The sequence below is a fragment of the Mixophyes fleayi genome, chromosome 8, assembly GCF_038048845.1.
Source record: "Mixophyes fleayi isolate aMixFle1 chromosome 8, aMixFle1.hap1, whole genome shotgun sequence".
Classification (NCBI taxonomy): Eukaryota; Metazoa; Chordata; class Amphibia; order Anura; family Limnodynastidae; genus Mixophyes; species Mixophyes fleayi.
This window is the reverse complement of record NC_134409.1, coordinates 113,844,459-113,952,080: the sequence shown is the minus strand read 5'-3', so window position 1 is coordinate 113,952,080 and position 107,622 is coordinate 113,844,459. Positions and strand designations below refer to the sequence as shown.

At 40.9% G+C, this 107,622-nt stretch overlaps 2 protein-coding genes and 1 long non-coding RNA gene across 10 annotated transcripts; 2 read left to right on the top strand and 1 right to left on the bottom strand.

The window, feature by feature from the left end:
- The first annotated feature begins 8,873 nt into the window (after positions 1-8,873).
- Positions 8,874-43,369, top strand: TKT (transketolase). The gene is made up of 14 exons (XM_075183221.1): positions 8,874-9,090; positions 20,457-20,574; positions 20,921-21,034; positions 22,670-22,767; positions 24,359-24,550; positions 26,179-26,297; positions 31,209-31,399; positions 31,793-31,957; positions 33,709-33,865; positions 36,641-36,771; positions 37,016-37,099; positions 39,869-39,962; positions 42,553-42,675; positions 43,025-43,369. Exons 1-14 carry the CDS (start codon positions 8,984-8,986, stop codon positions 43,189-43,191), a joined length of 1,860 nt encoding a protein of 619 aa, XP_075039322.1. The 5' UTR covers positions 8,874-8,983; the 3' UTR covers positions 43,192-43,369.
- Positions 43,370-45,218: 1,849 nt separating this feature from the next.
- TMEM40 (transmembrane protein 40) lies at positions 45,219-70,369 on the bottom strand. 8 transcript variants are annotated; one of them, XM_075183216.1, is made up of 14 exons: positions 70,290-70,361; positions 67,817-67,958; positions 65,241-65,301; positions 64,250-64,306; positions 60,178-60,317; positions 58,006-58,156; positions 56,359-56,466; positions 53,134-53,232; positions 51,874-51,936; positions 51,151-51,213; positions 49,485-49,556; positions 48,157-48,231; positions 47,742-47,801; positions 45,219-45,556 (listed from the first exon to the last, which is right to left on the bottom strand). In XM_075183216.1, the coding sequence occupies exons 4-14, from the start codon at positions 64,296-64,298 to the stop codon at positions 45,537-45,539; spliced, it is 900 nt and encodes a 299-aa protein (XP_075039317.1). In that variant the 5' UTR covers positions 64,299-64,306; positions 65,241-65,301; positions 67,817-67,958; positions 70,290-70,361; the 3' UTR covers positions 45,219-45,536. The 8 variants fall into 8 exon arrangements, with proteins under 8 accessions (XP_075039317.1, XP_075039319.1, XP_075039320.1 ...); XM_075183218.1 differs by lacking the exon at positions 65,241-65,301 and having other exon boundaries at positions 53,137-53,232; positions 70,290-70,369; XM_075183219.1 differs by lacking the exon at positions 65,241-65,301 and having other exon boundaries at positions 45,219-45,462; positions 70,290-70,364.
- On the top strand, positions 58,012-84,047 carry LOC142099606 (uncharacterized). The gene is made up of 3 exons (XR_012678580.1): positions 58,012-58,184; positions 71,605-71,753; positions 83,761-84,047. It is a non-coding gene; the product is annotated as an uncharacterized LOC142099606 (long non-coding RNA).
- Positions 84,048-107,622: the final 23,575 nt, after the last annotated feature.

The window sequence follows — 107,622 nt, the reverse complement described above, 5'->3', positions numbered from 1 at the left end:
TATATATATATACACACACGAATGTGCCCTGATTCACTTGTTTTTCATATATTCGACAGCAGCACTGGTTTTTGTTTTTTACTGCAATTGTATTGAAATGGGAACAGTGCCCTCTATTGTTACGGTATGTGTGTAGAAACCTCTAAATAGCTAGTGCTTTGGAGTGGGTTTGATAAAGCATAGTTAGAATTAAACAGGCTATGAAGTGCCACGCCACTACCTGGCAACACGGCTGCAGGAGGACAACATTCAACACTCTCCACCTGCTTTGTGCACAGTGTGGCCACTCCTTATTGATCTGTTTCCCAACTTTGCTTCTTACAACTGATTTATCACAATGATTTTAGTTTTTTTTTTAACCATTTGCTTCTGTTTGTGTTCTCACATTTAAACCACATTTGCTACTTATGGGTATGTGCCCATTATCTCTTTCACCAGTTTACTAATAACCTCTTACACAATCTCATTCATGCTCTGTTACTAATTACTGCCTCTGTCACTCCTGCTTAGTGTTCTCCATGTTAACTATCCCCCACCACTGCTCTGCAATGGCTAATTCAGCTACATTCAGCTCTCTAGTATCACATGACTACTCTCTCCCCTCCATGCATGCATTCTCAACCATCTTCCTACTTACCTTCTCCTGCGCTCTCTGGTTTACCCTTTACTTCCCTGTCTGTAGCTTCAACTCCTTGTTCCCAGCACCAGTGCCGATTTAAGGGTCTAGTTGGCTTGAAGATGAAATTGATAAGGGTCTGTATTGGTATAACTCCCTTTACCAATCCTATATTACACAGAAAGAACACCAATTGTCAGTCATATCTTACTAATAGAGTACTCCCAATCCTAAATACATATATAGTGCAGGGATTACACCCAGTGCTGCCCCTCTTATCAGTGTGACTAACACTTCCATACAGTTTGTTTTACATACATTTTGTCACAAAAGCAAAGAATGGGCACCTGGGACCCAATCCCTACGCCAGTGTATCCCAAACTTTCTCAGTTCGAGGCACCCTTAGGGTCTCCATAATTTTTTCAAGGCACACCTAAGCCAAAATATTTACCAAGAAGTCCCCTGCCTTGCTTACCACTGGCCCTGGCCGAGGCACCCCTGTGAGATCGCCGCGGCACCCCAGGGAGCCCCGGCACACAGTTTGGGAACCACTGCCCTACGCTAAACCTTGGAAGCACAGAGGAATAGCACTGGGATCCCAGGCTTTCTCTCAATGCACTTTTGCATGATATGCACAGTTAGCAAATAATCAGACATGATGCAGTATGACCTACAAACACAACACCACGTGTCCCACCAAAGAGCAAGGAGTATGATGTCCTCGGCACTCCTGGATCTGTATATATTTGCTCATAAATTCCAGCATATGTATTGCACTAGGGAAACATAAGCAGAGATAAAGAAATCAGCTGATTTGCTCACCACATACGGGCTGATCCTGCCACCTGGCACTGTGGCCGCTATGCCAGATTACCAGGGGTCTTGTTATTGCATTTGTAAGATGTCTGCACACATAGGCTGGCACCAGTCATATGCCAAGTGTATTTACAGGCATGCCCCCATAATCATCCCATTGATTTTTATCGTGTAATTCTCAGACATACTGCTCATTGTGGGCTAAAACGCATGGCGTGTGCGATGCTAGCATTAGACTGGAAGCCACGGCCATATCAATATACTGAGCTATAGTTCTTTCATAAACCAGGTGCTGACAGTAGCGGGTACAGAGAGTTTTTACTCCCCCCAACCTACATGAATTAAACAGCCCAGTTCAGAAAATGAGAATAAAACCAGAGACAATATTGCCTTATTGTCATAGCAGCTGTCCATCAAGCCTATTAAAGGCACATTTGGGTGTGGCTCACAAGCCAGCCCTTGCTAGATGTAAACACCTATACCTGGGAGGTGAGTGCATCTGATTTTAACTGCATTTTAATGGTGTTTAAAGCATATAGGTCAGTGTAGGACCTGCATATAATGAGGTGCCTTTGGATGCAGGCTTAAATGTTTTGATAAAAATTATGAACCAATATCTCATGTTTTTATTTTGCTAGACACACACGGATATGCAGTGTAAAGGATAAGCGCTGTCAATTGTATTTTTGTTCAGAAAAATGAGAGTGCCACAATTAAAGAAAAGAGCCTGGGTTAATTCTGAATGGAGGATGTATTTTAAAAACCACTAGTTTATTGGTTTGTTTCAACAACAAGTTTTTCTCTCCAATAATTGAAATACGCCCACAACTCTTAGTTATGTAACACTACACTGCAGGTTCATGTCATGCTTACTATTACTCTTTGTTACTGAGCAGAATTGTGCCATCTAGGATGACTCTGCAAATCATTCTTCATTGTACAGCAAATACAGGGCGGATCTGTTTCTGATTACTGTGTTTAATTGGTTGTTATGTTTTACTGCACATTTTGAACCTAAATACATTGTTAATGGAGTTATTCATTCTCTGTGATTCAAACAACTTGTGTTTTGGTTTTCTTTTACTATTGAACACTACAGACTACAAAAAAACAGGGATACTCTGCACTCTCCAAACACATAATTAATGCTGTACCAAGTACTGTTCTATATTAAAAGCAGAGAATGTTAGTTCCACATATTGCAATATATGTTAAGCTGACCAACTCACGTCAAAGTCTTCCCATTCTGGTCAGTCCTAACTTGATCAAATGCTATGCTATTTTATCTGGGCTTAAGGCTTACCTGCACACAGCTTTTAGAGGCTAATCTTTCCCAAGCACTAGCAGCCTTGTTACAGCATTAATTATGTGTTTGGAGAGTGCAGAGTATCCCTGTTTTCTTGCCTATACAATGTGGGCAACCCCCAGTCTGTACATCAGGGGTGGGCAAACCAGTCCACAAGGGCCATAAACAGTTCATGTTTTTAGGATTTCTGTCTGTAGAAACAGCTGGGATAATTACTGACCCAGCCAAATAGATTAACTCAGCTGTGCATGATTAAAGAAATCCTAAAAACATGAACTGTTTATGGCCCTTGAGGACTGGTTTGCCCACCCCTGCTGTACATGGAGAGTGCAGAGGATCTATGTCTGTGTTTGTTTATACAATGTAAGTCCCATGACTCTTGCACCCCATTCTTTACATTAATTAATTCCAACTTGTGTCAGGTGAGTCCCAGGTCTCCCATGGCTGCTAGTGCTAGGGTAAGACTTGCCTTTAAAAGCTGTTTGCAGGTAAGCCTTAAGCCCAGATAAAATAACATCGCATTTGATCATGTTAGGACTGACCAGAATGGGAAGACTTTGGCGTCAGTTGGTCAGCTTAACATATATTGCAATATGTGTAACACTTCCTGTTTTTAATATAGAACAGTACTTGGCACAGCATTAATTATGTGTTTGGAGAGTGCAGAGTATCCCTGTTTTCTTGTCTATACAATGTGGGCAACCCCCTCTTGTACCCCAGTCTGTACATGGTGAGTGCAGAGGATCTATGTCTGTTTTTGTTTACACTACAGACTACGTCACCTACCAGGTAGAAATGTTGGTCGTATCCAATGAGGATTGAGCAGAGCAATGGAAGTGCTCATCCTCATCAGTGATTGGTCATATGTTCTTACTGTCTTGTATGCGATGAACAATAGTAACTGCGGTGGGCATCTTTCTTACTGCGCCAACGTGAAGTTCACTCTCTTGTGGCTCTTTCTGTGTCTCTCACTACCCTATGTGTCCATCTATGTCTGGCGGTGTATAAATGTTGTATTTTAGTTACCACTTTGATTGGCAAAAAGGTTGGAAAGCTTACCTGTTTCAAATCACAATGGAATTTATAGTAATTATAATTAGGATTTGTTGTACTTTTTCTATATCCAGAGAAAAACATATGGCCACATGTTAATGTGCACAGGGCAGGCTGTCTATCTTTATATCTTACATATTTACTGCGCATACAGTTTAGTGTATTTGAAAAAATGTTATGCCCTAACAAAGGCTCATCCGAGCTAATATCAGGCTGTTCGCAACAATACCCAACATAAAATCTCATTGGTGGCTTTAAAAATTAAATACGGATTTGTTAAAACAGTAAGCCTACATGGAAGATGTTAATCCTTCTTCAAATAGCAATTTTTAATCATGCATTTTCTTAGCTATCCTCCTGCAAATCATTATTTCCTTTTCAAAGGTTATCTGTTTGACAAACAACAATGGCTGCTGGACACACACAGTCAGTCTGCTCTCAGCATGTCATGTGATGGAATAGGGGGGGGGAGCAGACAGAGCTCAGAGTGGCGTTCCAAAACCTCTCTGCTTACTACATCGTGTGCCATGTGACTGATCATTAATAGAAAATAACAAGACAGGTAAAAAGGATATATACCGACATTCTTCTTATAGTCTATACACAGTGATTTATGTAAAAAAAATACTTGTTTGTTTTCATGGGCAACAGAAACTACCTACCTATAATATCTTTTCTACGTTCGGTAACGGAGTATTTTGCCATATTAAAAGAGGATTTTAGTTTTGCGTTGTTCACACACTCTGAAGAGAAGAGGAAATTCAACACCATCACCAAAAGTTTTCTGAAGGATTCACATATGGTATTATTGATAATGGCCTTTTGTTTGCATTAGCATTTATTATTATTTTATTATCTTTTATTTTAAGGCGGCGCAGAATGTCTGCAGTGCCATACATGACAATGGAGTCATTCCAGGACACTGGATGTATATCTATGCTGCATGCATGGAGGAACGGAGGCCGGGTGCTATGCTTGGAGCAGTAAATCTGGGAGTGTCGGGTGAGAATGCTGCTGATTGTAAGCAGACTATGGTGGTGCATTAGGGAGAGAATACCGCGGGACAGGCAATGTCTGCATCTGTGACAGAATCCTGGCCGGAGCGTAGAGTCCCCAGGCCCACACCTGTACCACACAAGACTTGGTGAGATATCCGAGGATGAAGTGATAAAACGTTATTGCCTATCCTCTCGTGCAATTTATTCTCTGATCTTGTATCATTTACAACCACATGCCCCAACCAAATGAGCAGTGCCAGGATTAGCTGAGCCACTTGTTGCTCTGCATGTTTTTGGTGCCGGAACTTTTCAGCTGAGGTTGGCCCTTGTCGCAGGTTTCTCCCAGTCCAATTTTCCCAGGAGTTTGTTCCAAGTCCTCAAGGCTTAGGATTTTGTTGAGCTGCAGTGTCCCACTGACCAGCACCTCATTCTCCTCCTCTCTAAACCGCTGAGCTCTGGTAGAAGCGCTGGTACACTCATCCCCTGCGTTGTCATCATCATATTCTGCCCCCTGAGTTGCTTGCCTGCTGGTTGATGGAGCAACATAAATCTACTTGCTCCTTCTGGTTTTTTGGATCTTCTGTGGATGGTGTCCACTCTTCTCCACTTCTAGTGGGATGACCTGTTGAAACACGTTATCCCTGCACTTAATCGACATTCTACAAGTTGTTTACTAGAAAATAAATCCTGGTTTAATGTTTTTAATATGATTGATAAACTACAGCTATATTCTATACAACTGCAGGAACAGCCGGAACTATTATAAAATAAAACTAACATTAAAAACAAAATATTTGGACAAAATACAGTGGGTAGTTGAAAAATATTCTTGATATTAGTACGTCATAATAAGTTTTAAAAAATTGTACTATACTAATGTTATGTTCATCTTTTCACTATCAATAAATATTGTCCGCTGCGATTGCTGTGGTTCCAACGCACATAGGTTTTATTTGCAAAGTATATTAAAAAGCAAAGTTTGGTAAGTACAGTGTCGTAACCTATACATTTTGGTGCCCTGGGCGAGACAGGGCACCGGCGCCCCCCCATCTAAGGTGGGGGGTGGGGGTAGGAGGAGAGAAAGAGAGATAGATTTTAACTTACCGGAGTTTGATGCTTCAGCCATTACGTTCTGCCATGGAACGCACATCCGTTCCACGGCGGAACTTAACGGCTGAAGCATCAAACTCCGGTAAGTTAAAATCTTTCTCTCTCTTCAGCCCTTAAGTGGAACTTAAGGGCTGAAGGCAGGTAGCGGGTGGCTGCTGTGCCCTCTTGGCTTTGCACCCTGGGCGACGGCACCGGCCGCACCACCCTCGTTACGGCACTGGGTAAGTATAAGCATGCGCCTGCCCACACTGACACAAGCTTCTATGAGAACACTCTGGGTTCCAAAAACCAGAACTCAACAATTTATACACTATACAGTTGTAATAGAAGGGTCATCACAGAGACATACAGTTACAGTTGTAAGGTCTTCATTCATAGGTCAAAGGTTCTTGCACTCTCAGGTACTCGACGTGGTATTGGCGAATTCCTCTGGTCATTGTTCTTCAAACTGCCAGGTGTCCTTTCCTCAGGCTCCCGCCTCTAGACTTATACAAACTGGTTTTTATGACCCCTGTGTACTGGTTATTTGGTGTATAAAATAGTGGTATTATTTATAACGAACGTTCGCAAGGTGAGAACGCTACACCAGTAACACCGGAAACTTTCTCATAAAATTGTGAGCAGATTGATACCAAACTCGAGGTAATTCAGATGTTAGAAACATTATTTTGCTTTTTCCCCACATTATAATTTATATGAAAAACAATGTAAAATACATTTTACTAATAAATAAATATGAATTTTAACCTTAAAAACGGTGTATTAATTACAAATGTAAGTGCCAATGTAAATGTGTGTTATGAATCCGTGCGATTACGTCACAAAACGTGGCGTACCAACCGCAACTGCATGGTAAAACAATATTAATTAATTTGGTTTACTTCATCCTATGATTTGACTTCCACACTAAGTAAATAAAATGTTATAGCATATAAAAATTTTAAATGGGGAAGGTTAAAATGTGAGTGTTTTGTGTGTTTGTTTAGGGTATATATAAAGTTTGTTTGGCGAATATCTTTCACAAGCTGTCAAATCTTACATAGTTATTATCGAAAAATTAAGATATTAGACCACATAGCGACAACACGACAGAGCAACATATCTTATTTTCTAAAGAGCATTTTTAGTCTATTTACAAAATAATTTGTTAATATATAAAAACTGCTATACATTAACATTTTAAAATTATAATGTAATGGTTCATTGTTGGAATAGCTGTTGCTATATGATGGGATGCAGTAGTCATCCGTGTAGTGTTTCACTCTGTTTTAGCTGATTTTCCGTGTAATGCTGTCTTAAACAAACACAAATGGAACTTGCGCAACGCCGGGTGACCCTGCTAGTATGTTTTTGGACCAACAATTTGACAGGATATCACAAGTAGAGGAGCACAGGTAGTCAGCAGCAGAAAATGTCAGAAAATTACATCTTGAGATGGCGACGGTATGATAAGTGTAAAGCTGGGTACACACTACAGAAATTTCAACCAACTTTTTATGCCGAGCGATTTTACATTCGATCGATGGTGTGCATACACACTAGCCTTGTTTAGGACGATAAAGGGAAGAGCGGACATCCCTTTAGCGACTTTTTACAGCCATGTTGTCGTGAGCAATGACTGTAATTTCGTACTCACTGTTGTGGATCAGTCGGAAGTTTATACACACTACACAACGGAAACGAGATTGGAACGAAAATATTAAACAGTACGACCAACCAAATGAGGCGATAATCGTCCATTTGGGCAGACTTTCGACCATCGTGTCACTGCACACACTGACCCGACTTTTGAATGAGCGGTCGTATGTCGGCTGATTTAGCCGATTATTGAATGAAAACTGTGTAGTGTGTACCCAGCTTTAGTGAATGGAATTTGATAATTTTACAATGAAATAGTTGAAATGGTGGTATGGCATACCATCCTGTACACCCCCACGTCAACCACTGGTCCTATGGTTAAAACTCTGTGTGAGCGGAAACCGATTTGAAATTGAATAGCAACATTTTTTGGACAGCAGCAGGAAAATCTGGGCGCTTAGATAGCATTAAAAAGAGCGCTACAATAAAAAAAAACCAAGAAACCTTCTGCTGACTTGAATTCCTCTTATGTTTTTTCTTGCTAAATAGCTTAAATCCAAGTTATACTTTAATTTTCGGACAGTAAACTGCTAGTGAGTGTTTGACATTTACTATATTCATCACTGACAAAGTTACTGTAATAAACTCTAGACACTAATGTGTGGGCTTGATTTAAAGCACTTGTTATAATTTTACATTAATTTGTTTTTTTTTTTTGCAAATCTTTTTATTTTACCTTTTCAGAAGCATAATAATAAAATTCCTACACTCAAAATAATCAGAGTACATTAAGTATGTTCAAAGGATGCATATGTCTGCATCATTTGAGGTTGTTAATATCAACATATTAATAGCAGGATAGGATGGTGGGGGGGCTGGGGTAGAGGTTATCAGGTATTATAAGAGGAGAGGAACTTTTTTGATTGACGTTTAGAGCCCAAGCTGCTATTGCATTGTCACTACCTCTTTACAGAACAGTGGATTGCATATAACCACCGATTATTCTGTGCATGTAAGAAGTTCAAATCGAATTGTGTTACTATGGTATAGTGAAAAATGACTTAACAATAACGACCTCATGATGGTGCATGGATAATTGCAGGGCAGATCTACAGTCTATCCACATTTACGTGATGTCAGGTCTGTATTGTACAATGTATGAGCAGCACATGTATTCTGCATAACTTCCTCTGTCATTTCCTCAGTACCTCCCTATCACCTCCCCCTGCATTATGGTGCCAATCCCTCTCAGCCTTCCATGTGCCAGTCCCCCCGGTGCCCCACCCAGAATACTCCTGCCCCTTAATGTGTGCCAATCCCCTGTGGGTTCCTTCTCCACACTGTGCCCCCTAGGTGTGTACCCAGCCCCAGCCCAGTGCCCGCCCCCTGCTGAACCCACCCCTTTCTTTCCAGCCTTTATTGCCCTGCTCAGTGTGCGGTCCCCGTCTTCCTGCAGCTGCCCAGTGCCCGCACACTTCTATCTAATCCCCGGCATCAGTCCTCTCCATGGCGGATTACCATAAACCCGACCAGCAGACTCTGCAGGCCCTGAGAGACACGGCCAACCGGCTGAGGATCCTCTCCATCAAGGCCACGACGGCGGCAGGCTCGGGGTGAGTGACCATTAATGGGGTGTACTTACCCTGCTCAGGTGGTGACACCCGCTTTCGGGTAACTGTGAATGCCAGGCTGGGTTCTCTGGGCACCAGTGTACCCTACAGTGTAGTTATAGAGTGACACTTAGGGCTGGCATTAAGTTTTAACTTCTCTAGAGAGTGCTATCTTTACTGTGCTTTCTAGACAGAGACATGTCATGTCCACAGCAATCTGCTGCGGATCAGTGGTTGTAAATGAAATTATTTATGCAGAAATATACAGTGAATGGCACATTCTAAATTATAATATAACTTATTGATTAATCACTTGTAGTAAGTCTACAAAGTTTAATAAGTCTGTGTAAACCAATCAGAAGCTTCCTCCAGGTGTAGTATGTTATAAAGTTGTCTGGCTATAGTGGAAGTTGTGTGGTTTCTTCTTTTCCCACACTGATACATGATGTATGTGTACATGATGATATTTCATAATTTAGGAGGTAACATAAGTATTACATATAAGAAGTATGTATCATATATCCTCTGCATCAGATGTTAAATTGTGCAAGACTCACCAGGAACAAAAAAATGAAATAATCTGTTCCAGGAAACAATGCTTATTGTTCAAACATAAAATAAAATTATTCTTGTGTAAGAACGGAGAATCCTATAAACTCTTACAGAATAAGGAGTGCCTTGGGTGTGTTTGGCAGGATATTCTAGGTGCTGATTTGAGATGCATAATATACCTGTTCATTGTCTAGCACAGTTACAAAGGGTCGTTTAGCTATACATTAGGATGTATATAGATTATACACAGTAAGGTTCATTTATGAACAGCAAAATATGCAGTTCTGCACTGTTTATTTATTTACACAAGTGCACATATTTGTCCGCCAATCTGTGCCTAGTTTTGCAGATACACCTAAAAATCTGTATGGAAGAAAGTATGAAGACATCACTACAAGTGCCAAACTGCTACCACTTCTGACCACCCCCTTCAATAATGTAAACGTTTCAGTTTTTCTTCTAAAATATTTTTCAGTTTATGTCTTAAATAATTCATGTGAGCGAAGAGACTTGGGGTTAGATTTACTAAGCTGCAGGTTTGAAAAAGTGGGGATGTTGCCTATAGCAACCAATCAGATTCTAGCTGTCATTTTGTAGAAGGTACTAAATAAATGAAAGCTAGAATCTGATTGGTTGCTATAGGCAACATCTCCACTTTTTCAAACCCGCAGCTTAGTAAATCTAGCCCTTGGGGTCCGTTTTTTATTACGTGTCAATCTTTTGTGTTCGAAAAATTTTATTACATTGGTGAAATTGCGCATATAGGGGCAGATTCAGTTGCCTGCGCTGTTCTTAAGAACATTGCGGACGCGCGTTTTTACCAGCATTGCGGTAAAAAGTAACGCAGATTTTTGTTTGCACCTCTATGGTGGCACGGGCAAAAATCTGCGTTACTTTTGTGAAAAAAAAATCTGGGCGAGGTGTCTGGCAGCTGCTCCGGAGGCACCTTGTGCAATTTTTTGGGAGAATTGAATCTGCCCCATAGATGAGTTTTTATTTATTATTGTTTATTAGTATAGTATAACGCCATCACATTTCTAGAGATTATGGAATCTTCTCATCAGTCCTTGTCCAATTCTAGTTTACAATCTAAGTTCCCTAACACAGGAGCACGCACTCCTTGTAGTGCCCATTTTTGTCAGATGCCAATTAACCTACCTGTATGTATTTGGAATTGTTTTTGGGTAGGAAACTAGAGCGCGCAGAGGAAGCCCACGCGCTCACGGGAGAACATACAAACGTCACACAGATAGAGGTCGGATTCAAACCCATGGCCACAGCGCTGTGAGGCAGCAATGCTAACCGTTCAGAAAAGTGCAACTTGAAAGTGTAGAATGCATCCCATGGAAAGTAATGGATTTCTTTGGCATGGGGTGTGCTATCTCCACCCCTTTATCTCATTGAAATAATCATGTTATGCAAAACAAAATATTGTTTTTGCATGTGGATGATTAAGTAGGTGCGCTAATCCAGCAGAAAACCCTATCAGAGGGTGCAAGCGTCTGCACCCCCTCCGCCCCAGCCTCAGCCATCCTGGTCTGTAAATCAATGCGCTTACCCATATATACAGTACTAGCAAAAGTAATCACGTGGTATCACAAAATAGCATTTGCACTGTGCTTGTAAACATTTGCAAGTGCATAAATCAGACTTATAAAGCTTAAAGGAGAGGTGTGTGTGTGTGTGTGTATATATATATATATATATATATATATATATTTACAAGTTAACCCGTGCATGATACTCATGCATTCTAGTCAAATCAAGCTACTTAAGGTGTTGAAAAGGTTCTTGTCATGCATTTGGGGCTAGGCCAGGCCTCCTCAGGGGGAGAGCGTTACTTCCCGACGTAAGCACCCTTTTTTAATCTGTTTTGTCTACATGTCACCACCTCATCATTCTTCTCCATCACCTCATCCTTCATCTTCATCGCCACATCCTTAATCTCCATCGTCTTACTGTTCTAAAACCTCTCGATACAAAACGTTTCTGCTAAACACCTTATCGCTGTGCTCAATCAGTCTTCCTTGAAGGGCAGTATTCATAACCTGCACTTTCACATCACTGCTTCTCCGTACTCGTGAAAATGCGACATACAATTGTCCATGACCAAAGACAGGCTCTGGTAAATAAATACCCACACGGTCAAGAGTTTGAGCCCTCAACTGGTAAATTTAGCCTTTACTACCCCTCCCACGGGGGGAAGGGGGGATGATGGAAGTTAACTGACTTCACTATTATAATTTTTTTGTCAAATAATGTCAGTATACCAAATTTCAGGTCAAATGGATGAGCCCTTTCTGAGAAAATAGTTTTTTCCACACACACACACTAACACACACCGCTAGGCTTATATATATTAGATATTTAAATGCATAATGACTGTTGGGCAAATGGAAGTGCCCACTTGGCAACAAACATTTGTAACATAAACTCTAATAGCATTTAATTAGCCCTAATACAAAATAACAGGGTGAAAAAGCTAAGACGCTAGGGCAGTGTATTTATTAAAAGTTACAGGAATGCATGTAAATATCCAAACATTAAAGTAGTCTAACGGTGGAGGACCACTTTAACTTCTATATTGAGGCATATAAACTATATATTTTGTTTTGTAGTTTATCTGTACATGTATTTATTTTTAAGGTATTTTCCCCTTTAAAGTAAGTTCCAGATTTGTATGATTTGACCCTTATAACTTTTGACAATGAGAGTATTTTCTCTTATACTGTGTATATGGCATTGATCGACAATCTGATAGGTGCTGGGGGGGGGGCCTCTCTAACCTTCCAAAGGGCCACACGTTACCCTTAATTTGAGTAATAAGTTAAAACAATACTTTTAATCAGAGACAGAGACACCAATTCTGTACTAACATATCAACAGGCGTGTTAATAAACAAGTGTCACAAGCTATAACAAACAAAGCTGTCAATAAAGCTCTGGGGTAAAGGCTTGGAGGGCCACATGTGGCCCATCCCCGGTGTATGGACTATTAAACTGTACTAATCCTCTTGCTCTGAATGCACCAGTGAAGTGTGAGTCTGTAGTTATTTCATCTATTCTAGTTGAGCTATAATCAGTCAAGTTTTCCTTAGTTGAACTGTGCAATATGTATGTTGTGCAATACTGCAGTAATATTCAGTATAATCTCCGACAGTTCCCAAACTAAATTTCTTCATTAACTTTACTTTAAGGCACTATAAAAACTCAGTGTAAATTTATTCGGGGACATCGGATAGGCCCTTTCCAAACTTCTTATACCCATCAGTTTCTGCTCCAGACCTGTCAGGCCGTCAGTTCTCCACCATGGAAGAATACATACCATTTGTCGGTGTCTGAAAGCATGAATCATTTCGGGCCCAAAGCACAATAATTTTATGCTTTTGTCACACAGAATAGCAGTCAGAACTAATGAATAACAAACACACAAGATGCCTTTGGTACGTTGGTGTGCCAGATGTCCCCAGGCCTCCTCCATCTCCCAACCTCTGCATCTGTCCTGTCCATACAGATCAGCTCATCCTGGCCCAGACATCCCAAATATGTACAAATTCATCCATATCTTATTTCCATTCATTACCAGCGGCCTCTACTGTTCTGGCAGCTGCACCACTCATAAAGAGTGTGAAATGTCAATTTCTTGGCATACAAGAGAGGTAGCCACTTTGAATTGTTCAGCTGTAATAATAATAAGTATAGTGGATTCAGGCAGCAGCTTTAGTGCTACAGAATATTTTTATTTCAGGAGATAAAAAGGACATAGATTGTATCCAGGGCCATTGTGACACAAGTGTCATGGGCACAGTGGCACAGATCAGAGTGAGCTGGTTGTGGTAATGCATTTTTCTGTTCCTTTTAGATTGGTTTTCCAAGAAACGCCAACTGAGTCCCTCCCACACAGAGCGCAACAGCATTCGGCTTGAAAGAGCTCTTGGTGGAATAGTCACCCACTGGCGTCAAGTAAAATGTGATCGTGTTTCACATGCGATGTGTAACTAATGCTGGCACCTGAGTCAAGGGCAGAAGTGTATAGGGCAGGCGGGTTCCAAGACACTTCCACGGCTGCACCCCAAACCGCAGGTGTAAGAAGATGTGGGTATAGGGTGCCATCTGCATATCCATTTACATATTTTTAGCGTTAATATGCTAGTAAGAACAGAGACTAACTGGCCTAATAGATTCAGAAGACAAAACACACACAGGGGTTAATTTACCATAGCTTCTAAAAAGGAAAAGTGATGGCGTTGCCCATAGCAACCAATCGGATTATAGATCATTTAGTATCTCATTGGTTGCTATGGGCAACACCTCCACTTTTCTTCTTTCAAAGTTCTAATAACTCCCCCAGAGTTTTATATTGTCTACTACAGTACAACCTGTTTTAAAACACTGGTGATAGAAAGGGGGGGCTGACAGGAGTAGAATTGAAAACAAATATTTTCAGGATTGAAATTGTGCAGATGTTTAGGAGGAAAGTGGTCAAATTAACTGACAGTTTAAAATATATACTGACTAACCATGAAATATATACTGACCAACCATGAAATATATACTGACTAACCATGAAATATATACTGACCAACCATGAAATCATGGTTTTACCTTACAAAGGGGAATGGGACAGAGCAATGTTCTGTAGATCTCTTGAGAGTAGATCATTGTTGCCAACATTGGCAACTTGAACTTGAGGCCCGGGAGGCAGGTGTGTGTGTGTGTGGGGGGGGGGGTGGGGCTTGAATTGTGTCATTATCCCCGCCCCCAAAGCAGTCCACTTTTTCCATCCAATAAAAATAGGGGGCGGGGCCACAATGGCGCATACACAGCGCCACTAAACCCCGCCCCCTCTGCCCGGGAATCGGGAGAATTGCCTGCTCTCCTGGGAGTCCAGGAGACCAACCTTGATTTCCGGAATCTCCAGGACATTCCGGGAGAGTTGGCAAGTATGGAGTAGATTAAAGTCTCCCATGATTATTACCTCTCCTTTTAATGCCATTTTATTGATGTCCTGCAATAAGTTCCTGTCCAGTTCCTCTTCTTGAGCTGGTGGTCTACAGATCACCCCAGTACGAAGTAAAGCCTCATCTGCTATTTCTGGCAGCAGTGGGTTGAGGAGGCAGAAAACAACTCATTTGTACATGTAATTTAGTATATTTTATGCACAGTGCTCATTTGTATTAGGCAGCTTATTTTAGGTGTAGCAGTTTAGTAATTATAATAATTATGAGGTAACCCCTCATTGCTTAAGGACTTTCATCTGAAAAACATGAAGGAAGTTTACTTGCAACTTGAGGTAATTATTTTGAAAGCAGTAGAAAAACAGAAGAAACACAATATAAGTAACCGCAATCCTAGGAAATAATTGTTGTTCCTGTATATAGGGTGTACAAATAGCTTAGTGTTGAAACCCAAACAAGCCCTAGAGAGTTATGGGGTAATATAGATATAGAGAGTGAGAGAAGAAAGAGATATACCAGTGTTGGCTAACCTGTGACACTCCAGGTGTTGTCAAACTACAAGTCCCAGCATACCCTTCCAGCAATAAACTGCTATATATTGGCAAAGCATGCTGGGATTTGTAGTTTGACAACACCTGGAGTGTCATAGGTTAGCCAACACTGAGATATACTGTATCTGGTGAGGGTGTAGCTTTAATTTGGAAAGTATTCAGAAGAAAGATTTTGCAGGAAGGAACGTTGTATAAGATTTATGGTGCCTAAGCTCTGCAGCATTGATTGACAACTGGGAATTCCTTTATCACCAACGATTAACACTTTGCACCTTGTGGATGATATATTATTACACATCAGCTGATCAATATATACAGCAGCTCCCACTGATTTTAAAAGTGTTTACGTTTTACCCATCAGTAAAACACTGTGGAGGTAATGCATGAAACACAAAGTGACAGAGCGAATTCAGTGTTGGACCTGCCATGCTCTTTAATTTACGTAAGTGCGCCTAGATTTCTGACAGGGCACATATGTTTACAGAGCAAGATAGCCGCATGTGCAAAGGATGAGACATTTGCCAAGGCAAAGGGGAGAAGTTGGGCAAAGTAAGGGTGTTCATAGACCTTTATTTTTTTTAAGGAGCAAAGACGAGATTACATTTTGAGGAGCAAGATTGTTATAATGAGATTGAAAGGTGATATATTTTCAGGGGTATTCCTTGTCATGTACAGTCATTCGCTCTCCAAAATTGAACTAGACAGCCTGTCTGCCATAGTGCTCTGTCTAAAGATGTTTCTGCCTCTCCACACATCCTGGCACGCTTTAGATTGCAGAGGAGGCGGGACCTCTATGTGTACTGGGCCAATCATTGGGGTGCGCTGGTGCGAAACCAAGGTGTTTTGCAGTGTGCCTCTTGTGCGGTTTGTAATTGACAAGTGGAGGCCGCCATTTTGTCGTCTGACCAATATTTAGATAAAATAGCTTATTGCACTAGAAAACTGACTGATATCACTGATATCCAAGGCGCTTGGTGAGTATGCACTAGGAACCAGTGACAACACTGAGGCCTGAGACACTTTGCGCCTCACGCCTCAGTGATTTCACCGTTCCCTAGAGAATTGATAAGCATCATACTGATGAATGTTCATTCAGAACTCAATATGGCTGCCTTTACGTTATTCCTGATAGGTCAACTTTAATAAATGCCAGCTTGCAGAATTATAATGTTCTTTGTGCAGAAAATATATTTCCCCATTTTTAGAATAAGGGACAAAAATAAACCACTGCCTCTGCTTAGCCCGTTAAGGATAAAGCCCAAATGAATTATCTCCTTGTTGCTTTAGTTTGTGATGAGTTGGCATTCTCTCATTCCTGGTGGGTAGTCAGCCCTGTAAACAATCTTTACTTGTCTTGTCAAAAGCAGCTCGATCAGCCTGAGTTTGCACTGTTAATACCACTGGAATTCTTGCTGCACTTTTATCTAATATGAAAGGATGTGATTAGCACAATATTGAGTGATCAAACACCACTTTATGGAACAGGGTTCCTGTTATGACATAAAGGCCGTTGTGTAAGGGATGCATAAGGAGAAGAGCGATTTCACAGATACCGCTAAGAGATTGTAAGACATAACAATGGTTCAGGATTTTTTTCACTAGTGAAGAAACTGACTGTTTCCTCTTTGCTGTATTGATTAACATTCTCTCTGCTAAAGGTTCCTGTTTAATCATACTGAATTAACTGGAAATATAGCAACATAGAACTTTGTAGATCAAGAGCAATAGGCCCATCTAGGGCCTGATTCATTAAGGATCTTAACTTGAGAAACTTCTTATTTCAGTCTCCTGGACAAAACCATGTTACAAGGCAAGGGGTGCAAATTAGCATTCTGTTTTGCACATAAGTTAAATACTGACTGTTTTTTCATGTAGCACACAAATATCAACGTTAAACTTCAGTGTACAAATAAGCTATCAAGTATTTGTGTGCTACATGAAAAAACAGTCAGTATTTAACTTATGTGCAAAACAGAATACTAATTTGCACCCCTTGCCTTGTAACATGGTTTTGTGCAGGAGACTGAAATAAGAAGTTTCTTAAGTTAAGATCCTTAATGAATCGGACCCCTAGTCCCTTGTTTCAATGATTTTTTTTGCACCTTCAGATGACTTTGAATTATTTTTATCTACATGACCTCCTGCGACTTTTGATTAACACAATGATTTGTCTTTCTACCTGTCTTCTATACTTGCAAGCAAAGTATGTATTTTATTCTGCAAAGTTGTTTTTTTCCTTTAGCCAAAAGTTGGTTTCTGGATACAATGGTCTTCAATGTGGAGAACGCAGCAGCTCTGTGTCATAACCAAAGGCAACTGAAATAAACAACTCTACCTGATGATATATTTACATGGCTAAAACAATTGAGGAAGGAATACAGAGCAATAAAACAATGTATTTAGTAAGAGTTGAGGACATTTACAAACCAGTAACGACACAGATAACCCATTTAGTGGCTAATCCGTAGGTTAGATAAACTTTTATCTGTAAATTCTGGTACTTTTTGTTCTATCAGACCCTTTGCTTTAAAAATGCAGAAACAGAAATGTATATAGTGCATGTGTACAGGATGGCATATAAACAGAGTTATATCTGTATATACAAAGTTATACACTTATTTTAATCAAAGCAGATATGTGCCTTATTTAATTAAAGTGTAGGGTATATATACCTTATGTAACTTGAAGTATAGTTTTATTTTGTTTGTTTTTTAAAATGTTCTATAAAGGACATAACCATATTTATTCTGCACAGAGAACTTTATTGATCAGCATATTTTGTTGGGAACGTACCTCCCAACATTTAGACTTGCGAAACATAATGAGCACAGCCGCCGATCTGGCCAAATCCTGCTCTGATTCACCAAAAACTCCCACTTTTGTGCCGAATTTTGCACATTTTTGGTAAGTCCCACCCCTTTGAGGTCTATTAATCGGAACATTTGTGATGTTAAAGCAGCATTCTGAGTTAATCTATACATACGTACCTGCTGATCGCCTCAGTGGAGCCCTGGGAACTGCAGACTGAAACACTTTTTCCCAGACTCCTCTATTTCTGAAGTATAGAACCACAGAAACCTTTATCACTCATCACTTAAAAATGGCCGCTGATATGGGTGTCAGCAAGAGGACCAATAAGAAGCTGTGAGTTCTTATAAGATGTAATAGTTCATTGGTCACTGCAGTTGTCATTGCCTTATCAGTGGTTATATAAATTGTTTGTAAATCACTGGTTCTGAAGGGAGATGTGCTATTTATGGCTATTAAAAATATTCTCTTGCTACGTAAATGAAGCTCGAGATTCAGTATGTTACATTCAAAAGTTATCAGAGTGAGAAAAAAAATAAAAAATTTGATAGAGGACGCTTTTTTTAATTGTGTAGATATTGTTGTTATGGATAATGTCAGTATTATTAATAATAATAATAATAATAATAATAATAATATTATTATTTTGTGACCACACTTTCCATACACAAGGGTACAAGTTATACCTCTCCCTGTTTCAGCTTGTGAAGAGGAGGCAGCTCTAGAACTTGGCTAAGTATGAATGGAGTTTGAAGGATTGGAAATGTTAAACCTGCATGTACAATCCTGTGTTTAATCTTTTGTTTGAGTTTAAGTAACAAATATAAACTTTATAGTCTTATACATTGTGTGCCAATCGTTGGACTAACATTTATTCTGCTCTGTAAGCATGAGTAATCGGTATTTGCAGCATGTATTTAAACATCTATGTACGTTCTAACATGCATGTGGATTCTGAGGAGTCTTGTGTATGTAAACAAGGGTTAATTTCTGGGTTAATTAGAACAATGTTTTCTAACCTAGTTCTTATATTTTCCAGAGTAAGATCATGAACCAGATGGCATACGTCATTTTAACTCTGGTTGGTGATTCCTGGATTCTGGTTGTTAAATTTTAAATATGTGTATTTGCTGTTTAATCACTTTTTGGCACCCAATTTGAATTTTTAAAATTGGCCCCTTCTCCCTCTTTCTTCCACAATACTGCTCCCAATGAAATAAAGACATGTTTCATTATACTAAGCATAAAATTATATAGTTTTATCAATGTCTTTTGTTATCGAAAAATCTGAATAACTACAATTTATTCTTTTAGTACTGATTAGAACATTATAATGTGTGATATGTACTGGGCACTCTGATGAAAGGGATATAATGGGCAAGATAGAGGCCACGATTAAATATATATATAGATATATATCCCCTTCCCCTACAGAATATTGTTCAAGCTCCTCACACTTACTTTCAAGGCCCTCTCCAACTCCACTGCTCCCTACATCTCCAACCTCATTTCCATCCACGCTCCATCCCGCTCTCTGCGTTCGGCTAATGACCGTCGCCTCTCCTCCCCCCTGGTTACCTCCTCCCATGCTCGCATCCAAGACTTCTCCCACGCTGCCCCCCTCCACTGGAACCAGCTCCCCCGCTCCATCAGAACATCCCCCAACTTGTCCAGCTTCAAACGGGCCTTAAAAACCCACCTCTTCCTCAAAGCCTTTCAGTCTCCCACCTAACCAACCTCCTTCCAGCCTCCCACCTACCGCCCTCCCTATCCTGCCCTCCTCCTGCCTCCCTCCTCGTCATTGTCCTCTCCCCCCTCTCCCTCTCTGCGTTCCCCCCTTTCCTCCTCCTACCCTTGTGTCTCTCTCCGTCCTACCCTCCCCTTAGATTGTACGCTCCTTCGAGCAGGGCCTCCTCTCCTCCTGTTCTCCACCACCTTAACTCTGCTCTCCAGCTCCTTGTCTCCTCCGTGAGGTCCTCCTGCCCTTCTGCCCCTCTAGCTACACCGCTGGGGGCTCTCACCTCTCATCTAGCTGTACATTGAGCTTCCGAGTTACTGTGCTTTTTGTTAACTGTTCCGTGCTGTCTCTCCCTGTATCGTGTTTCTGTCTGTCCCTGTACGGCGCTACGGATACCTAGTGGCGCCTTATAAATAAAAATTAATAATAATAATTATAATAATAATATATATATATAATTTTTTATCCAGAACCTGTCTCCGGATTCACAAATGAAGGGGTTAAGTGGCTATCCTGAGACATCTGTAAACTTAAAATATAAGATATGTTTTTGAAAAGAGGTACGGATAACATACACAGATATACTAGTAAACATTTGAGCTGTAGGTATCCAAGTCGATATCTACACAATGGACTAGAATCTCTATAGCTGCTATCGTTACTGTTTCGCCTCTTTCTCACTATGAACCAGACGACACAAAGTGTCATAGAACGATTCTTTTGTAGCTGATTGCAAATTTTTTGTCAATGTTTCCCCTCCTAGACATCCATCATCATGCTGCAGCGCAGCCGAAATTATGTCTGTGCTGTTTTTCCACATAATGAAGTATAAGCCTCAGGACCCCAAGAACCCCAACAATGACCGTTTTGTGATGTCTAAGGTACGGGAGAACCATAATGCTGAATGTCTTCCTTCGCCGTCAGTATTTGTCTCTCCAGAAGCGCCCAGCGCTCCCATGCTGATTTAGAGACGTCGTCTTTCTATTGTATTGTTGTCTGTTTTTCGCAGCTGTGTTGACTTTTTGGTACTAGACAGATTGTGTGGGAATGTTTAGTCCCAAACAAGTTTCCTAAGTGTGTGATGAGATGTTTCTGATCGCACCTAGTCCATCACATATGTGCTGCCAGGATCTTTCAGCTTGTTTTGTCTTTTCTAAAAAAAAAAAAAAAAAGAAGATTAAAACTTCATGGGAACATTAAGTCCACAAACTATTTTTCTCTGTTCAGGGTCATGCAGCTCCGATTCTGTACGCAGCCTGGGCAGAGGCCGGGTTCCTGCCCGAATCAGAACTGTTAAATCTGAGGAAGATCGACTCCATCCTGGAGGGTCATCCCGTGCCGGTATGTACTCTCTATTCTTGTCATATATGTTCATATTAGGTTGTGTTTGTACATCGCCTTCATAGGGCAAGAATCCAAATGAAGTCCTCAGGACAGCACACAAGTCCCAGTATAAAAACATGGAACACAATGAGAGGTCGTCACGTTTATCATGGTAGAATGGAAGAGACACCTGGGGGCTGCAGGACCGGGTTGGGTACGCTTCAACGGTCGCAAGAAATCCGACACAGACAAGACCTACAAGAACAAAACGATTTGAGGAAAAAACGACTGGAATCTACACAGAATTACCTGAAAACTGACTTTGTAGATATCCAATGGCAGCAGAAGGCTGACAGGACGTCCTTCCGAATGGACAGCTCTCCAGCAGTAGTGTCTGACGTCAGTGCGACCTAAATTAATTTTAATTTAAAGTGGCAATGTCCCGCTGGTTAAGTATTTAAACACTTAACCTGCGGGGTCCCGACATTGCCACTTTAAATTAAAATTCATTCAGGTCGCACTGACGTCAGACACTACTGCCGGAGAGCTGTCCATTCGGAAGGACGTCCTGTCAGCCTTCTGCTGCCATCGGATGGCTGCAGAGTCAGTTTTCAGGTAAGTCTGTGTAGATTCCAGTCGTTTTTTCCTCAAATCGTTTTGTTTTTTTTGTAGGTCTTGTCTGTGTCGGATTTCTCATGATCGTTGAAGCTATGACCACCGCAGGACCACCCCTTGTAGCAACTGATTGGACATTAAAATTATAAAGGAAATGACCAACTGATAATACTATAATTATTACGGTAATAAAAATGTGTTTTAAAAAATATATATATATATTTTTTTACATTAAATACATAAATCAGGATGATTTTAATGCATACTGTGCATAGTCTCTTTTTATCTTTTCTCTTACTTGCATAGCCATGTTCTGTGCTACCTAGTGGTATACATACGTGTAGTTTTTAATATAAAGACTTTGCCGTGTCAGTCATCACTATCAGTCGGTGCTTACACCTGCCCTGTAACTGGTACAAATAGTACAGCTAAAAACACATTCTTAAGAGAACTTAAATCAGCCCCATCTGCGTTGGCACGCCCTTACTATACATTGCCTACGTTCATCTTCCCGTTCCCTCCCCCGTTCCCTCCCCCTGTTCCTTCCCCCTGTTCCCTCCCCCGTTCCCTCCCCCTGTTCCCTTTCCCCGTTCTGCCCTTCAAGTCCAGGCAGTGGTAAGTGTAGATTACTTTCAGACATGACCTGCATGCAACTGTGTTCATTGGCTTAATGTCTGTTTCTGAGCATGGGCAAGATGCGGCACAACAACATGGCTTATGTCTGACGATGAGTCCACCCGCAGTGTAACAGAAGGGGAGGCGGCCTGGCTTACTACAGCTCAGTCTTTAGTTTATCATGCATGACATCAAACGCACCTATCGGATGCACTCTATATGTTTTGAATAAAGCTGCCCTATAAAGCTAATGTTCTCTCCCAATAAGTTATTTTTCTGTATGATTTCCTCACAATAAGGTGCAACTAGTTTTGTTTCATATTTCCATCCTGGACACTTTAATAAATAATCCTGTTTATTTGTTGTTTAGAAAACATACATCATAGCAGTTACTGTAACACCATTGGATGCTTTCTGTTTTAGAGACAAGAATTTGTTGATGTGGCCACGGGATCTCTGGGACAGGGGCTGGGAGCAGCAGCTGGGATGGCTTATGCAGGAAAATACTTTGACAAGGCCAGGTAAAACCGTCTATTGTCGCCCCAATGACTTGTGTGTAGGTCATGATTAGATGGATGTTGTTCTTCTTGGGATTAAAGTGAGCCGAGGACAAAAAATAGAATATATCTGTGTTCCAGTTACATTGTCATCACTCGTTTACGTGTTGCCTTTGGACCATTGATTCTTTAAACCCTGCAGCTACTTATTCTTTAGTGTTCTCAGTCCTATTCCAAGCACGCCTCACAGCAGAACTGTATTCTGCTCCGCTCTAATCATAGATGATGAATTCTGTAAAATAAGAATTTGCAATCAACGTGCGTAACTGCATTCCACGGAATGACGAAGCAAAAGTGAAACTCTTGGGGTAGATTCAGTTAGCCACGAGGTGTCTCCAGAACGTCCACGAGACACTTCTTGACGGAGATTTGACGGAAATCTCACACCATAGAGGTGTGAGGGAGAATGAGCGGAGTTTTCTACCGTAATTACCGGCAAAATGCGCGGCACAATGTCTGCACGCCACATGGCCGGCAACTGAATCTCCCCCATTGTGTTCCCCAAACTTTGCATCTCTGCCAAACTCTCTTCGTGCAGCAAATTCTCTCTTCTCTATCCTTGAGTCCTTTATTATAAATGTCCCCGAGGAAATACTTACACAGAAATGATTTTCAATAACTAATTATGACCTGGAGAACCTGATTCCGTGTCTGTTTGCTGAGGAGTGTCTATTTAAGCTGCGGCTTGGCAGTGGTAGCAGGCTGTGATTATATTCCCGCCTTTTCTCTACCTCGCTTGAACTTTACCTCAGACGTGCAGACACAGTGAAAGGCGGAGGTTTGTTTTAAAACAAAATGATCCATAACGTCTTAATTCATTTCTGATGAAAGCATCAATTTCCTCACCCAAAATCGTACAAGTTACCTCTAGTTTCAAAATCTTATAAAATAAACTTAATATATTTTTAATTGTGCTGGCACAACTTTGGCTTATCATGGGTATTTACAAAAATGGATTGCAACAAACTCTGAGATTAGAACAGACACTTTTGTATTCACGTAAGAGCTGATTTACTAATATTTCATTTGAAGTGCCACCTGCACTAGGCAGATGAAATGTAAGTGTTGATTGGTTGGTGTGGTTAAGGGGAGAGTTAGAAAATGAGTACTATAGGCTCCTACTACATATTTGCTTGTCTTAAAGAAGAACAATGATCAAGGTACAATTTAAAAAAATTGTGTAAAATGAAATAAAATTTTAACAGTGCAGTTTATGTAATTAAAATTGCAGTTATGGTTGAGTTTAGCTCTTTGTTCTGATACTCTACCTGTTTAATTTGTAGCTATTTGTGGAGAAGTAATAGGATCATAGTACAAAGGTGTTTCAGAATTCTGCTGATCTTCAACTGGAATACTGCAGTGTTCTCCACTATTGTTACACTGCATTGGGATACACGGTTTTGCTGTCACATGACGTCCTCAGTCAGACATAAAGTTCTCAATAAAGAATTGGTTTTGTCCATATATTCTCCTGATGAGCCAATTAAAAAATAAATTGTAGTACTGCACTTTTCAGTATGGAATATTGAACCTTTAATTATTGTAACGTTTGCAGTTTCCGCACATACTGTCTGCTTGGAGATGGGGAGACCTCAGAAGGCTCTGTGTGGGAAGCCATGAGTTTTGCCAGTCATTACAAGTTGGACAATCTTACCGTCATCATAGATGTCAACCGCCTCGGCCAAAGTGAACCTGCCCCTCTGCAGCACAGAGTAGACATCTACCAGAAACGCTGTGAGGCCTTTGGGTAAGTGATGTTTGTGCCACATATAAAACAACTGACGGTCACTGGGCAGTTATACTACAGTAATGCTGTCAAGACAAATTACGGGCCCCTGGTACAGCAACTTCTTGGGGCCCCTTCCATAGCTGCTGAAGGGACCCTCCACTATACACAGGGCTCCGCCAACCCCCTCTGTGCGCCCCTTTTGGCTATTATTGGAGGTACAGTAATTTTGTTTACAACAACGTTGACAGAGGTAGCCTAATGTAAACTAATTTAATGGCGGGGTTATAGTAAAATAGAAGGGTTGTACTTATCTCACAAGCGAAATTAATATTAATGAGTAGGAGGGAAATTATGTAGTTTAATAATTAACAAGTAATAAACAAGTATAGAGCTTAGATTTATACAAGATAGTTACTGTGTTGGGGATATATGTAGTATTACTTTATTGGTATTTTATAGTCTGCTGCAGATTAAGGAGATTGCTTGCTACTAGGTGGTAAAGTATTGACTAACGCTATATTTATTATACATATTGCACTATACAAAAATGTTTCATCAATAAAAAAGTATCTTGGGTGAATGCTGTATTGTCTCCACTGCCAATGTGTAAAATTCTATGTATTATTAAATCATCGCTTCCTGTTTCATGTCATTTTATGTCATTTGTTTGTATCGTGATCCCCTCAATGTACAGACTATGTTGTCGCCTTATAACTAACAGATAATAATAATGCATTATATGTAAGCACAGTTCTGTTTCTGCAGAAGACAGTGGACAGTTAATGTTATAGTTGGGATTTTAAGACCTATAATAATGTTTCCTGAATCCAGTCACCGTGGAGTCTTAACGATGCACGTTTTCCAGGGTCACAAGTGAAATAAGTATTGGGGTTTGGGGGAGACAGAAAGAAGAAGGATGTGAAAGAGGAGGGGTGGGGATCGGTGGTAGACCCTCAAACAATAAGAACTGTGATAACAAATATACCTGTATACTCCGCACGCTGGTTACTTTCTCTCCCTTACTCAGATGGACCGGTGGCAGTCAATATTACGGCTATGGGAAAGCCGACATAGTTTTAAACGAAGTGACAATAACGATTGGTATAAGCCCGATAATAAGAAAAAGACTACTCACTATATAACAGATAATACGTTTATCCGAAGGTCTAAATGACCACCCACTGCAATATCCGAATGGGCTAAACAGCTACACTAGGAAATAACGTCATTTGCCATAAACCGAGTGAAAATGGCGTTTTTAAAGCAGCAATACTCGGACCCCACATCTGTATGCCATTATACATGGTGTGGGGTCTGGCTATTGCCGCTTTAAAATCTGCATTTTCACTCGGTTTATGGCAAATGACGTCATTTCCTAGTGTAGCTGTTTAGCCCATTCGGATATTGCAGTGGGTGGTCATTTAGACCTTCGGATAAACTTATTATCTGTTATAAAGTAAGTAGTCTTTTTATTATGATCGGGCTTGAACCAATCGTTATTGTCGCTTCGTATAAAACTATGTCGGCTTTCCCATAGCCGTTAACCCGTACCCCACCCAGATGGACAAGGCTTGGAATCATTTTCATTGTAATGTTTCCTCCTCCTTCTGGGATCACTGGTATTGAATATTCCTTTTATGTTGTAGGTGGCACTCTGTGGTCGTGGATGGGCACAGTGTGGAAGAGCTGTGTAAGGCATTCAGCCACGTGAAAAACCAACCCATTGCTATCATTGCCAAAACCTTTAAGGGCAAAGGGATCTCAGGTATAGCCCACAAAATATATTTAAATCTAACATTTGCTCTGCGGAAATCATTTTAATTAACCTGTGATCTTGTTCATTAATGAAAGATCACATAACATTTATATTGTTCTTGGTCAGTGATAGGCATCCTGATGGGGGCCGCATCAATCACAGTTCCTCGTGTGACATAATCGTGTGACCTTTAAAAAAACTTCACAAAAATGCATAAAACATGTTAATGATATATAACTAAATGTATTTATTTAGAACTTAATACGTCGTTTTGATATATTAGTGTTTTGTTATTTTAGCGCACGTTTATATATAATACTTATTCGCTCCTTCTGATGAGAGACATAGGCAGATCAGGGTGCTCCATACTGAATACAATCCAGTTGCAGTAATGATTCAGATTCAATGCTAAGCTGAGAGTTTAGCAGGACAATATATTGTAATGACAAGGAGTGTGAGCTGCGCATTGTGTGAGCTGGTCCAGGTCCAGTAGGCGTCTGCAGAGCCCTTATTGGAAGAGTAACATGAGCTGATATTTGGGGGATGAGATGCTAATAATTATTATTATTATTATTATTATTATTATTTATTTATAAGGCGCCACAAGGTTTCCGCAGCGCCGAACACAGTACAAACAATGGACAGTACAGGGAATAACAGTACAGAACAATAAACGAGTAATACCGAGACTTCAGATGCTCCAGGAAAATCAAGAATATTGAGGTTGGAGCAGAAGAGAAGGTAGAGAGACAGGAGGGAGAAGGGCCCTGCTCATTAGAGCTTACATCCTAAAGGGAGGGCAACAGACAATTGGCACAGAGGGAGTCAGAGGAGGGGAGCAAGCGCACCCTTTTCAAAGGAGGATCCAGAAGATGAGAGCGAGCATGGAAAGAGGGTTAAGTGGAGGGCTGGTAAGCCTTGAGGAAGAGATGAGTTTTGAGTGCCCGTTTGAAGGAGCACAAGTTAGGGGATAGACGGATGGAGCGAGGGAGGTCATTCCAGTGCAAGGGGGCAGCTCGGGAGAAGTCTTGAATTCTGGAGTGGGATGAGGTTATTAGAGTGGAGGAGAGGCGACGGTCATTGGCCGAGCGCAGGGAACGGGCGGGAGTGTGGATGGAGAGGAGATTGGAGATATAAGGGGCAGTAGACTGGGAGAGGGCCTTGTAGGTGAGGGTAAGAAGTTTGAAAAGAATTCGATAGGGGAAGGGGAGCCAGTGAAGGGCAAGGCAGAGAGGGGAGGCAGAAGAGGAGGGGCGAGAAAGGAAGATAAGCCTCGCCGCCGCATTAAGTATAGAACGAAGGGGGATTGCTGTGGCCTGCCTTTTGTGCCATGACGGGACACTTTTACTTTTGCCACATTTACACTAGCAACATAGCAACAGTGACCCCTGCAGGCTATAAAAACAGGCTAACCAAAATATTAATACTATACAGTGTAATAATGAGAGACAAATATATTCAGGGTCTTATGTAGAGGATGCAATTTCAGTCTAAAACGTAGGCATAAATTGCCTCTGAAAAAAAGACACTTTCTGTTCATGCACATCCCTTGCTTCCCCCGACTCGCCTCTATAAGCGTAAGGAGTCCTGTACATAAGATGCAACTGATTCCGCATACAGATCATAGTTGCCTACTTTTGCCTGGCTCCCTCCGGGAGATCACTGAAGAGGGGTGTGGGGGAGATAGCGGAAGGGGGCGTGGCTTTGTGAATCGCATCATTCTGCCCCCGTCCCCCAGTGACGTATGCCTGTTTTGGGTCTTTTTGCAGTGGTTAACAGACCAATGCAGGCATTCTGTCACTGGGGGCGGGGCCAAAATGGCACAATTTACTAAGACCAACCCCATCTGCCCATACACCTCCTCCATGACAGCTCTGAAGTGGGCCGATGTGGGAGAATTGCCAGCTCTCCCAGGATTCTGGGACACCTACCTGGAATTCGGGAGTCTCCCGGACATTCTGAGAGAGTTGACATGTATGAGACAGTTGCAAGTGTAAGTCTAACATATGCGCAGCAGTGAGATTCGTTTATGCTTTCTTCCGTCCAACTCTAAATGAGGCCACCAATGTTAAAAGAAACACTGTTCAGCTATATTATATTTTATACAACCATCTTAATTAATTATTTTTTTTCAACAACTTTATTTAGGTTTTCAAATATAACACAGGACATACATCATAGGTATTATGTTCATTCATGAAGGTAACAATTAAACATAAAATGAGCATTAGAGTCACTGATACCGCCACAGTAAAGTTGCAGATATAAACCTTAGATAGCCAAGTGAGAAAATGCCTTTGTGTTATAATAATACATAGTAAAATGTAACAAAATGGAATGGGGGAGAGGAAGAGGCAGGGTTGGGAAAAAATGCCGTCAGATTCAGGAAATGGAAACTGAATTAAACATATTTCAATTACCAAACAAGGTTTAATACTTTTTTACTTCATAAAAAGTAAACTAATAAATCATATCCTATAGATTGCAGTCACTACACTACTATATTTACTATATTATAGTGTAACACAGGCACCTGTCTGGTGATGCACACATGGACAACTTCTTGTTGTATAAACAGTACTTTTATTGTTCCATCACAATAAACAGCATATACTTCTTCAGGATGACACCAGGCAACCTAACACTGACTAGACATAATTTCCCTGTCTAGACACCGGCCACTGTTTGGCATCGGTCGCCATGCACAGTAGCACAATACAGGTTTTTATACTTGAGACTCCTCCCACAGCCTTAGCGTTATGGACTGGTGAAACTCCCATCTTGCCTTTAACAGGGAGTTCTCTGCAGGTGTTCTGTAATTGCTATTCCCTGCAGACATACCCTGTCACCTTTGCTGTTAGCTGTGGAAAAGACACTGTCAATGCATGTAACTTAAATCACTTCACAACTTCTAAATCACCCTATTGTAACCCTTTGTCACAATAGGGTTAAAGATATTGAGCTATGATTTGAGCTGGAGTCTGTCAGTAATGACAGTGAAGACTTCTCCCAATCAGGTTATTTACTCCTCTCAGTTCTGGTAGTGCCGGCTCACAGAAATATCAAGGAGTTTCTAGAGTTGTGTCTGATCCTCAAATCAAGTTGCCTTCTGGACTAAATTAGCTCCAAGAACTCTTACAATTTGCAGTTTATTTTGTCTGATTTAGTCGTGAGTTATTTGCAGAATTCTGGGATACTAGAAATGTGTGTTTACTATGAAAATCATGCGATTTAACGTGGAAAAAGAGTTGTCTGTTTCTACAGGTGGGTATTTTATACTGACTTTTATCTTGTCTACAGTCTCAGCTTTTGTTGAGTAGGGTGAAAGCTACTTCGTATAAGTTACACATAACATACATTAGTTACATGGATATTTATTTATTTAATTTTAAATCAAATATTTGTATTTCAATTTTCAAACATTACAAAAAGAAAACAGATACATAATAATAAAAATAGTTGTAGTTCTAATGCATTTACCTATGCAAAACATAACGTTAAATGCTAAACCATTATTCGCCTAATTTCAAATCAAATATTATATCAGTATTAGTATATGAGGATCAGATGGCCTGGTTTCAGTCTGTCTTGCTCATATTGCTATAACATGCTCCGTAGTCATTGAGCGACATATCATCCTCTGCCCGGCAATAAGGTTATAGCTGGATATCAGAGTGGGTGGATAGGAGGGGAGAGAGAAGACTGAGAGTGAACTAGTGCTGTAGCAACAGGAGATGAGGGGTGGGACCAAAGTCAGCAACGAGTGACCAAATTGCATATCTTGACCATTGTGACCAAACCTTATAGTATTTCGGCATGGTATTTCTGGATTGGTGTGTGAATCTATCATGCCCTACAGCTTCATTAACTAAGGTCACCCAGGCATTAAAGTCAGGTCCATCCTGGGCCATCCACACTCTAGAAATTACAGTCTTGGCTAATGCGAGGAGGTTAAGGACATAGCGAGTTGCATTTCTACCCAACAACCGATCCACCCCTAGGCCAAAGACACATGTCCTAGGGAGCAGCAGGAGAATCTCAATACCTGTGAGTCGTATGCTCTTCACCACTCTCGACCAGAAGTTCCCCAGCACTGGACAGCTCCAGGGTAGATGCCAAAAGGTGACAGATGTTTCCACCCATTTTGGGAGTAACATGAATATATTTAAATGAGCTGATACATGCTGCAGGACTATCCAGTAACAATTGCAACCATGCGTCATATATCTGAAAGAATATTATTGCGTATGAGGGGTATAGATCGATATGACATATATAGATATGACATAGATAGATAGATATGACATAGATAGATATGACATAGATAGATCGATATGACATAGATAGATATGACATAGATAGATATGACATAGATAGATCAATATGACATAGGTATATAGATAGATATGACATGGGTAGATAGATCATCATCATCACCATTTATTTATATAGCGCCACTAATTCTGCAGCGCTGTACAGAGAACTCACTCACATCAGTCCCTTCCCCATTGGAGCTTACAGTCTAAAATCCCTAATACACACACACACACACACACACACACACACACTAGGGTCAATTTGTTAGCAATTAACCTACCAGTATGTTTTTGGAGTGTGGGAGGAAACCGGAGCACCTGGAGGAAACCCACGCAAATACGGGGAGAACATACAAACTCCTCACAGATAAGGCCATGGTTGGGAATTTAACTCATGACCCCAGTGCTGTAAGGCAGAAAAACTAAGCACTTAGCCACCGTGCTGGCCAGATAGATCGATATTATCATCCTTTATTGCCAATAACTCTACTGACACGTCACCTGGATGCTGTTGAGCAGTAGGATCCTGTGTGTTTGCAGACTGTGTGTGGATGACATAGCACAGCGCAGACCGCATCTCACCTGGGTTGTTTTCTTGTTGCAGGTGTTGAAGATAAGGAAAACTGGCATGGGAAGCCCCTTCCTAAAGACCTGGCTGAGCAGACGATCAAGGAGTTAGAGAGCAAGATCCAGAGCAAGAAGAAATTAACCCCGGCCCTTCCTGTGGAAGATGCTCCCAGCGTCAACATTAAGAATATTAAATTGTCTCCTCCTAATTTCAAGCTGGGAGACAAGGTGCGTGAGAACTCGTTAAACAAATCACAGCACACACTTTACCTAGTTTATACTGTACCCACCATTTAATGGGTTGGTCAATTCCCAACAACTGAACCACGGTATTCATCCTTTGTTCTTTCTGAATCTTAGCACAATTGTTACTGTCTCTTTCCTTCCATTGTATGACGCTTCTTTGTGAGAATGTGTCTTTATTCATCCAACCAAGATACAAAACTCATCACTAAAATCACTCGTAGAGATGATACCAAGTACAGCACAACACCATTAAATACTAGATTGTTTTTCCTAGTAATATTCTTATTTTTAATTGATTTCATTGAGTGCTCAGCAGTTTGTGTTATGGAATAACACTTGTCATTAAAATGTGTTAATAAATAAGTCATTTTTCAGATTGCAACACGCAAGGCATACGGGTTGGCGCTGGCTAAGCTGGGTCACGCCAATGAAAGGGTTGTTGCCCTGGATGGCGACACCAAGAACTCCACCTTTGCAGAGCTCTTTAAAAAGGAACACCCAGAGCGCTACATTGAGTGTTTCATTGCCGAACAAAACATGGTATGTAGAATTTTATGTCCATTTATTTGGCACATTTCATGTAGTAGAACTGCGGTTACATTGGACAAATCTTATATGATCATTTTTTGTCTTATCACAGTAAGGAGGTATTTGAGGGAATTAAGGGGACTGGTTGGGCCCAGGCAAGTACTTTTACTGATCATATTGAAGTACAAGATATGAAAATGTTTCACTGTTGTGCTAGTTAACCTTCACCCAAAAGCCTCTGTTTAATGTTTCAGAGATGGTTGTCGAGAAGTGTTCAGTTTTGGAGATCATGTCCACAATATGGTTCATTTGGGATAAACTAAAGAGAACTATGAGCGTCATTTACTAGCCACAAAATGTGTCTCCGTGCAGGCACTTGGCCTGACCATTTGCTGGATTGTGGTCCTAGAATAGAGTAAACTGGGTCTGACTTTATTTCCTATGTCTCATCTGTAAATATAATGTATTTATTACATTGGTACATGTGCACCTGTATATATGTGAAACTAGATGCGGGAAAGTTTTGAATAACACCAGGGGGTAAATGTATCAAGCTCAGAGTTTTCCTGCGTGTTTGAAAAACCAATCAGATTCTAGCTATCATTTATTTAGTACATCCTACAATATGATAGCTAGAATCTGATTGGTTGCTATAGGCAACATCTCCACTTTTCAAACTCGCCGGAAAACTCTCGGCTTGGTACATTTACCCCCAGATCTCTGGCACCTCTGAGGCGCACAAAGTTCTTGTAGTTATGGTTGCGTACTCCCAAAAAATGCAAATAAACAGAAACAGAGGGCCACTTGTGGCATTGTGCACCTATTTCTGCATGTCCTAGTTTTTTCAGCTTCATAGCTGACCCTTTATGTGCCAAATGCTTGTAATTTGAATAAGTCGAGATTATTGGGATTGTTTTCCATTCCTTTGTGTTTTGTACAAGTCATGTGCTGCAGTTAGAACTTACCTGGCATCTCTGCGGTGTTAGGAGCAGGGGAACAACAACATGATTTAACAGTTCATATGTTATGCCATGAAAAATGAAGTAATTGGATTGTAACCAAATATATTAAACATTTGTTTAGTCACCAGGGGCCTGATTCATTAAGGCTCTTAACTGAAGAAACTTCTTATTTCAGTCTCCTGGACAAAACCATGTTACAATGCAAGGGGTGCAAATTAGTATTATGTTTTGCACATAAATTTAATACTGACTGTTTTTTCATGTATCACACAAATACCAATTTTACATTTCAGTGTACAAATAAGCATTCAAGTATTTGTGTGCTACATGAAAAAACATCCAGTATTTAACTTATGTGCAAAACAGAAAACTAATTTTCATCCCTTGCATTCTAACATGGTTTTGTCCAGGAGACTGAAATAAGAAGTTTCTTCAGTTAAGATCCTTAATGAATCAGGCCCTAGATTTGTATGGGATTACATGTGTAACACTACATATTGTATAATGTGCTCCCTGCTGTAAATTATTGGGGTATTTGAAGTCACCAAGGAGCTTTGTGACCATATAAAAGCACAATGAGGTCTAGTGCTTGTCCGATGTGACTTCTAATATCCGTAAAAGTTTACGGGAAGAGCCTTGTTTCTTATAATACACATGGTTTTCCTAAGGGACATTGAAGAGATGACATCAGATCTATATACAGATATTAGTTACAGAAGTTTATAGATATATTAACATCATTTGTGTGTTATTGGATCATTCAGAACATTAACCTATATTCCCCTTATGATGTTACGTTAGATCAGTGTTGCCGTTGGCGCTACGACTCGAAATCGCGCTGTCGCCTTCGCCAGTGCTTTTGCCACGTTCTTCACCAGAGCCTTTGATCAAATCAGAATGGCAGCAATCTCGGAGAGCAACATCAATCTGTGTGGGTCACACTGTGGCGTTTCTATAGGTGAGCGTCTCTATAGGTGTCATTCGTTAGAGTACTATGACATACATGCACATACCTTATGCTTTAGATACCCCATATTGCATTATAACTGTTACAACTTAATGTATATCACTGCCCATGTAACCCACATCCTAGCAAACCCTACAGGTTCGATAGCATTACAGCAGGGTCAAGTATAGCTCATCCACCAAATTACATTCACCATCTCGTTGCGCCTCGGAATAATACAAAAAACAAAATGTGCATATCTGCAAAATGAAAAATATATATGTATTTTTTTTTTCAAAGAAAATCTTTTTATTGAATCTTGTGTTATAGTAAGAATAAAAAATTCAAAGTATTGATTGCACAAAATGCACATTTATAAAGATGGTGCAGAATGGCCAAAGGGAAGTAGAACTCGGAGATTGTATCACTGGAACTTCCCGTCTGTGCACAGTTTCCTCTTCTGCTGCACATCTCCATTAGTGCAACATGTTGGGGTCTCTCATCCCCCACAGTGTACAGTATTAAACACCGCACAATATAGAGCACTGGAGAATTAAAAGTTACATATAAAAAGGTAGAAAGTTGATGTATTTTACAAATAAAGACCATATTTTGGCCGATTACCGGTCATATGAAAGCCTACATAGATATGAAAACATCAGTGGGCTCTGCAGACACATACATCTGTACACACTGGCTAAGGACAGGAACTGCTTGCTGAACCTACAGTTTTCTCTACCTCTCTCTTCTCCTTTCTCCCCTCCCTCCCTGCTCATTCTTTGTCTTTTTCCTCGCGCTCTTTCTATTTTTCTATGAAATGTCTTCCTGTCAGGAAATGTTGTAAATCCAGTTTGTAATTATGTGTGAGAAATTCAGAACTTCCTACTTCCTGAGGTTATTGATGTATTATGTGAAATAGTTTTGTCAAATATACATCAAATATATGTTATCTGTCATGTTCCTACTCGACCCCCCTAATGCTGAGTGAGGGGGGGGGGGGGGGTTAATGATGTGGTTTGCGCCATCGCAGTCCTCCTCCCACTATGTAATTGCCATGATGACACAATTTGCATAGTCAGACTCCGCCCACCCTCACAGATCACCCCGCCCACTTCATAAGCAAGAGAGGCAGGATCCAGGAGGGTGGTCTACTCTCCCGGGAGTTCAGCTGGACACTCCAAAATTCGGGAGTCTCTGGACATTCCGGGAGAGTAGGCAGTATGGGGCAGGACATCTTCATCTCAAATCCATGTATTTTATATGTATGCAATTGTCATTTTTTGGGATTATTTGCTACAAAATCTACAGATATATTGTAACTAATATAACTCTTTCATGTGATTGGAGCTGCTCTATACCAGCATCTTTCCATTACTTGTTAGCTGCATAGTTATTTTCTACACTATCTAACATAAGATTGAAGATTGCATGGTGCATAGTGGGAACAGCTCAGGGCAGTGTGTGTTGGGTCAGTCTGTAATATCATCTAGATCTCTCAGCACATGATCATGGCTATCATAACACATTTCCGCTATAGTTATATAAATAGTGTAAGCTTTATCTTTTATTTCTGGTCAGGTGGTGAACAAAGTATTTTATATCATCAGCAGTCCTGTGCCGATAGAACCTGTCCATGCAGGTTATTACAACTTTCTCTACTTTTCATAATTGATATGACATTTTTTCCTTTCTTGGATTTACATTATTATCCAATGTCATTTTATATCCAGAAAGGTAACATGCCTATCCCATTGAAATATGAGATTATACAGACAAATGTACCATCCTGCTTTTGTGTCCCTATGTTCCTGCTTCTATTTCTTTCATATTTCTCACGCCACCGTTTTATGTCCTAATTTTCTTTCTTTTAGTTTTCTTGCTTTCTTTACTTCACACTTCCAAATACAAGACGACTGGTGCCTACAGGTAGATCTGCATGTCGTCTATGAGTATTTGACCCCCGCATATTCAAGACGAGACTGGGTGCACGTGTTTGGCTGCTATTGGCTTTTGTTGTGTAGAGAAAACCAGCACATTGCTAAATAAAAACTTAGAGCCATAAAGACGAGCTCTCGCTTCCGCTTGTGTGCCAAATGCAGTAAAACAATTATCCAAACGTTTTCTCTTTAACTATGTAACGTTGGCCAGACACTGTGATATCGCCAGCAATATTGGGACTTGGCCCAACATCATTGCATCTGGACACAGAATGATGAGTGTGCGGATCTTCTGTTGTTTGTAGCCACCAAATGATTGGCACGGCCAAGAATGAACACATTCATCATCACCATTTATTTATATAGCGCCACTAATTCCGCAGCGCTGTACAGTGAGCTCATTCACATCAGTCCCTGCCCCATGGGAGCTTATAGTCTAAATTTCCTAACATACACACACACAGACAGACACACATAGAGAGAGACTAGGGTCAATTTAATAGCAGCCAGTTAACCTACCAGTATGTTTTTGGAGTGTGGAAGGAAACCGGAGCACCCGGAGGAAACCCACGCAAACACCGGGAGAACATACAAACTCCACACAGATAAGGCCATGGTTGGGAATTGAACTCATGACCCCAGTGCTGAGAGGCAGAAGTGCTAACCACTAAGCCACCATGCTGCCCGATTATCATTTTTCCTGATGTCATTGGTTTCCAGCAACTCGATAGACTGCATTCTCACAATTAGTCGTCCAGACATCAAAATTACCCTGCCCGTGTAGGAGGCTGATGTTATTTCGCTGTGGATTATTTGTCATTTTGATATTAAACACCTTTGACCCTTTCAGGTGAGGACGGAGCATCTCAGATGGGGCTGGAAGATTTGAGCATGTTCCGGGCTGTGCCCACTGCAACTGTCTTTTACCCCAGTGATGCTGTGTCTACAGAGAAAGCGGTCGAGCTTGCTGCAAACACAAAGGTAGGTCCAGTAATATATCTACCAGTGTACGCATGGTACAGTAGTGTCACCATCCACAGTCAGACTACTCGGGTATTTCCAGATGTTGGACCTGTCCAGCAGATATCCCTTATATTTGGGACTGTGTCAAGCTGACATAATATTCAACATGAAATATTCCTATCTATGTGTAAATGATGAAGATAGCAGAAACATACAATATAAGAACGTACACATACAAGGCTAAAATATTTTTCTACTATAGGGAATATGCTTCATAAGGACAAGTCGCCCAGAGAACGCTGTTATTTACAGCAACAATGAGGAATTCAAGATCGGACAAGCCAAGGTGAGAACTTGTATAAAACGGAGGTCAGTGGGATTGGTATCCGGTTATTTGGAATGAGTTGAGACTTATGTCATTGGGGATTACAGACATGTCAGGGAATGAGAGTGAGATCAGTTTTTGGGGCAAGGGAATTGGACGACTGGTGAAGTCAGGTTAGGGAGTCACATTCATCTGATTGGAGCAGAAAGAAAGGTGAGGGTGGGAGTCTGACTAATTTGTTGGGCAGAGAGTTAGGTCACTGGTCAAGAGTCAGGTGATGAAACAGGATTTGAGTTGTAGAGGGTATTAGACCTATGTGTGAGGTGTCAAGTCATGGAGCAGGGCTCATGACATTTGGAGATAGTCATGTAAGAGAGGGGGGAGATGGGGTTTTATGACATGTAGGGGTAATAATGTAAGGTGGGGAAAACCATGTTCGTGGTATTTAGTAATATCTGGGAATGACAGCAGTTAGGTCAGTGGAGTGAGGAGACCAGTCATAGGACAGGGGTTAGATCAGTGGGGAGAGAAGACCAATCATAGAACAGAGGTTAGGTCAGTGGGGTGAGGAGACCAGTCATAGAACAGGGGTTAGGTCAGTGGGGTGAGGAGACCAGTCATAGAACAGGGGTTAGGTCAGTGGGGTGAGGAGACCAGTCATAGGACAGGGGTTAGATCAGTGGGGAGAGGAGACCAATCATAGAACAGAGGTTAGGTCAGTGGGATGAGGAGACCAGTCATAGAACAGGGGTTAGGTCAGTGGGGTGAGGAGACCAGTCATGGAACAGGGGTTAGGTCAGTGGGGTGAGGAGACCAATCATAGAACAGGGGTTAGGTCAGTGGGGTGAGGAGACCATTCATAGAACAGGGGTTAGGTCATTGGGGTGAGGAGACCAGTCATAGAACAGAGGTTAGGTCAGTGGGGTGAGGAGAACAGTAATAGGAAAGGGGTTAGATCAGTGGGGTGAGGAGACCAATCATAGAACAGGGGTTAGGTCAGTGGGGTAAGGAGGCCAGTCATAGAACAGGGGTTAGGTCAGTGGGGTGAGGAGACCAGTCATGGAACAGGGGTTAGGTCAGTGAGGTGAGGAGACCAATCATAGAACAGAGGTTAGGTCAGTGGGGTGAGGAGACCAGTCGTAGGAAAGGGGTTAGATCAGTGGGGTGAGGAGACCAGTCGTAGAACAGAGGTTAGGTCAGTGGGGTGAGGAGACCAGTCGTAGGAAAGGGGTTAGATCAGTGGGGTGAGGAGACCAGTCGTAGGAAAGGGGTTAGATCAGTGGGGTGAGGAGACCAGTCGTAGGAAAGGGGTTAGATCAGTGGGGTGAGGAGACCAGTCGTAGGAAAGGGGTTAGATCAGTGGGGTGAGGAGACCAATCATAGAACAGGGGTTAGGTCAGTGGGGTGAGGAGACCAGTCATAGAACAGAGGTTAGATCAGTGGGGTGTGGAGACCAATCATAGAACAGGGGTTAGGTCAGTGGGATGAGGAGACCAGTCATAGAACAGGGGTTAGGTCAGTGGGGTTAGGAGACCAGTCATGGAACAGGGGTTAGATCAGTGAGGTGAGGAGACCAATCATAGAACAGGGGTTAAGTCAGTGGGATGAGGAGACCAGTCATAGAACAGGGGTTAGGTCAGTGGGGTGAGGAAACCAGTCATGGAACAGGGGTTAGATCAGTGGGGTGAGGAGACAAGTCATAGAACAGGGGTTAGGTCAGTGGGATGAGTAGACCAGTCATAGAACAGGGATTAGGTCAGTGGGGTGAGGAGACCAGTCATAGAACAGAGGTTAGATCAGTGGGGTGAGGAGACAAGTCATAGAACAGGGGTTAGGTCAGTGGGGTGAGGAGACAAGTCATAGAACAGAGGTTAGATCAGTGGGGTGAGGAGACCAGTCATAGAACAGGGGTTAGGTCAGTGGGGTGAGGAGACCAGTCATAGAACAGAGGTTAGATCAGTGGGGTGAGGAGACCAATCATAGAACAGAGGTTAGATCAGTGGGGTGAGGAGACAAGTCATAGAACAGGGGTTAGGTCAGTGGGATGAGTAGACCAGTCATAGAACAGGGATTAGGTCAGTGGGGTGAGGAGACCAGTCATAGAACAGAGGTTAGATCAGTGGGGTGAGGAGACAAGTCATAGAACAGGGGTTAGGTCAGTGGGGTGAGGAGACAAGTCATAGAACAGAGGTTAGATCAGTGGGGTGAGGAGACCAGTCATAGAACAGGGGTTAGGTCAGTGGGGTGAGGAGACCAGTCATAGAACAGAGGTTAGATCAGTGGGGTGAGGAGACCAATCATAGAACAGAGGTTAGATCAGTGGGGTGAGGAGACAAGTCATAGAACAGGGGTTAGGTCAGTGGGGTGAGGAGACCAATCAAAGAACAGAGGTTAGATCAGTGGGATGAGGTGACCAGTCATAGAACAGGGGTTAGTTCAGACATAATTTTATCAATTGTAGCAATAAAATGTAAAAATTAACTGTTACAGTTGACATGTTATTTCTTATATATTATTATGCACTATAAAAAGATTTCCTAGACATATATAAAGACTTTGAATGACACAATAACGCTGAATGTAATGTTACATGATTAGAGAGTGACTGCCATAGAACACTAATAGCAACTTTCTTACAATAAAGGAGGTTTATACAAATTAGGAGACATTTTAGTGGAGCAGTTGAATATTAGTATGTAGCAGTAATAAGTAAGACCTGAGTTCTCCACTCCTGCATATAACTGCTATCCAAGCCCCGCTGCCCATTGATGTGTCTCTGTCGTGTGTTAGGTGGTGCTTCAGAGCAAGGACGATCAGGTGACGGTGATTGGAGCCGGTGTCACTCTGCACGAGGCGCTTGCTGCAGCAGAGCAGCTTAAGACTGGTAACTGACTTTGATTGTAAATTGTATGTTCAGATAGGCTAATATCAGTCATATTGGCTGCTCTCCTTAATGACAGCCAAGCCAGATAATAATAATAATTATCTTTAATTTATAAGGCGGCACAAAGGGTCCGCAGCGCCGTACATGACATATACAGAAAACAGTGAGCCATGACACAACATGATACAGAAAGAACAAAAAACGCAAAAACACAAACAAAAACACATACACACAGGTAACATGGTAATGCAAATCAATTATATCTGGGACAATGTGTGAAAGTGATGGTAGAAATCAGCGAGAAGTAGGGCGAAGCTTAAGAAAATAGGGCTAGGTAAGCAGGCCAAGAGGTACAGAGGGTGATGCAATAGTAGAAGGAGCACACAAGGAAAGAGGGCCCTGCTCCTGAGAGCTTACATCCTAAAGGAAAGGGGGAAACACAAATAGGGTGGTACTAACTGGGGGAGAGAACTGGGACAAGGGAGTTAGGAGGAGGACTGATAGACTTGAATAAAGGAATGAGTCTTAAGGGCACGCTTGAAGCCTTTGAGAGCAGATGCTAACCTAATGGAACGTGGAAGATCATTCCACAGCTGGGGAGCAGCCCGGGCAAAGTCCTGAAGACGGGAGTGAGAAGAGGTGATCAGTGAAGCAGTGAGGCGGCGGTCACAGGAAGAGTGGAGGGGGCTGCTAGGAGTGTAGGTAGAGATGAGATTGGAAATATAGGGAGCGGAGGATTGATTAAGAGCTTTGAAGGTGAGGGTGAGGAGTTTAAATTTAATTATGTAGGCCATGGGGAGCCAATGTAATAACTGTTGGAGGGAGACAGCAGAGATAGAGCGGCGAGAGAGAAAAATGAGGCGGGCAGCAGCATTGAGGGTAGACTTTAAGAGGGTCAAGGTGAGAATCAGGTAGGCCACAGAGAAGAAGGTTACAGTAGTCAAGGTGAGAGATTACAAGCGAGTGAACGAGGGTTTTTGTAGCGTCCGTGGTGAGAAAGGGGCGTATCTTGGATATATTCCAAAGGTTGAAGTAGCAGGATTTTGAGAGCGACAGAATGTGAGGCTTGAAGGAGAGGGAGGAATCAAGGATGACCCCAAGGCATCGGACTTGAGGGACAGAGACGAGGGTAGAGTTATTAACAGAAATAGAGATGGGGGGGGAGGTGGGAGAGTCCTGGAAGGGGGAAAGACGATAAGTTCAGTCTTGGAAATATTGAGTTTAAGGAAGCTTTGGGACATCCAAGATGAGATGGCCGAGAGACAGCAAGAGACACGAGACAGAAAGGAAGGGGAGAGGTCAGGGGATGAAAGATAAACCTGGGTATCATCAGCATAAAGGTGGTACTGGAGGCCAAAGGAGCGGATGAGGACACCAAGGGAGAAAAGCAGAGGGCCAAGAATGGAACCTTGAGGAACACCAACAGGTAAGGGAAGAGGGGGGGATGTGGAGTCATGTTTAGTGAGAAGGAGCGGTTGGTGAGGCAAGAGGAAAATCAGGAGAGGACAGTGTTACAGAGGTCTATAGAATTGAGAATTGAGAGTTTACAAAAGCAGTGTGTGGTCAACGGTATCGAAGGCAGCAGAGAGGTCAAGAAGGATAAAAAGGGAGTAGTGTCTTTTGGATTTAACGAGGAGGAGGTCATTAGTGACCTTAGTGACGGCAGTTTCAGTGGAGTGGAGGGGGTGAAAACCGGATTGGAGTGGGTCAAGGAGTGAGTGAGAAGAGAGAAAGGAGGTGAGACATTTGTAGACAACCCGTTCAAGGAGTTTGGAGGCAAAAGGAAGAAGCGAAATAGGTCGGTAATTAGAGAGAGAGGTAGGATACAATTCAATTCCCGATCGCAGCACATAGTGTTGATTGCTTCCTTGTTTGGAAAGGAAAATCCTTGTTTACATTTACATCACTTTCTTCTTCTCTGTACTCAGGTCTCTGTACTCGGGCCTATGTCTGTACTCAGGTGTTTGTACTCAGGCCTCTGTCTGCACTCAGGCCTCTGTCCGTACTCAGGCCTCTGTCCGTACTCAGGTCTCTGTCCGTACTCAGGTCTCTGTCCGTACTCAGGTCTCTGTCCGTACTCAGGTCTCTGTCCGTACTCAGGTCTCTGTCCGTACTCAGGTCTCTGTCCGTACTCAGGCCTATGTACTGTCTAGAAGTTAGAAAAAGCAGCCTCTTGTTGAAGTGTGTTCTTTCCCTATATAATGGACTTAAATTTAAACAAATATTTATTCCAACATGATACCAGAATAAAGCCCTGTCTACTTCAAATAAAACAAATAACATTCACAATGATCACCTAATGTTTTCCCAATGAAATTGGTTTGGTGATGAATGGGAAATCCCCCGGGTTATAAAGTAGTTACATATAGGTTAACAAATATATGGTTAAAAAAAGCTGTTTCAGAGCACTAATAATATGACAGGAGCTTGGCATACATCCTGGCAATACATAGATATAGAATATAAATGTAAAGATTAAAGGGGTTTGTCACTTTTGTGTGGGTTTAATTCAGCCCATAAATGTATAAGATTTTATTTCATATATAGGGACCAACTGTGTTAACTTTAAGTGTCTCTTTCATTCTTATAGAAAAAATAAACATCCGAGTCGTTGACCTATTTACCATTAAACCGCTGGATAGGAAAACCGTTCTTGATAGTGCCAAAGCCACTAAGGGCCGAATAATAACCGTGGAGGATCATTACCATGAAGGTAAGTGATAGACATTCACAGGTTCCCCTTTGCTAATATTTGTTATTGAAGTATCTTAAAGTGAAGCCGTCACCTTCACACAGTGGGGGCAGCCATTTTATGAGTTGGACCAATATTCAGCCTCTACATTCACTAAGAACCAGTGATATCACTGAGGCATGGGGGACATAATGCCTAATGCGTTAGTGATGTCACTAGTTCCTAGTGAATTGATTGGCCGGATCTACATAAATATTGGTTTAGCCCACAAAATGGCTGCCTCCTGTGTGACTATTATTTTTTAGTGTGTTAGATAATTATAATACAGCTTATGTTGAACAAAAACCTCATATTTTTCTTGCTTGTTTAGGTGGCATTGGAGAAGCAGTAGCGGCCGCCCTGAATGGGGAGCCTGGCGTTACGGTGAAGTCATTGGCGGTATCTGGCGTTCCCCGTAGCGGTAAACCAGCTGAGCTGCTCAGGATGTTTGGTATTGACAAACAAGCCATTGTAGAAGCCGTCAAGGAAAATTGTTAGTTAAATCCCTGAGGCGGGATCTCTACAGCTTCCACAAAATCTGTGATGACACAGAATATATTCTCCTTGTAACCGCAATGTTGTTATGATAAAGCTACCGAACAATATAAACGCTCCTTTTTAAGACTTTTTGTAATTGAATGGACATTTAATGCTTATTAAAATCTGTTGTAAAGTGTTTGGTGTACTGTGGCTCTGCCTCTCCAGTTTCACTTACTAAAGATACATAACAATTCATTGCAGTGGTAGATAGGACTTCTGACTATATACGGACTGTTATATAATGTCTCACCTAGAGGATTCAGTGTCTGCCAGCGAATGTCACGGCCCTAGCCACACCCACAACTCTTCATGCACAAGTTAACGTCATACAAAGCATATTAAAGTGGAGATAAAACACATACATTATGTCATTAAGTTGAATTGCATTCTTGCCTTTCCATGAACTCTGTTCATATCGATCAATACAATCATACAGAAGTACTGCATGCTGCCATATTTCACTGATAGTCTCTCCCACATTCCATCTGAATTGGTTTTAATCAATAAATAAACTCCAATATGTACTAGAGACTAAGGGATATATTTACTAAATTTGCAGGTTTGAAAAAAATGGAGATGTTGCCTATAGCAACCAATCTTATTCTAGTTATCATTTATTTAGTAAATTCTACTAAATGACAGCTAGAATCTGATTGGTTGCTATAGGCAACATCTTCACTTTTTCAAACCCGCACTTCAGTAAACATATCCCTCACTGTAACCTGTTTCCATATCATGTTTTTCGTAATCACTTGAAAACCACCTCGTGACTCTACCCATCCTGAGTTTCGACTGATTTCTGAGGGTGTAGGTAAGTTAAAAACCAAAATGGAAGCAGGGCCTTCCCTCCCCTGCTGCTGTAATGGATCCAGGCTGTCAGTGTCTGTCTCTGATACCCATGTTGTGCTTGAGATCCATTCAATTCTGGGCACTGGTGTATTCTGACATGGGTGAAGCTTTGGTACTTATTTTGGCTGCCAGGGTGAACCACGAGTCTGCCTTAGTTCTGATTGTTTCTGTATGCTGGGCTATGTGAGAACATTATACTCATAATTCCTGACTATAAATATATTCATTGTTATACTAGCCCCAGTTCAATAAACCACTCCCACCATTTGTCAGCCACACCTACTAAATTATTGTTTTGCACTAGTCTTCCACAAAACGCCACGGCGACAGCAATATGCTCATGACTGGCATAGGCCTGGCTCTTCATTGTTGGGATTACACCACCAATTCTCATCTGATGCAGCTATTCATGCTGGGGGTTTAAAGCCCAGTACTTAGGGTAAAGTGGCATGGATTCTATAATACACAGCATTGCCTGCCCTTTAACACCCAGTTGTACCTGACCTATAATGAACAGGAATGCTCAGCCCATCTCTTTAGACACTTCTATTACTATCATTACTCCTGCAATCTGCTTCTCTTTAGCCCAATTATTGGATATCTACCCTATGATTGCAGTAAATAGAATCAGATTGTGGAGGTATCTGCCACCAATGTGACAGATAGGTGAGTTTGCCTCCTACTGGCTCCTTGTCCATGAGGTCTGCCAGAAATCACATATGCACTGCAGCCAAGAGCTGTCACACACATACCGGTTACAGTGTAGGAGCAGCGGTGATAGAGCTTTATGGGGCTTATTACCTAAGATAACTGTTTTATGCACCAACATTCATCATGTGTTACATGAATATTCATTGTGTATTTGAACCGGAAATACAGACGTACATACACTGAAGTTTGATCAGGCTGTTTGGTGCAATGTGGTCACCCCTATGTGTTGCCAAAATGGCCACTGGTCTGGTTATTTACCAGTTGTTGCTTGTATGGGCACCATAACCGCAGTGACGGCTGCCTGTCAGGTCGTAGTGACAGCTCAAACTGCTGTCTTTTCAAACTCGTTTCATACACGTCGCCTGACATCTCCACAGATACTGTAGGTTCAATACAACATTTATATTTGCCAACAAAATCAACTATTTGCTTTACATCGTGATTTAATAAAAGTAGTGTAAGACGTACAGAAGCCACAATCCCCAAACATTAATGTGGTATTTTATTCCAAGTAGTCTTTGGTTTCGTATGTGAGTACAAGGCTGCGGCCGTCCACCTGCATTCTCCTCCGTTCCAGATGTGCAGCTCCGGAATGAAGGATAACAGGGCTGCCTTGTCTATATCAATCTGCTCCAATGTGTAGGCAGATGCTTCACATTTTCAGTTTTTCTGTGAGGTCACACGATGAGAAGGGTGATCAGTTTCCATGAAACATATTAGTAGCTGACCTGAGGGCAATCTGGCTATGCTTGTTTATCTAAGCCTGAAAAATACAACACAAATTTACAACTTATTCTAGACATTACAATTTAGATATATAAACGTTCCATATGAGAGGTGCATTTGACACCACATCAGTCTTGACAAGAGCCTCACATCACCACTCTGTGCTGCTGTTAATGTTTAGGGGCTAGATTTACTAAACTGCGGGTTTGAAAAAGTGGAGATGTTGCCTATAGCAACAAATCAGATTCTAGCTGTCATTTATTTAGTACATTCTACAAGATGACAGCTAGAATCTGATTGGTTGTTATAGGCAACATCTCCACTTTTTCAAACCCGCAGTTTAGTAAATCTAGCCCTAGGTGTTTGGATTGGCTACATGTTGATCTAGCACAGTGACAGGCAGTCTGATACACTTCAGGGGCTACATGTCATGCCCTTTAATTTTCAAAAGGGCCACACAGTATCCTTAATCCCAGTAATAACATATCGGTATATTTTAAGCAAGTGTTAAAAGCTATAAGAAATCTGACATTAAAGCAGGAAGGAGCTGGGGGTCGCAGGTGAAGGCTCGGAGGCCCACAGGCGGCCCGCGGACCACCTATTGCTCATCAATGACTTGGCATCTCCAGTAATAAAAGTGATGGTTTATTGGGCAACTAATCTCAAAGACACCATATAATTTAAAAGCTAAGCAGAAATGGTTTATTGCTAGACAGGTAGGTATTGCAGAGCACAACATTTCGGGGGTTCCCCTTCTTCATTTGCAATAAGTGAGCTTTGTGACATGTATAACCTTAAAGGCTAATCATCACATCATTCCTATTATTATTAACAGTTATCTATATCACACCTACATATTACACCGCACTTTATATATAATAACCATCATATGCACATAAGGAAATAATGCAGCTCTGATGAACACTTGAAATATAAACCATCTCTGAGTTGTGTCCTGAGAAGCGATCTCTTTTATTATTGGATATATACTTGGGAAGTGGAAGAGCCCACAGGCAGGACCTGATTAAGGGTTCAGACCACCCTAGGCTAATATATGTATAGCGAAACGGAGGCATGAATGAGCGTGACTGAGGGTGAAGATGGCTGAGATCAAGGGGGCCGGAGGAGGTACAAAGTACTGGGGTTCGGGGGTCTGCCTCAGTAGTTGGGGGAGCCACCAACCTGCTGTGGCCGCACCCCTGTCAGTGATTACGGATAGGGCCCCAAGAAGTTGCTGTACTGGGGCCCAAAATCTCTCTTGGGGGTCCTGGCTGAGATTAAATACTTTGTGCTGCTGTTCACATTCTAATCCTCTGATTGGCTACAGGTTGTTCTGAAGCAGCCCAATCTCTACGCATCAGTGAGTGAGCGCTATTTAATAAAAACTTATTTCTCAGCTAAGTGAAAAGTGAAACTACAAACCACAATAAATATCATCATCATCATTTATTTATATAGCACCACTAGTTCCGTAGCGCTGTACAGAGACCTCACTCACATCAGTCCCTGCCCCATTGGAGCTTACAGTCTAAATCTCCTAACACATACACTCAGACAGTGTGCGTATAAATTTCCCACTGTGACCACTGTATGTGTATACACATACAGTATATATACTATACATATATATATATATATATATATATATATATATATATATATATTGTATGTGTGACTACAGACTACAATCTACTATATAAATGCCTAGTGGCGTGTGTGGAAAACAAACAAAACAAGCTGCAGCGCCACCTGCTGGGCAGAGTTATACACTGACCTATATATTTCTTGAAGGAGAAGTGACAGTTGGGGAGTGGTTGATGGTTGCCGGGGGTGACAGTGGGGAGTTTTTAACACCTTAAGTAGCTTGATGAAGGATGTGGCGATGAAGATGAAGGATGAGGTGATGGAGAAAAATGATGAGGTGGTGACATGTGGACAAAACCACGTTAAAAAAGGGCGCTTGGGTCGGGAAGTAACACTCTTCCCCTGAGGAGGCCTGGGCTAGGCCCAAATGCATGACAAGAACCTTTTTAATACCTTAAGTAGTTTGATTTGACTAGAATGCATGAGTATCATGCACGGGTTAACTTGTGATTCAATATAATGCAATATAATACAATATATATAATACACATATGAACAGAATTTCTAGTAGCATATTGTGAATATTTATAGAGTCTGAATATATTGGTGCAAATGTGGGGTAATGTTTGTATATTTACCTAATGCAGATTTTCGGAAGAGAGGTAGGAATTGTTCTATAACTGTGCGGATTCTGTTAACTGAAAAGAACAAGTAAAAAAGTAATTTAACATACACATAAAAATGGTTTTGTGATGTGCACAATAAAAGTAAAGCACCCCTGATTGCAAATTCTAGATAATCCCACAATAATTTGTTATATATGGACTAATGCACCCCCTGCCGTAAATTATATGACCATTAGAAGGTACCGGGAGTTCCGTGACTGTATGAAATGTATACAGGTCATAGAGATCCAAGATGACTTCTAATTATGACATCAGAACTTAATGTTTATTAAAATATAATTAATACCTATACTAACATCACCTGAGTATTGTAATGTTATATCCCACACACAGGACATTTCCAGAAAATTCCATAATTTTTACTTACTTAAGCCAAAATAGATCCCAATTGTTTCCAGTGTTGCAAATGCAATTAAACCGATGCCAAGAGAAACTGTCCAATCTGCAGTATGTAAAAGAAAACATCACAATTGTTGTGTAAAGTAACATCCTTTACTGTGAATGAATATAAAGCAACACTTTGCTGTTATAGGGTTTAGTTGCTCAGTTCTCTTGGAGGACAGTAGAATTGGGTTCAATCTAAAATCACCTGCAACATATTTATGTTAAAACCAATAACTTGTGATAAATGTTAATTTCTTCATTATTTTGATGTGTGTGTTGGCAAACTTAGGTAGCTGTTAATATACAGGAATTTATCACATCAGAAGTATCAAACATTTTGTTGTACCTCTTCAGACTTAACGTTTTCTTGTACAATAGTCAGTAAAACTACTATTTACCATTGATGTACAGGTATGGGATCTATTGGAAGTTAAGATTTATCAGATAACATGGTTCTCCGTAATTTGGAGCACCAGATCTAAAATACACTAAATTACATTTACAAATAATCCTTGTCTTCCCCGCACTGATCCTATCATGCCCATCTTCATTACTTTGTTTAGCAGTGCTCCTCATAGTGAATGTGATCATGTCTGACTGTATGACATAGTTACCAAACAGCAGTAATTATTTGCTTACTTTGTTTTTTGTCAGCACTTTATGGACAATGTGTTCTCATGTAAGAGATCCATTAACTGTAAATCAAATATGTGGATTACTGAGCTAAATAACATACATGAAATACCAAAGGTAACTTCACTTTAACTAAACATGTCTATCGTGCTCTGTTTCCTCCTTTTGCAGCAGGCTGCCATGTTGGGAGACATGTGTTTCTCTATCTTAAATCATTCCGAGCCAGCAGAGAATGACTGACACACTTGCAGTCTTACTCTGTATCTTAACTAACTGACATTTTTGGAGTGGGATTGTAATAATCTATTAAAATAAAAAAGTTTTTAACAGAGCTGGAGAGAAATGTCAAGGCAACACAGATGGAGACACGTTTAAAAACTGGTGCACAGTTAAAGGTTTTCTTGTCAATGCAAACAAAACAAACACCTTTGCTTTCATTTGATAAGCAGCACTAGAAGGATGACAGATACAATCTGATTGGCTGCTAAGGAAACACCAACTTTTTCCTTTGCAACAGTTCTCATAAAAGTCTGATTCGCATATGAACATTCTGACGTGGGGATTCCATGGTCCTTTATGAAGTATTAACGATATCTTTGGGAGATAGGTAGAAGGATATTTGTGACCCCCCCTCCCAAACTAACTCCCCATCCTGTTTACTAACTGTGTTATACTTACCTGAATAATGGTATTCAGACACCAAGACGGCTCCCAGTGCAAAACAGGCAATTATGAAGTGAAAAAATTCATCTAAAAATAAAATAAAGTTGAAAGAATCAGGTTATTTTTATATTAAGTATGTTTTGCCTTCAGAATCAGATTCGCATTACATTATGGAACATTTTCAAACTAGGTCCAAATGGGTGGGATCTGTGTACTGGGTGCATAAGCACATACAGACATATGGGACAAGGACATTAGTGAATCTAAAATAAACCTTGTATTGTCTGTTCTATAAACTTAAAGTGCACTTGTTATTATAAAACCTGCATTATATAGTCCATACATTTTTATTCTCCTGATTCTACTTTCTTGGTAATTCGAGTCTACTGCTAATGGTACTATGTATAAATGATAGAAAGGAGACAGACTCATCAGACATTCTAGTGGTGTAAAAAGAGAGCTGGATCCTGCTCCTGTATCTCTGGAGAGATAACTGATGAGGTAATTACAATAGTTATTTTCTTTAACTCCACAAAAGCTTATTCTTGAATGTAGAAAAAAGTGATCCCAAACACAAACGCCATTATTTTATTCTTTTGTGAGTTTATGCACCAGTATTTTTGTTTTTGTGTCTGTTTTTATGGGTATGTGTATGCCTTAGGCTTTGAAGATGCTGTCATAATACCTTTCAGTGAGGCAACTTTTGCAACATTGAAGCACATTTGATTAGGAATAGAGCATTTACATGTGCACAAAAAACCCCACTAAGCCACTTTGAGCAGCACAGTGGCTTAGTGGTTAGCAGTTCTGCCTCACAGCACTGGGGTCATGAATTTGATTCCTGACAATGACTGTTCTGGTATTTTAAAGGGATTATCCAAAATTGATAGTAGGAAATATTGTGGCGATGTTTCCACTTTTACAGGCATGAACAGTCGTATGATGGAGCATAATTCCACAAAGTGTCTGCAGGGATGCAATTAAAAAACAAACAGAATGGGGGCATACATCTTTGTGTGTGCACGGCAGACAAATTTTAAAAAAAAATATGTACTGTTTTTACCATTTCTAAATGACCACCAGTGTGAGCTAGAAAAAGCCTTATGTAAAGACACTAATATCACATTCACAAAGATACATACAAGGGACTGAGAAAGATACACACGTGAGCAAGCAGAATTATTTTTCTTAAAATCTGGCTATAAAAGTGTAAGTGGAATGAAAATGGTGTTGTACATTAATAACTGCAGACTTACACCAAAATTTGATAAAAACAACTCACATTTAGTGGCAAAAATGTACCACGTTACATCCATCCCAAAGCAAAGAAATCATATACTTTGTCTTGTTACACCAAAAACTTTATTTAAAAATACCCATTACCTTCACAGCCATTTTGTGGGCTGAACCACTATTCCCAACAATACATCCAATCAATTCACTAGGTGCCAAATGCCCAGTGATGTCAACATCTTCTAGTGAACTGATAGGCCGAGAGCCCACCATATCGCTGCCTCTGCTGTGATGGCTTCTCTTGAAATACTGAAACTTATATAAACAGCCTGAGGGTCTTAATGGGGACGCAGCACAGACATATATCCAGTTCTGGCATGAAATAAAAGATAAACCCCATATAGCTTGGATGGTGAATGAGTAAATGTTGTAAAACCAGACTTCTTACCATCTTTCTGGATGCCCCATCCTCTTCTCTGAGGTTTTGCTCGATGTTTGTCAATTTTACCTACTGAAAAAAAAGTAGTGGGATAAAAACAAAATATAGGTAATTATTTTATGAAATGAACCTGGAGAGCATAAGTCAAATCATCTTGTAAACGGTCAAGTTAGTAAAAGTTCCTACTTGAATGTCATAATTTCTAACATGATACTTGGGTCTAACACCTGGGACAACCGCTGTTCCTGAGATTCGATCCCCAAAATACTGCAGGAATTGTGTAGGCTGTTGGGTCTGTTTCATCGAAATAATTAATCCAAATGGACAGTTAGGGGTATATTTACTAAACTGCGGGTTTGATATGGAGATGTTGCCTATAGCAACCAATCAGATTATAGCTGTCATTTTGTAAAATGTACTAAATAAATGATAACTGGAATCTGATTGGTTGCTATAGGCAACATCTCCACTTTTTCAAACCCACAGTTTAGTAAATATACCCCTTAAAGTCATTGAAGGTCTTCTATTGGGAAAGCTTAAACCCAATAATGATTTTCAGTCACATCACAATAATTAAGGTAGAACGTCCAGATCTTAGACAACTGTCTTTTAAAAGCATATATGGCAATATTATATAGAGAGGACTACTGCTAAATACGTCTCCAGAGAGAGAATGCAAAACTGTTGACTAAAAGGTGTAAATTAGGTTCCAATGGAGGTTCTAAATATTACCGTCCTCAAAGGCAACAAGTTTCTCATCTTCAGTTACATCCTTCTCCTCCCAGCTGCTCCTCTCTGTGGAGATAAATCATCCTAGTTTACGGAACAGACCGAGGCGGCTGAGGAGTATGACTGTGACCATGCTAGATCCAGCACTTGATGTAGCAACATCTTACATTATGCAGGTTACGTTTGTAGATTCTTATTGTACGTAATAATGAAATCAATTTGCCCTGATTTTTCTAAGATGCAAATCACCAAAGGTGTAATTCTCCAGGTCACCCTTGCAGACAAAATCGTGCATTTAAAGCAGTTCAAGAAGACAACTGGACTTGTCCACCATCCATGCAATTGGATAGTTCTGTCAAGTGAGATGAACCTCAAGATCCTACATATCATGAGAAGGAGGTTTACAAATACAGCACCTTGAACGTGTTTGGGGGGGATCAGCATGTCAGTGATTTATGGTTTATGTCAGTTATTGTTTCAATGCCTCTCACACATGGGCGGCGATAAGGTGCCTATGGCGTGTCACGCTGAGAGTGCTTTGGTCGAGCTGTGAAGGCTGAGCACACAGGCTGCTTGTATCAATGCCTCATGGCCAAAGACTGTGCCACGTTCACAGCAAATGCCCATCTGTACAGAGCGAGAGATTGACAAATAGTTCTATGAAGGCTAAGGGGTAAATGTATCAAGCTGTGAGTTTCCGGTGGGTTTGGAAAGTGGAGATGTTGCCTATAGCAACCAATCAGATTCTAGATATCATTTTGTAGAATGTACTAGATAAATGATAGATAGAATCTGATTGGTTGCTATAGGCAACATCTCCACTTTTCAAACCCGCCGGAAACTTTCAGCTTGATACATTTACCCCTAATTCTCAACTCGTTCACAGAATACTGATAGCACACTCAGCGCAGCACACAGAGGACGTGTTCGAGGTCTTACGGTTCTATATGTATTTATTTCTTGTTCATTCAACAAACAGGTTTTTTTTAATAAATAAAAATGATTACCCCGTTTTGTATATATTTGGTTGCTCCAATAGCCAAATACTGATTGCCAAATTTTTCAACTCTACAGAATACGTTGACAATAAATGATTAAAGAATAATAAAAGTAAATGATGATATAGTATATTGATAGTAATGTGCATCTATTTTTCATATTTTAGACCACTGGATTTCAGCTCAATAGTAACAGATAATGTGGGTACGGTGATATCATGATAATAAAACATAGTAGATCTTTTATTTGACTGCACAGACATACCACCTGCTGAGGGATTGTCTGAGTCCTCTTCTGCCTCTTCTTTCTTGCTGATTATAAGAGGTCTAACAGTTGCCACAGAGGGAAGGGGTTTAGCAACACCTGGAATGAAAGAAATTGGCAGAAATATTTTAATTTAATATTAAAGGGACACTAATCCCCAAAACTGAAATGTTCAGATATGAAAGTATAATACATCATACTAAGCAGGTGCAGAAATTAGTATATAGATGTTTATGTATCCTATGCCAGGAGAGGTGGAAAGGGGCTCGTGCAGGGTCAGGTAAGCATAGGCCGAGGACACTAAGGGTGTCATAATTGTGACAAAATTAAGCATAGAAGCCACCACAGATAAACCCTGTAGGAGCCAAATCTCTTATGGGAGCTGAATGGCTGGTGCAATAATACTCAATGATGTCTATCAGGAGCGATATCTAGTCACTCCTGATTGGCTGACTTCGTGTTGACCCCTCCAGCTGTCCATAAATCATTAGCATCGCAGCTATATTACATGAAGTTGTGACTATTCGTATTACTTAATTGATATTTCCATTTGGACTACAGCAGGAAAGAACACTCCCATTTGGTTTTTAAAGGGGGAAATAACATGTCCACAGTTGTTAGCATTGCTGCCTCACAGCACTGGGGTCAGAGGTTCGATTCTAACCAGATCTGTGTGGAGTTCTCCCCGTATTTACGTAGGTTTACTCCGAGTGCTTTAGTTTCTTCCCACACTCCACAGTAGGTAAGTTGGCTTCTGACAAAATGAACGTGTGTGTGTGTGTTTGTGTGAGGGAATATGGATTGTAAGTTCCACTCGCGCAGGGACTGATGTGAATAGTTAAAAATACTCTCTGTAAAGCGCTGTGTAATATGTAGGCACTATATAAAGGAAAATAAATAACATGTTTGTATTTAATTTAATTTGTACTCAATTACATTTTATACTTAAAATGCAACGTTGACATTTATTAATACCTATCCAGACAATATTCTCGCTTGCTCATATGACATTTTATTGTGTACACATAGGGTAATTCAGTTGTAGCATGTACCACTAATACAAGGGAAGCCACAATTCTGCGCTATCTCTGCGGCATAAGTAAACACACATACTGTGCCTGATGTAAATGCTACTATTATAGAGTGGACGTATGTTAAGATGAAGGGGGAACCATCGCACAAGCAACAGATATGACTGGAAAGTGGAAACCATCTGACAGGATGACAGTCTGTGTTCATTATGAAACATTTCTCTGTCTGCCTGATAAAATATCTAACAGTTAGGGAACAACTAGTTGTGAGAATCATCTCAAGTACACTTACATTATTACTTTGCCCCCTCCCCCCAGCCCAGCCAGCACTATCTGTAACTTCATGGTTATATGTTATTTTACTTTAAATAAAACATTGAAGTAACGTAATAAAATTTAGTCCCTTGAAACAAAAGAAACAATACATTAAAGATTCCACTGGCTCAGTGCAACTGATTGTAACAGAGACTTGTAGAAAATGATGATCCAAACTCGAGCGTCCCAGTTAAAACAATGAAATGCAATGTATGACTAGAAAAATGGCGACTGCAATCAGAGGACATTGGCGGTACTTGTATCACCACTGTATTTCCATTGCTCCCGCCATCTCCGGATGGCTATAGCAGAGGCACTGTGCAAGAAAGAATTAGCAGACTAAAGAATGTTTTCCCTTTTTTTTTAAATTAGCATTTATTTTTTTAGTGTATTTTTAAAATATTTTCTTTTAAACTAGGCCTCGAGTTTCAGTGCACATACACAAGCCAGCATGGCAGCTCACATGATAGCAGAAGGACCCTGCACTGGCTTGGCGAACAGTAAGAGTGCTCAGTGTCATCAGTGAGCTGAGTGTTGCTCAATTGTTCCGCTGACCATTTTTTTAAAATTAAATTATGGTGAAGCATAATTTTCATCGCTGTGATAAGCAATGATAAAAAAAATTTCTAGGTTATCGGCTGAGAAATGGGCTCTGTACAAGCTGACTAGCAATGGAATCTGCTCAGAATATGTGGCAAGCAAACACCTCTGTGAATTGTGGCTGACAATTGAGTCTGTGCAATGTGGTCTGTGCAATGGGATTTGTGCAATGTGGCTGACAGCAGGGTCACCTTTGAGACACCTATGTAGAAACAGTTGTATACAGAAACACGTAAATGTAAACAGACATGGTTACAAACCACTGAAAGGAAAACACACTTCAACACTTACGCTGCGATAGAAATACTTATTAACATTACTATCTTAAACCTTTCTTTAACAATTTCACACCAGATTACTTTTGTTACTGCTATTTATTATCTACAAGCATTGATTATAAACTCATGTATGTGTATGAACTATACCTAATGGTGCCATCACATATTAGCGCTTAGTACTCCATAACGTCTGTAATCATTATGAATACTTGTGCAATATGAGCTGAAACAAAACCCCTACTGTAGATTATAAAAGTATTATAGGTCACCGTTAAATTCTGTAGCCTGTATAAAAATGAAGCCAGTTACACTATACAGATATACTATAATATCACTGAACCCCTGTCACATCTGTTGTTCTTATATGCTACCCTGTAAAGAGGGCATTATCCCAAAATTGCACCAATATACATCTCACTTATCTCAAAATATCTCCCAACTCGACACCTCCTTTCTGCACAAGATCTGCATCTCTCTTCCACTCTCATCACATCCTCCCATTTTCGGTTACAGGACTTTTTTCGGGCTGCACCTACTTTGTGGAATTCCCTCCCTCACATCACAAAACTTTCCTCTAGTCTCCAAACCTTCAAGCGTTCTCTGAAAATCCACCTCTTCAGACAAGCTTATAATATTCCTCAACCAGCATCTTAATCTCACTAGGTTACCCTATTACCACCCTCTACACAGCTAACACAAGACAACAACTCTCTGACCAACATTGCCACACACACAGCCCACTAAATACTTTGTAACCTTTACATTCTAGCTGGTCCATTGTGCAATATGATGTAGCACATGCCCTTGTGTTTCAAACTCCCATTGTCCTATAGATTGTAAGCTTGTGAGCATGACCCTCTTACCTCTCTGTATGTATGTATTACCCAGTATTGTTTTATTACTATTTGTTCCCAATTGTAAAGCGCTACGGAATTTGCTGGCGTTATATAAATAAATGATGATGGTGATGATGAAGATGAAGAATAGTTACATAAACTTACCGTGAGAATGTAATAATGCTTTATTTATGCCTGACATTTCTGCCATTTTATCTTGTAAGGTATGTAAAGTTTTGTCTCTCAATTTGGAAATAACTCCCATCTTCTCATCTACAATGAACAGAGATTCCATAATAGTAAACATTAGAATTTTTTTTTTAGATCTTGAAACATCAATACCAGCAGAGTCCATCACAAAGCACAAATACAATACATAGATTAATGCAGAATTGTAAAATTGGTTATGATCCGCTAGGTGGCGCTGTTCCTTAGGCTGTCTATCAGCAGGAAGCTGCTCAGCACAATTTCAGTAAGAGCTGTCTGTCAGCACACAATAAGCTGTATCCTTAAGGGATACTTTTATTTTATTTTTTCCGTTCACCACTGCTCTGCATAGAAGCCTACATAGCAGAGCAGCGGTGAACGGATGCCAGTGGGAGGTGCGTGCAGCAGTGTATAACATATATGCCAACTCTCCCTGAATGTCAGGGAGACTCCCTGAAATAGGGGTGATCTCCCTCACTCCCTGAAGAGTCTGACATTCTCGCTGATGCTGAGCCAGTACAAGACATGGTTGGCTTCGCCATCTGTGGCATGATGACACAGTTCAGAAATTGTGTCCTATGTCCATGTATTGATGCCTATGGAGGTGGCCATTTTCATGGAGACCAAGTTTTAATCAAAGACTGACAGATAAGACAACATGACTTCAGTAATGGAGACAGAAATGACAAAAGACACTTCAGTCTCTAGAGATTCATTAGCTGATTTTCTTTAATGCATAGTTGCCTACTCTCCCGGATAGTCCGGGAGACTCCTGCATCTCTGGGAGACCTCCCGGGAGAGCATGGCAATCTCCCGGTTCTCGTCCCCGCAATAGATAAGTGGGGGGCTTAATGACGCAAATATTGTGTCACCTTAGCTCCGCCCCCCTTCCGTAATTGGCCAAAATTGTGACAATTGTTTAGGGGGTGGTGCCAAAATTATGCAATTCATCAAGCCCTGCCCCCTCACGCCCACCTCCCCTGGGATCTCTCTGAAGCCAACGAGGAAAAGTTGGCAAGTATGGTACAGGTGTTAGGAGGGATCAGGAGGGAGTGCTTGAAAAGTTTATATTTGTGAACATTTTAAATTCATAACCAAGGGCAATTTGCTGCCGAAGATCTACACTCATCATGTGCATTACAATCTCTGGGGCCCTCAAAGTACTATAAGTCCCATCATGTCATGTTTCATGCTTACAGAACTTGATTATAATTTTTTTTTTTTTAATTGTAAGCACTCTGCTACAATATATCTTGACTGGTTAAGCCTAGAGAATAAGATCAGATGGAGAGAAGTGCATCTAATATGCAGAAAAAAAAATTCTTTTCATCTGCAGTTTATCAATACTGAAAGAGATATTTCCAGGTTATTCCTGAAAATTAGGACAGTCAGCAACTATATAACATAAACCTGGGGGCTGAGCGCCAACCTCATACAGATCTATATATGTGTGTATGAAACAAAGCTTAAGGCCTAAAGTCAAGGCAACGTTGTGATTGTGTGCAGCAACAGACAGAAACTAAACTACAGAGTACTAGAGAAGGCGGCATTACCATTCTTAGCTTATATTATGGAAATTCAAAATAATATATACAAGATAAATACCATTTCCCTTGCAGCTTGGGAGCTCCGCATAGGCAGCCTCATCGTTCATGTGCAATAACAGGTAGAACGCGACAATTGCTTCCGGACCTTTGTCGTCTACGGACTTCAGGACAGACGCCTGCTTGCGGGACTGGTCAGTGAGCTGAGCAATCTGGAATATGAACCAGTTTTTCATCAAGGTCTGTAACCTCAAAAGTGTACTTTGTTTATTTGTGACGATGCACAATCCTCTCTCGCCCCAATGATGTCATACCCTGTCCCCAATAACATCCAATGTCTTTCCCCTAAGCCTGAAAGCTGTTGTATTGTGAGAGGTTTACTGCACAGGAGAGCTCTGAGACAATAGTAACTATACTGAATGCTGTGCTCTGCACGCAGATTTACTAGTCAATCACAGAAACTAGATAAAGTCTTGTAACAATAATATTTTCCACATTCATCCCTAAATATTTAAATTTGACAAATAAGGGAAATGAGAAACTATGGGGTTCTGATCCGTTTAAAGTAACATTATTGTAACATATTTACTGTGCAACGTTTACTGCTCTTTTGCACCAAAAGTGCCTGTGCCAATGTCTGTATCTAGTTTTTTGCATATCATGGACCTGCTCCCCTTTATGTCCGGAGAGGCAGAACAGAAAAGGGTACAAGGAGCCAATTATTGTCTGAGTGATGGAGTGATCACGTCATTGTGGCACAATTAGACCTGGGTGCATCAGTAAATAAGCCTTTTAGGAAGCGTATCTCTTGCCAGGTGATGAGGGCTGGTGCACCCATACACAATGATGATGACAAATAGCAACACAGCAATTCGTTAGCTTTGCAGCTATATTATATGAAGTTGTGGCCATCTATTCACATGGCTAAATAGACCTTTTTCAATTGGACTAATGCAGGACAGATTCCCATTTAGATTTTAAAGGGAAAGCAGTTGCATTTAATTTCATCTGTATTTGTGTTTCTGCTTAATTACATTTTATATGGAATATGCAAGGTTCGCATTTATTAATAACACTGTCCAGACACTATCCCTTTGTGTGTAAATAACACTTCATTTTATTATTGTGTACAAATAGAGTATTACTGATTTAGCATCTACTACTGATATTATCAAGTCTCTCTCTCCAGTATCGTGGGGCTAAAGTATCCACGTTACACCTGACTTACAGCTGGGACAAATGCTACTGGTTTTCAGCTGGACCCATCCGTTTTTCGACTGAACATATGGAGGTAAATAAACATGTTTTGTATAGGTCTTCGAACCAAATATAAACACATCTATAGCTGAGAAATGTTTTGTTCGGTACATTATAACCTGTTAAGCAACTATTTTAATGGCATAGTATTAAGAATACCTTAACAATCATTTAAAATGTCAATATATCTATGTGCTTATATGAAAGCTTTTTTTTCTTCCAGCTGAAATAATCTAGGGCCTGATTCATTAAGGATCTTAACTTGAGAAACTTCTTATTTCAGTCTCTTGGACAAAACCATGTTACAATGCAAGGGGTGCAAATTAGTATTCTGTTTTGCACATAAGTGAAATACTGACTGTTTTTCCATGTAGCACACAAATACTTGATAGCTTATTTGTACACTGAAATTTAAAGTTGATATTTGTGTGCTACATGACAAAACAGTCAGTATTTAACTTATGTGCAAAACAGAATATTAATTTGCACCCCTTGCATTGTAACATGGTTTTGTCCAGGAGACTGAAATAAGAAGTTTCTCAAGTTAAGATCCTTAATGAATCAGGCCCCAAGTGGTTAACATACAACCATACTGGCTATTTGTCTTTATGGTGTGATAAAAGGATTTGTGCAGAATGAGACCATACATTCTATATTAAACCAATCACCTGTATGTAATATATGGTCAACGGCGCACGGAGGATTGTCAGGGGGGGTTCCCCCCCGCCGACCCAAAAAAAAAAAAAAACCCGAGAGAGTTTCGCCAGCGCTGTCCTATACAGCAGCCGCGCCGCTGTCTAAGAAGCGTCTGCGGCGGTGCTGTATACAATTAGCACCGCCGCGGGCGCTTATTTGACAGAGCCGCGGCTGCTGTATAGGACAGTGGCCACTTAGTTAGCGCAGGGGGGGGTTTCTAGAGACTCAGAAACCCCCCCTGCATGCACCACTGATGGTATAATTCAGATACAGAACTCACAGTTTGCGCCTCCTTATCAGTATACAATGAAAGTGCAGAACTTTTGCTGATTGTCAGAAAGAGATTACAGAAGGACGGGGAAACGGCTGCATTTGTCTTTAAATCCTCCAGATCTGTGGCGAAAGCTTTCTGGAAGATATCTAAAGGAGAGCAGATATTACATGAATATATCAATACATAATAAACGTGGAGATGTTTATAGCAGAGGAGACGCTGTAGGCAGAATGAAGAGTATAGTGTCTCCCCACAATCACTATGAGGAGCTCTGCAGAACTATCTAACAACGAGAGTAATGTCAGTGGATATGTTGGGAAAAACAAGTTATTTCTAAATGTCTTTTTATATATTATAGCTATGATGCTCCAAACTCCAGAAAAAGTCCTTATCCGGAGAACACAAAGTTCAGGCATAACAGATAATAGCCCCCCCCCCTCATGCCAGCAGCATGGTGGCTCAGTGGTTAGCACTTCTGCCTCACAGGACTGGGGTCGTGAGTTCGATTCCCACCCATGGCCTTATCTGTGTGGAGTTTGTATGTTCTCCCCGTGTTTGTGTGAGTTTCCTACATACTAGTAGGTTAATTGGCTGTTATCAAATTGACCCTAGTCTGTGTGTTAGGGAATTTAGATTGTAAGCTCCAAAGGAGCAGGGACTGATGTGAGTTCTCTGTACAGCGCTGCGGAATTTGTGGCGCTACATAAATAGATGATGATAATACATTACAGCAAGTATAGTTTAGCCAATATTTAATATAACAAGTGGAAATATATGAATAACATTTTTCCGCTTACGCTTAGCGCACGCACCATGAATGTCTTTAGCGTTCTAACAAGGCAAGTACTGGTGTCAGCTGTTATAACTGGTACATCCACTAACTTATTTATATAAGATAAGTAAAATCAGACGTTCCCACTTGCACTCCGTCAGTGCTCCAGTCCCCAGGTCCCACAGGGCACAGCCAGGGATCCTCTCGCTTTCGCTGGCTAATTTTTCAAACTTCTACTGGTGTTTTCCAGTCCTCTGCACCATGAGCTTCCCAGAAGGAGAGAGGACCCTGGCTGGGGCCCTTACAGGCCACGCGGGACCCACAAGAATTGAGGATCAGGGTATAAATAAGATTTGTATCTTTCGTTTTTCACTCCTAATTACACCCAAAGCAACTTTTTTTATAGTCTGTGTTGGATTCATCCTTTAATTTCATGTTGTAGGTGACACCTATCGACAAAACGTTTCCTGTCTTTCCCCTTCCTCTCTGTATTGGCTTAATATATGCTCATTACATCAGTTCTCTTTGATTCATCCTCAGATCAGAGCAACAATCATCTGCTTCATGTTTTACAGGAAATAATGATGTAAATGGTGTTACTATGTCATGTATGGTTAGGTGACACAGATTCCAAGCAGATACCTTCCATTTAATCATCAGGTTCAGTGTGTGTCAGTTCTCAGTGTTGGAGAGTTGTATAGAACAAGCAATGAAAGGTTTAATCGGTACATCTGTACAGCGGGATTAGTTCGTGTAGAGATTAGGGAAGCGCTAAGGCCGTGCACTCACTGGTATGTCAGCAATGGAAGGTTAACAGTAAGTGACACTACAGGTGAAGCGCTAGACGTGCAGGGGGTTCATGAGCAAAAAATGGAGCAGACAGCGTCCAAAATAAACGCTGTGCAAAGCAAACGCCAGCCGGACAAAGTACAATATCGTATGCTTTCAGGAGACGTAACTTTGTGCATCACATAGGTCTGGCGTCGATGATGATGACTCGTCTGTGCACTGGATGCATTAAAGTTGTACATATCATAAAATTGGTGTTTATCTTTTTGTGGCTACTTTGTGGCATCATTTTAGCAATCAGCGAAATGAGACGTCTATGTATAGGCGTCATACTCAAAAGCAGGAGACTTGACCGATCTCACCAATCAGAACTGCTTTCCTTTTGCATCTTTCTTTTTCAAACCAGTTTATTTTGCCTGTTTGAAAAATGCGTCTTGACGTGCGGCTTTTACTTTAATAAATTGCTCGGTTTGAAAAAGGCACAAAGAGATTCACTTTCCTACATCTCCTGCGTGTGCGGTAATTGCAGATGGACAACCAATGAAATTACTGCAAACATCAACAAAGCAGGGTGTCCTGTTGTATCTACTAACTAATAATAATAATAATAATAATAATAATAATAAGTCATCAGGGTCCAGTCAGGACATTTTACTTCAGGGTTAATAAATATTAATTGGCAAAGTGAAATGTTCACAACTTTGTACAATTTATGTCACAGGTATAAAATAATATTTGGTTAATAAATTGATGATGATGGTTGGTTAAGATCTGTCAGAAATGGTCAGTGATATTCATACCCGGCATATCATTCCGATGACAATATCTGGGAATGGACCAATCACGTTTGGTGTGTTCTTGAGCAGTATTTAGTGTTAATAGCATGAATCAATAGTCTTCAATAATGTATATGAAAAGGCTATCTGAAATGTAAACTCTACCTAGAGAGTTGAATTTATAGCTGTAATAAGTCTCAGCCTTTAAAACTCGGTGGTAGTCATATTAATGACTAACTCTATAACGACATCATCATCATCATGTTATTTATATAGCGCCGCTAATTCCGCAGCGCTGTACAGAGAGCTCACTCACATCAGTCCCTGCCCCATTGGAGCTTACAGTCTAAATTCCCTAACAGACACACAGACTAGGGTCAATTTTGATAGCAGCCAATTAACCTACCAGTATGTTTCTGGAGTATGGGAGGAAACCGGAGCACCCGGAGGAAACCCAGGCAAACACAGGGAGAACATACAAACTCCACACAGATAAGGACATGGTCGGGAATCGAACTCTTGACCCCAGTGCTGTGAAGCAGAAGTGCTAACCACTAAGCCATTGTGCTTCCCAAAGACATTGGTTGAACCTACAAACAAATTGCGAGTTAAAGAATGGCTACAAAACTAAAATAAATGACTTAAAGCGCCAATGCCAGGACCCCACAACTATAACATCTCATTTACACATTGGGGTCCTGGCATTGCCAATTTAAATACCAAGATATCTCTGTGGCTCTGCAGAGTGACATATTTCAAAGTGCCGGCATTAAGAGGAATGGGTATGTAGCGCAAGCATGCTGAGCATGTCCACTGTCATTTTTATTGTAAGTCATTATTTTAGTTTTGTAGCCATTCTTTTGTTTTTTTGTAATTTTAACCGATGTCGGAATTACCAACATTGGAAATTGGTATCCAATCCTTAAAACTAAGGTAACCATTCCTTACATCCTCAGTGAGAAAGTGAGGTCTTAAGTGAAGACAAAAACCCAGATAATCACCACTGGTGAGAAATATTACATAAGACCCCCTAAAAGGTCTAACAAGACTGAGGGGTATATTTACTAAGCTGTGGGTTTGAAAAAGTGCAGATGTTGCCTATAGCAACCAATCAGATTATAGCTGTCATGTATTTAATACACTCTGCAAAATGACAGCTAGAATCTGATTGGTTGCTGTAGGCAACCTCTCCACTTTTTCAAACCCGCAGTTTAGTGAATATACCCCATTGACTCCAATTGGAATACAGCGCATTCAAATATATGGGCAGACTTAGGTCACATCACATGAAAAACATGATTAGTGGGGAGCACGCAATTAGTAGAGATTTGCTGAGAAAACGCTATCAGCCATATACAGGACATTGTCTGGGTACATTTGTCCACTTCACAGAATTGATGTTATCCACAGAATGTACATTCTGCGACATCACAAGGTCACAAACAAGAATTCACACTAAACATTTCTATATTACATTTTCCTATCTCTCTATATTTCATGCCAAAAAATCTTACATGAGAACACAGCACTCGTAACCTCAGCATACATTTCTCTACTCTTGTTTTTTACACTAATTTCCATACTGAATCAACGAGGACCCCCTTCTCCCATGAAGAACCCTGCCCAAATGTGTAAAGAAACAGATGCAATATTTTTTTGACATTAGGTAAGATTGGGACACAGCGCCCCCTAGCGGAAGATGGGAGAGACAATTTTTGTAAAACACTCTCTGCACTTGTACCTTGTTCCTCCTGGGTCAGGTCAGGAATTGAGAATTTCTCAGAGCTCATAGTGATTACTGCAAAATACATAAAATAAAAATAATAGTTATTAAAATATTGCACATATCTTACCAGACAGTTAATGTTACAGAAAATATGAGAAACGATCAATCTCTGTTTCAGACAAAGTGGTTTATTAATGAGCCGCTAGTTCATTTGTGATTAATTATACAGCACCAAGTGTTAGGGGTCGCTAGGGTGAGTATTACGTATTCAGTGGTGTGGTCCCAGTGAATGGAGATCTGTTGGACAGAAGTGTAGCTTGGTCAATCAGGATGTGGCTGGCCATCTAGCAACAACTAGTGAAAGTTTTGGCAGATCACTAGATCAAGACAGATTTTAATTTGTGGTGTCAAAAATGTGCTGATGTTATGGTGCACTTGTGCGTGTACTGTTCAGGAACATGGCTTTACATGTCACCAACCTGACATTGTGCACAAAACAGGAAATATCTGAAACCTTGACTTCTTCTGCCCCAGTAGAGAGATGGAGGATGCAGTTCCTGCAGCCGTAATTGATTCAATCACCTATAAATGTTTTTCCACATTTCCTTATTTTCCACAGTAAAATAATGACAGGAATATGCTTCATCCTGATTATTAGTATAAATATTATTGTTATTATTATTATTAATCTTTATTTATAGGGCGCCACATGATTTCCGCAGCGCCGTACAGAGGACAAACAACAAGACCGTACAATACAGTAAACAAATAACGCTACAACTTGCAACACAGCTACTGGGGTTCTAGGGGTATAATCAGCGGAGGCTGAAACCTGGGCCCCCTTAGCATGGCTGCAACTAACAGGTTTAGAGCCATTGAAAGAGGTGCAAAGTCAATGGAGGAGTGGAGTAAGTGGGCAGAGAGCCCAAGGAGGAGGTGCACAGTGTAGCTGTTGAGCAAAAGTTGTAGTTAATGAGGGAAGAGGGCCCTGTGCACTACAGCTTACAATTTAAAAGGAAATGGACAGTCAGACGGGTGGCACATGGGAGGAGCCAAAGTATGGTGATCTGTGGGCAAGAAACAAGAGTGGGTGAGATGGAAGATGAAAGAGGGTGAGGTATACTACCTGGTGAAGGACAGGTGGGCACCATGCATTTTCAAACCTGTCGGGGCCCCCTATCCTATCTGTAGACCTCTCATGGTTTTATGTCATGTATACTACATTTACATGTAATATGTCTTTGAAAGAGCTGTAGCCACCATGGCCAGGGGCAAATGCAGGATTTGCAGAGGGGGGTTTTCCCACCACACCGCCAGTGGGCGTGACTAACATGCATGGGGGCGTGACTACAATTTTAGAGAGTTATTGGCTGCTCTCCAACTCTTCCTATCCCCATAATATACATGGGCAATGCTGCCTGCACTACTGTAAGGTGCACGCAGCTCTCCCTTTTCGAGCAGAGCCGTGTGAAGCGGGGGCAGGGTCCAGCCACCTCAATTATACAATGCCCCAGGCATGTATGGGGGTTTCCAGGCACTAGTAAACCCCCCTCTGTTTGCCTATGCTGGGAAAGACCAATCATGCAAAGACTGCTCCGAGCGTAATCTGCTTCAGATATGTACTACACCTCGAAAGTTGGAGAAGTACTTTTCTGGCTTATGAGATATTATTCAAGGTGGCCACCTTTTTTTGGACAGAAGTTCATGTTTGCTTATAGCTTATCCTCAGTCTTCACTGCAGCAACACTTTGTATTCACAGAACACAGGACGACTCAACAAAGTTTCCAGGATTGGGTAATTAAGCACCTCTGTATTTATTTAGATTATACTTTACAGTTTGTTCTTAAACTTGGAATTGTCTCTTGCTTATCTCTTAAGAAACCAGGGGGTATATTTACTAAACTGTAGTAATATGTCTATAGAGCCGGACCAGAAGTTCAAGTGGTGTATTTACTAAACGGCGGGTTTAAAAAAGTGGAGATGTTGCCTGTAGCAACCAATCAGATTCTAGCTATCATTTTGTAGAATGTACTAAATAAATAATAACTAGAATCTGATTGGTTGCTATAGGCAACATCTCCACTTTTGCAAACCCGCAGTTTAGTAAATAGACCCATTGAAATTCTGGTCCGGGTTTCCTCCGGGTGATCCGGTTTCCCCCCCCCACACTCCAAAAACATACTAGTAGGCTAATTGGCTGCTATCAAAATTGACCCTTGTCTCTCTCTCTCTGTCTGTGTATATGTTAGGGAATTTAGACTGTAGTACAAAGTGTGATTGCCGTTTAGAGGGCGGGGTGAAATGACGCAATCCGCTGGGCCCAGCCCCCAACACGCCCACCCCCGTGCGGTCTCCCACAACACTCATTGTATGAACTTATTACATATATTAAGGGTAATGTGCGGCCCTTTTTAAGGTTAGAGGGCCACTCATGCGGCCCTTGAAATGTGTCAGGTTACCTATCACTGTCCTAGGTCAACTCTAAATAAAACAACAACAATCAATTAAAGTTCAAAATATGATTTTTTGTATATACATAAATCACTTGGGTTTACTGTAATAAGATACCTGGTATTGTTTCTATTAATGGTTTACAGGTTGCTAAGTGTTATGTGACTGTCATGGCAACTGCAGTCACATGACATATGATGTAGTGAGCAGAGAGACTTTGAAATGTTCCTCTTCTCAGCATGCTCATTCACAGCACAATCCCCCGCCCCTCTTTCCTCTCCTTCCTCTGCCTTCAGGTACATGGAGGGAAAGACCTAATTTAGAGATCAGATGACCCTCTCCTCAGAAATTAAATTGAGTTTTGAAATGTAAATGTGTTCCAGCTGAAATACTCTGCATCCATTTAAATCTCCCCAATAGTAAAATTTTGCATAGACAAACATGACTAAAAAATAAAAAAAATCTGATATATATGATACTGGTACTAAACCAATACGAGTATGTTGGATTGCAGGTTTTAAGTAAAAGTTGCACTGGGGCATATACAATGATTTAATAAATGTAACTTTTTTGATTAGGTACCAACTGCTTTGTTTAGTGCCAAAAAGATTGTATAAAGTCTATTAACATATTAACACACGACAGCTGCTTAATACCCCTTTCTCCTCCTCAAACTGTAACAAAACAACAACACTCAAAATCACCAGCATATACAGTATATATACAGTATGTCCATAAGTAAATGTAACATGGTCCTTATTATATGTTGCTTTCAAAATACGCTGGTTCTACTGTCAAGTCTGATTCTTTGCTTCCCCTAAAACAACAAGGAACAAAATGTCTCTGTGACAAAATAGGAAGCAAGAAACTTTGTTTTATTTCAGGAAGCTGTTGGAGATAGGGATGAACAGAAATAATTCACTTCCTGGATTTAATCACTGTGTAAAAATGACAATAACCGAATATGGAGACTTTCTGTAACTCACTGTAGATCAGATTACAATGTGATTATATTACGTTCTAGGACATTTATACAGAATAAATGTCAGGTTACCTCTTTGATTCCAGGTTGTACATGATAAAACAGGAATATATCAGCACAAGTATGTAGACAAGGTTCTAGCACTCACCTGTACAGGTCTGAGAAGAGCAGATGTGTATGGGAGGAAGAGGAGACTACAGAGTCTCAGCCCGTCTAAGCTCCTACTGTACGTTCATTCACCGCCTGTGATGTCACAGCTGACTCTGTGTCACTTGTCTACAAACCACACACTGACACCAAACGTTTAAATATTAGAATGAGAAAACATTGCATTACTGTTTGTAATATTTAATAAGTAGAAAAATTGTAATAGCTCATTTTATAGTTATATAAAATTATACTCATCAGCATAATTAATACAGAAATATATTTATATTTGACATCCTTATGTTAACTAGTCAAAGATGCATATAAACAAAATACTCTTACAAAATAACATCACATTGGGCACATCACCCCCTCACACTACCACTGAACAACATGGATTAAGAACAGCAATTTGTCAGATTTTGTGTTTATAACTTAGACAGGGGTTGAACACGTCAGGGTGGGGAGACAACATCACTCTGAACTGTGAATCATAGTTTTGTAAAATGCTGCCAAACCGGTTTCTACCAATGACATCTTGTCTGGGCAGGTGAGATCAGAATTTCTTCTGCGGCAGAAATACATTTTATTCAGCAACGAGCACATGTGGAAACTTATAGGCTGTAATCAGACAGAACTGTGTGATAAAATAGAGTGAACATGGATGGAGCCTGGTTTGCTCTAAACAATGCACTTTGGGGCACTCTGTATGAAATAAACTTGTGTGAGATAAGTGCTAACAAAGCCCATGACTTATGTGCACATATACAAGCAAGATGTCATTTTGTGATAGGAGTTATTATAATTAACTACAAAGTGGGGAGAGTGCACATTACTCAAGCTCACCGAGCCTGTAGCGGATGCAGAATTACCATTGACCTGAAGATGGCAGTAGTCTAAACTCAAATATGAATTACTATAGGTTGCCTTTACACAACAAATTATCTTATAATTTGTATATGCACAAATTATAAAAGAAGCTCCAGAAAAAGAAAAAAACACTTTGATGCTAGAGTAAATCAGACTCAAAATAATCTAATATATTGGAGTGACCCAGCTCTGAAGCTCTGAAGGGATTCAGTAATTCCTAAGAAGTAGATGCACAAAAAAAGAAGAAGGAGTTCTCTATATATTTGCTTACATAGCGTCACCAATTATGCAGCACTGTACAGGGAATATTTGCCATTTACATCAGTTGCTGCCCCAATGGAGCTTACAGTCTAAATCCCTAGCACATGCACACAAAAACACATTGTCAGCAGCCAATTAACCTACTCTATGGGCCCGATTCATTAAGGAAAGTTAAGTAAAAACATTTGAACAAGTAGTCTCCTGGACAAAACCATGTTACAATGCAAGGGGTGAAAATAAAAAGAGATTACAGGCATGACGGGCTAGAACTGCTAAAGTATTCCCAGTAAAGAGGGAAATAAAAAAGTTAAGAATAGAGGAAAATGCTATTAATGCTATTAATACTGACAAAATAATAAGACATCTAGTAGTGGGGGACAGAGACTGGATTTTCTTGCATTCACCTACGTATTATTTATTCTGGGCATACGCAGAACGATTTTACGTGAAATACGGCACGTATCGGCATTTACGCTCCTTACTTCAATCAGGCCCTCTGGGTGCTTTGGTTTCCTTCAAAACATAGGGCCTGATTCATTAAGGAAAGTTCAGTAAAAAAATTGAGTAAGTAGTGTCCTGGACAAAACCATGTTACAATGCAAGGGGTGCAATTTAGTTTTCTATTTTGCACATAGGTTAAATACTGGCTGTTTTTCATGTAACACACAAATATACTAATATATAAAATATAAAAATACTTTAAATTTCAGTGTACAAATAAGCTATCAAGTATTTGTCTGCTACAAGCCTGAGATATAATGTTCCATTCCAGTAAACACACGGCATCCTGGCAAAAATGCACATTTGTACACTCAATTGGGAACAGCACAACACAAATGTGTGTAGTTGTAAGATTTTCATGTATTCAGAGCTGTGAATAAATGTCGCTGTGACTTTTATCAACCAGCGATTAGGAAATCTAGTGTTGAGCACCCTGATATATTTCAAGTGCCCTCCAAATTTCAAAAGGGCCATACATTACCCTTAATGTCAAAAATGATAAAAACAGCCCAAAAATGACATCAGCACACCCACATCATTCATCCCAAAATGCCCCCATATGCCCTTCACTTGCTCCAAAATTCTGCCACATGCCACCCAGACCTTCCACTTGCTCATAAATAGCCCCACATGCTCTCAAACCCTCACTTGCCACAAAATGCATCTTCCACCAACCTTCAGATCCCACATGTACTCATTCCACATACGACTCACATCTCCCTACTTGCCCTTACATGCACATCAGACCTCCCCACATACCCATCAATCCTCCCCCACGTGTCCCTTAAATGCCTACCAGACCTACCCAACATGCCTCTCACAACTCTCGCACTTTGACTTACTATTCCAGCTAGTTCTGCTAGCTACTGCTCTTGCTTCTGCATGCAGAGGAAGGAGAGAGAACAGACTGCACTCCACCCCACTCCTCTGTTATGCTGCATGACCTCCCTGGGTTATGAAGAAGAGGTCACGTAATGTGACCAGTTGAGCAACACAAGTTGAAGGCCGGGCTGCATGTTGTCCACCACTGATCTAGTGCAAGTAATAATGGTAGATATGATCTCATTAGTTACTATTGGTTAAAGCACCTTTGTTTTGTGTGCACCATTTTATTAAATTAACCTGTAGATGAACAGCAGCAAGATGTTTTATTGCTAAAATAATGATCTACTGACTCAAGGAGAACATAATGTGATTAAACAGCACATATTCCAGGTGGAGGTTAATGAGGACAGTACTGATAGTTATACTTTTCCTGCTGATTTAATCCCCAGTCATGAATTGTTAAAATTTTTGGACCATACCCAGGGCCGGATTAAGGGAATGGAGGCCCCTGGGCTAAGGGCGCCTCCATTCCCCCGTGAGGCCCCCAATGTGAGCCGCTCCCCCGTACCCCGTGAGGCCCCCCCCCCAAGCGCTTACCTGTCACTGTAGTTCTCCGTCCCCGGCGCGCTGTAAGCTCCTCACTGAGGAGATCTCACGAGAGTTCACTCGCGAGATCTCCTCAGTAAGCAGATTAATGAGCGCCGGGGACGGAGGACTACAGTGACAGTGCTCAGCAGCATTGATCGGGCTGCTGCTGAGGACTTTGAAGGGCCCCCTGGATGCCCGAGGCCCCTGGGCTATAGCCCAGTTAGACTTCGGGTTAATCCGGCCCTGACCATACCTTTACTGCTAGATCTGACATTAAGGATACACCCCTACCAAAAGCAGATCTCACTTTCTATATAGATGGTAGTTGCCATAGGCAAACTGAGACTGGGGAATTATATACAGAATATGCAGTGGAAACAGATGATGGTATTGGTGAAGTGAAGGCTCTAGGTATACCATGCTCTGCCCTGATATTTAACTGTTCTACTAAATTCTACTAAACTAAATTAGTAGCACCCACAATAGCGTGTGAGTTGGCGCAAGGTAAAAGAGTAAACATCTATACAGACAGTAGGTTTGTATTCGGTGCATTGTGGTAGCTTAGAGACTTTCTAACTGCAGCAGGTACACTGATAGAACACAATCAACATGTAAAGAAGTTGTTAGATGCTATTCATTTACCATTGCAAGTAGAAATGATTAAGTGTCATGCTCACACAAATAATACTGATCCAATACACTGATAAGAAATTAATCAGAATGCAAACGTTTTGTTGTCCCCAGGAAGTGGCCCTCTGGAAGTTGAATGGATTTGTAAAAGATACCAATGGTAGGGAGATGGTAAAGGACCAGTGACCCCAAAGGTTTACCTACCAGCACTGGCAGAAGCAGGCCATATAGAGAAGAAGAAGAAATTACCAATCCGCTCTAAGGTAAGGACAAACCTCAATGAGTATAATACATAATATGAGGGGGTGCTCTCCAAACTAGACGAATCTAGGATATGAAAGGAATTCAATTGATAATAGACATCAACTAAAAAAGTAGTGTGTGGGGCACTCCTGTCCATAGAGATTTGGTTTTAATTTATAAAATCAACTTTATTAGTAATTTGATTAAAATTCGGGCAAATATCAGATATCATCAGATTAGGCGAATTTATTAAAAAATAGAAGTGCAAAAAATTAGAAAAAGGTGTAAAAAAGATGAATAAAATAGACCCCTAGGGAGAGCCGGTCATAATTATTAGTTAATTGCTTCAATCATTGATTGAGTATATGACTCAGTAATAATTAATTTCTTCTGTTTAATTAATTATCAGAATCGTGCACCATAGGACCAAGTTAGCTCATGTGTTCCATCTCATTGGAATACTTCTTACAGTGTATGCAGATACCGTTATGTCAATCAGGGATAAATGTCAACCCAGACACTTTTTTCTAATTTTTTGCACTTCTATTTTTTAATAAATTCGCCTAATCTGATGATATTTGATATTTGCCCGAATTTTAATCAAATTACTAATAAAGTTGATTTTATAAATTAAAACCAAATCTCTATGGACAGGAGTGCCCCACACACTACTTTTTTCAGTTGATGTCTATTATTAATTGAATTCCTTTCATATCCTAGAAGCAGGCCATGGTCTGACTCATTTAGGCAAGGATGGTGTGTGTAGACTGGTTAAGGCCTACTGGTGTGCTCCTGGTTTTTCTTCTTATGCAATTATAAATGATTTATTTGCCTGAGGAAGATCCCCGGTAAAGTGAAATCTGTAGGACCATCACATATCCATCCTGCAGAGGGCCCATTTCAGGTAACCTAAACTAACTTCATTCAAATGCCAAAATGTCATAATTTGCAGTATGTGCTAGTATGTGTTGACATGTTTTCTAGCTGGGTATCCAGCTGCAAGTTGCAATGCAATATTAACAGTAAAGTAGCTAGTACAGGAATTTGTGTGTAAATGTGGGATACCAAAGTGATTGAAAGTGACAGAGGTACACATTTCACTGGACATGTTTTTCAGACAAGGCGTAAAGCGTGAAGTGGTCTGCGGCTAGCAAGTTGTACCACTGATATGGAGAGAAGACTTGTCGGGGATGTAGGTATGTTACAAGGTAGCGTGAAGTGGTCTGCGGCTAGCAAGTTGTACCACTGATATGGAGAGAAGACTTGTCCGGGTGCAGGTATGTTATAAGGTAGCGTGAAGTGGTCTGCGGCAAGCAAGTTGTACCACTGATATGGAGAGAAGACTTGTCCGGGTGCAGGTATGTTATAAGGTAGCGTGAAGTGGTCTGCGGCTAGCAAGTTGTACCACTGATATGGAGAGACGACTTGTCCAGGTGCAGGTATGTTACCAGGTAGCGTAGAGTGGTCTGCAAGTAGCAAGTTGTACCACTACTTTGGAGAGACGACTTGTCCAGGTGCAGGTATGTTATCAGGTAGCGTAGAGTGGTCTGCAAGTAGCAAGTTGTACCACTACTTTGGAGAGACGACTTGTCCAGGTGCAGGTATGTAACAAGGTAGCGTGGAGTGGTCTGCGGCTGACAAGTTGTACCACGATATGGAGAGAAGGCTTGTCCAGATGCAGGTATGTAACAAGGTAGCGTGGAGTGGTCTGCAGCTGGCAAGTTGTACAACGATATGGAGAGAAGGCTTGTCCAGACGCAGGTATGTTCCACAGCAAACAGCACGAGTAGAAACCGGAAACACCTCGGAGTCACAAGGGAATGAGAACCAAAGAGCAGGCAACAGTAATAGAGTAACAGGTGCCTTAAGTAGTGAGGGGTGATTGATTGACCAATGAGACTATGAGCAAGATTTTAACAGTCCATGGTTTCTGCACATGCGCAATCCTTGGTCAAGATGGCGGACGGCCGCGGCGCCGAACAGGCGCCGGCAAGAGAGAGAGAGACCCATGTCCCAAACCAGAGGCACTAACCGTCCGGTGAGTGACAGTAGTGTTGAAAGATTTAATGCCATAATCAATAATAAACTGAGTAAAGCAATGAGGACACAGAAATGGCTTGGCCAGACGCTTTAGCTCTGGTAATGCTCAGTATCTGAACCACTCCCAGGCAACCATTTAATCTTTCTCCAAATTAGATTTTGATTGGAAGACAACCATACATCAGTATAAGTCCATAAGAGACTTTAACACATACACCAAATATAACAGTGACAAAACAGTTACAGAAAAAAACAAGAGATGTCACAAACACCCAACCTGTCCCAGATACAGCAATCTGAACAGCTGGCCGTGACTGGCGTCACCTTAGTCACTTAGCAATGAATGTAAGCTCCAATGGGGCAGGGATTGATGTGAATGAGTTCTCTGTACAGCGCTGCGGAATCAGTGGCGCTATATAAATAAATGGTGATGATGATGATACACCTTTTCTGCCACCACAAAGGATTTATTATGGTGTCCTTACATTCACCAAAACCACTTACTAAAGTTTCACACTTAAATCACATACACATGTAGCATGAGTCTTCCTGGGCTTCGTAAATTCACAAAGAATTACGGAGCACAAGCAAGATTAAATTTATTTAATCTGAAAAATGGTTCCAAGGCTTAGTTACAAAAAATAATAACAAGACATACAATATGTTGCACAGATAAGTTTCAGAAAATAAAATTTGAAATAAAATCAAAGTCACTAAGGCAGAATATTTGAAACCTTTCTCCACATAGCTCTCACCCCCCCACCTTTGAAGTTTAGCTGTCAATAAGGACAGACTGATCTCCCACATTTCACAGGGCTTTCGAAGTGAGCTAGGGATGTCCTGAGCTCCGGAATGTTCACAGGACCTGATTTCTCACCTCTGCTCATTCGCATTGGCTGGTCAGGTCCACATCCTCTGCATACCAAAAAAAACTCTTTAGAGATGCCTATCTCTGGATAATTTCAAAAGATTAAAGACATTTGCATAGGTTCAAACTCATGTCATTTAGCAAAGCACACGTTGAGATTACATTACAAGGTTACATAAACTATTCACATTATCATACATGAATTCCACAGAAAATTAAAATCAGTCATTAGATATACTACATAATCATCACAAGAGACATTGAAATTAATTGCACCATAGATGCCAACTGAGAACTACAATGAGATAAAGCCAGAATAATATGTTATGGTCAGAAACGTTTTACGTTCTGGTCATTAGATAGATTGTTGGGAAGGATCTTTCCAAGTATTGCTAACAATCCCCACAACATTGAAAGCTGCTGAAAGAGATACTTGCATCCACACATCAGACTGCAAGAAGTTTGCCGGTCCGGTAGAAACCCAAGATCAAGCAGAAAATAATAAAGTTGTTGATCCTGATATATTCAGTTTGTTTCAGGAGTCTGAAAATGGCGTGGTACGGAACGACGAATCTGACCTATAAGAGTGAGAAAAAGAAGAGAGCCATTAACAAGCTAGTATTTATTATATGTGGTTTGACTTTTTCTTTAATATTTATCTCCAATATTCTTCTCCATGAACATTTAGCTAAAAACTTGCCCAATAGTAAGACCTGGGGCCTGATTTATTAAGGAACTTAAATTAAGAAATTTCTTATTTAAGTCTCCTGGACAAAACCATGTTACAATGCAAGGGGTGAAAATCAGTTTTCTGTTTTGCACATAAGTTAAATACTGACTGTTTTTTCATGGAGCACACAAATATAAACTTTAAATTTCAGTGTACAAATAAGCTATCAAGTATTTGTGTGCTACATGAAAAAACAGTCAGTATTTAACTTATGTGCAAAACAGAAAACTGATTTTCACCCCTTGCATTGTAACATGGTTTTGTCCAGGAGACTTAAATAAGAAATTTCTTAATTTAAGTTCCTTAATGAATCAGGCCCCTGGTAATTGTACTGAGAATATTTTCAACAAGTAATAATAAGGTACCAGATCTGCCTGCATTATCTACTTTACTTATAACAGCAGAAGGTTTTACACTTGATCAAAATATATATAACCATAGAGTAAATAGACAGGTAATTGATGGTAAAAAGGAAGATTGTGGTAAAAACTGCCAACTGAAATGTGTATTTGCCAATATTGTGGTCATCCTCGTGAAATATGTGAAATATGTGTAAGATGGTATAAGGAGGACCCAGAACATTTTTTGAATAAAAATCCTATAGATTTGTATCATAGTATGACTAACTAATTGTTGGATATATTTGCACACACCAAATGTAGGTGAAAATTTAGGATTGCTACCTCTACCTTTAAATATAACTGAGATAATTAATTTACCAGATGGACGACCCACATCTGGTGAATGCAATGAAACACAGCCACCTCATTTGAAATTGTTACCACAAGTTTCAAATGAAAATGTTTTGGGTTATATTTACTAAACTGTGGGTTTGAAAAAGTGGACATGTTGTCTACAGCGACCAATCAGATTCTAGCTGTCATTTTGTAGAATGTACTAAATAAGTGCTAACTAGAATCTGATTGGTCGCTATAGGCAACAGCTCCACTTTTTCAAACCCGCAGTTTAGTAAATATACCTCTATATGCATATATTTTACAAGTAAACAAGTAATTAGTAATTAAAATGGTTTGAATGGGTAGTAACATTTTTCAATAGACCTGATAGATTTTACATCTGTTCACAGGAAAACATTTTAGATTGCATTTGTGATTGAAGCAAGCTATAACGTTATATGAGCATGCTTTTATTTTTGTAATCAAAATCTTTTAAATCTTTTTTAATATTTTTGATTCTGTTGTTATGAACATTAAATTATTGCTTTAATACATCTGAGGGGAAGAGGTACATCTTGTATACTTCCACTGTAATAAAAACCTTTTATATCTTTTTTAATATTCTTGATTCTGTTGCTATGAACATTCAATTATTGTTTTAATATGTCTGAGAGGAAGTGGTGCATCTGGTATACTCCCACTGGTCCTATGTCCAGGATACTTGTAAAGCTATTTATTATATTGTATTACTATTACAAAGGAAGGGGTGTATCAAACACTAAAAAATTGTGAACAAGAAATACTGGAAGTACTTAATCGGAAATATGAGTTTTTGAAATGACAAATTTAAACAAATCAACAAGGAAGTAATTAAATAGAAGATCATTAAATTATGCAATACATTCATATGTTTACACATTATTTTCATTAGGGGATTTCCACAGTGGCTGTTTTCCTGCATCTGCCCAGTGTGTTCTATATGTCAAAGTTCCTGTCTGTAATTTAAAGGGACAGTCCCATTTTTTGAAATTAGATGGCCTGTGTCTAAGAGTAGTGCTTCCCCTCCCTACTTATATGTGAGAGCAGGGAGCTGAGTTAGTCAAGACAGGGGGCTGATCCCCACTGTAAGGAGTATGTATACAAAGGTGTCTGTTCTCTGACTCATGGGCCCATGTGGACTCCGATTACTTCCCTCATGGTGGATACGCCATTGGACACTCCCAGGTTTAAAGACTTGTCCATCGATATATTTGTCTCGTTCTATCCTCTTATACGGCAAATGGATGTCATCCCAGTATTTATTATTAATCTGTTGGTTTAATATTCATTGAATGGAGGTACATAATATGAAATAAAATTTTTTTTGGGCTGAGTATAATATACATGTGGATTGCAGCGATCCCTGGATAAAGTTGGTTGCACATGGGACAATACTGCAACCCAACCCAGGTCCCTTCTGGTATCACAGGAGCCAGTAGACCTGTAGTCAACTTTCGACCACATTATAATGATCCAATCAATCATTATCAGGTATGGAGATAAATTTGGGACCAGACAGACTAAGCTTGAGGGCTAGGAGGCTAGGGATAACAGGCCCACGGCTAATGGTAACTAGGTGTAGAGGCCTGGGGCTCTTGGGGCGGTGGGGTGATTAGGCCTGGTGCTGGGGCCAAGCTGACTTGGGGCAGAGGAACTGGCACTTGGAGAAGGCTGGAGCACACAAATTGACAGACACCAATACCCGGTTCTTTCATGTCACCGGGATCCCAGCGCTACTGCTCTTCCATGTGGTCATTCCTTCCACTCTTTCCTTCTTCTTTGTCCTCTTCCTTCTGTTCTTCTATCTTCGTTGCCAACTTGAATTTCCAGCCTGTAGCCGCGGTACATATGGGGGGCGGTGTTATGCCCAGACTGTGTGTTGGTGACGTAATTTGGAGGTAACCCTGCCCGCGCGAACCGGGATGCGGCCGGGACCTAGCGCCACTGGTCCCAGCTCTCACATCTACAGCAAACCACTGTTTACCAACACACACCCTCACCACCTTTTGATGTCCAGTTTACTGACTAATACATTGAACACATCAGAGAGCTGGATGCAGTCAGATAGATGTATTCAACAGTTCCCAGCAGCTCCCATTTAAAATTTGTTATTATCCTTTGTTTATAAGGCTCTGACGTAATACCCAGCATTGTGTCACGAATCACGGTAGAGTGAAGGGTCCCTAGGGCTTGTCAGGCTGGTATCGCTCAGTGAGCAGGTATCTGGAAAGGAGATGCAGTGATAAATCAATACAGGAACGGATGGCAAAACTCTATGAGCTAAAGTCCTGAGAGGAATAGCACTGAATAGCGATGAAGTAATACAGGAACAAATGGTTAAACTCTATGAGCTGAAGTCCTGAGAGGAGTAGCGCTGAGTAGCGATGAAGTAATACAGGAACAAATGGTTAAACTCTATGAGCTGAAGTCCTGAGAGGAGTAGCGCTGAGTAGCGATGAAGTAATACAGGAACAGGTGGTTAAACTCTGTGAGCTGAAGTCCTGAGAGGCAATACAGGAGCTGGTAGCCAGGAGCAAGGAGCCACGTCCACACGCAGTCAGGATGGATAAACGAAGAACAGGCAACTTGAGTATCAGCACAGGTGCCTTAAATAGTGAGCAGATTGAACAGCTGGCAAATGGAAGCAGAGAAGAGATGTCAAATGGCCGGATGAGTCTGCGCATGCGCAGATCCAAATCCAAGATGGCCGCCATCACCGGAGAGACGCGGCGCTCGGCCCTGAGATGTGATACATTGTACTTGAGGAGATTATGACACAAATTACATGCAATGACATGAAACACAAGATAAAGAGGGGCCTGCTCAAATAAGCTTACAATCTAGTTGTGGGGCACACTTGATAAATAAGGTAGCAATATAACAATTGTAGCTGCTGGTGGGGAAAATGAGTGTGGCTACTGTAAGGCGGCAGCATTACCAGCCGCCAATCAGAAAGCACTCCTTAGTGATTGGCATTTCTATGCAGTGACCGGTAGTGTGGCGCCGTTGGAATGAGGAGAGACCTGAAACATAAACTAGTCATTGTAGAAATTTTGAAACAATTGCTGTCAACCATCATTGTCATTAACCATTCACCTTAACTGAATCTCCTTCTTATGGTTAACTGCCAACAGTAGTTCTGAGTAGTCAAGAGTTTTTCTTCAGCCTACTGCTAGAAGCAAAGCAAGACCACTTGTTCCCCATGTACTCCAGCAGCAAACCTTTTATGGTTAACCACAGCAATACCTAAAACTCTTATACATGTTGGACCTGATATATCAAGGCACACATGCTGAGCGCAATCTGCATTTGGTTTATAACGCACGTATTTCAGCTTTGCGCGCTCCCGAATATATCAAGGCATGGATCCTGAGAAACGCTGCTAGATGAATTCAGTAGTAAAGTTATTTATGTGGTGTAAAAGCTGGCATGGCGAAAACTGCATCTGTCTGCGTAAGTGTTTGATCCGCTAGGTACTTTATGGACACGTATGTTTGAGTACACTATGTATTTGTCAGCCTGAATGACTACACATTCCCAGGCCATGTAGAAATCATAGGTTAGATTAAAAATTATATAAAACCACTTAGAAATTGACTTATAATACCCTTTGTTTTGTTAGAATGTTTATACCGTAAGATAGATGTAATGTTAATAAAACATGTGGTTCACATTTTATACTTAGAGTACTACTGACATCTACTGTTGAAAGTTAGTATTGGTTATGTCTATTTCTAAGCCTTAAAATATGGAGCACAATTGTTTCTGTGAGACTATATAGAGTGAAATTGAGGAGATATTTTGGAATCTCTCTGTTGGATGAACACAGGAGCACACTTTGCTCCAATCAGGTGATCTGCCGATTTCAAGGAACCTCACAGTTTTTATCTGTACCACATTATCTAAGCCATACTTGCCAACATTAGTGATCCGGGAGATAGGGGGGAGGTGGGCGCATTAGGGACGGGGCCCGATGGGTCGCGTCATTTGGCCCCACCTCCTTAACATTAATCAATTTTTTTGGGCCAATTACAACAGGGGACAGGGCCACGATGACGTGTGATTCACGTCATAAGCCCCGCCCCCGCCACCTTACTATTGAGTTCTTTGAGAATGGGGAGGTTTGCCCGCTCTCCTGAAAGTGCGAGAGGACTCCCAGAAATTCGGGAGTCTCACGGACATTCCAGGAGAGTAAGCAACTTACCTGCTCACACGGCGTGCAGTAATCTCCTTACTCAGGAGATCTTGTGAGACACTCTCACGAGATCTCCTCAGTAAGGAGATTACTGCGCGACGCGGAAACACTGCAGTGAGAGCAAGCAGATGCCCGAGGCCACTGGGCTCTAGCCCAGTTAGACCTCGGATTAATCCGGCCCTGTGTATACACTGCATTCTTTATATACTACAATATGTTGCTGGATGTCCTGATAGTCATGAGTCAGGAGTGCTGGGACATATGTCACACTCTGGCGAGCAGGCACTCCACCCTTGTGCCAATGGTATACACACCAATGTAGGTTTTTTTCTGTAGGAGGGTGGCCTAGCGCTTTTCACCTGCTAGCCACGCCCACTGATGCATAACCACATCCCCAATTGTATGCACACTCCCACTTTTGCACCGCAGCACAATTTTTTTTGCAATGCTCAACTATAAGGTGGGCCCCATGAAGTTCTTGTCCCGGGGCCCTGAATTCCTCTTGGCAGCAGTGCCTTTTACTTGTCCCAAATAGAATACTTGTCATGTTCTTCAATCACATTAGAGGGCTGTACCATAGCAATTAGGGGCATTTCAATGCCTGGGCTTTCGGACAGTCAGTGCATGAAGTTGATGTGTTGGAAGCAAGAAAAATGGACAAGCGTAAGGGATCTGAGTGACTTTGACAAGGGCCAAATTGTGATGGCTAGATGACTGGTTAAGAGCATCTTCAAAGCAGCAGGAGTGTTCCCGGTAAGCAGTGGTTAATACCTACCAAAAGTGGCCCAAGGAATGACAGGTGGTGAACCAGCGACAGGGTCATGGGCACCCAAGGCTCATTGATGCGCATGCAATCCCACTGAAGTTACTGCTGGCTATGATAGAAAGGTGTTATGAAGATACCGGGTTTTCTGGCTCAATGCTACCCACTTCACGCTGGCTGGCCACCCACGGGTGCCTTCCTATGCCAGGGAAATCTACCCAGTACCTTATAGGATTCGTATAGTCACTCAGGCAAATGCAGTTAGAAAAGTACAACAGTACATTTATTGTTATACAAACAACACTAGAATATTATGTACACACAGTAAATAAATGCCAGGCAGGTTTAACACATCATTTGTCCCTTACCCCACTAGTTTGAAGAGTTACAGTCACCTGGCTGTCCAGACTTCACGACCCATGGATCTCTCTCAGCTGCATATATAGACTCTAGTAGAGAACGACAACACAAAACCAGATCTTGCACTCTTTATGAATGAAATCCCAGAATGAACACTGCCTGGAGTGGCTCCTTTTATTTTGGGTCTAATTTAAACAGTCTTTCCCCTCCCTGGACAAACCCCTGGGTCTATTCTTCTTAACCATTACTCCTATTCTGAAAAAACAAAATTGTGACCCAAATGCTCTATCAAATTACCGCCCCATTTCGCAGCTCCGATGCCCCTCCAAGCTTCTAGAGAGACTTGCCTACTCTCGTTTCACACGCTTTCCTTCCACAAACAACCTTTTGGATCCTCTTCAGTTAGGCTTTCGTTCTCAACACTCAACAAAGACTGCGTTTACTAATGTTGTCAATGATTTCATCACTGCTGTAACTAAATGCCATTACTCTCTCCTAATTCCTCTGGATCCCTCTGCTGCATTTGACACTGTTGACCACTCTCTTTTCATACAGATGCTACAATCCCTAGTTCTTCAAGACACTGTCCTATCCTGGTTCTCATCCTACCTTTCTAATCTCTCTTTCACTGTTAATTTATCTGGATCCACCTCTGCTCTGGCTTTCTCTATCAGTTGGAGTACCACAAGGCTCAGTGCTACGTTCTCTATCTATACCAGTTCTCTAGGAAAACGAATAAGCTCCTTTGGATTTCAGTATCATCTCTATGCGACTGATACCCAAATTTATATATCTTCTCCTGATCTCTCACCATCTGTATTGTCCCGCATGACTGTCTTTCATCCATTTCAAAATGGATGTCCTTTCGCCAACTCAAACTCAATTTTTCAAAAACAGAGTTCATAATATTCCCACCCACAAACAGAAGTTACCTACCTGACATTTCTATTTCTGTTGACAATATGACCATAAATCCCCCCCTACAAGCTTGCTGCCTAGGTGTGATCCTTGACTCAGAACTTTCCTTTGTTCCCCACATTGACGCTATATCTAAATCATGTTACATACATCTAAAAAACATTTCCAGAATACGTGCATATCTTACACAAGACACTGCAAAAACTTCTAATTCATGCACTCATTATTACCCATATTGGCTATTGCAATTGCATTACTAGTCTTCCCCAAAACAGATTCCAGCCCCTACGATCTATTTTGCATGCAGTAGCTAGATTGATTTTAATTGCAAAACCTTTTTCCTCTGCTGAGTCACTCTGTCAGTCTCTACATTGGTTGCCTGTTTTTTACCAAATACAATATAAAATTCTTCTACTAACCTACAAGGCCATCAACAAAGCTGCACCAACATACATCTCTTCAATTGTCTCAACATATCTCTAAACTCAACAACTCCGTTCTGCACAAGATCTGCGTCTCTCATCCATTCTCATTACATCCTCCCATTCCCGTTTACAGGACTTTTTTTGAGCTGCACCCACGCTATGGAATTCCCTCCCTCACACAATAAGACTTTCTTCTGGTCTACAAACCTTCAAGCGTTCTCTGAAACCCCACCTCTTCAGGCAAGCTTATAATATTCCTCAACCACCCGCTTAACGTCTCTAGGTTACCTTATTACCACCCTTTACACTATTCACACAAGACAACAACACTCTGACCCCCTGACCAACATTGCTGTGTGACTGGATCATATAGCATACAAATCACTTTTTACCTTTGTAATCTGGATGGACTGAAATGCAATATGTAGACTTAACCTCATGTATCCAACTCCCAATGTCCCATAGATTGTAAGCTTGCGAGCAGGGCCCTCTTACCTCTCTGTTTGTCTGTATTATCCAGTATTGCCTATTACTATGTTTGTCCCCAATTGTAAAGAGCTCCGGAATTTACTGGTGCTATATAAATAAATGATGATGATGATGATGTGTTTTCTAAATTAATCTCACGTTGCCAATTATTAAACAACACCACCACCAAGAGATAGCACCCTAGACCTCAACCTAGTCAGCCAATTGGATAAGCTGGACATGTAGTCAAGATTACTATGTATTTCTGTGATGATCCTATGGAGAATAACTAATTTATAAATGTATGGATAGGTAAAATTGCCATCAAGCCAAGATATGAAGTTTGCACTTTATGCATATTGTCAATTTATTTGATGTAATATTTTCTCTACATGACCCCACATATACACAGATAACAAAATAAAACATTTCACATGTGAAATTACTAATGTGTGTTATGGAATCTACTGATATGCAAAAACTTGGATATTATGGCCAAAAACATACATGGTTATAATGTTATTTGTTTCTCCCATTATGTTAGTTGTAGATTTAGGGAAGCCAAGGGCGGTGGAACAGGACCCCACAGGCAAGGACATCCGTGACGGGGCAGAAGAACAACATCCACATGAATAACCATCTGTGGATAGCGTGCATCAGTCTATCAAGGAAGTTATAATAAAATATATGAAAGCAGCACATCACTAGAACAAAAAAATGGATCACATTGGAAACCCACTTACCATGATCTATACCACCTTGGATATGTTGACCAATGCAATTTGTTCATTATATTGGTCAGCCACCTGTTTACCTTCTTGCTCCTGTGCCACATGTTTACCCTCCTGTCTCTCTGCCACATGTTTACCCTCCTGTCTCTCTGCCACATGTTTACCCTCCTGTCTCTCAGCCACATGTTTACCTTCTTGCTCCTGTGCCACATGTTTACCCTCCTGTCTCTCTGCCACATGTTTACCCTCCTGTCTCTCTGCCACATGTTTACCCTCCTTCCACTGTGTCACATGTTAACCCTCCTGTCTCTCTGCCACATGTTTACCCTCCTGTCTCTCTGCCACATGTTTACCCTCCTGTCTCTCTGCCACATGTTTACCCTCCTTCCACTGTGTCACATGTTAACCCTATTTCCACTGTGCTACCTGTCTCTCCCCCTGCACTTGTGCCACCTGTTGCCCCTGTGGGACCAGTCTTCTCTCCTGTCCCTGTGGGACCTGTTGCCCCTCCTGCCAATGTGGCACCTGTTGGGCTTCTAATCCAAATTGAATTATTAAAAATAATTATTTTTTTACCATTTAGTACCCCACACTCACCTCCCTGGAGTGTGGGAAGAGCCCTAGTGCTGTCATCATGGGGCTAGGAATCCAGCCCCGTGCTGACTGGTTCAGGTTGGCATCTTGGCAGGGGGGGCCCCTGCTGCCGGCTCACCTGCTATATTGCCACCAGCCCCAGCTGGATAAGCCTAGGGCTGGTTGAAGGAGAATTGGGAGGGACCCCACACCGTTTGTATAGTAAAGTTATATTAACCTTGAATAACTTATAATTGTGAAGAACCCAGAATAAACCACACAGTGTTCAAGCAACATTTTTATTGCAGGAAAAAGGTACAAAAATGTTAACACACAGCTGTCTGAAAGATCCGCATGAGAAGTGAGCGCGCCCAATCAGAGAGCTGAGTACTGCAGAGTATTATTTTTAGTATTTAGTATTTTTAAAGGTGCTACTGGTTTGTGGCAGAACAGGTCTTGATGTGGCTTAGGTTTCTATTCCCTTTGATTTCTTTATCTACGATACAAGGTAATAAAAAATGTTTACCATTTTACTTCTATATCTGTAATTTATATACAACAACAGAAATACTCTCATTTTCTCACCTTTCACACTGCTCGAGATCAGTTTATATTTTGGTCCCTGTGGTGAAATTGCAACAACAGCCGGCTTAACCTCCCAGCATTCTGGAAAACAGGCGCCATTTTGGCTATTATAACGGTACAGGTATGTGCCCAAAGCATTTAGCTTTATGTGGCACTAGAATGAAATAAAGTCCTTCTAGCAGGTACACTACATGTGCTACTGACCTTTTTTAATGTCGTTGTCGTCCTGGTCCAGTACTTTGACCATCATCTCCACCTCTCTTGGGCTCATTGGATTTGCTCTTTGCTCTTCCTGAGTATCTCCATCCCCCACCTTAACTTTTCCAAAAATTTTTGGCCCTTCCAGCACCATCTCTGACTCTATCTCCGTCTCCATAGCTGCAACCCCCACTGACACCTTCTCCTCACCTGCAACCCCCACTGACATCTTCTCACCCGCAACCCCCACTGCCACTTGCTCACTCGCCATTTTCTGACGCTCCTCGGCGCCAAACAGGTTCCTCTGTCATTTTATACACTCAGACATGGGCGTTTGTTTCTGCTGTGGACCAATCGGTGATGATGCATGCGGAGAATGGAGCATTCCATTACATACGAAGGGATTTTATTATTAGGGAATATTCATTGCATTGCACTTTAGCAGTTAAATGTTTTTCTAAATTAAATGTATATTACTTAACTTCTATTTTATAGAAATGAATGAAGAGACAGTGTAGTCTTCTCTTTTTATGCAGCTTTGGGTGTTAACTTTAGCGAAAGCTCTGCCCCTTTATACTAATGCCTTTGGTATCTCGTTACATTTCCCGCAAATGTCGCTGCAGTGTGTACGAAATTAAAATCATTGTTCACGACAACATGGCTGTAAAAAGTCGCAAGGCTAGTGTGTATGCAGTCCATGGACCGAGCGATCGCATGTAAAATCGCTCGGCAGAAAAAGTTGGTCGAAATTTCTGTAGTGTGTACCCAGCTTAAGACATTGCAACCCTTTAGAATTGTTCAGTGAGTATATAAGTATATATATATATATATATATATATATATATATATATATATATATATATGTAGAGAGAGAGAGAGAGTGAGTGAGATTGTCTCAAGCAGAGACCAACCACAGACAAAGGGGACCTAAAACCATACACCAGTCTGACTTGGGGACCAACACACGCACGTAGATTGTAAGTGTGCAATACTATATTATACTTTATGTTGTAAAATAATGCTTTCCTTCTGGTCCATTATGATGTTTAAAAACGTGTCCACTAGAGGGAGTACTTGTGTAAATATAAAATCGCATTCAAATGTTTTTCTGCTGACATCATGCAGTAAGTCCAGGATTCAAACATTTGAGATCATTATTGTTTCTATTAGTGGGTAAAGATTGCCAGGTCTCTCTCCTGGAGCCAGCATTCCCTCTGAAAATCGTCAACAACAGCACACACTACTGACTAAATACATAACAGTGTTCAGGCAGACCGTCATTATTTTATCCTCAAAGTGCCAGCATATTAATTCTATCATTATGGGTATTTTCTCCACGTGTATCACAATTTAATGTTTCTTTTTTCAATTGTAAATTCTATGGAAAGATGCAAAACTATATCCTTTATTTGCTTTTAAACAATGTTCTGCTAGAAGACAGCTCTAAGGTAGTGTGCAGTATATATCTAATAGGTAATTTGAAAAACTCACTTAAATTTCAGATATAGGGGCAGTATGGTGGCTAAGTGGTTAACACTTCTGCCTTACAGCACTGAGGTCATGAGTTCAATTCCCGACCATGGCCTTATCTGTGAGGAGTTTGTATGTTCTCCCTGAGTCTGCGTGGGTTTCCTCCGGGTGCTCCGGTTTCCTCCCATACTCCAAAAATATATTGGTAGGTTAATTGGCTGCTATCAAAATTGACCCTAGTCTCTCTCTCTCTGTCTGTGTGTGTGTGTGTCTGTGTGTGTGTGTGTCTGTCTGTGTATGTTAGGGAATTTAGACTGTAAGCTCCAATGGGGCAGGGACTGATGTGAGTTCTATGTACAGCGCTGCGGAATTAGTGGCGCTATATAAATAAATGATGATGGTTTCTTCGTGCATGTTACTAAGCAAGCGCTTTAGCCATATTTGAAATTGAAGCAAGATTTTTTTCATAAAAACCTATAAGGTATTTACTGTACCCCATCTTAGCCCTGTCTTCTGGCAGAGGCTTTGAAAGTTATTTTAGAGATTGAGCAATATCTCAACAGACAGCTTAGTTAATGGAACCCAGAGGGAGCAAGCGCCAAGGAAGACCGACAAAATAGCTAATAAGAACTATGTTCATACATAGGATGTTTCAGCTCAGAACATACAAAGGTTAACACCAGCACACCTCAATGTGGAACATAATTCATGCATACAACCTGTCTTTTAACATTTCTCATAGTTAAAATGAGTGTAGTGGCCCTGTTGCTTTTACAATCTATGGTTTTTCATACACATCAAGATGAAATCTCCATAGAAGGATGCAATGTCCATATTTCATACTGTCAGTTTATGGGTCAGGGACGTATGGGACGTCCCTCTGTAGCAGAGTGACCTCAGGCCATGAGCTTGCTCAGATGTATGCATTCTCCTGGACTGACAGGACAGCTGCTGCACACATATGTTGATCTGTGGATCCCTGCTACAAGGCTGAAGACCAGGCCTGGCCAACCTACGACTTGCTCGGTGGTGTCATACTACAAACTCCAGCATATACTGCCAGCAATTGGCTGGCTATCTACTGGCATAACATGCTGGGACATATAGTTTCACAACACCTGGAGAGCCACAAGACGGTCAGGTCTGTTGTCCTTTATCATCATCGGCAGCAGCTATTTATATAGCGCCACAAATTCTGCAGAGCAAACACGGGGAGAACATACAAACTCCACACAGATAAGGCCATGGTCGAGAATCGAACTCATGACCCCAGTGCTGTGAGGCAGAAGTGCTAACCACTAAGCCACCGTGCTGCCCCAATCTATGAAGCAGCAACGTTCCTTCAAAACAGCACTCTTTTGCACACCAATAAAGGCCATGGCTCAAATGAAATCTAAGTGGCATAGATCCTGCCAGACCCTTTGTAGTGAGTCCAGGATTCAAACATTTGAGATTACTATTCTTTCTTTTAGAGAACAAAGATTGCCAGGTCTCTCTCCGGCCAGCATTCCCTCTGAAAATCGACAACCACAACACACACTTCTGCCAAAATACATAACAGCGTTCAGGCAGACCACATTACTTTTGGGCACCGTAGCAGCCACGTGGGCTACATGGAAGTAACTTTGTTTTATTCAGGAAGATAGGCATAAGAAAACATACTGGATCTGATTGATTACGGAAAGTAAAGCAAAAAAATTTGTATGTTTGAACCTTGGCAAAACCATGTTGTAAAGTAAGGAATGCAAATGAGTTTATTATTTTGCACATAAGTTAAACACTGAGGGCCTGAGTCATTAAGGCAAAAAAGGAGTAAATGTTCTCTGGGACAAACCATGTTACAACTTAAGGGGTGCAAATTAGTTTATTATGTTGCACATAAGTTAAATACTGGCTGTTTTTTCATCTAGCACACAAATACTTGTTAGCTTTATTATTACACTGAAATTTAAAGTTGATCTAGGACATGTCCTACCCCAAGTATAAATCTGTCCCAACATTTTAAATTTACCTCCCCCTCCAATGCAACATGGTTTTGCCCAAGTGCAAATGTTACTCCTTTTTTATGCTTTGCTCTCCTTAATGACTCAGGCCCTGACTGTTTTGTCAGGTAGCACACAAATACTTGATAGTTTTATTTTTACACTGACATTAAAAGTGGATCTAGGACATGCTCTACCCCAAATATAAATCTGCCCTCAGATTTCAAATTTACCTTCCCCTCCAATGAAACGTGATTTTGCCAAGGTTCAAAGTTACTCATTTTTTTTGCTTTACTTTCCTTAAGTAATCAGGCCCATTGTTTTTAAAATATGTTTTTCAGTTTACTGTCCCTTTAACACAATATAATGGCATACCTGCAGGCAAGCGTCTTTCTATAAATAGAGACAGCCTAGTACATTGTAGAGATCTGTCTAGCTGCTACTGATTCCATGGCCAGGCTTCGGCATGTCTGTATTCGTGTACATATAGGGTGTATTCCCAGTAATTATATAGAGTTTGCTCCTGGCTACCCACATGATGTGAGAACTTGCGTTCTGAAAGCGTTCTTCTTGTGTATGTATGTGTGCTTGGCACATTCTGCTAGACTGATACACAATTTATAGAACAAGAACAAGATGTGTTATAAAACAACAACAACGTGTCATCACAGACATATGGGAAGTTATGTGGTGGGTGCTGATTGTTGTGTGGTTGCAAGTAAGGATTAACCTTAATCATTTAACTTTAAAAGAGCACCGAGACATGTTCCTACAATTGCATTTGACAACACAAGTGAGATTATACTTATAAATTACCTACAACACCAAGTACAGAAAAGAGAAAATCAAAGCAGAGAACAATCAACGTGACTCAACAAATACATGTCGTATTTATTTGCAGCACTAATATACCTTTAAAGTAAATCATATACAAACAAGTAAAGATCCCATTAAACGTGATCAGTTTTCCTGAATTAGAGTGTATTTGACATTCGTGAAAATGATACATACCATTTATGTCTGACTGCATTCTCATTCAGACTGAAAGGAAAGTATAACAATGTAAAGACTATCATCATCATCATCCACATTTATTTATATAATGACAGCAAATACCGTAGCGCTTTACAATTGGAAAGAAACAGTAATAAAACAATACTGGGTAATACATACATACAGAGAGGTAATAGGGCCCTGCTCGCAAGCTTACAATCTATGGGACAATGGGAGTTTGATACACAAGGGCATGTGCTACATCATATTGCATATCGGTCCAGTTAGAATGCAAAGGTAAAAGTACTGAGTGCCCTGTGTGATCAGTCACACAACTATGTTGGTCAGAGGGTTGTTGTCTTGTGTTAGCTGTGTAGAGGGTGGTAATAGGGTAATCTAGGGAGATTAAGATGGTGGTTGAGGAATATCATAAGCTTGTCTGAAGAGGTGGGTTTTCAGAGAAAGCTTGAAGGTTTGAAGACTAGAGGAAAGTCTTATTGTGTGAGGGAGGGAATTCCACAAAGTGAGTGCAGCCTGAAACCAGTACTGTAACCGGGAATGGGAGGAAGTGATGAGAGTGGAAGAGAGACGCAGATCTTGTGCAGAACGGAGGTGTCGAGTTGGGAGATATTTTGATAAAAGTGAGGAGATGTATGTCGGTGCAATTTTGTTGGCGGCCCTGTATGTTAGTAGAAGAATTGTATATTGGATTCGTTGTAAAACAGGCAATCAATGTAGAGAGCGACAGTCTGGCTCAGCAGAGGAAGAACAATTTGCAAGGAAAATCAACCTAGTCACTGCGTGCAAAATAGATTGTAGAGGCTGGAGTCTGATTTTGGGAAGACCAGTAAGGAGGGAATTGCAATAGTCAATGCGGGAGATGATGAGTGCATGAATTAAAGTTTTTGAAATGTCTTGTGGGAGATATGTGCGTATTCTGGAAATGTTTTACTACATTTGTAACATGATTTAGATGTAAGGTCAATGTGGGGAACAAAAGATAGTTGTGAGTCAAGAATTACACCTAGGTAGCGAGCTTGCGGGGTGGGATTTATGGTCATGTTATCAACAGACTAGCAATATGTACATACATAATTAAGAAAAACTCTTACAACCAACGTCAAAAGTTGTCAGAACACAAAGTGCATCCACCAATCATTAATTAGTTTTGGTCTGTCTAGTGCAGTTAAGATTAATAAAAGCACTATACCTGGTTGTTTGCTGCGGGTTACTGCACATATGGTGGACTGGCGTTTCCATTCGGCAAAGCTGGCTGTCCGCTAAAAAAAGCAGCTGGCAGCTTGTTACCTGTACAGATGTTGGCAGCTCTTCATCAATGTTAATCACTGCCCAGTACCAAACTCTAACACTGAAGGGAGCAGGAGATGCATTCTGAGGAGGGGGGGAGGGGGTGGGGGGGTTTCCAGGTCGAAAACTGGTCCTGCAGATATGTATGTCTTTTTTTTATCAAGTCTGCCCCAATATCTGTTTATATAGGAACAACTCGCTAAAGCTGAAAAGCAAATATTTTGTTTTCAACACTGTCATGATTATGGCATAGTCAGGACTAAGGAAAATAATGCACAACTGTGGTCATGATTATTCCTATAGATATGAGTACAAGCAAAGTCCCTTTGTGTAAGTAAACCAGGATTAATATATATTGATATTACTTCAGAGGGTCTCTGCATCTGTTGTATCACTAGCAAAGAGTGTGCTTGCAGAGATACCAGTGTCCAGATGAATATTCAAGTACAGTTTATGGCCTAGCCATTGATGCTTTAAAGATTGGCTAAATTTATTTTGCTCGCTATGACTACTGGGTTTCAGGTATATTCCTGTATGCAAAATACACCAGAAACATACATTTTATCATCCATATTTGGGAACACTACTGTATATATTTGTAATTAGTAAAATGAGCTTCAGGACATGTGTCATCCATAAATACCAATCTGATAGGGAATATGGATACATTAAATATTTTCCTACGGAATCCATATTTCATAAGGATGTTTCCTATGCATATGTGCGTAATCTCATACTCTTTGTATTGGATGTACTATTATATCTCTGTTATGTTCCTGAAAAAAAAGATATCCTGATTATAGAATTTATGACTAGAAGTGGTTTTAATCAAAAGACAATAACAGTGCTGTAAAACTGATTAGCATACACACATTTCTTTCAATGAGGTAGAGGAAAGGGAGTGAAATGAGCCAAAGAGACTATTTAGGAAATATTTAAATTAATTTGGAAAATTGTTAGTTCATAGTGCTCAGTCTTTTCTACTCATGTATTTTCCATATTGTATAGTCTTCCACAGGCAAGGGGGAGTAGGAGAGTATGAAGCTCCATTTAATAACATTCTGTCTTTGTGTTCTTAAAGGCTTCATGTGTAATATAGGCTTGATTGTTTGGTTAACAGTAACTCTGGTATAAGTTGTGATTGAATTTTGTGATTGGTCAGGGAGTAATTGAAGAATTCCTAAAGAGTGTCAGCTCTTGCACCAAATCTTAGCCGTGTGAGCTATAGGCCCTGATTCAATAATAATAGTAAAACAAAAATTGGAGAGGGAGGTAAATTTAAAATGTGGGGACAGATTTACAGTTAAGGTAGATTGACTTTACATTTCAGTGTAAAAATAAATCTATCAAATATTTGTGTGCTACATAAAAAAAACAGCCAGTATTTAACTTATATGCAAAAAAATGAACTAATTTGCAGCCCTTACATTGTTACATGGTTTTGTCCAATAGAATATCTACTCATAATAATAATAATAATGCCTAGGAATTAAAATGTTATAAATATATATATATATATATATATATATATATATATAATTAAATAAATGAAATGAAATAAATTGAATATACATATATATATATATATATATATATATATATATATATATATATATATATATATATATATATATATGTTTACATTTAACTATTTACAGACAGACTAGTTATTTTTTTGTGATTAAACCTTTCACACTCACCCCTCACTAAAACACCTGTACTATTTTTCACTATACAGTTTGATTTGTTCACCCCTCTTCCAAACTAGACCACTGGGGAGGCATTGCTGTAGAGTACTATATATGTAATATATCTCTTAGCAGAATTCCATCAGGTGAGTTCCACCATGAATCATGCCCTCAGTGTTCGTTTAGGTGGCCGGTGCATCACACCCACCCAATTTGCAGGCTGATAAGCTGTCTTTGGGGAGAATTGCCTGCTCCCCCAGAAGTGCAGGAGGTCTCCCAATAAAGAGGACATCCAGGGTGACTAGACAACTGTGTGTACAATGCCTTACAATGAAGAGACAAGTTAGTTCCTAGTGAAATGATAAACTGTAAGCTCACATGGGCACTTTAATTTAGTTTCTCAATATACACAGTAATAGTAATAATTAGGAGCAGATAGTAATAATGAGTCCTCCTTGCTCTTAGTGTGTCCTCATATGTGACCGCGGATTGCCCACAGTCGAGTGCAAGGAGATTGCATTCTGAATTAATCTCAGGGTCTATGATACTAAGCACATTAATCCTGTACAGTGAATGGCAAATGATTTAATATTCACAGAGCTATAAGGGTTAAAGTCTGTGTTATATTCCTATTAAGGAAATCCCTTCTGCCGGATTTGATATGTGACTTATGGATCATGTATCAAGCACCTGCTTTCTTGATATAGGCGGCAGATGGTTAGACCGGATTCTTTCTGTGTCCTGCAGTTGCCTTGGATTTTTCAGACAACATCATATGCCAATCCCATATTAGATTTACCATGTGTCTCCCTGTTTCATGGGCAGTCTTCTCTCTCCATCGCTGAGGCTTAATTCGTGCTCTCCCTAGTTCTACTTGTCAAGACACAGACATGTCACTGGCAGACAAGTAAGCAGAAGCCACCATGAAGAGAATGACATTTCCATCTTTCATGCCAGTAGACAGTCTTACATACTTAGTCATGTTTCATTCATGCCCTGATAGCGGCTATCTGTTGTGTATATCAGTTAGGGACGCACCAAAGAAAGATTACATTTGGGATTCAGCCAAATCTAAGCTTTTTTTGCAACATTAGAACTCAGCCGGCCAAATTCTGATTTCATATGACTCTTATTGCTTGCTAAAAATAAAGATAGTACTTTATCATTTAAGGTCTTACTGCTTAAATATAATACCACCCAAACAGGACTTCAACAAGTTATAAACATAAAATCAAATGATATTTACCTGGGGTCCCCCTGTGCATGTAACAGTCCAATCTGCTGGACCTGGTCCATTATAGGCGTCTGGGGACCTGCTGAATCAGGAGGGACCTCAGACCCCAAGTAAGTGATATTTGGGATTATAATATAGCTTATTGAACCCCGCGCACAATAGAATTTCTCATAAGCAAATTTAGGGTTTGGAAAGTTGGTAGAATCAGTATTTATTATTCAGTGAAAACGTAAGCTATGGATTTGATGCATACTTAGTAGTAACATATGTATTCTGAAGCTAGCAAGAGTGGGCACAGTAGGCTTGTGCCCAGCGGCGGCAGAGGCCGAAAGGCGGCTTCTTTTCTGCACAGCACATATGTCAGTCTTCTTGTTTGCCATTATCAGCATAGAAAATTGTCCTGTCAAAATGAGAAAGCACAGGGTGGACACAGAGGAACATGAATGAACTGAACAGGTATTATCTGGGTAATGTCAACAGGTTATATATATATGGCCTCTTATTTATATAGCTTTCCAGGTGGAAAATGTTTAAATATAGAGAATACATAACTAATATATTTTTTTTCTTTTGCTACTTGTTAATTATACAGATGCCACCAAACTGCTGTTTTCAAACCTTCCACTGCCTGGTTGACGTGATGATTTATTCACTGACCTGAGGCTGGCAGGGGGGGATTTGAAAAAAGCAGTTCAAATATAAGATCCAGTACTGCACGGAGGAACTACAGTGGAGTTAATTTTACTCCTTGTGCTGATCACGTACCGTCTAGTGGCTTGCCAGATTCCTTCAGCGGCGCACAGACGCACAAACACATACACATACACACACACAAACTCACACACTATTTCAAGAGCACCTACCATTACTTTCCCCAGGTGGGCCCATCACATCCCAGACCGATACTGTTGGGGGTCAGGACAAAGGGACTATTCAAAGGTGGTCCTTAGGTCCACACCACTGGGCACTTTTTGTGTTTTACGCACCTTTTATTTATGCATTAAGTTGATTAAGAGCCCATAACTTCGGCTATCTATAAAAACTCTGTTCTTATGGTGTATGGAAGAGGCCCCTAATAATAGACAGTAATTGTTACCTGCCTGGGCTGGCCGGCAAATTTTAGCCTGGGGGCAAGCACTGGCCCATCAGCAGTGACCTATGTTTAAAAGGTATAGAGCACAGGGTCTAATCTATTCAAAGGACACAAAGGGTGGTTTGTCTGTTAAAGGTTATTGTTTTGCTTCACCCTGTATATTAATGGGGCTACCACCAGTGGCACGTTACTCTGCATTGCATATCTAGAGCAGGCACTTGGCATTGAAAACACATCCATCCACTCCGGATGCCAATGGGGGCCTCCTTGTAATGGATAGACCAACAATGTCGTCCCCCACTCCACCCATTACAGGACATCAGAGCAGCAACTACACAAAGCTACATTCAACTACCTTGAATGTATCTGAAAAACGTAGACGAGAGAGGTAGAATAAAAACTCAATATATTTAGTATACATAGCAGGAGAGCATTGATTGGCCAATACATTTGCATGTGACCACGCTGACAGCCCCACCCCACCCATTCTAGTCTGCGTGCCCAGCTTGTGCCATAGCCTCTGCTCCTCATGCAGTAAAGAGGGGGGTATGGGGCGGTGTGGACCAATAGGAAGCTATTGGTCCATGCTATCACTTTTCACTGCCTATAATCCAGCTCAGACGGAGCTATGGTTGGGCGAATAGGGCCAGAGCTGTGGGGCCTGGACAGTCACCCCATCTACCCCCAATATAATCAGCCTCCCCTCTCGGCATCACTGGCCATATGTCTGGATTATATTGTATGTCCCACTGGTTCATCCAGTGTGTTTTTATTATTAGTCCAGTTCCAAACTAGATTAAAATTAAGACTACCTACTTTACTTACCTACTACTTATCTGGAAATATTAAAATCAATCATTTATATTGCAGGCGAGAACCAGGTACCACTACCACTACCCACTCCCTAACTCGCAGTGGGGCACTTTGGAGGGACATACTTGCATCTCCTGGATTATGCTTGAGGGATGATGTGTCCCCCACCATGATGACAAATGTAACGAGCCAAATTTCTGTGTTCTTAGATATACCTGCTCAGTGGCAGTGTCATTTACAAATGTTGTAATCTATGCTACTGCCACTGTTCTTGTTCCTTTATTGTTATAAGCCAAACATTATAAACATTAGAAGCATCTAGCACTCCTGAGTATCTGTCCTAAAAGAAAAATTCACCATAGTGTATACTAGCTAACCCCACCATGTCATTGCCCATACCCACGGGAGTGAGTAGTGAGCACCAACCACAGATGCAGCTTTCTGACTCAGACTTTATGTGCACAGGGCCTATAACTGAGTTGCTTTGTAGAACCCTGATGGTAACAGTACTATAGCCATAGTTATGAGATATGGAAGTCTATGTATTAATACAAACATGGAGGGAAGAACATCGCATTTCCTCACATTTGCCTTATTGCAGCTACTTTGTACCCAGAGGAGGATTTAGGGGCTGAGCTAGGGTGAACACTTGGTAATGAGATGATCTTTAGGGCATAAATAAGTCAATTACTCTGAGAAGGTTCAATGTCCACCCTTTTCCAGATGTTGAAGATTCCCTGTAATCAAGAGGGTATTTAACATTATTTTCTGCTAGTTAATCACTACCACATTAGAACAAGTCTTCTAATCTCTGATCCTTTGGTGCCAGCTTGCTGTATCCTGGCTATCAATCATTCTTGATCTGAAGCTTTCCACTATTGGAATCCACCGCTGTCTGTCCAGCTATGCTGATGTCTCCTGCTTTCTGCAAGTCCCAGGGTGACAACCAATTATGTACATGATTGTGCAACTTAATTGTATTACACAGTGAGTTATATCGTATACATTCACAACCTTATACATTCACAACCATGCTTACATTCAGGATTTATAGATACTTTAATACACAGGATGAACAACATTACAACACAGTGCATAAAAGAATTACCAAAGTGAGTCTCATAATCATACATAATATCTGCAAATGCAGTTATATAATACAATTAATCCAAAGAGTACATAGATATAATCCTTGCATAACCAATACAAATACCAAAGTAAGTCTCACAGGAGAACATCTTAGTCTGTATTTAGGTGAAGAAAACCACTAAAGTTAAATCTGCAGGATATATAGCGGATCCCCCTGAAAATTCGGATGAAGAAAAGAATCGAAATGTCATGTCAAAGTCCACCCTATTAGCACTTTAGGACCATCCCCTTCATTGATTATACTTTTACATTTTTTCCCTAAAATACTGTTTCTCTTAGCTTCATTCATGTTTTAAATTAATTATCAATTTCTATGTCTCTCTCTTTTGTGTGTTTGGTGGTTGTATTGCATTGCTAGAAGTGCGCCTAGCTATGTGCTTTTCTGCAAAAGTACACGTGGAAGTTGCCATTAAAAGTATCGGATGAGGCCGGGTCTCAGAGGAGGAAACATTCAGTTCTTCTGCAATAACTCAAAGGCTGTTTGACCAACACAAACATGGAATGCCCCTAAATTTGCATTAATTATCTTTTTTTTTTTTTAACTCTTTATTTAAAGAGAAAACAACTGGAAAAATACAAACAACATATTGAACATAAGAGTATTAATATACAAGGTGTCTCCTCTATGTTTTATACATTATATCAATGGGGTAAGGGGGAAGAGGGAGGAGGAAAGAGGAAGAAGGGGTGCAGGGCCGGATTAACCCGAGGTCTAACTGGGCTATAGCCCAGGGGCCTCGGGCATCCAGGGGGCCCTTCAAACTCCTCAGCAGCATTATTGATCGGTCGGGGGCGGGGGCGCCCCCGGCCCGATCGATGCTGCTGAGTACTGTCAGTGCAGTCCTCCGTCCCGGCGCGCTGTAGTCTGCTTACTGAGGATATCTCGCGAGAGTTCATGAACTCTCGCGAGATCTCCTCAGTAAGGAGCTTACAGCGCGCCGGGACGGAGGACTGCACTGACAGGTAAGTGCTTGGGGGGGTCCTCGCGGGGGGTGGGGCGGCGGACGGCTCACATTGGGGGCCTCGCGGGGAATGGAGGGCCCCTTAGCCCAGGGGCCTCCATTCCCTTAATCCGGCCCTGAAGGGGTGGGAGGGAGGTAGAAAGGCACAAATACTGTTAACGATATTGCTAATAAGTATACATGGAACATAGCTAGGAAGAACTAAACCAAACCGAATAAATAAGCGATTAAATAACAGACAGGTATTACTCACCAACAGTGCGCCGTACCCAACCCGGGGGATCTGGAGGCGGCTCGAGAACTATATTCCAACTGCAGGAGGGAGAGCCGTACTGGATAGGCAACTACGAATTTCTGGTGAATATCACGGGGCCCACACCTTGTCGAAACCATGTAATTTATCTTTGAGGTAGTACGTTATACTCTGCATGCTTGCGACACGCCAAATGTAAGAACGTAGTTCATTAATTATCTCTTTTACATATTGAAACTAAGTGTTATTTTTGTTGTGGATGCATAACTTGCCGCATTCATGCACTTAATCTGTGCTCATGGATTGCCCAATCCACCTTTACACCTGACATCAGAGACTGCATGCTTTTACACCCTTGCAAATGTGTCCATCTTGGCCTGCAGATGCGTGCACCTATCTCACAAAATAGCATTTACACTGCACTTTTACACTCTGTGGGCCTTATTTATTACCAAACGCAAAATGAATGGAATACGTGTTTTTGTTTAAAAAAAAGAACAAAAAGCGAACAGACATCGGATATACACACGTCCGTATTCAGCAAGGAGCGGATGTCAAGATATGTCTGTTCATGAATATGGGTCTAGGTCCACTCTGCTCAAACAGACAGGACACTGTAGGATATGTCCAATATATTTGTGGAATATAAAGTCACAAAAGAAAGCACAGCTAAAATAAAAATTGCTCAATTACTAATATAGGGCCTGATTCATTAAGGAACTTAGGCAAGAAGGTTTTTTTACTTAAGTTTTCTGGATAAAACCATGTTACAATGCAAGGGGTGCAAATTAGTTTATTATTGTGCACATAAGTTAAATACTGACTGTTTTTTCATGTAGCACACAAATATCAACTTTACATTTCAGTGTACAAATAAGCTATCAAGTATTTGTGTGCTACATGAAATACATTTATAAGGATGTAATTAATGTCTACAGTACATAAAATATATTTTTTATAGCTGCTCCTGATTGCAAACACATGTTCTAGCATACATACACAGCCGTTATCACAAGTAATCGCCACTTACACCAGACCAGTAGTGCAAGTGATATGACTGAAAAGAACGTACTTTTGAAATGTCCAAAACTTGAATCGGAAGTTTGCTCGTGCACTCGAGCTTTCAGTGACCTCACTGTACATTGACTATGAGCAAATGACCATTCCTCTACCCGTTTCATCCCTAAAATCGTGGCTGTAGTAAGTGTCCTTTGCACTTGAAGATGAATTGAACATTGCTGCGCTCTATGGAGTATGGTCCAGTTCTGGGCATGCACAGAGTAATTGTGCACATTATATTCAATCTATCGCCAGCTACGCTCCTCAGTAAATCAGGCCCTGCATGTTCGGCCTACTGATTGCAGCCCCATGGCTGGCAGTAAATGAATGTGAGTTTGAACTCTGCTTTCTAAGCTATGTCTGTAACTGTTTACTGCAGCAAATAAAATGAGCATATATAGCACATATTGTACATATGATATATTTGTTATTATTGTATTATAATGCTGACGTTGCTTTAAATCAAGGTGTGCATTGATAATAATTGTGAACGAGATACAAAATATCCACGTTACCTAAATTGAGAAGAACCCTGAAGGAAATTATAATTGTCACTTATGTTTTTCTTTTACATAGTTACATCAGGCTGAGTGCGTAGTACAGCCCGGGGGAGGCATAAGATCTGAGGCAGGTGTTGGCTCTGAACTGACTGCTTAGTACAACTCCTTCAGCCTCGGGTACTGCTCACAGGTGATTAAGGGTGGGTAAGTAAAAGCCAGGTGAGTAACCCCATTTGTTAAAATTCATAAAAAAAGCAAAGTATCGCCCAAGCTGCTAGACAATAGAATGACGTTGCTTCTGTTGCTTATTACAATTGCTAATCAGACCCTTTCTCTGGATTTTAAAGCTTTTGGCTTCTTGTAAACCAAACATTGGTGGGCTGGCACCTTAGCCAAACTGTTTAAATCAGGTAATACTTTTCTGGATGGAGGAGACAGGACCTTAATGATGGCCCCCGTGTCCTCTAACTTGGATCTTATTGGAGAGCATGTTTGCTCTGGGGATTAAATATGAACAGTGCTCCCAGTATAAACATAACAGGCAGGGGCCCCCTCCTTCCTTCTCTTACCCCAACCCCATTTTTAAATTAACCTAAATTATCCCCCGCCACCCACCCTCCTTCTATCCAGCCACCCTCCATCCCTGTTTCTATCTAACCCTGCAGTAGTTTAATTACCTCTCTGTTCCTCTTCTTCTCTGCTTCTTCTTGCTGGCTCCTATTGGCTGCTCCACACTGACAGCGTTGTGACGTTATTAGTATTGTGACATCAGCGACGCTGCAGGGGGCCTCTCTGCCTTGTCGCAGCTCTCTGTCCGGGATCTGAGTGCCTCTCCCTTGGGAACATGCTCATCTGATGGAGCTGGGACTGGAGCAATTGGCGGCACCTACAAGGGATCAGCCACATACCTTAATTCAGCGTAAGAGGCTTTTCCCCAACTGCTCACAGGAGCACGTCCCTTTATTCACTGCAGAGACTCCCCTACCCTAATAAATCTACTTGGGCCTAGGACTGGTTGGGCCCAATACTGCTGTCAGGTCCCATACTGCTGTCAGGCCCCATACTGCTGTTCTACTAGTACATGTACGTGAGACTGGATAAATCACAGCTGTAGGGACAACCAACAGAAAGTGACAACCAGAAGTCTGACATTATGCCATTAATAAAAATCACTGTGATTGATAGCATAGTGGCTGTTTAATAGAGACTGCACACCCTTGCTTCAAGCTACAGTGACAATCTTAGATTCCAATGTGATTGATAGAACAATGACTATAATGATGGAGGCCGCACACCCTCGCTCCAAGCTACAGTGACAATAACAATCTTAGATTCCAGAGTTATAGCCATAAACCAGCTGGTTCCTGTCCTGTAAGTAGTTCAGTCTGCGTTCACACTGTTTTAGGATCGCTGGGCGCAGACATGCTACAATACGATGCTTTACTTCCATTCCTGGCTGCTCAGTTTCTACAGACGAATCAGAGCAGCCGTGTGGGCAGTGCAGAGTGATCATGTGATTACGCTGCACAGAGCCGTAACTTAGAATTCTAGCGCCTGGGGCGAGAAAGACAAATGCCGCCCCCTAGTTCTCAATTTTAACCAAATGAACCTAAAATATTACTAAATTGCGCCCCCCTACAGTGTTGCGCCCTGGGCGGTCGCCCCTGTTGCACAGCCCTAGTTACGGCCCTGACGCTGCAGCTAATCATCTTAGAGGGGCCTGGTTCACAATGACTCTCTAGATTGACATCCTGCGCTTTTGAATGAAGAAAGCTAATAGCCACAAATGCCAATTATAGGTTCAGCCACTCTCAGGGGCGCACGCAGGGGGGGTTTCTGGTTCTCCAGAGACCCCTCCCCTCCGCAAACGAACGGTTCTGTACTGCAGCCGCGGCGCTGTCAAAGAAGTGTCCGCGGCGGTGCACAATACAGCACTGCCATGGACGCATTTAAAATTTAAAAATCCTGCGTTTGCCCCTGACTCTGTTTCTTAACAGGTCTGCTTATTCTGTGCTTGTCTTGTTTCTGCTTCTGCATTTTGACTATTCTTTTATTGCAGCCTACCCTGACCATCTGCATGAAAACTGCCCTGGATAGCTTATGTGTACACTGAAATTTAAAGTTGATATTTGTGTGCTACATGAAAAAACAGCCAGTATTTAACTTTTTTGCAAAATAATAAACTAATTTACAGCCCTTGTATTTCAACATGGTTTTGTCCAGATAACTTAAGTAAGAAAACCTACTCAAATTCTTGCCTAAGTTCCTTAATGAATCAGCCCCATTGTTTCCATCCATGAGAATACCACTGTTTTTCTTAAATGTCAAAATATTTTTGATCTATTTGTGCAGCAAATTCACAATCCAAAATTAAATTAGCTTTTAGATATGTAGAAACTACACAAATTATCAGTTAAATGGGCACATGAACTATTTTAAGCTCATATTCATGCTTTTTAATATACATTCAAAATGGCTTTATGTTTGAAGATAGTTCTTTTTCCTTGCCTTATTGCTTTGTACATAACATAAAACTGCTAGCTATATGAATTTAACGCTGCTGCAGTTAGCTCCCTAGTTTTAGGGGAACTAGCAACACGTGGATACACATAGGCCAATAAAATGATTTAACTTTTGTCTCTTGAGTATGACTGACACAGGTTGAGATGGAGAACGCTTATAAAACAGAAAAGTGATCCCTGAAGAAATAAATATATTTTGTTACAGTGTAACATCAATCCTATGAAATATTTTATATGCTGCACTACAAACACATTGCCGCTGGTATCTGCAGAGCTAGAATGTTCTGCACAGAATTCTGTCATACATCAACAGATCTTCTGATTCCAGCAGCAGTTAGTCAAAGATGCAAGAGCAGATGAATGATCCAATGTCAAGATAATCCTATTCTTCCACTGGCAACAGACACATTTATCATAATAAGTACACTGGTGTTCTATGGCTAGATTAAAATGGCAGCCCAGCTTTAGCAGTGCATGCCCTGATGAAATCTGTATTGGATGAAACGCGTTGGGTATGGTTTCGGTCTACACATGCGCAGACAGGCGGTTATAAAAATTTGTGGATCGTGATGGTTTATGGGCATTTCTGTTTGATTTATTGAATCTACATTATGCAATGTACTCTGTGGTAACTGCTATGTTTGTTACATATTCTTTTACTAAAAACTTAATAAAAACCTTTTGAGAAAAAAAATAAAAAATTAGTGGATCGGCGAGTGTACACTTCCTGGTATTGAGTCATCCTGATATGGAGACAACGCAGCGTAGAGTCTCATCAAGGAGCCGCTGATTTGAGATCTGCAAGGACCTGCAATGTTAACCCCCAGCAACAAACTCCCAGATATGTTCTGATCACCTAATTATTCTTAATGCATATTTATTTGGCATATGAATCAGCATTTATAATAGAATGTATTACATTATTTTTGGCCCATAATATCTCAGTTAGGGCCTGATTCATTAAGGAAATTTAAGCAAGAAATTGAGTAAGTTTTATTACTTAAGTTTTCTGGACAAAACCATTTTGCAATGCAAATTAGTTTATTATTTTGCACATAAGTTAAATACTGGCTGTTTTTTCATGTAGCACACAAATAGCTTATTTGTACACTGAAATTTAAAGTTGATCTAGGAAAAAAAAGACAGTATTTAATTTATGTGCAAAACGAAAAACTAATTTGCACCCCTTGGATTGTAACATGGTTATGTCCAGGAAAAGAACTCAAGTAAATAAAATGAGTACTTTCCTTAATGAATGAGGCCCTTAGAGAATATGTTACCCGTTGAGGATGGGCTCTATTAAAGGGAGCAGTAATTAACCCAATGAGAATGGACTTAATCAAGTATTAAGTTTTAGCTGTAATGACTATGGTATATGTCCCAAATGGGGATAGGTCATGAGACTGGGGTCATATAACAATTAGACAAAAACGTATATATGACATTGCACTTCAAACTGATAACTTACTAACTGCATAATATCTAAATTAGGGATGTGCACCGGCCACTTTTGGTGTCTCGTGTTTTGGATTCGGATTTGCTTGAGGTTTTGGGTTCGGATTTGTTTTGCAAAACACCTGACGAAAGGTTTTGGTTCGGATTTAAGGTTTTGGATTCGGATTTATTTTGAAAAAAACATAAAAAGTGCTAAAAACCAGTTTTGTGGTTTTTTTTTTTCACTCCTACGCTATTATTAACCTCAATAACATTCAATAACAATCATTTCCACTAATTTCCAGTCTATTCTGAACACCTCACAATATTGTTTTTAGGCCAAAAGGTTGCACCGAGGTAGCTTGAGCACATAATGCCAAAAAAAGAGGTACAAGATGGAATTGTTCTGGGCCCTCCCTCCTACCCCTCGCGAGATTCGACGCGAGACTTGGCCGACAGAGCCTCGTTTTCATTTTTTGCCCGCCGGAAATATCCGAACAGTGCTCGGAATCCGAGCCCGCTCATCTCTAATCTAAATGTGCCTGTGCTTTTAATTTTGTGCAAATGCTTCTTTCTACACTGAGGCTGGGTACACATTACGATTATCGGACCAATCACACGATAAACTACCGTACGGCCTGATATTGCATTAGTGTGTACGCTCCAGTGATGAACGATTATCATTCCAAAGCACATTGTATCGTTTCATTTGATTCTTAAACTGAAATAAAAATCTCATTCAATGATGGAAGAGTGTCGTTCCAATTCTGCAGTGTGTAAACACTCATGACCAGCAGTGTCCATAGATCTATGGAGTGTGCAGGGTCACAATCTTTTCATTCTATGGTTATGACAGATGAAGAGCACAGATCTGAAGGTAAATTGAGTAAAATGTGTTTAGTGTGTACACATGAATCGGTATGCTAATCGGGACTTATTTTTTTTCCAGTCGTCGGTAAAATCATTAAGGATATTGCACCGGGAGAAATTTTATATAGTGTGTACCCAGCCATATGTATATGTACTCCAGCTTCCTGCTTGTGGGAAACGCATGACCATTTGTATTTATTTCATGTGTTACATTTGTGCAATGTTTTATTCTACTTTGCTACATCAGTATTTGTGTGCATGGGTGATGCAGAAGTCATCCCAAAGAAAGTAGCATGGGTGATGCAGAAGTCATCCCAAAGAAAGTAGTGGTTGGCCAAAAATATTGTGCCCTTGTTTCGTCTGTTCAATCCTTTTTTCTTTCTTTAATTTTTAATACAATCCAAAAGGAAACCAGAAAAAAAATTCAAACCAATTAAACTGTACTGAAGCCCGAAATACGAATTGAGATGTAGATTTCAAAATTGCTGTCTTAGGTTTAAAGTAGATTACATAATAGGTGCTGATGCTGGTACTGGTGCCATCCAATGCCCTCGTGTCTTATCTTTCCTAGGCAAGTCTCTTATTTCTTAATCAATTATAAAAAGAAGAGGGGGGTAGAGTGGTCGAGAAGATTGGAGGTTGCAGGGAGGTATCACTCCAGTATCTGTTAAGATGAGTCATTGAAATGTCTATATAAATACCAGTCTAATTCCTCTTTTTGATAAAATTCAGCGTTTCCTACCATAAATTTAATTACTCGGGTATTGACTCCATTCTCATCTATCTTGACCTCCACCTAAGTCCCCCACTCCCCTTAGACTGCACAAAGACTTGTATAAGATTGTTGAACTTCACTTTCCAAGTCCTTTATCTTATAGATAATCAAAACATTGTGAGAAAGAAAATGCTTTAAATACACATATATTCAATTGTATACTATTCTCCCTCCCTCCCTTACTTATTCATCGATAACGTTGTTGAAAACACAATAAAAAGAATAATAATAATAATAATAAAAAATATTAGGTCTGATGCTGGCTGATCCCTACTTCTGAGGACATGTAAAAAATAATTTGTTTTGCTGGGGATAGAGGGCTTCTGCAGCCATTTACTAAACCAGGAACGCCCACTAAGTTATGTAGTCTCCACTCCCGGAAATTAATTTAAATATCTATGCCCGCAACACAATATCTGGGTGCTGAATGAGGTGCGTCTAGCCCAGGTACACCCTGTTCCACCCAGCTTCTCCCATAAGAATGAACAAGATTTTGCACACTCACAGCAGATTCTACTATGTTATGCCCATGTGCTTACCTGTGTGCCAATGCAATTGCAAGCATAGAAAGGGTCATTAACCAGGCTCTTAAAAATATCCACTGATAACATAATGCATCTCAGGTCATGTATGTTTGGGGGACCCATGGAGACAGAAAACCCACTTAGCAGAAAATTCTAGTGAATGCATCGATGTGTGTGGATGGCACCTAACAGGGTTTAAGAGCAGTGCCAGTGGTACAGCCAAGAATAATCCTTTTTACCAACACATAGCAGAATGCAGTTTAGAGAATCTTCTTTATCTCCAATATTGTTTTATTATTTAAATGCAAACAGAATTTCACAATTCTAAGTAGAATTTTAATAAAATGCACAGTGCGGAAGCTCATAGTGTTTACCATAATACCTTCTAAACCAATAACGACACGGACACCAGAATAACGTTGGAATTAAAATATATTTATTAGGGGGCGTGGCTAGGCAGCCATTTCAGGTGGTCGCTCTCCACATCAGCTCCTGTACTTAAATCAGGTATTTGGGGAATTACCTGTAAACTCGTGGTTCATTTTCCCTGAATCTGGCACCAGAGGATTGGGGCACTACCCTGGATACCCCAGCTGCAGCTGGTCGCTCACATCCCCCTCCCGACGGCACCGCAACTGGTCCCCGCCGCGCTGGGCCTCTCAGCTCTCCGCTCCTGACCGCCCACACAACTCCCTGGGGCTTCTTTAAGCGGAGCTCCGCTTCCTATAGAGCCCCCACGGCGCTCGGAGCCACAGACGCCGCCATCTGACAGGATTAGGTGAGCGGGACCCGGAGGCCTACTTCCGGAGAAGGCCTGGGGCTCAATTTCAGACCTACCCGGCGGACATCTCCACTTCCGGTTCTACCGCGGGGACTTCCGGTCGGGCGATTCGTCCCAGGGCTTCCTGCGCTGGGCCTTCAGCTCAGCTTAGAGCTTATGACTGGGCTCGGAGGTTCCCACCATCAGGGGTCTGCCAGCAGCTAACCACCAGGCGCACTCCCGGCCTGACAATTAGAGGCGCAGATATATCCCCCAGCAGCGCTGGACCAGAGGACACGGGCCAAGTTTGCAGCTGAAAAAGCACCCGGACTGGCGAGGAGACTGGAGAAACCACCCACTGCCAGCGCCCAACCACAGGAGCCAGGTTAGTGTGAAAAAAACCTGCTACACACGGGGCAACTACACTACCTCTGCCCATTCTGCCTGCCTCCTTCAAGTATTCTGAGACTCTTCTAAGACTCCAGGCTTCACACCTCCTGAATCACTATAGTTCTAACCCATATTGTATTTTACCTATTATTGGAGCCGATCCCAGAGCTCCAGGGGTGCGCAATGACCCTGTAACCCCCTAAAGTGCTGACAGGGGCGGGAAGTCTTTTCCATGCTATTTACACTCAGACCCATGTGAATTCTCTTCCCTATGTGGGCCCTCCCATTGTAATTTACTCTACTATCCGGTTTGCTCACACAGCCCCTCTTACTGCCTGACAGCCCTGCCTTTGAGGATCCTTCACAATGCCTAAGGGCAGTAAGAAATCCCACCCCAAAAGCCTCCCTCAATATTTCTCGAAGCAATCAACCTCAACCCCGCATCGGTCGAGGACGGGTTCCCCTCACACTTCTGCTGAATCTGACTCAGAGGAAGATGATACGTCCCCGATAACCAGACGGGACTTCCTAACGTTAATT

What these genes read in the sequence shown, in the direction of transcription:
- TKT (XM_075183221.1), top strand. Translation starts at nt 8,984, where the DNA reads ATGGCGGATTACCATAAACCCGACCAGCAGACTCTGCAGGCCCTGAGA. An exon ending in TAAGGGCAAAGGGATCTCAG is followed by an intron (nt 26,298 to 31,208) that starts GTATAGCCCACA and finishes TTCTTGTTGCAG; the next exon opens with GTGTTGAAGATAAGGAAAAC. An exon ending in AGCTTGCTGCAAACACAAAG is followed by an intron (nt 36,772 to 37,015) that starts GTAGGTCCAGTA and finishes TTTCTACTATAG; the next exon opens with GGAATATGCTTCATAAGGAC.
- TMEM40 (XM_075183216.1), bottom strand. Translation starts at nt 64,298, where the DNA reads ATGAGCTCTGAGAAATTCTCAATTCCTGACCTGACCCAGGAGGAACAA. An exon ending in CCTGACCCAGGAGGAACAAG is followed by an intron (nt 60,318 to 64,249) that starts GTACAAGTGCAG and finishes GCTCTCCTTTAG; the next exon opens with ATATCTTCCAGAAAGCTTTC. An exon ending in ACTTGTTGCCTTTGAGGACG is followed by an intron (nt 51,214 to 51,873) that starts GTAATATTTAGA and finishes CTTTTTTTTCAG; the next exon opens with TAGGTAAAATTGACAAACAT.